The sequence below is a fragment of the Prosopis cineraria genome, unplaced genomic scaffold (assembly GCF_029017545.1).
Source record: "Prosopis cineraria cultivar Desert tree isolate PC_DT_omini unplaced genomic scaffold, ASM2901754v1 PC9, whole genome shotgun sequence".
Lineage (NCBI taxonomy): Eukaryota > Viridiplantae > Streptophyta > Magnoliopsida > Fabales > Fabaceae > Prosopis > Prosopis cineraria.
This window is the reverse complement of record NW_026555340.1, coordinates 25,594,847-25,717,588: the sequence shown is the minus strand read 5'-3', so window position 1 is coordinate 25,717,588 and position 122,742 is coordinate 25,594,847. Positions and strand designations below refer to the sequence as shown.

Sequence of the window (122,742 nt, the reverse complement as noted above, 5' to 3'; positions counted from 1 at the left end):
TATATTTAATAGGGATAAAGTTGAGAATTTATTAAATTTTAAAACAAATTTAATGAATTTTAATATTTTTCTTGATACTAGTAAAATATATTAAAAGTGATTTATAAATAAAATTAAATAATTTTTTAAAATATATTTTATAAATGAGTCCGGAAAGAGTGTACTCCATCTAATGTTATTTATGAGTTAAATTTGTAAATTTTAATAGTAAAATAAATTCAAAACGTGCGTGGCGAGCACCCAGGCCCAGCGAGCTATTCTTTCGCCTTTTACTTAAAAATAAAGAAAAGAAAAGAAAAGGAACTAGCAAGCCCAGCAGCAGCTAGCAGGTAACCGCAGGGTCGAAGGGGTAAATAAAAAGAAGTTTGGGGAGCGGGAGAGGGACACGAGAACTTACGGGAGACACGTGGCGGGAGGAGAATTCCTGGACCACAATCACAAACGTAGTACCTATCTTATCACAAGGGGGTGCTGGATCTGGGAGTGCGAACCTTAAGTGAGACTGAATCAGATTCGCACACCTGTCCACACTGATCATCCCTCCTCTCGCTTTTTATTTTTATTTTTGTTTTTCCCTTGTAAAAGGTTGTATTAATTACTCCTCTTGTTTATTTCTATCATAAAATATTTTTAATTATTTTATTAAAAATTTTAAAAATATTTAAATTATTAATTTTATTTAAAAATAAATACACAATTTTATTTTTTTTAATGAAAAAAGTTAAATTTGCATTACATTACATTATCTCTCACAATGAATAATTTTAAAGGGATAATATTAAAAATATAATCAATATCACATTAAATATTTTATATTAATAATTAAATAATTCTTTTAGAATATGTCTTCTAATAAAACATAAAAAAGTATTTAATGCTCCTTTCATCAAACAATATGCGAGGCTTTTTAGATGAATTGCACCTCCAACAAATTAATTAATTGTTTTAAAATTAACACATTCCATGCTTGTCTATCTCACTTGAATGTAAAATGTTGAGTGGCTTAAGAAAAAAAGTCATTAATTATATATAATAATAATATCTTATATTTTTTAATGAATGAATAATATTTATTTTTATTTCTATAATTTCAATAGGTTTTTTAATTGAGCTACCATGACATGACTTGCGAGACTATCCAAAACATAAAAAGTTTAAAATGAATGAAAAAAGGTGCGCTTGTAATATGAGAAAATATAACATTTGGTCATTGAATTGTTTCTGAGTTAGTGATTTAATTTCAAATTTTGATTTACACCAATTTAATTTATATGAATTTTTAAATTGAAACAATTTTATCCTTCTAATTTATTTACTCCATGCAACTCAATTTTTATAAATTATGAACAACTCAATATATTGTAAGGATTGGGTTGTATTAAATAAAATTGAAAGATTAAATCAATAATTGAAATAAAAATTAAGCATTAAAGAATATATTATCCTTACAACCAATACGAAGCAATCTAGTATTTTTTTTTTTCTTTTATTCCTTTTTGATGAATTAATATTTGTTTATCTACGTGAAAAATGTGCGAAACAATTTTAAAGGCAGGAAGAACTATAAATCCTATTTGAGCAAATAAAATTGCCCGGCACTTTTTCCTTGCTATTAAATCACGACTTAAATATAAACCCTTTAAAACTACATGACTTAAATATAATGCAATAAGTAAAGGGACATGATAATTAAGTGTAAATCCAAATAAAAATAAACCATGAAACTTAAATCCCATTGATTGCTAAAAATAAATAGAATGGATTAAAAAAATTAAGATACAAATGAGCTAAATCACCTTTTTTCTTCATGTTAAATATGATAAAACTTATTAATACATATTACAAATGTAAATATCATCACACTTTTTAAAAATTTTATAAATCATAACTTTCAACTCATGAATTAAATTACTCTTTTTTTCTAAATGTACTCACATATTTTCTTTGATCACTTTATTTGTACCTTCATTTTTTTAAATCACTCTATTCTATTTCTCCCTGATAGCTAAACAAGACCTTAATTTTCCATAGATGGATGCGTGCAATACATTGGACTGGATGGAGGAAAACAAATATAAAAATAAATGGACAAATGGATGGATGGATGGATGTATATTAAATGTTTGGCTACGTTTTTCCCCCCTCAAATTTTATTTATAAGTTATTTTTAATATTTTTATTAAAATCTTAAAAAATTTAAATCTTGTTAACTTTGTCTACAAATTTTACAAGATTTCTATTTTACCCTATCAAATATATATACTTTAAAAATTAAATAGTCAAACATTTAATAACCTTTCTAATATTTAATAAGGACAAAAGGATAAAAATGAATATAATAATTATTAAAGTATTATATAAATAGGATGAAAATAAATACTCTTTTTATTTTATAAATAGAATCAAAAGAATTTTACTAATTTTCTCGAGGTATAACTATAGAATTTGAATGTTAATACTCTTTTGTTTAGTATTATAAATAAAATATTTTTAATCAAAGAGTCACTTCATTTTCTTTAAAATGGAAGCCTTTTTCATGTTTATCTTATTTAATGGAATATTTTAATTAAAAATTTTATTAATTACATTCCTTTATTAAAAATATTTTTTAAAAAAATCTCATTAATTATATTTTAAAAGATTCAGAATACATTGTAATTTCAAAAATTTTACCGCACAAAAAGCACAATATGTTTACTGGCGCTGGCGGCAAAGGACTGAAGGCGGACTGACCATGCCCTCCTGGTCCCCACGCCAAGCCAGACTGACCACTCAGATTCTCGCCTCACCAGCGGAGTAAATTAATTATTTATAAAATTAAAAAATATATTAATGTTTTTAAAATATTCTCTTTAATAAAAAACAATTAAAAAACAAAATATAAATTTAAAAGATAAAGTAAATTGAGGTCTTGCACTTAATAATAAAACAGTAGCTTCAACTATCTCTTAAATTTAGGAATGAAAAGAGTAATAATACACTAATTAAAGATAAACTTATTAATTTGAAACAAATTTAAATTTTTAAATAAAAAATATATAGTTTTTTTTAAATAGAAACTAATTTATATATGACTAAAAATAAAAAATAAGTTTATATAACTATACGGTGGGCACGTGTTTCGGAAAGAGCTTTTGGTTTTATAATGTAAAATTATGCAAGGAATGTAGCTTCCTAATTTTATGTCTAATATAAAATCATACATAAAGGATGTAACTTATTCCTCCCTCTATTAAAATATATAAAATATTTGTTAAAGGATGTAATTAATAAATTTTTTAATTAAAATACTTTAGTAAATAAAGATAAGTATAGAGAGAGTGCATGGTTTTAAAACGGATCAAGTAACCCATTAAAAATATCTTATAATATTAGAAAAAATGATAATAAAATATTAAAATCTCTTCAAATTATATAAATGACAATCTGATTTCTTGAATTATCATATTTCACTAAAGTTCTTAGGAACTATTGTGCCAGTAAATTTTAAATTAAAAAAAATATTTTACCCTTATCAACAAGTTATAATTTCTTGCTTGATACTTGTAATCGTTTGAATAAAAATTGTTATCCATTAAATAAAAGTTGTGATTAAGATTTATTATTTAGAGACTTTATTTTTCAATAATAAAAATTATATTTGACAAGTTATAATTTTTTATTCAATTATTATGATTTATAGAACAACAGTTGTTTTTCTTTAAGTAAAAGTTGGGATTGAGTCTTATTATTTTAAAAAATTATTTTTTAATAAAAAATTATTTTTAATAAATTATAATTTTTTATTCAACTCTTGCAATTTCAGAATAAAAGTCTTTATTTCTTAAGCAAAAGTTATAATTAGGGCTTATTATTTTAATAAAGGTAAAATAATATTTTTATTTTAAAATTTATTGATATAAAAGTCCAAAAAACTAGAATAAAATTATGGCATATCAAGAGATAGATTATCATTTATATAATTTGTAAGAATTTTATTATTATTTTTTTAATATTAAATGGATAATACAGAGATGATGATGATGATGGTGATCTTTAGCAACCCATTTGTATGAAGTCATAGGGACCACCAGCCCAACTCATTGCCGTTTGGGTGAGGGGGACTGAACCTTCCTCATCCCAAGCTGGTCCCCTAAACTAACATGTCATGCCTTCACTTTCCCTATTTATTTCTCAAGGTTTGTGTAATATAAAAAATTATATATTTATAAAAAAAAAGGAAGAAGACTAGCATTATATTTGGCAATATTCTTAATTTTTTAAAATATTTTATTATTGGTCCCCAATATAATTCGATGAGATTTGATCCTCTACATCACAAGTACAAGTGCCATATTAATTTTGTTTTGCTTGTCGAAGCAGTTTGGGTTTTGGCCTGTGGTTTTTTTTTTAAATGTCGAAAGTCCAGCCATACAAATCATAACAAAAAAAATATGTTTTTGAAGTGATTTGATTTTTTTAAAAAAAAAATTTGGTTGGTTAGCTCTTAGTCGGATTCAAACATAATGCCACGCAATCTCAGACAAGTGGCACAAATGATATTTTTCAGGTCAATGGCTCAAAAGTCACCATCTATTTATTAAAATATCTCAAACAATTTTTGTGCAAATGCAATGATAAGTTATTCCAACCACAACGCCACCCCTATGTGAATGTGAAAATATTAAATTGATTATTTAAAAAAATTCCAGGTAAATAAATCAGAAAGAATGTTTGAATCAATATGAACAGTCCGCCTATATGACAATACAAAGGTGCAAAAACGGTGCGTTTTGATGGCAAGTTGGGCCTCCGTCGGTCAATTTCAATCAACAAATAAATCGGTGGATGAGTTTAATGGAAAAAAGACATATTGATATGACTGTCTTATTTTGTATAGTGCGATGCTATTTGCCTTTATCCAAAAGTGGTCCTCATACCTCGACTTCTTCAAAATATCAAACACGCCCCAAAAGTGAGTCATCTTGGATCCTGACATTGTAATTTTCTTCTTCTTTTTTTTTTAAAAAAGAAAATGAATAAATCTATTAGTAAACATAAACATGAAAATAACCCAAGTCATGCATTCAGATTTGAATTTTAACTTGCTATTAAGTTTATGACTCTTGTCTACCACAGAAGTTTTATACATTTCTTTTTTTTTTCTTGCATGGATTAAATTTTATTATTATATTGATATTAATTATAATATTGATTAAAAATGTACCATTTAAATGTTAGGTTGTGCGTTTTAGGATTATTTAAAATTTAAAATTACATAGGATGGAAATTATTAAATTGTAGACTCCATTCTTCAGAATTTAAGGGGAGTCAACAGCTGATAGTACTTTTTTTTATTATTATTATCGATTTCATATAGCTGATATTTAAAGAAAATGAGATATATACAAGTACAAGCATGAAAATTTGTTTATTTCGAAATGTAATTGTTTTATATCGTGATTCAACAATCTGATTAGTAATCCTTTTTGGAAATTTACGCAGGTAAAGAGATGCCAGTACACGAACAGTGTTGCCAAAATTGATTACGCTTTATACGAAAGATGATAATGAAATTTACGGGCTTTTATTTGATTAGCCGACACATTGACTTGGGCCGATATTTTCGAAGAGACCAAATGGCAAAGTGATCTGCAGAGGAAAGTAAAAAAAATAACTTTGTATTCACTAATGAGAGTTGGGCCTAGCGATATGAGTTAGTTCATCATAAAGTGATAAATCAAGTGTTGAATTCTTATTATGAGAGATACTTATATTTAATATTTGTTACTGTCTCAAACATAATTGCATCCGAAAAAACAGCAACTATGATGAGGCGCATGGAATGTATTATTAAAAAAATAGTTATTGATTTTTAGATAATTTTTTTATATCACTGTATTTAGTGTATCAAATGGATTGTAATAATAGAAGCAATCACAAGGAATCGTGAGAAACTAAATAAAAATATGTTGAGCATCAACTTGAAATTTAATACGTATCCAAGAGAATAAAATAGGAATATATCAAAACACCAGCTTCGCTTGCAGGATTTTATAACAACACACAAAATTAGACAGGGCAAATCAGTCAGTACTTACAATCTTCTCATTTTTCTGGTATTAAAAACAAGTTGAAATCACCTTAAAAATTAGCAGGTTGAACCTGCAACCTCTCACAGATACGAATCAATCTATCAATCTAATGTCACTAAGTCATAGGGCATAGGCAATCTTTTTGCTTTCTAGTTTTCTTCTTCCTGCTATTTTAATTTTGACATCTTGATTTAAGCATGTTTCTTTTCAAAGGATCAAATATAAAGACCCGGACACACGGATAAATCTACCCTTTCTCGTATAAAAAAGAGAGAAGGACGAAAAGCTCTTGACATTTCAGACACGTTTGGGGTAATTCCCCTCTCTTTTTTAACATATATAGGCTGCTCCAAAGGATGAGACCACCTAAATTGCCTTAGTTTCTAGAAGGGACTATGATAATTATAGTTTAATGATTTCTTAGTTACTTCAGCCAACGAGGTTGGAATGGAATTTCTGCTAGTCAATGACTTGTGAACCGGGACAACCAAAGCAGAAGAAAACACAAACTTGGCTTCTTAAAAATGTCCCCCTTTTTTTCGTCACTGATATGGGATATGTCTTGTGCGATATTTTCTCTGCGATGATAGAGTATAATGCAAGAATTGAACCTTGTTCCTAAACTAGAGGAGTCACCTGCAGGAATTGAACCTAGGACATCTGAATCAGTCAATCCTTAACCATGTTTGATTTCAGCCTATGCTCAAACTCAAACGGCTCCAGAATCCAATGTTCTGTCAATCCAATTCCCATGATTATGAATTATTCCAACAGTACCCCCATTATATTGGCATTCTCTGCGTTTGGAATCACATGAGAGCAAGGCCAAAATCACGTTTTGATAGAAGCAGCTCAAAGTCAAGGTTTGCTTATGTCAAAACCACGTTCTAGCCCTACCCAAAGTGATTCCAAACACGCACGTTTCATGCTTTTCAAAAGTGAATTTAGAAACAGTTATTCTTCATATGGTTTAGAACTTTAGGTCATGCCAGAGCCAGACCCTTGACAGAGTTGACACCATCCCTGCAAACCAAGGCTGATATTGTGATACATATGATGGTGATAATAACATATTGCAAAAAGAAATTGTGTTTCTATTCTCTCTTCATCAGGTCTCTATAACTCAGCAGAATATACAATGGCTTTTTTCTGTGCAATTTTCAGAAGACAGGGCAAGCAAAGTACAATCATATCCATATCATAACACAACCTGAAGGACTTTGTGGCTACAAAAACTTGTGCTCTTTCTATTGTTTTTATCATCACAAGGCTCACTGGTAAGTTTGCCATCAGTTTCTATGAATAGATAAAACAGATAATAAGAAAATCCTAGCTACACCTGTGACTGACTTCTCTTGAACACAGTGGTTTTAAGGAGAGAAGGGGACTTGGAAGCTGTTGCAGAAACGGAAGCATGAGATATGAATGAAGCTTTCTTGGGGAAAGAGACGAGTCTTTGCAGAGAGCAAGCACTGGGGCAGATGGCCTTCAAGTTGTGCAATGCACAGCCACAGTTTTTATGGTATGGCCTTCTCTCAACCTCCATGTCTTGCATGGAAATGCTTCCATTGAAGACACTCTGAAGCACCATTTGAGCTGCTCCAGTGGCCATTATTCTCCCCTCTTCAATCTTCTGCGCAATGTTACCCCCCCTCCTCAATATATATATATATATATATAGATATGACCTGTGAATGTAGAAAAGGAGAGAAGGGTTGGCTCAATATAATGCTTCCTCGGAGATTCCAAGAAAACTTTAGTATAGTGTTCAAGAAGACAAGGTGGTGTGTCTTGTTGTGTTTCTTGTTGTTTCGGGTGGATGAAAGTTTGAGGAATTCAATGTAACAAGTAATGGGACAGGCATGGAAATCTCAGGAAGACAACAAAAGTCTTGAATAAATCGTTAAAGTGAATGGGATTTTAAGGGAATTTTTTTTTAGTGGGTTACTTCTTCTGAGCACCAAGCCATCTAGGTGTAATGCATCTGTGATCTGTGTATACTCAAGTATGACTCTGTTTGTGGTCCAAGATGATTGTGCTTGTGGGTCAATGCCAGTTCTAATTAGTTGTGCAACTTGATTCTCTATTGTGTCACTCCAAATAGGATTTAATTGAAATACTATTCTGGTACTATTTATAACCTGTTTTACAAAAACAAAAAGTGATCCTAATTTTAAGGTGATAAATAAAAAGGTTAAAAAAAAATCTTCTAGCTTTGCCCTTTAATATAAAAGCATTTGAATAAATACTAAGGTCACTCGTCATCTTCATTTAATTAATAAAAATATAATTGAAAAGTTGAGATGTTTTTAACAAATAAAACAACATAATAATTTTTTTAAGCACGTGAAATTTATAAATAGAAAATATACTTTATAAGTGGAGATTCTTGTAATGAGATTTGAACTTCATTATGACATTTTCATGCATGGAGTAGCAGGAGAGCATTTACTTGTTTCACTGCCAATCCCTTTTTAAGAATTTGGAGTCAAAATATTATGTTATAGTTTACATTTAACTTTATCCATAATTGGGGGGAGATAAAAAAGCTGAATTGATTTATAAGAAGTGAATAAAATACCAAATCTATTGTATTTGACATGGCACAACAGAACATCCTAATGCTTAAAGTTTGCTGATAATCTCTCAATGCAACACTTTCCTTGATTGTTCTAAGCATTAATGGAGTAATGTCAATTGAGTTTAGCACTCTAAATCAATTATATATATACATATATATTAAAGGTGAGTTGGATTACTGAAAGGGTCAACAACTAAGAAAAGAAAAAACCTTGTTTTGCACTACTCCAAGGGATTGTCTATAGTAATTGCACTAACACTGGTAGCGGTGGTGGGGAAGAGAAGCAAAATCTATCTGTTTTTTTATTTTTTGGGCCAAAGCAATGTGACAAGGGAAAGATCTCATGCCAGCTGGACAACACATTAAACTGGACAACAAGTCAAGAAAATAATTACTTTTGTTTTTGCCATAGATATTTTTTAGCCATAGATATTTAATATTTACAGATGTTTCAACGCTTTTTTTTTTTTTTTGTTTTGCTTTCATGCCATGTGGGAAGGGGGAAGGATATAATGGAAAGAATTTTTGTAAATATTATCGTTCCATAAAATTTTATTTTATTTTATATGATTGTGTGAATGACAATTTATTTCGGAAGTACTATAATCGTAATATCTCATTTGGTTAATATTCTTAGCAATGAGTTGATCAATTATAATTAAACTGTTAGCTAATTTTTAACTCGCAAAGTATATACCTTACCTGTGATTCAAAGAAGAAGAAGAAGAAGAAGAAGGGAAACACATGACCATATGATAGAAACCAGAGAATGGCTAATTTTTCTCACTTAATTGGTTTTTGTTAATATAGTCTCTTCTTCAAATGCACACATTGATAAACTTTATTAGAAATTTTAGGTTAAAACTTAAAAATTGCAATTCATGGATACAGATCAGAGTTGGGCAAAGCATCCCTTGTCGCCCGCTCTTTGAATTCTAATTTCTCCACAATATATTGATGATTAGGTTCCGAGGTCGGTGCATTTAATAAATCTGTTGCTAGCCAGTAGCAACATTATCACATGAATGACTCATCTTCCATGATCGGATAACATTCTTTGATATAATCAAGAACCCAACAAAAAAAAAAAAAATCCAAGATCCCTTCTGAAATCAAGATTCAGATTGCACTTGCAATTTTAGGTTTCATTAGATTCAATCCCAACCTTGGAAAGCTTCCTAAATCCTAGCTTCAAAAGTTCTGTGCCAGTGTCCTCTCCCAACGGCTCAGAAACTTATTACCTTCATGCGTGCCCAAATTGTCTTTGAGGTTTCGACGTTAAGAGGCGTAGAAGATACCGTTTGATCATCAGAAAAATTTACAAGAAATCTTAGTCAACTTCTTAATTGGGTTGTTCAATGCATCTTTAATCGAGAAAAATGGCATGAAAAAGCCAATAAACAAATGAAAGAAATTCCATTAGCATCTCTACAAGAAATGGAATAGTCAGATATACAAACACCACCAAACTTTAGATTCCCACAAGAACCCTTCACAACCTTACATATTGATCCAACTTCACTTGCTATTACAAAGATTGAAACGAATTAAGACCTAAACTGAACAGAAAGAAAATGATACTAAGCAGAGAAGTTAATCTCGAACCTTAATTCACAAAACCTTTAAGATTCTCCTGCTTTTGTAGCAGATCTACGAAACCCAAGGGAGGCCTTCCCGAGGCCGGAGAAGAAGACGGTGAGTAATGAGCAGAGAAAGCGGCCATGACCAAGCTGCCTTCACTCCACGACCTCCGTATCGGATAGGAAACATTGCCACAGACCGGCGCCTTGTTGGCGGAGGATTTGCCGTCGTGAAGGGCGCAACCACAGTTACGGTGGTAAGGCCGCCGCTCGATGCCGTTGTCGAAGCCAGAGAGGCAACCTTCGAAGAGGCACCGGAAAACACCGTCGGCGGCGGCCATATCCCCTCGCCAACAAGAAGGTGGGTTTACGCTCTCTCTAGAACTCTCTTATCAGCTCTCGAGCTTCTGTTCTTCGAGGACAACGCTCGCGGTGGGGGCTTTGGGTGTATATATACACACATACACACACAATAATCAAAAAATGTCGATGGTAGATTTATACAGTGCAGGCCAGCGCGTGTGTGTGAGTCTGTGAGAGAGAGAGAATGAAAAAGAAAAAAAGAATAAATTTTTTGGAAGGCAACGGAAAAAGTATCGTCGTGGGCGGCGAGCGGCATGTGCGTATGACGAAGGGAAACCGTGTGTCGTGTTGTGCGTCTTTTTGAAGGACACACTTTGCGCTTCTCTTGTGGGGGCGTGTTAGGCCTCCTTACTCCAAACTAATTTTCACCTAAATAAAAATGCCTCTTATAACTTAATGAAAATATTATTTCCCGTAATTATTCATGGAAAAATCAATTTATAGATTCTTCTAATTTTGTTAATTTTAAATCAAGTTTATATAATTTATTTTATTTCAATCAATCCCTCCATTAAATATATTAGTCCTTTAAAGTTAAAGGACTTGTTTGTTTTAGTTTATTTTATAAAAATTATTTATTTTTTGAAAAAATATATTTTGTAAGCTTTCATTGTACTTGTTTAAACTTTTTAAAAATAATTAAAATATAAAAAAATATACTTTTGATTATTTTGAAAAATTACTTTGAGTAATTTCTAAAAAAAAAATCTAAAAATAGGAGTGAGTGTTTTAAAGAAGTAAAATATGCAAAAATATCATAAAATTTTAAAATCATAGAATAAATTTTTTTATAAAAACAGAAATAAAAAAGATATTATAAAATTTTAAAAAAACTAATTAATAATTACTATTTTTTATTATAATCAAACATAAAATAATATCTACTTTTTATAAAATTTCTATAAAATAATTTTTTTATAAAATTCTTAAAATATATAAAAATCCCTTATTTCTTAATGCTAAACAAACTGGCCCAAAATTATTAATAAATGATTAGTTTGTTCAAAACAAAATTAATTTTAAAATTTATAATAATTTGATTTAATATAATGTTTACATTTTTATTATTTTTTATGAAAATTATATATATAAGTTATTTAGAAAATATAATCTAATTATATAAATTTTGAGTTATAAAAATTATGTAACTAGTTTTAAATACATAGAATCTTTTAATAAAAACCTAAAAGTTTTTAATTCATTTTTTAAAAGGAAAAATTTAATAATTTTAACTCTTAAGTATCAAGGTATTTAATCAATAAAATTATAAAGGCTTGATTAAAAATAAATAAATTACAAGAACTTAATTGAAAATTAAAAAAAAATTATCAAGACTTCAAGATTAATTTTCTCGTTATTCAATTCACGTTGAATGCCTGTCCCATTCATTTACCATAGCATAGGTCTCAGATTTAGGGACTAACTCAGTGTTCATCACTGCAATGACTATCATTATGGTAAAATTTAAATGATCCAGAGTTAAAAAATTTTAATTATTAAATAATAAACTCATTTATTTTAAAGGGTGATTGTTAAATAATAAATACTATTCTTATCAGTGCTTTTTTTCATTATAAAAAGTCATGAAAAAAAGATCATGACTAGTGTCTTTCCCTTTATATACAGTTATGTAGAGACATAAAAATGATATTAAATTTATGATAAAAAAAAAAGACATTTCTGTATAGATTTGTGGGATCTGTTTTTCAGCATTTAAATTCAACATTTGTTTTTAATTAATTAACCTTACGAGGAAAAAAGGAGAAAAAAAAAAGAAGACTTTAAAGTTATCCACAAGTTAAATAAATTCAAAGCACATGTCATAATAAAAATAAAATAAGAAGAAATTTGAAATAGAGCCTAATTGGTTAACCACAAAATCCAAACGGGGATCGTATTTCTTGCTCAAAACAATGTATTCAACATTCTCTGAAGCTTCCAAAGCTGCTGGAGAGTTAGCCATTGTTTTGTTTTCTTCTAAAGCAAGTTGCGTCTCCGTTATAAACCCAAACAATACTTCCTGTGTACCTGCCAGCTATATGGCATCTGCTCAACTTATTCGCTGACTTTGCAGTCAAGTTTATTGCCCCGGATTTTATCTTTAGGTCTATGTTTGGTTTTTTGTTAGAGTCTTTGAAACGTAATTTACTAAATAATTCTTTGAAAAATGAGCATATTGGTCTCTATACTTTTAATTTATTTTGGTGTTAATATCTGTACTTTTTTTCGTTAATTATTTTTAGTTTCTTAAATTTTATCTGTGTACAATGCTAGTCCTATATTTTTTAAATATAATCATAAGGATTTAATAGTAGCTAATATGTATATAGACTTCGTTGCTTTTTATATTGATTACTTGTTAAAATTATTATGAGTTATATAAAAAATAAATAAACGGCAAACAAAACAAGCCGAACATTAAATTCTAATCCTTAAACGTGCAATAGATAAAGCATAGTAGAGCACACAGACAAAATGGTCGGCAATAATTTTGCTCATAAAATGTATAATTCATGAAATTATTGCCAATTTAACACCTTAACATAATTGTTTCCATCTAACCAGATTTAACTCCATTAGTGATAATAAAAACTATTGTAGACAAGCAAAACTCAAGGACTTGGAGGGAAAAAATTATTATAATAACTAATATTTAAAAATAGAGCAACCTGCAATTGTGTGTATGTGAAAAGTCATTTTTCATTAAGAATTTAAGATTGAACATTCATATTATGGATGTAGCACGAGCCTGTCAATACGAGTAATAACTTTTCTAAAGATATGATCGAAAGAGATTTCTTTTAAAAAAAATTGATTAATTTTTTTTCTTTTCACAAAACATGAACCAATTGATCCAACCAAATCAATACAGCTTTATTGCTGGAAGACATGGTGCTGACAATACCATTGTTTCACAAGAAGCCATTCATACAATGAAAACTCACAAGACCAAACATGGCTATGTAGCAATTAAAGTCAATATGGAGAAAGCATATGATAGACTTGATTGGGGATTCATTGAGGAAACTCTCTACAGCTTGGGACTTAATTAACAATTTGTCAATCTGATATCCAGATGCATATCTTCAGCTACTTTGAAGATACTCTGGAACGAGGAAGATACCCAACCTTTTTCTCCAACTTGGGGAATAAGGCAAGGTGACCCACTTAGCTCATATCTCTTTGTTCTTTGTATGGAAAGGCTTGGGCAGCTCATAAATCACGAGGTGTCAAGTGATAGGTGGAAACCCCTTCCACTAAGCTGTAGGGGTCCTAATATATCTCATCTTTTCTTTGTAAATGATCTATTTCTCTTCAGTGAAGCTTCTATTGAACAGATGAATATGATGAAATCGGTCATGAAATTTTTTTGTGATGTTTCAGGACATAAGATGAATCTCTCCAAATCTAAAGCCTTCTTCTCAAAAAAATATCCATTTCAATAGTATGATTAAGCTGAGCAATCTACTTGGCATTGGGGTTACTGCAGACTTAGGAAATGTCTTGGGGTACCATTGATTTATCAAAGAATGACAAAGGCTTTTTTCAACCCCATTATTCAAAAAAACTATAAGAAATTATCTAGATGGAAAGGGAGATTTCTCACTATGGCAGGAAAGACAATCCTTATCAAATCAATTTTATCAGCTATACCATCCTATCATAAGCAAAACATGATTATCCCCAAAGGCATTCTTAAAGAAATTGACAAACTTAGTAGAGGTTTCTTTTAGAATCAAGATCAAGAAGGAAAGAAGATGCATCTCATAGCTTGGGACACCATCAAAAGACACAAATAGGATGGACGGCTGGGCATTAAAGATTTATACCATCAAAACCTAACATTCATGATGAAACTTTGCTGGGGGCTCCTAACCCAACCTAATACTTTACGGGTCCAATGTCTTAGGGCAAAATATAACTGTGGATAAGGCCACTATCTGATAGTGATGAGGAAAAGAAATGACTCAACTATTTGGAAAGGTATCAATACTATTTAGGAAAGATTCAAAAATAGGGTTGGAAGGAAGATCAATGATGGAATGAACACCTTTTGCTGGTGGGACCTATGGACGCCTCTAAATTCACAACTTATTCATCTTGTGGAGAAGAACCACCATCTCATTGAACCACAAGCAATAGTGAGAGCATTTATTCTTCTAAATGGTTTATGGAACATTGACGCTTGCAGACTCTTTTTGCCTGAATAGGTAATAAGCTATATTAAACAGGTTCAACCACCCTCAGGGATGGAACAAATATATCTTTGTTTGGAGAAGTGCAAATGATGGTACTTTTAGTGTGAAAGCAGCCTACAACTATCTCTCAACTAAGGATATTCATAGGGGCATTGCTCCCTAGAGGAAATTATGGCAGGGACACATTCTTGAGAGCTAAGATAGGCTTGAGTGTAAACAATGAGTGCTCAAATGAGTATCGTAGTGAGGAATCTATTCTCCATATTTTGTGTGTCTGTGATTATGCCAAATCCATTTGGCTATCATTACTTAACCCAATTGTTGTATAAAATTTTTTTTATGTGTGACAACTTGCAGGTTTGGCTTAACTGGAATGTGAAACATTTAGCTGGAGGGAATGTAGTCAAACGCTGGCCCTGGTCACGTACTTTCAATATTATGTCTTGGATGCTTTGGAAAAGTAGGTGCAACAGAATCATGGAAGGTAAAACTATAGCACCAAGCGACCTTCTTCACTCATGCAGTTATGTGCTGATAGAGGATGTAGAAAGTGAGAGCTTCAAACACTAGATTTTTCATCTCCAAGAGGTTGAAGAGATAAAATAGACACCTCCGCCACATGGTTCTATATGAATTGATGTGGACGATTCCGTTAATGACCATAGGAACGCTGCATGCGGGGGTCTGATTAGAGATTCAAGAGGAAATTGAATTGTTGGCTTTCAACAACATCTTGGTTATCTACCTTCAACAATGGCTGAATTGTTAGCCATGAAAGTAGGTTTACATGTTTGTAAGCAATATGGACTGGAGAAGATTCAGCTACGCACGGATTCCTTAGAAGCAATCCATCTCGTCCTCGAAGAGTGCCCACCAAATCACCCTTAGTACCATGAAGTAATTGAAATTAGGAACTTGATTTATTCGAATTGGGAGATTTCTATCAGACATGTTATAAGAGATATACTTGTTTGTGCAGATACTCTTGCAAAGGCAGGCTATTACCGAGGGGATGGAATTCACCTATTGCTAACTCCCGCATCTGATGTTGTGGCATCCTATTTTGAAGACAAACATGATTTAGAAACTAGCTAATAATTTTTGTTTTTTTTTTTTTCGTTTTTTGTTTTTGAGTTAGCTTTGTTTCTGTTTTTTTTTTTTTTTTCCTTCAAGCTTTGTATTTGCCACTTTATATCCCAAAAAAAAAAAATATACCATTTGCTTGGAGCCTTAGGTTTCTAGACGCGAGTAGAAAGGTTGCTTTTTATATAAAGTTATTTTTTAAAAATCGATTTTCCAAACATGCATTTCAAAGTTTGTTTTTCAACTCTCCCATTCAACACATATAGGTAGATACTTTTTATTATTTTTGCCGAAGATTGAATAAATTTTAAAAAAAATAAAAAAAATAAAAGCAGGTGATATGAGATTTGCTTGGAAGTACGTAGTGAATTTTCACGATGCCCTTAGCATATTCCTCTTCAACTAGGACGTTCAAACCAAACTTTGTTTTTAACCACTAATAAATCAATGCTTCATTTGTTTCATCAACATTTTTTTCAGTCAAATTTAATAACATTTTAACTTTATTTTTATTAAATAAATATGTATGTGTATCTATTTTTCAATAATATATTTTTCTTGTCAACTTTTAATAAAATATAAAAAACTTATGATAAAAACTAAAAAATGAATTACATACATAAAAAAAATTCTCTTTATATTTACTTGATAAAAGGATTAATAATTTTTATCTTTCAACTTTAATCAAAAGTTTATTGAATATTATAAATTTAACTATTAGTCAATTATTTCTCTTAATGTTAAAGATCCTTTCTTTATTGATCTAATATTTTCTTACCATCTCTTTACCGTTAATAAGCTCTTCATTATATTTTTTAATATAAAATATTTGAGTTGAATATGTTTATTAACCTTTTAAATAAGAGTTGAGAGAAAAAAGTAACACTAAACCCAATAAAAAATATAAAAATGATGGGATTCACTAATAAATGAATGTTAGGTGTTTTTAACATTAGGATAATGAGAGAGAAATTTTTTAATATCGAAATATAATTAATCTATGATTGAGTTTATGGTTTCTAATATCTTTTTGTATAAAATTAAAAGATAAAAATAATTCTTAATTTTTGATAAAAAAGAGTGGAGGGAGTGACTCTAATAAACTATGTTTGACTTATTTATTTATTTATTTATATTAGTTTACGGTCTACACTTTTTAATTTTTATTCATTGTTTTTTTTTCTCATTCACGCGCGCGTTTTGCTTTGTTTTAATAACGTCCTCCAACTGCAGTACTGCTCAAATATATTTTGTTTGTTGGACTGGCTGCTGGAATAATTAATCACGTCGATGTTGGGTGTATTTTAAATGAGATAAAATCAAAGCATTGAAATATTCTAAACTTTATATAAATTTTTAAAATTGATCTCTTTTGCAATTTCTTCCTATCGAGAAACTCTACCTCCGTGTATCAATCAAACGTTTTTTGTAAAAAATATTTATGTATAATTAATAAGACCTAGATATACTTACAAGACCTAGATTTACAAGTATATTTTTTTAAAAAATAATACTTTATAATTTATTAGAAAACTAAGAAAGTTATAAATTACAAAGGTAAAGAACTCTTATTCTACTTTTGGATTTAATAGGATGCTTTGAAAATTTTGTAAATAAATTTATAAAATATGAAAAATCAATGGCTAAATTGTGTAATTTTTTTTGGTAAATATATGAGGTTGACTATAAATTGAAAGATTAACTTATACATATTAATGTTTTTATCTTTTTGGAGATTCACTCGTAAACTTAGAAAGTTTGACTTGTAAATCGAAAAAGTTTAACTTGTAAATATTAAAATATTAATATTATAAGATATTGATTTATAAATTTAAGAAATTTGACATATAAATATTGAATATTTACTTGTGAAAATGTAATATTTAACTTGTAAATATTAAAGTAACAATATTTTAATAAAAATTTTAAAAAATATTTTTGTCATATAAAAACATATTTTTTGAGACCTATCAAATGGTTGCTTGTCATAGGTCGATGCTGGTTAACATTAACCAAAGGAGTGACTGTACAAGGATATTTGTGTCATTCAACGAGAAAAACTAATTACAATCAATCTCAAAAATACTTGAACGTATTATTACAAATTTATTGAATTTATTTATAAATAAGTCCCTTAATTAGAACCTATTCATAATTTTCATGCAAAAAAATAAGCGAAATATAGTTGGATTCTCTTTTTACTAATCAATATTTCTTAATTAGAAAGTTATTGGTATTATATGCTCTATTATTTTAAATTTAAAAATATTTTAAAATTATATAATAATTCAAATCATATATATATATATATATATATTATATGTATATATGTATATATATTTATAATTGATTAATGCACGAGCTTGACTACAGTAAAAAAGAAGAAGAAGAAAAATAAAGTATGAATACACTTGATGAATTTGAAAAAGCAAATAAAATACTATAATTTATTATTTCAAGCAACGATTAATTAAAAAAATTATGAGATAGAATAATAATCTTTTATTTGAAATAAAAATAAATGAATAAATTGTTAAAAAAATCATGAAAGATTTAATTCAGGATTCAAATCTCAAATGGAAGATACACTCCATCTTATCTCTCAATTATAACTATAAATAAGAGGTTTGGCCATAACAAATTTATCCAAATCAAGCAAATAACCTCTAAGCATCCAAGTATGTTCTTTATTCTTCTTCCTCGTGATTTTATATTTTCAGGAATCCTAATATTGACTCACTATTTTAACTTCTGGGAACTTTAAGTTTGGCTTCCTCTTTTCATACCTGCGAAGAAGTCACCAACGATGACGACAACGATATCAACCTCTTTGAAAGCTGAGCACTTCCCAATGTATTTTTTCCAAATCGGAGAATATCAGGTAATAGTTTTAAATTTCATTTGTTATTATGGTACTACGTTTTACATTCTTAGATCCATTTACAGGTTAAAGCAACAAGTTTTTTTAAACTGTTTATAAGTTACATTAATCACTTTTTATTAAATTTTTTTTTACCTTTAATTCAATGTTGAAAAAAAAACATATTATTAAAGTATATATATTTAATAGAAGTAAAGTTGATAATTTATTAAATTTTTAGAGAGTTTTAAGGTTTTTTTTAATTCTACTGAAACAAGTCAGAAATAATTTATAAATAAAATTATAAAAATATAATATCAATTTTTTTTAACTGTTTTTGTTTTTTTAAAGCCTTTTCAATGTATATGCTTGTATCTTTTTATAAATAAAAATAGTATTTATCATTGATGGGCATTTGGTCCGACTAATCAATAAATATTCATAAGATAATAGGTGATATAATAAAAAAAATAGTATATTTATCAATATTTTCCTGTGCCAGAAACAAAAGAAATTACATCACCAAAACCATCGCAACTTATATCGAAGGAGGAAACAATGGACCCCAACATAAAAATAGATAAAAAAAAAAACTAACCAAATAAACCGTAGTTTGATTCGATTGAGACAATTTAAAACTTAGGGCTGGCTTGAACTCTATTTTTTTTTGTTTTTAAAAATAAAATAAATTAATTTTGTCATATGAATTTGCAGTTAAGTGCCATAAATGAAGCGAGCATCGTTGCAAAATGTTATTATGGCAAGAAAATATTGGCTTGGGAAATATCAGATGGACCATTGAAGAATAAAATTGAAATTTTATGGTCTAACATTATTGGAATGCGATTCACTCAACTCCAGGATCACATGGCAAGAGTCGAGATTGAGGTTATTCTTTTTTTATTCTTAATTATACACAAAAGTTAATTAATTAATTTGATGCTAATGAAATCTGAAATTATATGCAGCTAAACGAGGAACCTAACTTCTACTGCGAGGATATTCCTGTTCCCAAAAGACGGACTTCTTGGAAGAAATCGACTGACTTTACTCTTGGACAAGCAACAAAATATCGGTATAATTAGTTTATATGTTTAAATTTTGAAAATTAAGGTTTTGGAATTTAGAGTTGAGATATTATATCTTATTAATTTAAATAATATAATTATTGATTAACTCATTAATAACTTATTAACTCTTTAATTATATTTTCTATCTATTGAATTTTATGTAACTTTCCGTTATCCAGGCATGGGGGGAGTGATAACAACAATTACTCTCTATTTAATTGCATACTTCATTTAAAAATATTTTGTGATATTATAAAAATTAAATTTAGAACACCAACAGAAGTTCATATATACCTTGGAATATTCATTTTTGACTAAAATATACTTTTAATCATCTAACTTTATATAAGGTTTTGATTTGATCCTTTAATTTTATAAACTATTTTTTTAGTCATTTAATATTGGCATTGTTAGTTTTAAATAATTATTTTTTTATATCAATTATTATTATTTTTTAAAAAATTAAACTTAATATGTCAATATTTGAGAATATTTTTTTAATATTTAAAAGTTTAAGGTAAAAATTTGTTAGGACAAACCCAGTATTAGTGTTAAATACTTAAAAAGATACTTTATAAAGTTAAAGGATCAAAATAAAATGTTATGTAAATTTAAAAGACAAAATTTATACTTTAATCTTAATTCTTTTGGGTAAATAATAGCATGTAAGTCAAGTGTTTATTTTTTTGTCTATGTAAAAATGAATATTTATTGATAATCTTTTTTAAAAAAATTTGAGTTCTCTAATAAGCTTCAAACTTGTGATTAAATCATTAAATGCACATATCATTACCGTCAATGAATTCTTAGAAAAAAATTAAATCATAATTAATCAGTACAGTATTTAAACATCTCATGAAAAAATTAAAAATGAAGTCTGATGATTTTTTATTGTACGCTCAGGGTTCATTTGGTTCAATCCACAAGTGAAATCCTGTCAAGATTCTGCAACAAGCTAATACGATGTGATGGAAGATTTGGAGAGATGATTCAAAAAAATTTTCCAACATCAGAATATCCATTTTTAATTCTGGAGAATTATATTTATATACACAAAGTTTGCCAGAAGAAAATCATGAGTTATCCAGACAAACTTTGCTGCTGAAAATGGACCAAAATAATAATTATACTGATGGAATCTCCCCAGCTTCAGGTTCCTTACTATATATTTCTAATTTTTATCCTCTCTCATGCACATAATAATAACACTGACATTAAATTTTTAATTTTTTTCTTTTTTAAAAAATTCATGTACAGATGTTTACTCTGGTCAAAGTATGGAGAGCCATAATTTGAATCAAGCTAATACGATTGGAGGAATCACCATTTATCCAAATTTACCAGCATGTCATGGAGTCAATTGTGATCCAAATATATTATCAACTTCAGGTAATTTATCATCTTTTTTCTATTATGCATTTCATTGATTTCATGACGCAATCAAATCAAATTAAATATTATGGTTAAATTCTTTAACATTCTTATTTTTTTTTTAAATTATATACAGATATTTATTCTGGCCAAAGTGTGGAGAGCAATAATTTGAATCAAGTTAATATAATTGGAGGGATCAACAATTATCCAAATTCACCAATGTTTCATCAGAATGTTTTACCAACAAATCATGGAGTCCATCATGATCCAAATGCATTATCAAATTCAAGTAATTTATCATGCTCAATTTTTTATCATGCATTTCACATTTCATAATTCGATGAAATTAAATTAAATATTATGATCAAATTCTTTAATATTTTCTTAAAAATATATGCAGGTATTTATTCTGGCCAAAACATGGAGAGCAATAACTTGAATCAAGTTAATACAATTGGAAGAACCGGCAGCTATACACATTCACAAGTGTCTCATCAGAGTGCTTTACCAACATATCAAGAAATCAATCGTGATCTAAATGCATTATCAACTTCAAGTAATTTGTCATATTCATTTTTTTTACTATGCATTTCACTGTGTTCATAATGGGATTAAATTAAATTAAATATTATTGTTAAATTCTTTAATATTTTTATTTTTTAATTATGTACAGATATTTACTCTGGCCAAAATGTGGAGAGCAATAATTTGAATCCAGTTAATACAATTGGAGGAATCAGAAATTATCCAAATTCACCAATGTCTCATCAGAATGTTTTACCAATATATCATGGAGTCAATCGTGATCCAAATGCATTATCAACTTCAAGTAATTTATCATGCTCATTTTGTTTTTAATTATGCATTTCACTGACTTCATAATGCGATCAAATGAAATTAAATATTATGGTTAAATTCTTTAACATTTTTATTTTTTAAAATTATATACAGATATGTACTCTGTCCAAAACTTGGGGAGCAATAATTTGAATCAAGTTAATACAATTGGAGGAATCAACAATTATTCAAATTCACCAATGTTTCATCAGAATGTTTTACCAGCATATCATGGAGTCAATCGTGATCCAAATGCACCATCATATTCAAGTAATCTATCATGCTCATTTTTTTTTTTATTATGCATTTCACTGACTTCATAATTCGATCAAATTAAATTAAATATTATGATTAAATTTGACTTGTGTGTGCGTGTGTATATATTCACAGATAATGCCATTGACCATCCGAGACAAGATCAGCTTCTTTCATGTCAATTTCGAATCCCTGCACGTTTTGGAGTTGATGATTCCTGCTTGTCATCTCTAGGTAAATTAATCATCATCTTTTTTTATTGTGTATTTTATTTTTCTCTTGATGTTTGAGATTTTTTACATGAAATTAATAATTTAATCAGGGCCGGACAATAATCTCATTCTGCCTCCACAAAATTATCAAAGTGGTAATGCAAATGTCTGGATTTTTTTTTAATTTAACATCACATGAGGCATATTCTGCTTTAAGCAACATTATTTGTTTGTATTCACCAATAATAATTAGCAAAAATCGTTTAATAATTCTCACATTTATTCCCACGTGTTTCTATGCAGGTGTTCATTGTCATCATCAAGGCTGATTATTTTGTTTCTACTGAGAACTGAAGACCTTCCATGCTACCAATTCATCTTTCTTCATTGGTTCACTTCCCCTTCTCTTGAGTTGTAACTTCTTGTACCTTTTCAAGACTAGGGATTTGTAACATCCTGATTTTTATATAATAAAGAAATTGTGGAATTTAGGTTTTGAGGAAAAAAAATGATAATAATTGGAATTTATATTATTTGAGGTTATTTAGAAATAATATTATGATTAGGTATTTAATTATGAATTTAAAAATTTAAATTTAAAACCACATAAACAATATTTAGTTAAAATATAATACATAAATAAATTTTTTTATGTGTGTGTTAAAAAAAGAGAGAGAAGGTAGAAGGAATAAAAAAAAAGGGGGTGAAAGGTTGTTGTTTCTAAGTCCCACATTGGTTAGATGAGGGAAGAGAAGAGGTGCCTTCATGTATAAAAAGGAGGGGGTGTGTGCATTAGGAAGCATGAGAGGCTAAGATGCAATTTAGAGGAAATTGCAACTTTTGGCCCAAAGGTTTGAATAATTAAATTTAAACCTATAGTTTTTTTTAATATAATTTTGGGATCACAATCCCATTTTTATATTATTTTTCTCTCTTCCTCTCACGTTGCTCGGCGTTTTTCTCGCAAGGGGGGATTATTTTTTTTTCTTCAGGTATGTTCTAACTTTCCTGTTTAGATTAGCATTTAAAAATTTATTTAATTACAAAATTAATTTTATAGTTATTTTCTAAATAATATTAGCTTTCTAGTGATATGAATATTTTGTAGGATAGAGTAAATATTCTGATTAGGATTTTTCTATAGGATAGTTAATCTGATGATATGATGGATTAAAAATATAGGTTAAAACTCTTAGGGATATAATAAATATTATAGAATATTTTCTTGAGGTTGAAACTCATGTTTAAGAATTTTTGAGTTAAAATCTAGATCTATATGGTTGAATTTATGTGGAATCTGAGATGTAGGGATAAATCTATGATTATTAAATATTTATTTAAGTATGAATAGGTATTTTTGAGGTTATAGAAAGGTGATTTGAGGCTTCAGGATAATTTTAAATTTTTAATTTATTTTTGGATGAATTTTTAGAATATAGAAGGATGAAATTGTGATACTAGAAGTGATTTGAGGATAAAAAAAAATAGTTCATTAGGGTATGAGAATTTTAGAAAAGAATTTGGGAAGTTAAATGAGGCATAAATCTTAAATTAGTGTTAATATGGATTATAGATCCAAGACTTTCTAACTATTTAAATTAGAGTTATTTATTTTAATATAAAATTAATATATAGTATTGTGAAATAATTATGTAGATTATATTGACAAAGATAATGGTGAAAAAGGAGTTGTGAAGGGAACTTGTTATTCAAGACACAAGGTAACCATTATTAATGTGTTGTGATGGGTGTGTTTGTGAATGGTTATGTGTTGTTTTGTTGTTTGGAAAAATTATGAATTATTGAAAATAAATACTGTTATATACTTCTGTGAAATCATTGCCAAGTGGGTTAAAAATTTATTTTTTGTTTATCATGATGAGATATTATTGTTCGGATATATTTATATTTGGATATTTGAATGATGCATGACTTGTTAGGGTATTTTAATGTATGGTGTTAATGGAAATTTCTGTTCGGTTAATTATTACCACGTGGTAAGCCCTCATTGGACCCAATGAGTGGCGTGTCGCTTGGTCCAACTCACCTTTGGCTGGGTGATTTGGCATCCGAGCATGGTGAAAGGAGGATATAAGGTGCAGTCATACAATTAAATACTTGTTCGGTTTGTTTGAAAATATTGTTTGGTTAAATGTTTTGTGTGCCCACTTAGCAATCGCATGATTAGTTACATCCGCATGCATCATTACATATTAATTTTTGGTTACTGGGACTTTTAAGTCTCATTCCTCGTGGTTAATATTTTTACAGGAGCGAGTCCGGCCGAGAAAGCACCAGAGGTGTAATTATGGTGTATGAGACACCATCTTTTACGTTGCCTTTTAATTCAGATTATACAATGTATCTTGTGCCAACTTAAGACATATCTTCTTTATGAAGCATGTAAACTTTAATCCTTTTTATTAAAAGTATTTATTTGACCAAGAGGATTATGTTTGTTCCTCTTGATTCATGACCTGATTTAAATATCATGCCATGAAGATCCTATCTGTCCCTCATGGTTCTAATTGCTTTTTTGGATATTTTAAGACTTGTGTTATGTCTTGGACGTATCATGGTAAGAAAATTTTCTACCATGATAATGGTTTTAATAATTTGCTGTGTTATGTTGTCTTGGATGTACCATAGTAGAAATTTTTCTATCATGATAAGGGTTCAATGAAAAAAAAAGTAAAAAAAAAAATATTTGTTGAATTAATAATTTACAAAAAATCGATTTATAAATTTGAGGGTGTTACAGGATTCAGGATTCAATTGTTATTTTAATATTTTTGGGATTCTATAAATAGTTATAGAGTTTTTCTTTGTAATCAGACTGATTGGTTGAATAAAATATTCTGAATTTTTATCTACCTCTTCCTCTATCTCTCTCTATAATCTCTGTCACCCATTTATTCTTGTTGCACATCACACTGAGACACCATATTTTGGTATAATTATTATTGTTATAAAAATTTTATTTTAAGTACAAGAAATCTCAATCATAATGAAATAAAAAAATTAAAGTGCAGTTTTATAATTGTCATCACCCTCCTTCCACCATCAATGGCGTCTAATTAAGTTTTGGCTACAGCAAGTGGCAAATCCCAAATTGTTTAAGATGGTATTTGCTTCTATAAAGCCAGAATTCATGGCCAATAATTCAAGATTTAATCACTAATCAGTAATTAAGGTATAATCAATAATTCAAGGTAGTCCTTCACAATGTGACAAATCAATCTAAATATTTTATGAAAAAGGTGCTCATATTTAGTAATTAATCATGCCTTGAATATGATTGCTTCTAATAAGAGGATATTCATGTGCGATTAAAAAAAAAAAACCCAAAAAGCTAAAGAGTGACTTGCTCATTATGGCCTTATCAATTATCACCTTAGGATGCAGATAGGTTACACCAAAATATAATTTTATTCCACCAGACGATGTCGGCTATATATAGATTACACAATGTCATTGTGTCTTGTCACCAACTAAACAATTGAATATATTGTTAAGCAAAGTCTCTTTCAATAACAATATTCACAGCCATGTAAGATTTTTATCAAGGGTTTAACATAATGCCCTTCCTTTATCTGAACTTGGAACCAACTATGCCACGTTACACCGAAACATGCAGCAAACACAGAGTCCGAACAGTGACAGAAGGAAGAAGTAACTTTGAAGATGGCCTGACCTGGCTGAACCTCCAGAAACTTCCATCAAAAGCTTGTATTTTCTCTCACTTTTCTTTCTTTTTTTAAATATGCTAACGACTTGGCATTGAACAACAGTACATGGTTGTTATTCTTTCTAATTGGTGGAGGCTGTCTTGTTAGTTTTCTCATTATGCGACTTTCCAGCTTCATCTGCACTGTCTACTTAGTTTAGATTCTTCGGTCAGTTCTCCAAATATATTCCCTCAACACCATTGTATTTTTTTTAATTTAAAAAATAGGCCACAGATAAAACTGAAACCTCCTTCAAACTTATTGTTCATTTCATTCTCTATAGTAATTTGAGCTTTAATTTGGCCCCTGCTAAGCTTTTAGATTAAAGTTAAACTCTAACAAGACATTCCCTTTCTCCCCCTTTTTTCCTCAATAAATAAATAAAATAAATGACTCTTGTATATTTTATGAAATTTGAATGTTTTTACCTGTTTTATGAATTTTATATTTGGTTGGCCATATATTGAATTATTGATTCTGAAATTAAGCCATGTCTACAATCATGCGACCAAGCACAAACTTGTGATCGTACGTTCACTTTCATTCAAAGCTTGAGAAGACAGATGGCCTTCCAACAGTCTACGCCCAACTGCCCCAGCATGCTGGGAAAAAAATCTAACCTGTTTTCCTCTCTACAATTAATTATGTATTTTATTAACTCTTCCTATATTTATATTTTTGCAATCATTTTTTCAATAATAACATAACACAATTTTAATTTTCTACTATGTACATCAAGCTGAAGAGACCAACAACATACAATTTAAAATGAATTTTACCTATACTCACAACATTATTCATGGCCAACCAATACAATGAGCATGACAATCGAATAGAAGCATGGCGTCAGGATAAACAATATGTATAATCTCAAGAGGAAATGACACTAGCATACCAAATAATTAATTTAATGATGATTAAGTTTTAAAAAACTTTACTGAAATATAAGTTATAAATATCGATTTACACATTTATAAATACAATAATTTGGTATGCAAATAATTAGAAGTAACTTGGAAGACTTGATGCTTATTTACAACTGACATTTCTATATTTACAACTCATCTTTCAGCAACACTTATAGAAACTTAACTGATACTAACTTGATCTTTTAAAGTTGGAGTGCATGTGAATCAAAAGCTCAAACTACTGTACTTGCGCATGCCGCATGCTGCAGCGTATGCAAATGAACAGAGAGGAACATATAAATTACGTTTATAATATTCGTAAACTAACCTCACCTCTTTTATCAGCTCTGAGGAGAAAAATTCGATAAAGAATCATCCAACCATGGCCCTCTTTCGTCCTCTTTGTTGCACTACAAATTGTGAAACCACATGAATTAAGTGCCATATCTTGAAAACAATCTTAACTTCAAACAATCAAGAGGGAAGGCCTCACCTTGCGCCAGCTTGTTTAATGAGGATGGCCACTGCTTTGATGAATTTCAATATGCAGCAAGTATCTGGTCCATCTGTCTAGCGAGATTATAATTTTATAATGAGAGATTCATCATTTGTTCATAACATCTGCTCAAGAAGAGATCAAATCATAGCAGACTAATAGTGTCTGCTTCATCGGAAGAAATTTTTACTCCACCCGAATGACTTTTGTTGGACAAGTCTCGGCCTGTGTGGAAGTTGAGGGCATGGTCTGCCGGTTATTCTTTTTACCCAAATTTTCAAATTAAGTAAGGTAAGAAATTAAAATGAACTTTTGACGATTTGACTACATGAGAAATTCAAAAGTTTCAGGTCATGCAAGCCAATTTTATTTACATCCTCCTAACTTTTTAAGCACTATTCCTTCAGGATTGTTCATGTCCCTCTTCTAACACATTTTTTAAGCATTACCATAGCCATTCTTCAAACCATCAATTTCTTAATTTTGTTTTCTCCTCATAACGTCTTAATCCTTGCCGTCTGAAATCCTAGTATTCTCTGCTGCCTGAAAATTTTAGCTAAGGTCCCTCTATTTTATCCTCTGACTATCAATTTTATTAACCTCAAGAGCCAAGACCCTACCTTTTATTTGAAGTCTATGCACAAACTTTGGAGCCCTGAAAAGACAATGTTAGCACGATTATAATGTCTATCCTGGGTTAGTCTTTGCGAGAGACATGAAGCAACAAAGTCATTTATGACAGGAGGGGAAACCTAGATAACCAGAAGAAAATTATGCCGATAACATTTTGCCTTTCAGAATTCTGAGTCCTTGTTATTAAATAGTTAGCCTAGAAACATATGAATCGTCTTGTTCTAAACACAGTAGTAAATCCAAAGTCTCAGTTCATGCACCATAAAGTAAAGGAATAACAAGGAATAAAGATCCTGCGGAAAACATTCCAACTGGAGTCCTAATAAAGTTAAAAACTTAAAACACAGACTCTCCGAGTTTCGTCCATAAACTATATCACATAAGTTGTGACTAACATAAAAAGGAAACGATGCCATACCACATTCCCACATGAACAGTGCATCGAAAGAAGGGCGCTTTCCAAAACATATAAATCAACGGCTTTATCTTCTGGTAGAGTTGAAGTGAAGCTCAAACCAAAATCAATGAGAACTTAGACAAATTGCAAATAACTAGCTGTTAAACAGATTAATAAAATTTTACATATATTACACAATTTTAATGAAGACACTAGTCCTTAGAAGATATGAACAGAAAATGAACTCACCAATTGATTGAGACCATTCTTCAACAACATATTAGAGGTCGTCAAATCACCATGAATTAGGCCACCATCATGTATTTTTCCAACTGCACCACCAATTTCCAATGCAATATGATCCAACAGCTCTTCATTGAGACCATGTAACCCAAATCCAAGAGATATATTTTTCACTGAAGGTCCCATGACAAATTCAAATGTTAATGTGTGCAACACAGGATCCACAGCATAGAGCACTGGAGTACAAACCCCAAGCCTTCTTGCCTTAGTCATGCAACTGGCCTCCTGTTCCAACAATTGATTGGTGGAAGATAACATTTCATACAATGAATAAAATATTGCTAAACAAACTAACTTAACCAGCAAAATGAAACTTCATCATGAATCTCACCACAATCAAGCACTTGAGAGTAAGTTTAGAATCCAAATTGGATGCCTGTAATTCTTTGAGAAGCGCTCTTTGACAACAGACCTCCTTGCCACAAAATCAGACTCAAAAACCCTCTATAAAGGAACACGGAAATTAGCAAAAAGAATTTACAAGTTATGCGGGTCAAACATAACCTATGTGGCAAAATGAGAACACTAGGAAAGTTGACTGTGGCTTAATCGATAAAGTTATTGGACGAGAGCGTTAACATAGAAATTAAAAGAAAGTGCCAACGACAATTTGTGTACCAAAGAAAACAATGATTGATCATTGTGCATAAAGGGTAAAATAACATTTGAAATTTCCACTTGTTCAGGCTTTGAAAATGTTTAAAACAAAGCCATAGGAAAAAACAAGGTTGTCTCTTATCTAGCTTCTTAAAATTTCATGGAGTGATCACACTTAAACTTCAGCAGAGTGAGAGACTTAGTTCCTGTGTCTGCTTCAATCTCCACAAGGAAAGATCTCTAGGAAATGTATTCTAATTAAGCTTCTACAACGACTATAACGGTGACACAATAGAAAGGTAAAGACTCTGAACATAATCATCAAAATGAGTAATAATGTTCACAACAACATTTACGCCTTAATATGGTTGAAATCGAACCTATTGACATTTGGTAATAGATAAACTGAATTCTAAACAATAATTAATCTTGAGCTAACAAAAATTCATAAGAGTTGAGGGAAACGTAGAAATCACAGATGACGAGAGGGAAAAATATTGTAAAGCTTAGAAAGAAACTATATTTTTTACAATATAGGGATTATAGGTAAATAAAAGGTATTTGAAACATCGCCAGTCCAAGATGTAGGGACTCCCAGAATTTGAACTCATTAACTTACAGAATAATCACCATGTTGTCAGATTCCCAAGCTCGGATTATTACCATAGAGTACTCACAGGAGGGCCTCGGGTCATCTCACAGCATTACAATTGTAGGTGGAAACCGGGATTCAATCACTTGAGAAACACTTTGAACAAGTTGGCCATATGGATTAAAGTTCCGAACCAACTCATGAACTGCTATAACAAAGAATGATTGGAGAAAATGCAAGAAATTTAATTGGGAAGACTCTCAAAGTCGACTTCAACACTCTGGACAAGGTAACGGGCATTGATGGGAAAATCGAGAAAGCGGCGTAAGCTATGATTAGCATGGAAAATGATTTAACAGATAAATTAGTGCATGGCATTTTAGTACGGGGATTTGGTACTGTATACAGCGTACAAGCCTCGATCATATATGCTTCTTTTGTGAATGTTAAAGGCACAGTAAAGAGCAGTGCCCAACAATCCCTAACGGCCCAACGGGTTACTCATTTCCCAGAATCAAACACACAATCGTTCGAGAGTAGAAGTTCAGTCTCAGCACCAGCAAAATAAGCATGAGTCAAACAATGAAGTATCTCGGAACCGCCAGAACGCAAAGAACGAGTCAGAAATCGACTCACCAGAGGAAGACGAGTTCGGCAGGGAAGTGATCAGAGATGATATAAGGTAGGTGACTCACGGCCTTTAACTGCAACTTGGGAGTTGGGATTCTACCGGTACCATAGCTGAAGACGAGTTGAGGAGTTGATGCTTTTCTTTTTTTCTTTTTTTTTTTTGTTAATAAGGAGTTGATGTTTTTGATTAAAATATAAAATAAACTTTCGTGAGTTGGGTCAAAGAATTTAGTAAAAGAAAGATGGTCATACAAGGCCCAATTAAACGTGAGAATAAGGGCGAGCCTGACTTTTAAAGATTCAAGTTTGAATACTTAAAATTTAATATAATTTTAAATTTCAACCTTTATTTATACAATTTAGGGTCAGGTTCTTATTTACAGGAGTCATAAGCCTTCTTTTAAAAAAATAATATAACATTTTAATTTAAATTTAAATTTAATATAAAATAAATTAAAATCTCACATGAAATTTCATAAAGATTTAAAATTTAAAATTTAAGATGAAAATTAAAATCTTTCTTAATATAAATCTAAATCCTCTTCATCATCATCTAAAAATAAAATATTAAAATTTCAAATGGAGGTCCACTTGGTAGAAATGGAGGTAGAGATTTAATGTCAATTATCTTTGTAATTTTTCTTCATCGCCTATAATAAATATTAACCAAATTATGTCATATTAGTCAAATATATGTGCGTGTGTATGAGATAACCTGACTTATCAAGGTTTGAAGGGCCGCCCGAACTTGAGTCCTTTTTCACAAGGGTTATTAAGGTAGGCCCTTAAACCCAATTATTTTAAAAAAATTAATTTTTAAATTTAAATTCTTATTTAAATAAAACCTTTAGCTTGGTATTATTTCCAGCTTTAAGCCCAACAAGGTTCTCACATGGCAGAGTGATTTGTAGGTGGAAGAGTTGATTTTTTTTTTTTTTGGGACGAAGGGGAGTTGATTTCAAAGGACCAGAATATATTGCTTTGGAGGAAGAGTGACGATTCGATATAAAAAAAACAGGCCAAAAAAAAACCCAACGATATCAGAAATTCAATTTCATTAGCTTGAGTTGTTTAATGTGCAGTAAGGAATCGTGAGTTTTGGTTGTGAATAAAGGAAAAGTTAAAAAAGAGGCTAATTTTTCACGAGATTTTAAACCACGCACGATTAGAGTTGAGAATAAGGCCCAGACTTGATGGACCACTCGTTTAAACCCATTTTAATAAAGATTTGGACTTAAAAATTTGATATTTTTTATGATAATTGAGTTTCGAAACCCGACTCTTTTAAGCCCTAAAAAAAAGGCTCAGCCCATTAAACTTGTTTAACTTTTTTTTTTTCCTTCTATGTTAGACTTTGAAAAATGGCTGAATTGGGGTTAGACTTTTAACCTCCAAAGAAACCTTATGTAGCACACTCGCACTCAGTCTCTCACTCTCTCACTCTCAAACCTGTGACAGAGTTAGAAATAACATTTTATTTGCGGATAATGATGAGGGAGATCTTGATTAGCATTGATGATGACTTTTGTCTTTTATCTTATTTGAACTTCTAAATCTTGAATTTATTTTTTAAATTATGTGATACTTTGGTTTGATATATCTTAAATTTTAAAATACTCTAAATAAATTAAAATATTAAATTTTTTTTATTTTTTTCGTAAACGAGCTTATGGGCTCGACCCTGAGCCCTTTGAATAAGGACCGAGCCTCAACTTTTGGATGAAATTAGGATAACTGGGCTTTCAAGCTTAGGTCCATAAAGGCCAAGTCCATGTAGGCCAGACCCCCTTGTTTCCAACTCTATGCATGATGCATGTTAAAAATGTCACATTTAATGCTATGGATAGGTGGGACTAGAAAATACTTTCACTAATTTTACATAGGAAAGACAGCAATAAAACTTCATAAAATATATAAATCACAATATTTTTCAAAATATTATAATTTATTTTAAATTTTTAAATTATTTTATATTCAATTTTAAAATAAAATAACTAGCTTGATTTTATTTTTTGAAGTACAATTTTTATTCTGTAAATAATAAAAATAGAATAAGAAATTACATCTTTTTATGTAAAATTTATTTCATAATTGATAAATAAATTATTAAAATAATCATTCTCAATCATAATTTTTATTTAAATAATTACGATTTTGATTTTGTGAATCACAAAAATTAAATAAAAAATCATAACTTTTCATGTAAAATTTCTTTTATAATTAAATTTTGAGTTTTAAAAATAATCTATGACAATTTTTGTTCAAACAATTATGGCTTTTATTTTGTGAATCTCAAGTAATTGAATAAGAATTATAATTTTTTACACAAAATTTTTTTTATCATTAAAGTTCAAGTTTTAAAAATAACTAATTACAATTTTTATTTAAATAATTATAATTTTTATTATGTGAATTGTAAGAATTAAATAAAAAATCATAACTTCTCACATAAATCTTTTTTTTAATTTTAAAAAGGGGGCTTGGTCATTAATCTAAAATTATTAATGTCAGAAAAGTACTTAAAGACTTCTAATGAATTAAAGCATTTTGAAGGACCTAATTGTCATTTATATATTATGACAAAATTTTCTTATTATTTTTTCTTTTATATATAATTTTTTTAAATTACTTAACTATAATTAAGAGTAGATATTTGAATTATTGAATATTGATATTGTCTAAACTTTTTCTTAATTTGCTCTTGCTAATTAAATATATCATATTTAAAAAATTTTTATACCTTACATGTAACATTTAATTCTATTTATAAAATTTTTTGAAAGAATAAAATAAAAAAATAAGATTAATAATTGTTAAAAAAAATTAATTTGTAGGTGAGCAACCAGGTCGCTTTTTATATTTGATGATGACAAAAAAAAGCCTAAGGAATATTCTACTGCCCAATGAAAATCAGACCGGATTATCCTTTGGGTCGGTCTCTGGAGGCGAAATGGGTATTTGGGTCATCCATATCACGCCCAAGAGGTCAAGGCCCAAGGGCCCAAAACTTATTCCTCATCGTCGGGAGCCGTACACGTCAGCCACTGAAGCCTCGTTTCGTCTTGAACCACCGGCGAACCTTCATAAATCAACGGTCCAGGTTCGGCTTACGTCTAGCTTCAGCGTCACATGCCTTGACCACCACGGCCGAATCCTGAAATATACCTCAGTATTCTTCACCAGACGAAGCCAAAGTTCCAAGACACAAGCAAACATGGGGGGTGGAAGCAGAAGAGGAAGATCCAATAGCAGCGGCAAGGGCAATAACAAGTACAGAAACCACAGAAGAGGATCGGCCTCGTTCGGTAAAGCTGACCTCTTCGTCGATGGTGGGTTTTTATCTGATTGGCAGCTTCATTCAACTTCGTCGCCCTCCAACCGCAATCCAGGTCCTTTTTATCTTTCCATCTGGCTATTCTTGTTTTTTTTTTTTAGGATGAAAATTTGAGTTGGGGCGGTAATGTGCAATGCATTTGGGAAAAGGATTTTTCTTTATTGGACTGTACTTTAACGGGCGTAGCGGTGGCTTCCGTTTATTCATTTTCTACTGATCAAAACGGGGCAAATGGATTCTAGGCTTTTTCTTTCATTCTTTCATCTTTCTCTGGTATTTCTTTTTTTCTTTCTTCGATCTTTCTTTCGTTTTTCGTCCTTCCTTTCCGATTTCTTTTCTTTTATGCTTTGTTTTGGTTTTTCTGTTGCACTTGAATTGCAGGTAAAAATGCTAGCTCAAATAAAAAATCTGGCTCAAAATTTGGAAATGTTGATAGACCAGAGGCCACTGCGTCTAGAAGCAGATATGGGATACCTTCGGGATCTGCTGTTCGATACATTTATCCTTCGGTTGATTTACAGGTATGCTACGCCGGATAAAAGCTTTTATCTTCATGCACATTTCATTCATTATTCAAATAAAAAAGGAAAATTATAATTTTTGTTCGAGTTACGCTTGAAAGATTAACAAAATTTGGTGGGCCTCCATCTGATCAAAATCGTGACACAATCCATATCTTGTGACAAGAAAGATAGATGCTTGTTTTTTGCTCTAGTCGGCAAGCTTTGGTGATTGATGAAATGATTTACTCCGTTCAATGATCTCTAGGAAGTAAAGTTGAACTCTCGTGATGTGTGTACATGAATGTGATTATTTATTTATATATGCGCATAACTATCCTGGAGGAAGATGTTTGATGGATTCTAGACTGGATGAGTTACAAGTTATGTATGTTCTTGATCTTTTGAACATATGGATTTTATCTTATGCCTCTAGTTAAGTGTTAAAGGTGATTTTCTTATAGTTCAGATTGCCATGTCCTGGTAGCTTCACAATGACTTGCATGTATTTGATTATATATTGATAGGAGGTATCATGCACTGGGAACAACGGTGAAGATATTGACTTAAATCATTTACAGCCTTTGGATTTGACGGATTTTAAACGCAATAATGTCGTTGCTCATATAGACCAAACACCTCCTTCAAAAGCCAATGATGTGGAATATACTTATAGTTATGGTGCGGAATTCGTTTTAGGTGATTGCTCTCACGGGGGATTGGGGTTCTCTGAAGGAAAAGATGAAACCCCTAGTGATATTGGGGCACCTACTGAACAGACTGAGCCCCAATCAACTTCAGTTTTGGACTCATTGATCCCTGAGAAGGATATTCACTCTAATGAGGATATCGACTGTGAGCTAAGCAATCACATGACAGAAGGCTCACCATCTAAGATGCCCTTTGTGAGAAATTCTGGTTTCCTCTCCATTGGAGGTCTTAAATTATATACTGAGGACATCTCAGATGATGAAAGTGATGAAGATAGTAATGCTGAGTCTCAGGATGAAGAATGCCCGAAATATTATGATTCAGAAGAACTAGATAAGTCAACTAATAGCAGTAGTTCTGAGGACACATCTGATAGTGATTCAGACATTGATGACGAGGTTGCTGAAGATTATTTAGAAGGAGTTGGTGGTAGTGATCACATCATAGATGCAAAATGGTTGCTAGAACCGGGTTTGGATGTTTCAGATGATGGAAGTTCTTCTAGCAGTTGCTATGATGAAGCTTTGGAGAAGTTGGGTGGAATGGCCCTTCAGCAAGCTTCCGTGGAATATGGCATGAAGAAATCTCATCCATGGAAGAAATGTTCTGCTGATTATAGGTCTCAAGGGTCTAGCACTATTTCTTTTGGAAAGAAGCATGTTGCTAGGTTTCCTCATTCATGGCCTTCACAGGGTCAAAAGAGTAAATACTCCAAAAAAATTCATGGTAATATCAACGGCATCCATCTATTTCAAACATCCAATGCCTTTTTCGGTTAATCTAGCTTCTGGATTTGTAATTTAGGTGAATTGTCAAGTTCATGGAATTTGCATGATTACCTTTTAAATATCTGAAATATTATACTTTCCAATTAAAGTGATGGTTTAATCACCCATGTTAGTGCATAAAAATAAAAACCTGCGTGATGTTGAGTTTCTTATTTTGGGATGGCTGGAACATTTAGTGGGGATTGGGAATGACTAGTCAGGTAATGTGTGTTGTCATCATTTGTGAGCTTCCTGTCTAGGCTAAAAAGGTTTCAAGAATACTATGTCGGATTGCAAATCTTTTATTTTTGAAATTTGAATATAGCTTAGATGATGGAAGCATGAGAGAAGCTTTTGGTGGTTCTGGAACCATGAATTTTAGTGCTTGATTGAATGGTTTTCCAGTGGGAAGTTTTTAAAATATTGAAGTAGATGCAAGTAGTCATTTATACACATGAATCTCCAGTATGCTTATGGTATGGAAAAGCTTAAAAAGAAAGCAAGTCTTGTTTTAAACTTAGTCTGATGGCACAAAAAAAACAGTTTGATGGTATTGAGGATTTTTTTCTGCTATATATTGTTGAGACGTATTCCATGCAGGTGAAAAGAAAAGGCTTCGTAAAGAAAGAATTGCTGGCAAACGCAAAGCAAGAATGCTACGTCGTGGGGTTGATCTTGGCCAAATCAACTTGGTAAGGGAAAATAGGAATCTATTTCTTTTTAATTTTCCATCTGATTTCTTGGTTATGTTTGCCAGACCCAGAGGATATTCAGTATAATTTTCTGTTGGCTACAATCTCTCTTTGTTTTGTATTGATATAATTTATCTCTAATTTCCTGTATCAATATTGCCCCTTTTCTAAAACCACATTCACTTCTTCATAGTCTATGTTTCGCACTGCTAATGCGTCTTTTAGATCATGATTGAATTTTGGGTGTGTTTTCAACAACAAAATAGCTTATTTTATTTAGTTATGATTACCACAAGCTTGTATGCCCTCTATTTTATTTAGTTATGATTACCACAAGCTTGTATGCCCTTTATTTATTTATTTTTGGTTACTTTTAGATGTGAGACCTCTATTCTTCAAACGTTAGATGAGGTTGTTTCTGTTGGTAAAAAATAATGGGTTAGTTATTGTGTTACATTCAGACTATTTCTGGAATTTGATTGTTAATTTAACATTTCTATTCTCTGTAGAAACTAGAAGAAATAGTTGCGGAGGAAGTAGATATGTTTTCTTTTGAGCCTATGCATTCTCGGGATTGTTCACAGGTATTTTTTCTTTTTCTATGAGTGTTTACTTACGCTACATTCACTATTAGCTGTCTATTATGTTCTGCAACGGTCAGTTTAAGTTTACTATAATCTGAATTGCATGAATAATTTTCTGTGCAAGTTAATGGTATGGATCTGTAGTCCAAATTAAATCTCCTTACTTGATAATTTTTCCTTAACTCATAGAAGATTCTTCTTTGCAAACAACAGATCTTACCACAAAAAAAGACACTTTTTAGGATCTTTAAAGTACTAGAGATAGGGGCTATAGATGTGGATACATCCTACGTGCGTGAGTCCATATGTATGTGAGATGGATGGGTGCATGTTGATATGTGCCTGAGCAGGGTCTTTTTCACCCCTGCTAATCAATAAAGAGGTTGTTATACCTCTTACGATGTAATTTTTGTTCCCTATTTCGCTTGATGTATCTTGGTCTAAGAGTATTGGTCTCTGCTCTAAATGATTGACATTAGGTGCAACGCTTAGCTGTGATTTATAGCTTGCTTAGTAGCTGCCAAGGTTCTGGGAAAAAGAGGTGATAATCCTCCCATATTCTTATGTAAGGTAATTTAGTTTTTGTGAAATGTAACAAATCTAGTTTGGAATATGTGGTTTCAGATTTGTGACAGTAATGCGAACAGAGTCCACATCCATGCCATCTTCTAGTGGTAGACAACGGTTGGAAAAGGTTCTGTATCATTACTAATTGTGTCTCGATATTCAGTCAGTCATATGTTGCATTTGTGTTTCTTGTGTTTTCATCCATCTTTCATACATAGAACTAAACAAAATGGAAAGAAAATGACCCAGCTACTACTTTTTATTTCCTATCATTCTTCCAGCTCAATCAGATTATATTATACTCAGGAACCCCCAATTGAAGTTTTGGTGTTCATTAGACACCTTGAAGAACTTGAGCTTTTTGGACAACTATATATTTATATATGGAGATATTTATAGTTATAGCTAATGCTGATTTTCTTATTAACTTCAGTTGATAGGAGCTGATGAAGAGGATGCGGACTTCTCTGTGATTGACTTTATGAATGAAAAGTCAGTGAGTGGAAATAGAAAAGTGGGAAAGAGAAGTTCGAAGAGAAATGTCTCAAGCCCGCTGGAGTTGACTTCAAAGCATCCAGCCAGCCAAGCCAACAGCAAAATGAAAGACAATAAAAGGAGTGGACGAAAAGTTTCATACGCAAGTCAACCTGTGTCATTTGTATCAAGTGGTGTTATAAATTCAGAAACCGTGCAGATTACAGCTGCAGATTCTGAAGAGACTGACAACTCTAAAAAGGCCATTACTAACTCTGCTAATATAGGTTCATTTGAGGTGCACACCACTGGTTTTGGATCGAGAATGATGGCTAAAATGGGATACTTGGAAGGAGGAGGTTTGGGGAAACATGGTCAAGGTGTAGCAGAACCCATTAAGGTTATCCAACGACCCAAATCGCTAGGTCTAGGAGTGGAATTCTCCGGCAACCCTGCTGAGCCAGCAAGGAACAAGGCTTCAACCTCAAGCATTGGCGCTTTTGAAAAGCATACCAAGGGCTTTGGATCAAAGATGATGGCTAAGATGGGTTTTGTTGAAGGCATGGGATTAGGCAAAGAATCACAAGGTATCACTACCCCATTGGCTGCTGTCAGGCGTCCTAAGTCCCAAGGACTGGGGGCCAAAGGCAAGTAGATTTGCAATGCCAAATTAAATGATGGAGCCAACTCTTATTCTAGATCTATTTACAATTATGCACTAGATATAACTCGTTAGGTCTACCTTTAGCTTATTTTGTCATGATCATCACATTTGGAATCATTATATTCAATTTCTCTCATTTTTTTAATTTCTTGTTTAAGAAATGATAACATAGTTATCACGTCTTGTAATTGTGCTTCATTTCTACGTGCTCCTCTGAATAATGCAGTTTGTTATAGTTTTTATTTTGTATGTATGAAATTAAATACTGAATATTAAAATATTGATGATGCTATTTGCTGTTGATCCTGATTTATGAATGTTAAATTTCCTTTTCCCTCAAGCTGTCTGTGAAGATGATCAAATTAAATTAAATATTATGGTTAAATTCTTTAGTATTTTTATTTTCTAAAGGGGTCCTAGTTGAAGGAGAGGCAGCCACAAAATTTTAGATTGAAGCCTCCTCACATACGTTTTTCACTATTCATCTTCATCTATCTGCATCTCTTTCATTTTTCTCTCAACTCTTCATCTATTTTCATCCCTTCCATTTTTCTCTAAGCCTTCTTCCTCCATTCTCTATATTAGAGCTATAAATACGGGGTTAGGCCGTCGCAAATTTAATCCAATTCCATTCAAGCAAATGACCACTAAGCATCAAGTATGTTCTTTATACTTCTGCCCTTTATATTGTGTGTCAAGAATTCTTATATTAAGGTTAGTATTTTGGTATTAAATATTTTTAAAACTATTTTTAAAATGAAAATATTTTAGAGCTGTTTTTATTTTTATTTTTTAGTAAAGTACACAACATTTGACTTTTGTAAATTGTTTTCAATTATGATTAATCGCTATTGAAGGTTACCGCCATTAATCTTTAGCGATCACCATTGTTAGTTATTTTTTAACTCTAAAATGGTCTTAAAATTAATATAATCAAACAAATTTTCATTTTATTTTGTTTTGGCAACAATTTTAGAATATTACTTTACAAAATGATTTTAAAAAATAAAAAATAAAGCAAAATCAAACAAGCCTTTTTTTTTAATTTTCTCTTTTGATAAAAAATAGCCACCATATTATTCTTACAATAATGTCCTGTAATTACAATATTATACACAAAAATGAAAGAATGCGCTTTAATCTGACTACTTGGTTTTCAATGGAAATGATGTACTTTCTCTTTACCAACTACAGATAACCAGTGGGCTGAGCATTATTGTATGTCTCTTATGATTTTAACCAAAAAGAGAGAAAAAGAAACAAAGAAGAACCATGAATGGCATAATTGTATCTAGTGCATAACTGTAAATAGATATGGAATAAGAGTTGACTCCATTATTTAATTCCCAAAGGTAGCATCTTAACCAACAAAAACAAACAATGGCATTGCAAAACTGCTTGCCTTTGGCCTCTAGTCCTTGGGACTAAGGACGCCTGACAGCAGCCAAGGGGGTAGTGATACCTTGTGATTCTTTGCCTAATCCCATGCCTTCAACAAAACCCATCTTAGCCATCATCTTTGATCCAAAGCCCTTGGTATGCTTTTCAAAAGCGCCAATGCTTGAAGTTGAAGCCTTGTTCCTTGCTGGCTCAGTAGGGTTGCCGGAGAATTCCACTCCTAGACCTAGCGATTTGGGTCGTTGGTTAACCTTAATGGGTTCTGCTACACCTTGACCATGTTTCCCCAAACCTCCTCCTTCCAAGTATCCCATTTTAGCCATCATTCTCGATCCAAAACCAGTGGTGTGCACTTCAAATGAACCTATATTAGCAGAGTTAGTAATGACCTTCTTAGAGCTGTCAGTCTCTGCAAAATCTGCAGCTGTAATCTGCACGGTTTCTGAATTTATAACACCACTTGATACAAATGACACAGGTTGACTTGCATATGAAACTTTTTGTCCACTCCCTTTCTTGTCTTTTGTTTTGCTGTTGGCTTGGCTTGTTGATGCTTTAGAAGTTTTGTCTCTAGCGGGCTTGAGACATTTCTTTTTGAAATTTTCTTAAAAAGCAATGGAAGAAGGGAAAAGATGAGCCACCTCATCCACACAAAATGAAGAGACAAAACACAAGCCTTTGATGTCAAGCTTGTGGGAATTATGATTACAACCGAAGAGCTTGCAAGCAACCATCAAAACAACCTTCGTCAAGCAAGCAACCTCCACGACAAAGGCAGAAAAACAAGCCCCTACAGCACCTACAGCAAGCAGTCAACCTTAAAACCAAAGGAAACAAACAAACAGATTCCATCAAGCTACGAGCCTGAATTTTTTTATAATAAGTAGCTAGTTCTTTTGAAACTTTAGACTTTACATTTTTAAATATATAGCTAGCTCTATTGAAAATTTAGACTTTTTTAAATATGACTATGTATGTCAAGTAGGAGTTAATTTAGACTTTTTTGGTTCAATTATAATGCGAAGTTAGATCTTTTGTGATCTCTTTTTGATTGAATTAATGGTTTTAGTCTAATTTTTCAGAGCTTCATTTAGAATATATGTACTTCTGAAGTTAAATACGATCAAGTGTTGTAATTTTCTATACTTATGTGCTCTTGGATTGAATTAATGTCATTTTCTGTACTGTGTAGAATATATATAAGTTTTAGGGATATATATTCTACAGAAGTACAGAAGTTCTGTAGTTAAAACTAAACAAGTGTTATTATTATGCTTTAACGAACATTTTGGAGCATCCCTTGTATATATATATATATATATATCAGTTATAATTTTCTCAGCTATACATTTCATTTGAACGAATTATGTGGCCTTCAACAAGAAATTCTTCATAACTATATATAATGAATTCTTTATAACTATGATCTTTTTTCCAACGTGCGTGTGTCTCTATATATATATATATATATATATTTATTTATTTATTTATATGGTTTCGTGGTTGCATGGACGGAATGAAATTTAGTGGCTTTTGTTTATCGTCACAGAGTGAGTGACTGGGAGCCACCCGAAGGCCTCCTCCTTCGACCTTCCTTCTCTTTTGCTCTGCTCTGAGCCTCTCTCTCTCTCTCTCAGCGACAATGTCACCCACCTCGCTCTCTTCATTACATTCCTCTGCTGTCACCTCATCTCCCTCCTTGTCTTTACTCTCTCCCACCTCTTCTGCCTTGTCTTCTTCCCACCATCCATGTCTTTCTCTCCCACGGCTCTCCCTCAAGGCTCAACCTCTACGTTCGCCCAGCCTCTTCCGCGTTACCCATTTCAGAATAAATCCAAAATCCAAGGTTATTATTTTCCCCCTATTGAGTAATACTGGTTATACTCTATGATTCCTGTACTGACATGCAATCATAGATTCATTGTCACGTTTTTTGATCGTTGCTTCTGCTCCTCTTCTTCTTCTTCTTCTTTTTTTATTCCAAGAAGGGTCTAAAAGTGAATTGTTCGATAAACGAACCATTGAAGGTCATGATATTAGGTGCGCCTGCATCGGGCAAGGGAACTCAATGTGAATTGATTGTCCAGAAGGTACTCTCTGCACGTTATTTTTTTGTTTAAAAAAGATTTTGGGGAGTGATGTAACGATGTTCGTTTGTAAGCTATATGCATGACGGCGTGCAATAGCTATGAAAAACTTGTGCAATTGAATTGATTGTTTTAATCGGTTCTTTAGTTTGGATTGGTTCACATATCGACTGGGGATCTGTTAAGGGCTGAAGTAGCAGCTGGATCAGAAATTGGAAACAAAGCAAAGGAGTACATGAATGCTGGTCGCTTGGTTCCAGATGAAATCGTGACTGCTGTAATACTCGAATTGCTTGCTTAGAAGTTCCTTACTACTTGATTTTCACACACTGAAGTGCTTGCTTTGATTTTTGTAGATGGTGACAGCACGATTATCTCGTGAAGATGCAAAACAAAAAGGGTGGCTTCTTGATGGGTACCCTCGGAGTTTTGCCCAAGCAGAGGCTCTGGAACAAAAGAAGATTAGGCCAGATATATATATTGTATTAGATGTATGTGAACAATCTAGTCCTGCTTTCACTTTTGATGGATTGTTTTCTGATGTTAGATTCCCTAGCTCTTCATCCTTGCAAAAATTCTTCCGTAAAATGTGGGATTTTTCATATATTTTCTGCAATGTAGCGAACTCTTCTATTTCTACTTCAAAATTTTAGGCTTTTCTTGCTATTTGCTAATATTAACTTCCAATGCATCCTCGAGATCAATGTAGCTTTACAAAGCAAAATATTATATTGCTGCATTTTTCACATTACACGTAGAAGGTTGGTGGCATTGCAGCGTTGAGTCTGTTAACATATCGCTAGGGCTTTGATTTCCCAGAGTTACATTTTCATATAGATGTTAATTAATAGAAGTAGGTTTATCTTCCTTGCTGAGTCAATAAGTTTTCTAATACTCAGGTTCCTGATGAAATTCTGATCGACAGATGTGTTGGGAGAAGGCTAGATCCAGTGACAGGAAAGATTTATCATATAACAAATTTCCCACCAGAAACGGAAGAAATCAAATCAAGGCTAATCACTCGTCCTGATGACACACAAGAAAAAGTATGATACAGATATATCAATTCTTGTAACCCTCTTTGTAAGCAACTGAGCATATGATCAGGGGCTAGGGCTATCCTCTTCTATTGGTTTATATTTTGGATAGCTTTCTAGACATATTGTGAGGATTTGTGGAATCAGGAAGATAAGAATGTGTGCATGCTCTCTTTATATCTATCAACTCTGAAAGATCTCAGGTGATTCAAGATGCGATGGGGAAAATGCCCATAGCTATGTGATTTAGTTATAGAAGTGGGTGAATTATTTTTAGAGTAAATCACATGATTTCAAAAATAGACAGGAGACAGATAATTTGAGCAAAATTGAGGAGAAATTTATGTAATTTATGCTTATTTTTAACTTTATAACATTGAGGAGTTCTAAAGGATCAGTTCACGTAGGAGTACTCTTAATTACATTCACTTGTGTTCATTACCCTGCAATGTCATTCTTTAAACATATTAGTATGTATTAGATCACTTTGTCCTTGCCTTTATTTTTTTTTCACGTGTGCAATTTGTGCATGTCTGTTGTTACTATAGTACTTGATGCCAGATTCATGATGATCCAACAATTAAGTAATCTGTCTGAAGTGCTTGTATAAATATATTTGATTCTTTCCAGGTTAAGTCGCGACTAGAAATATATAAGCAAAATGCAGAGGCTGTTTCTTCCTCCTACTCAAGCATAACAAATAAGGTCCTTGTATTGATTTGTGTATCTTTTGTGAACCAGTAGGACATTTGTTTAGTAAACTAATTTTGGCTGACATGCAGGTAGATGGAAATCGCTCAAAAGAGGTAGTTTTTAAAGAAATTGACTCTCTGTTATCTCAAGTGCAAAATGACAAGGTGAAAACAACAAAACCAGGTATGGATATTTTTTGGTTGCATATCGCATACATGACATATGTTTTACAAGAAATTTTTATTTTTGTTTTGAAGCTATATTACTCATCAACCTATCTATGAGTGGGCAGCCTATAGATTGGCAGTCTTGACATGCTAATTAGTATATAGCAACCTCTACTTTCCTTAATTATTTACTTCTGTTTGGTTTAGTTAGAACACCCAAGTGCTTCACCATCAAACCAACTTCTTAAGGAAATGCTGAATGCCAATTGCATTTTGGGGCTTCAAATATTTGGTGTTGATGTGCTGTAGAAGAAATGCATTTAAGCTTTTTAAGATTTTTAATTAATTAATTTGTTAATTGATTTCTATGTATCAGAAAAGCCCATACTTGATATAAAGAAGGGGAAGGAATCGTTAAGCCAGGTAGATTTTATACATTGTAAATGGTTCTTCTCTTCTGTCCTTTTGTTGCATATTCTCCTCCAATATTTATATGATACTGTCTTTCCTCTATGTTTTCTTATTTCCTTTAGCTTTTTACAGGATAAATGGAGAGGAATTCCTACTAGACTGAATAACATTCCCCATTCCAGAGAGATCAGGAAATATTTCTATGATGATGTACTGCAAGCTACAGAGAAGGCTGTAAAAGATGGAAAATCTCGGTTGAAGGTTTGGTGTAATTATCAGCTTTATATGTGATCTATAGCCATGTTAAAGCTTCATCATATCATTTCCATAAGTCTAAATCCATGCGTTACCTTTGACCATTGCATTTATGGTCCCTGAATCATATGAATAATGTCAGACTCGTAAAAGTTAAAATTTAATTATGAAGATTCTTTTTCCACTCAACTTCTTTTTTCTCTGAGGGAGTATTAGCATAGCTGACTAGTAGGTTAAGTGTAGCATGGGTAGATAACAAGAAAAAGGGTCTCTTTGTATATTGTTTAACCCAACTGATATTATGTCTAAAGCTCTGAGCACAAAGCTAATATGTACCTGATTTGTCATGCCAAACCAACCAGGTGGACATCAACATTCCTGAGCTGAACCCAGAAATGGTATGGAATTATTTTTCCTCTTTCTTTTTCCCAAGCTTTTCTTCACTTGACAGCGTTTTCCATGTGCAGGATGTTTATCGAATTGGTACTTTGATGGAACTTGTTCGAACTCTTGCCCTTTCATTTGCTGATGATGGGAAACGTGTTAAGGTGCCAAAATACTTCTAATATGAACTATTTTTGTCATTTGGAGAATAACTGGATATCTATCATTAGAATAAAGAGTTCTTATTGCATAAACATAAAGCTATCTTTGATATTTTCTTGCAGGTTTGTGTACAAGGATCAATGGGAGAAGGTGCTCTTGCTGGAATGCCACTGCAGCTTGCTGGAACCCGCAAGATCTTAGAGTTTATGGACTGGGGCGATTATGGTGCAAAAGGGACCTTCATAAACATTGGTTCCATAGGTAAAAGGATGAGTAGAAATTTTTATTTATTGTGGTGATCTAGATTCCATCTTAACATCTGACAAAACTTTGCTTCCTTCCATTTGTTTGCATTGTTATTCACATGCCTATTTTTAACTCAGGAATTTTGACATATCACCATTATAATTATATTATTGTCTGTCTCTGGCACAATCACAAATGAACTGCAGACAGCTATCTTTATGTGTTTGTATTATAAATGGGGGGAAAAAATGAAGCATATACCTGCAACTAAGCACTACACAGCTAGAAGTGGTGTTGCAGGTCAATTTCATGCTGGAATCATAGATATGGATTTTGCCTTTTGTTACGCATGATCTAGTTTTCCCCAAAGTACTGTATAACAGTAACTTTTGAGCTTTCAATCTCAGGTGCTGCAGAGGTTGACGAGCAAGATGACATGTATATCTTGGTGGCTCCTCAAAATGCTGTGGGGAATTGTATTATTGAGGTAATGACCTATAGAATGGAATTCTTACAAACATGTTCTGGAGACTGCATTTACTGTGCATTTATTTAATTAAGAAAAAGCTTATTTCTTTCTGCTTCATTTCAACTTCTTTTTCAATTTTTTAATATTTTGGGGGTTGAATATACAGGATCTAAGAGCGATGACCAATGCTGCTAAACACAGGCCAGTTATCCTAATCAATGCTAGGCTTAAGGTTCAGTTCCTTACTGCAATTTCTTTCCTGGGATAGTTGTGTTGTGTAATTGCAAATTCCTAAGAAAGTCTTGATTTGTAACTGTTTTGGATAAAGTTAATGTGATATTTGTAAACCTGGTGCCAAGTCTTGAATTCATAAAGTGGATGGTTGTCCTAACCACATATAATATGGAAGCCTCATGCTGTGCAAGCGTGAAATATCTGTTTCGTAGACTCTCACCAGTAATTATCTGGGTTTTATGCTGCTACCTGCAACCCCATTTTAATTCTTTCTGAAAATTTGCAAAACTGAAACTTTTCTGGATTTCTTTGCAATCAGGATTTGCCGGGTTCCAGTGGCATTATGCAAGTAAGTGCTGAACCAGAAAGTTTAAAACAAGCATTTTTTTAGATAACTTTTTTAGACAAAATTCAAACTTTGCCTTCTCACACTCAGACAATGGGACGGGAGCAGAGACTTGAGTATGCAGCATCATTTGAAAGTTGCTACTTTTTCCGGCTTCTCTATTATGCAGGAACTCAGTATCCCATAATGGGAGCTATCAGGTTAGATGGAAATCTTTGAGATTTTTTCTTTTAAGGGATTGAGAAAAGAAGAAATAATTCGACCAACCACCACTTGACTTGCTTCATGTGATGGGATCCCGGAAACATAACTTCTTCGCTGTCTTTGTAAAATTAGAAAAATTTAGAAGAAATTATACAAAATACTTTTTAAGATTTTATATAAACAAACCAGAAATTATAGCTTCGTCTTATTATGGCAAAAATTAATGTATTCCATTTCTTCTCTGGAAGAGGAGACTTGCACTCCAGAATTTGAGTTATAATGATGAAAAGGTTTACCATGAGCTACTTTCATTCTATATCTATAAGTCATTTAGTTGTTTGACATGCACAAAAGGAAAGACTTTTGTGCCAAATCTCAAAGTCACCAATTGCAGCCTTGTAAGTGCGCTTCTTATTTTGATTTAGGATGTCTTATCCATTCCCTTACGAGCTTTACAAGAGGGTGGATGAATCATTTGGAAAAGAGAAATATGTTCTCTTGTCAACATTTCCAAAAAGGCCTACTATTGATGAAATTAATGACGCTTTCCAAGGAAAACCAAGGTAACATTGCTTATGTCTAATCCTCATTTGCTACAGGTTCTGATATCGTTATCTTGACTTTCTTCCTTGAAATTTAAGTTATTAAAAAGCAAAACAAAACAAAACAAAACCATTCCATTGAATAGTTTACTGAACCTCTTGCAGGAGTGAAACTAGGAAAGCCTCAGGGATCTGGTTAGTAACTTTTTATCCCGGTCTCTTTTAATATATGGTATTTTATGTAAAGCCATTCTTCTCCTCTATTGACATAGCCTATCTCTTTCTCAGGGGCTTCTTGAGTGGCATTCTTTGAGCGGACTGAAATCATATGGACAATTTGGATAAGTAGAAGACAAGACATCATAGCTCCTACCTTTCCATTTAATTCCACCAGATTTGTCAGGACAAATGATGATATTTTGCTGATTAGTTTTAGGGAAGAGTCTTATCAGAGCTTGCAGTAAACCTTGCCGGTGATGCCATCTGCAGATTATAACTGAGTGCAAGAAGACAGAAAGAGAACGCAATGATTAAAAAAGAGGGAAGAACAAGTTTCCCTTTTCAAATTATAAATGCTCACATTAGCAGGGTGGGAAAAATTTGTACCAACTTGTATAGAGGTCACTGTATTTAATCATATTCTAAGCTTGTAACTGTCATGTTGCATCCTCCTAAGGATTCTTTGTATTTAGAGTTGGGCTTACGTAAGAGGTGAGGTATATTTGTTATGGTCTTTGTATTGTCATTTGGAATGTAAACATCATGTGTTGCTCACAGTTAATGCAACTTTCTTGGGATTTTATTCACTGGCTGAAATTGCACCAACACTATCTCCTCACAAAGGGGAAGTTTCTTCATTTTCATAATCATACCTGACTTCTGATCTTTTCTTTTCTCTCTAAGTCTCATGTCTAACTTATCTTCTTTATTTGGTCCCACAAGAACCAAAGTTTCAAACTCTTTTAAATCATATCTTAATTAACATTGACAACTTATTGCTGCTTGCGACAGCCTCTTTATTTAGCACCTCCCCACCACGTGGATGTGAGACCTAGTGAATGATTCTTTGTTTTATAATTTTATTTTTTATTTGATATAATTTGAGATTATCATCAATATATTCAAAATATATATGTATATATACTCCCTCTGTCCCTATATATAAAAAGTCTTTTAGAATTTTTTTTTATCCTTAAATATAAGGAGTTATTAGCATTTTTTTAATGAATGAGCCATTATACCTTTATTAAATTGGAAAGAGAAAAAAAGTACTCTCAATGATATACTTTGAAAAAAGATATTCATTTTTTATTATAATAAATAGGGACAAAATTAAAATGTTGTTGTGCCTTTACTTAGATAATCAACTTTTATTAGTTTGTGTGATTCGATTAAAAACATTTTATGTGCAAGTATAGAGGGAGTGTAATTTATAATAAGATATAAATTCACAAGTTATGAGTGCTACGACTTATCTTTAAAGTTTAAAAGGTTTGCAGTTAATGATTAATTTTCAAATTATTAATTTTACTAAATTAAAATTTGAACAAAGTTATAAAATAAAATACTAACCTGATAATTGGTTTTTATTTGATAATGGATAAAATGTAATTTATTTTCTTAATGACTTAAGCCATGTTAAATACAACAAAACTAAATCAAATTAATCTTGTATCTAGAGGCAGATCATGTAAATTAAAGAAAAACTTACTAAATAAGTGAATAACATGATTTAATTTCGATAACACAACTTCGGTTATATCAATTATCATCCACGTATCGAACAACATAGAAAGACGACTGACTCCAAATTTTGCAGATAAGTAGATTCCAAATAAAAAGAATCAAATCCTGGTTAAAAAATAAAAAGAATCAACGTACATCAATATATTTGATATAACAAAATTTTAAAATACCATTTACTTCTCAAATACGAACACAATCCTTAGCTTTACTTTATATTCCTCACGGCAGATCAGATTCCTCGAGTCAAGTTGGGAAAAAAAAAAATTGAAGAAAATTAACATTATAAATATCTTAAAAATTGAAAATTTAATATGCATACCTCCGTATACCATTCAAATAAAAATTTATTTTTTTTAGAGAGGATTTGCCCTATGTCCCTATCCCAGTGTAATAACTAATTGGGAAATGCTAATATACTTAATTGTATATATTTAAGAGGTTTGTCTCCAATTAAATGAAGGGCATGTAAATTTTTGATACATTATCTATTTTATTACAAATTCTTATTATTAATAGGAGAATCACATTTAATGATCTAACAAGAAACTTATTCACAAATAAAAATAATATAAAATTGATTGTTATTAAAATAAGAACATAATTTTTTTTTCTTGAATGGAACTTATTATTAAATTTTATTTGTAAATAAATTTCTTGTCAAATCTTTAAATATGATTCTCCCTTATTAATATTTCTAACACTTTAAAATTCACTTATTCTAATTTGATTTGGACAAAACTATATTAAATATAGAAAATTATATAAGTCTTCGCCTGATCTAATAAATTAGTAATAATAATATCAATATGGTAACGCAAGTTGAACGCAAGTCATAGTTTGACTTTCTACTTGGCCTACAGCTTCCTGAAACTAACATTAAATAAGACAACTTAAGATGCTTGTCTCCTTCTCCTTTTCCAAACAGAAAAGCTTTCCCCTTGAGAGTTGGTCTGTCTCTGAGAACTGAGAAGAAGAGAATTTGTGCATATGGCCGGAGGGTCTTTTGCCAGAGTTGGTGGTATGGCCAATGAGAGAGCAAATCAATACAAAGGCAGAGTCACAGCTTATGTGGTCATTTCTTGTATTGTTGCCGCCACTGGTGGCTCTCTCTTCGGCTACGATATTGGAATCTCAGGTCCGATTCTCAAATTTCATTCACTTCAATGTATCTGATTCAGAGTTTGTGTTTCTTCTGTTAATATCTGATTGACTCAGGTGGGGTTACTTCCATGGATGATTTTCTTGAGGACTTCTTTCCCGCTGTGTACAGACACAAAAGTCATGCACAAGAGAGCAATTACTGCAAGTACAACAATCAAGGCCTTGCAGCATTCACCTCTTCTCTCTACCTTGCTGGTTTAGTTGCATCTCTCATGGCTTCTCCGGTCACCAGAAAGTACGGACGGAGAGCAAGTATAATCGTCGGTGGTATCAGCTTCCTCATTGGATCAGCTCTCAATGCCTCAGCTGTCAATCTCGCAATGCTCCTCTTGGGTCGAATCATGCTCGGTGTTGGCATTGGATTTGGGAATCAGGTTCACTCATCTTCGTCTTCCTCATGAGACCTCTCGCATCAAACCAAGTCCACTCACCCTTAACATTTTTCTTTTTTGAAGGCCATTCCTCTGTATTTGTCGGAGATGGCGCCGACCCACCTGCGAGGAGGCCTGAACATGATGTTTCAGGTGGCTACAACTTTTGGGATTTTTACAGCAAACATGGTAAATTATGGGACGCAGAAGATAACGCCATGGGGATGGAGGCTTTCTCTAGGGTTAGCTGCAGTGCCGGCTCTTTTGATGACAGTAGGAGGGATATTCCTTCCTGATACACCAAACAGCTTAATAGAACGAGGATCGACGGAAAAGGGAAGGAAGCTTCTGGAAAAAATCAGGGGGACTAAAGATGTTGAAGCAGAGTTTCAAGACATGATCGAAGCGAGCGAGTTTGCAGGGTCAGTGAAGCACCCTTATCGAAACATACTGCAAAGGAAGTACAGGCCAGAGCTGGTGATGGCGATCTTCATGCCGGCGTTTCAGATTCTGACGGGTATTAATACGATTCTGTTCTATGCCCCGGTGTTGTTTCAGAGTATGGGGTTCGGTGGAGATGCGTCTCTGTACTCGTCGGCGACCACCGGAGGAGTTCTTGCTCTCTCTACGTTCATTTCCATTGCAACGGTTGATAGATTGGGAAGGAGACCTTTGCTTGTCAGCGGTGGGGTCCAAATGATTACGTGTCAGGTACCGGTGAATTGATCATGCAATGTTTTTTTTATTAATGTTTACAATTAAATAAATTATCGTCCCATGCATCATTGTAACTGCTTTGTAAGTTCTATGCAATTCATGGGAAGAATAGCAAGATTTTTAAAAACCTAAAATGAGCCGGACTCATATAATAATTAATAATTTTTTATTTTAAATTTTTTAAATATTAATTTTATTTTTTACTTAAATATTTGTGTTTAAAATTTAAATTATTGACTGTTTTTCAAATGCATTTCATTAGTATAATGATAAAATCAATATTATCATTGAATTACATAATTTTGTATCAGTCAAGATTTAAAAATTTTGATGTCACCACCAAAACAAAAAAAAAAGTAGAAAATTGAGTCCAGTACGTTCAGCATGTTTCCTCTTAATGCTTCAAATAACATAATTTTTTTTTGTTTCCTTCTAAACATGTTTCTTTAGCATTTATTTCTTTTTCCAATATTTTTTAATAAGTCTGACTCAACATCCGAGTCTTAGAAACAAAACTCAGCTATTATCAAGGTACTGAAAACCGGATCGATCATTGAACCGGCCAAACTCAGGGGTCAGGAGTCATGGTTCAACCGGGGGTCAAATTGGAGTTAGACCAGTCATAATAAAATAATATAATTTAAATAAAAAATGTATTAATTCTCAATACGTTCATACATATCCAAGTCTTAATATCTCATATAACATATAATAATAATTCTAACAATAATAAAGTATAACAACATTTCTATATTTTTTTAAAATAAGGTTAACTAAATGATAAAAAAATTTCAATGAGTTAAAATAATAGAAATAAAAATTTATTTTAAAATAAAAGATAATAAATGAAAGTGATATATTTTAAAAATTATTTACTTAAATAATTCAAATTAAAAAATAATATAATATAATATATATTTATACTTTTTGATTTCTTTTTGCTTCTTTCATCCCCTCATCTGACATAAGTATTTTTTTTTTACCCTATGACTCTTATTGACCTATCATTAATCATTATCATATCAAAAATAAATATACATCTTGGTTAATCATTATCATTTTTTTTTTTTAAATTTCAACCCGCCCAACCCGCCTGAACCGAGGCGTTGGGCGGGTTAATCCGAGTTAATCCCGGGTTAACTTAAAACACAATAAAAAGAAAACCGGACCGGACACATGGTCGGGTCACCGGTTCACCGATCGGACCGGCCGGTCCGATTCGGTTTTAAAAACAATGGCTATTATTATTTTTCCCCCAATAAACGAATGACTAAATTGTTCTTTAAGTTTTTTTTGTTTGGGGGCCAGACTTTAATATTTTTACTTTATTCTGCAATTCGGCCTAGGTTTAACCTTTCTTGATTGGGCTAAGGCCCAAAACAAGCCAAATGTGACAGACTGGAGCGAGATAGTTTGTAGGCAAATCCGATACAGATTCATATCTAGTTCCAAATCGATAGGTTCTTCTTAATCTTAACATTCCTTGCTTTGTTTGGGGCCGGGGGGGGGGGGGGTGGGGAATCCAAATCCAAATCTGCAGAAGCCAAGACTCTAGGAACAGTTTGACAAGCTGCACAAGAAGAATCCCACAAATCTGCAATGCAATTGACTCTCATGTTTCCCATGAACAGATAATTGTGGCCACAATCCTGGGGATCAAGTTTGGAGATTACCAACATCTGTCCAAAAGCCATTCAATATTGGTTGTAGCAGTGATCTGTCTATTTGTGTTAGCTTTTGGATGGTCATGGGGCCCACTTGGCTGGACAGTCCCAAGTGAGATATTTCCATTAGAGATCCGATCAGCAGGCCAGAGCATCACAGTTGCTGTCAACCTTCTCTTCACATTCATAGTTGCTCAAGCCTTCCTTTCCCTCCTCTGTGCTTTCAAGTTTGGAATCTTCCTCTTCTTTGCTGGGTGGATTACAGTAATGACCATGTTTGTTTTCCTCTTCTTACCTGAAACCAAGGGAATCCCCATTGAAGAGATGACACTCATGTGGAGAAGACACTGGTTCTGGAAAAAGATTCTGCCCAGAGACCCAGAAGTTTATTCCCAGGATGGTAACATAAAAACTTCCATGGAGTCCTCTGATGCAGCTTGAGTATGCTACAAAGGAAAGGTTTAGTCACTGAGATTTGTAACATTCTATAGATTTCAAATACAAGTTCTCTCTATTTTCATGTGCAGGGAACAACACATTGAGTTTACTCAGAAAAACTATTACAACGTGCACCAACCACCAACGCACTGATCAGAAAGAAGAAAGAAATCATTATCATCATTTTTCCATTAGAGCTATGAATTTGCACCCACTGTTTCAGGGGAAAAAAATTACACCCACAAAATCAGATCAGTCCCAACTCCCAAGTAAAACACAACAAGTGATAAGGTACAAATAACATAAAATAAAAGCTAAGTAACCAATTCTTCTGTTGCATCAAGGATAATAGATAGACATGGTACCAGCACAATGCACACACCGAAGAGAATGAGATCCAACAAATGAACTCCAAAGATAATGAGATCCAACAAACGAACTCCTATAAGTAATCTAAAGACCGCTAATCAAACTTCTTTCCTATGAACCTAAAAGCCTATAAGCTTCCACCCACTCACACATTGTACCGTAAAACTAAAGAAATTTACAGAGAGATCAAGTCTCTCAATCTCCTGAAATTTAATATACAAGTTGATTACTTGTTGACACTCAACAGCCATCCTTATCCTCTGTTGAAAAAAATACAGGGAAAGGAAACTTGTTGAGACATGCGACAGGGAAGGAAGCTTGTTGAGACCATGCGAACAAACAAACATCAAGTCACCATCGTAGCTTCTTCCCCAGAAACCGTGGGATCGGAACCGATCCTGGAGACGGAGAACCATCAAAAGCAAATCCAGCAAAGACGCCAACCTTCGAATGGTTCTGCGCCATCTTCGGGTCCCGACCCAGCCGATCCGTCGATTCTATCACCAAATCGAGATCTTCCTCGCTCTTGGCCCCTGCGTTATGGTTCTCACCGGAAGCAGCTAACGCTGAGCAGCCACTATCAAAACTCAACTTCTCGCCTCGCTTGAGGATTTTGACCTGACCCATAACCAAGTTCGGGCCCGGAGATTGATCGCAGAGGCGACTATGATATCGATCATGTTGATTGGCCTGATTGGCGATGGGACTTCGCATTCGCCGGCCACAGTTTAGGTGAGAGCTTTTTGGTGATATGGTTGGTGCGGGGGATTCACGGCCAAAGCGATGTTGAGGACAACCGGCTTGTGACAGGAGAACTTTGGTGCCCATTGAACTATTGATCCGAAGTTCTCAGAGCAACTTTCTTTCTTTCTTTCTATTTCCGATCAACTCTCAGCGGACGTTTCCATAATCTACATATACATTAGGCGGCCAAGGGTTTGGTTAGGGGAAATAGCGTTTAAATTTAATACTTTCAGGATTGATATATATTTTTTATTTCAGATTTTATATGATAGATATTTTATTTTAATTTTTCTTAAATTATAGTATAACTAATTAGTATTATTATTATTAATTTTAACTAATTTAGTGTGAACAAGATCATCGATTTGAAAGAGATTTTTTTTTTTTTTGCCAAGATTTGAAAACGATATTCAAACTCATCAAGATTATATGTATAATCTGATTTCTTAATTTTATCAGCTAAACAGTAATAAGAGATATTATTGATATATAATATTTGAAGGCTTTGCGCTTAAGCTTAACCCAGTTTAGGGCTCAAGACAGGATTTTTGAAAATTTGGGGCTTTTGGGTGAATTTTGACTTTTGAGATAACCATTGTTTTGGGCTTCTAAATGGGTTTGAAAGGGCATAGAATGCCAGACCAAACATACCGAGGACTTGGATAAATCAATTCCACTTCTACCTGTATTCAAAAATCATTTAAACGATAAACATCCGCGTGATTGTTATCAAAAAAATAATAATAAACAACCAACAAATTTAATCTTCATGGTAAATCATTAAGGATTTAATTTAGAGATCCCGACCCAGACACCAAAAAATAATAAAAATAATCAACATCTACATGACACCCTGTGAGACATGTACTTATACTTGGTACTTTTGAATAAGATGATGCTTGTGAATAATTAAATAATAATAATTCTACCTCTATTCAAGAATAATTTATCAATTAGAGTTAAGGGTAGTTTGTTTTAGCTTATCTCACAAAAAAATCATTTATTTTTTTAAAATAAATCTATTTTGTAAGTTTTTATTGTGTTTGTTTAACCTTTTAAAAATAATCAAAATAAAAAAACATATTTTAAATTATTTTAATCTAATACGGTAGATAAAAAATGTTTTAAAAAATAAGAACACACAAACATATTATAAAATTTTAAAATAATATAATAATAAAATATCTTCATAAAAAATCAAAAAAGATGTCATAAAATTTAAAAATAACTAACTAATAATTACTTGCTTGTTATTGTATCTCAATATAAAATGATGTCTATTTTTTATAAAATCTCTACAAAATGAATCTCTAAATTATTTAAAAATTTTTTTTTATAAATTTAAACAAAAGGGTCCTTTATCTAGTAGAAGGGTTGATTTTTCAAATAAATTAATATTTAAATTCTTATAAAGAGTATACAGGCTTAATACTTGACTATGTCTTAAATAACATTGCTTTTAATTCAAGGACAAACGTATGCAATAAAAAAGTCATTTAAACCACAAACACCCACATGATACCTCGTAAAAACTTCCACTGCTCTCTTCAAATGTATCAACCAGGCTTTAGTGTATACAGGGTGAACAAGAGCCTTTCCCTCTCTCAACCATGCAAAAGAGAAGCAATTTGTGGAAGCTACCTGTTGTAAATTATGAGAGATGAAGCAGGAAATTTATTTTCATGCCTTTCTATAGAAGTTAATCTTGCATGGCATGGTCGTTAATGCATGTTTTTGAAGAATTTGTTGGTAAAACGATTATGGGTCAATACGTGCATGGATATCATGCGCACCATTTTTTAACTTTGATTTTTATTTTTATTTTTTGTCTATGACGATTTTGCTGTAGTGAAGTCAATAGAGATAAATTTGACCCAGAAAAGGTTAAAAAGGATAAGACTTTTATTTTATTTAACAGGAAACGAGATCGTTTTGCTATGTACAAGAGATTTAGACACAAAAATGAGATGAAAATGAAATCAGTGAAATTCTGAAAGAATGGGAAGGACGCCATTAATCGGAGAATGTAGGAAGAGTTATTAATTTATCTGGGTTCAACAATCAAACATTAATGTTTCCTTCTTATTAAAGCAAATCTAGATCTATCCTTATTAGTATATTTCATACCCTTGCTTAACAGCTGACAAGACTCTTTTTGGCTTTATTGAGCAACCCCACTCTTACCTTCCTTGCCTAAATTTTTTCCACTTGCTTATCCTCTCACCTAACTTTCTCTCAATTGTTTTGATTATTTTACCTATTACTTCACCAAATCCTTATATTCTGCTCAATTACCTTGTGATTTAAAGTCTTGTGTGTCTTACATATTTAACAAGACATGGTTAAGCAGGCTTGTAGTAAGATTGAATTACAAGTTTTAAACACAAAATTTAAGTTAAAGAATGAAAGTTAATGGGTGTATTAACCTTTAAATTGAATTAGATGAGAGACAAGGTGAGTGGACATCCAATCACAAAAAAAGAAAATAGTAAATTAAGGCAAAAAAGAGGCAATCAATCTAAGAGTCAACAGTGATGCAGTTAGCAACTCCACTGGGTGTCTACTGGAATGATTTGCTTTGGTGATGAGATGAACTGATGAAGAATGATAAAGCCAAAAAAAAAAAAAAAGTAGACTCTTTTTGACCCCAAAATGGGAAAAGAGACCAATCCAATTAGCCCAAATCTGCTTTTTCTTTTTAGTGGACCTTCAAAAGATGTGAAGTTGAAGAGCCCTAGGCCACACGTTCTCTATGACTCTTTTACTCGTCACTTTTCCCTATCTTATTTTTTCTAACGTTTGTTTTGGGAAATTTCCCCACTCTGCTTTGTGTTCTCATCATTTCATGGGCATCTTCTTTTGGTCTCCCTCTCTCTCTCTGTTTCTGTTTCTGTTTCTTTTCTTTTCTTTTTTCTGGGAGTTCAATTTTGGACTAAGTCACAAAAGATAAGGATACAACCTACTAGAAAAAGAAACTCGTCATTAAATTTTAATAATAAAATTATAGTCAAATTATAATGAACAAGTAATTTTATTATTCTTACAAATTATTCAATGATTTGCTAATTTAATTTATTGGATTGATTCAAATTTTAATATTATAAATTTTACCTGTGAATCTTACAAAAATAAAATATGTTATTTTCTTTCCGTTTTCTTTCTCTCTCTAGTTTGCTCCCTAATTACTTGTCGGGATCTAAATTTAGATATTCTTAATGTTTGTCTTTTACTTTTCAATACCTATTTTTAACACACTCAATAATTAATTTTTAAATTACTTCAACACTTATCTGTGACGTTTTCAATATTTATCTTTCATGTTTTCCGACATTTATTTTTAATCTTTTCAATATTGTAAATATTAAAGATGAATATTGAAAAATGTAAAAATTAAGTAGCAAAGATATTAAAATGATTGGTAATAAAAATGTTGAATCTAAGTATTGAAAAAATCAAGCATAAGTACAAGCACTAAAAAAAAGTAGTGAAAAAAATCAAGTGAATTTTTTTCAATTGCAGCCAAGGACCTTGCCTTTTTAAAATTTTTAAAATTTATAATTTTTACAAAATGTTAACCTACGTAGCAAGTCAAAGAAATTCCTTTTCCTAGACTCATGCTGCATCAAACTTTGAATTAACGAGAAAAGATCTCCGTAAGTTTATTTTTTACAAAATGTTCAAACTTAATTCTATTTTCAAAAGATATTCAACTTTACACACTTGACCCAGTCAAAAACTCTAAACCGGCGGGATTTGTTGGGAAGAAGAAGAAAGAAATTTGAAGGCATTTGCACGCATAGCTCATATCATGAAACTAAATAAAAAAAATAATCTATCATTTTTTAAATTTTAAAAATAATATTTTTAATATTTAGTTAATATATAATGTACAAAATTATTATTTTAAAATTATAACACTTTGCTTCTTGCAAATACCATAATATGTTCAAAACATAAGAAATTAGGCGAACAAGAAAAATAAATGTGAGCTATAGTCACAACAAAAGAAATAAGTAATTCAAACTCGAGGATGGAATAAAGTAAAGAAGTGTGAGCAAGCCATAGTTACCACAGCGAGAGCCATCGACGGAATGGATCATGTCGATGAGAAAACAAAGCTACAAAATTTTTTACAGATTGATCTATTTTGAATAAATAATTATGTGCTTTTTGTGTTATCGGTATGCATTATTACATTATTGATACACACTCATATATAATGGTGATAAATAAATTTATATCCGATTGTCTAGTTATATTGATATGTAAAATATATTATTGTAAATTAGAAACATGAAAACAACATAATATCAAACTAGATTTGTAAAAAAATCTAGGCACCTTAGTTTATAACAAGAAATTAAATACCTAAAATAAAAAATCACGACCAATTAGAGTATAATGTGTGTTTTTTATTAGTAATTCAAACAAATTTTATTATCAATGACAACAAACAATAGATTATGAACAAATTATGTATTGATCTAGTGAAGATATTATCTAGATAAATGAAGATGATAAAAATTTGATGATAGACAATATCTTTCAACTTTCAGAAAACAAAATATAGGACATTTTCAATTTAGATATTGAACTATGCAATGTAGAATGTGAAATCTGATAATGGAGTTTAGTCTTCGACATCAAATCTCAACTTCGTAATATACCCCAAAAAAATAGAGAAGGAGGGAGAAGAGAAGTATTGGCATATAAGACTTCCCTCATATGTGATGAAAAAACGATTGTAAACACACAATTCAATCAGTTACAGATTAGTTACACGAGATATATTGTATTTTAATAACAAATTTATTTTGAGAATAAAAAAATCACATCTAATTAATATTATGAATAAATCTCATACTTTAAAGTATTCAAAGATATCATTTATACTTTATGAAAACTGTAATTTTTTTAGGCCATTTAGTTAATTTGGAGGGCAATTTAATAGAGGATCTTTATTAGACAAAATAGAGGTAAATCCTATAGAATCTAAGGAGTGGATTTTTTTTTTGGACCAAAATCTAAGGAGTGGATTGAACGTGACAAACATGGGGATTAATTTCCTCTTGCGTATTTCCCTTTTCATTAAAAAAGTTATTTTTAAAAAATTGTTTTATACACGTTACAGTTCCTGGTACATATTAGATCAATTAAAAAAAAAAAAAGATCGATTCAAATTATAGATGACTTTTATAAAACGGTATAATCGCTCTAAAGTCCTATACAAGAAATTTAAATATAAAAATATTATAAAATGATGAAATTACTTTGAAGTCCCATGTTTTTTATGAATTTGTTATATTGAAATTGTTAATTACAGTTATATAGTTGTTAACGGGATTAATCAGTTGACAACTAAACATTAATGATTAACAAATGACATGGAATTTCAAAATAATTTTATAATTTCATAGAATTTTTCTGCATTTAAATTATCCGTAGGACTTTATAGTGATTTTTCCTTTTAAATTTCGGATGAAATCAAGAGGTTTCTTGCTAGTTTAAAGACAGATGAAGCAATTTCACCAAAAAAAAAAACAAAGAGGAGTGATGAAGCTGCAATGTACATCAGTCACGGGATCACTGTGAAAGTTGCAGAAAGCAACTGATTAAAACGGACATTTCAATTCAGTATTTAAAGTTCTCGTCGTTTTGGTGACACTTATCTTCTCATGGAAACATGACAATTCTTTATGTTCATTCTCTTTCTCACTTGTTTCATGTACCCTCCATAATCATGAGAGACTCGCTCACAAAGATTCAGACTCCGAGCATGCCTCTGCATTCTTACTTGCTATTGCACGTGCTATCATCATGCCTCTTTTAACTTTACAACCCGCATATATCAACTCATCTTGAACTTCTGAACTGAGTCCAAAACACTGTTAAACAAGACATCATTAAGTTAAACGTAAGATCGCGAGAGTTGCTAGTGTCTCATCTTGTATATAAGTGGGATGAGTAACCCTACTCTAAAAGAGTCTGTAGTTAGCCGTATTTGGAACTGCCAACAATTGAATCTGACTAATAGATGGGTATCTAAGTGGTTTGAAAAACTTAATTTCAAAAGTTAGCCATTGAATTGGAAGAACCAATTTATTTAAATATCCCATTGAGTATCCTATATTATTCAACGTGGAATTTGACATCCCATACTATTCTTAGGTATCATATGCACTCTTGAGAATTAGCTGCATGTTAAAACTGTCTGATTTTCTGTTAAAATTTTGTGACAGGATTGCTATTCAAATTTAGCCGAAAGTGTTGCTAAAGCCATCAAAACGTTAATATTTTTTCACATATATAAAGGAGACAAAGGCAGTTCCAATCACAATTTAAAGAGGGAAAAAAAGGAAACTCTTCTTTTTTATCACAGTTTCACAAAGCAATATTGTCTTTATATGTTCCCTTGCAACTACCTGCTCCGGTCATTTCAATTGCCAAAGCTTGGTCTCTGTATTTGTCTAAATGTACTTGGTTTTATTCTTCTGGGTCATCTTTTTCGTCAAGTCACCAAAAAACCTTTCTGTTATACCTGTTATTGTAAATCAATGTATATGGAACTTCTATTCATCTTACACACTTAAGCCACTGTCATGTGCTATAACATTCCCTCCATATGCTTTTTGTCCTCATTAATAGTACACCATAATTATTGAACTGCAAAACGAACTATAGCTTTGAAAATAGTAGTTTCCTCAAGCATGATTACAGGGAATAACTAACAATTGATGATTTATCAATTAAGGAATATTTTTTTTTTCTGGAACTGATATTTAAACTCAGAAGCAGATGGAATTTTAGAGTGAAATAAAATTGCAAGTCTATGATATCCCCATGTCTTTATCATCAAGATTTACCACCCATATCCCTCGAAGTTTGAGACATTTTGATTTGGTTGACGATGCTTTTTTGAGTCCAAGAAGAGACCAAGCTACAGACCTATAAATGATCTTTACATATACAAGGGCATGGATAAGGACGAATTTTGATGCATGTTCCACGGAAGGTTTCATTAAACATTATTTAAATGAGCCATGCAAGAATTCCCACTTATTGGATTCTTTCTTTCAAGCAAAAAAGTTAGGAAAAGGTGATTTTAGATTTGAAGGCTTTATTCTCTAATGGCAAACACCATCCAAATAAACAAACCCTCAAGGGTCCCTCCAATAACATTCTTGTATCAACTATTCAGTAATAGTCATTCTCTTCTTTTCACTCCAAAGTGCTCACTCATTCAATCTCTTTCTTCTCTATTCCCCATGCATTCCCTCATCCAGCAATAAAACAACCAAATATACAGATTATTATTATTAATTTTTTTTTTCCACACTGAGATACCATTTCCCTTTGCTAGAGTCCTTCCAGTGTCCCTCCCTTTCTCTTTCGCTGGGGTTCTTCAAGTCCCAATGGAGATTTTTAGATGTTTTTACTTCAATATCCTTCTTCTTGCCACTTTTTCCATTTTCTTCTTGGCAGTTTCAGCAACGGACCCTTATTCAGAGGCGCTTCTTAGTCTGAAATCTGAACTTGTGGATGAAGAAGACAGTTTACGTGACTGGGTGGTCGTGACTTCTGGAGGAAACTCAACTGGGAAATCCAATGCTTATTGTTCTTGGTCTGGAATCAAGTGTGGTAACAACTCAAAAACTGTAACCTTGATAGACTTATCCATGAAGAAACTGGGAGGTGCAATGTCAGGGAAGCAATTCAGTGTGTTCACAGAGCTTGAATATCTCAATCTCAGCCACAATTTCTTCTCTGGGCAACTTCCTGTGGAAATTTTCAACCTCACCATTCTAAGAAGCTTGGATATAAGCAGAAACAACTTTTCTGGTCACTTTCCAGGTGGGATTTCCAGACTTAAAAACTTGCTTGTACTTGACGCCTTTAGCAACAGCTTTTCCGGGCCATTGCCTGCTGAACTTTCTGAACTTGAAAATCTCAAGGTCCTTAATCTTGCTGGGAGTTACTTCAAAGGACCAATCCCATCTGAATATGGTTCCTTTAGAAGCCTTGAGTTTCTTCATCTTGCAGGAAATCTTCTCTCCGGGAATCTACCTCCAGAATTGGGTAATCTCAAAACAGTAACCCACATGGAAATCGGCTACAATTCCTACCAGGGTTTCATTCCATTTGAGTTAGGTAACATGAGTGAACTAAGGTATCTAGATATTGCTGGTGCAAATCTATCTGGCCCAATACCAAAGCAACTCTCCAACCTCACCAATTTGAAGTCACTTTATCTGTTCAGAAACCAGCTCGTGGGAACAATTCCAAGCGAGTTTAGCAAGATCAAGTCACTCACAGATTTAGATCTTTCTGACAATCTCATTTCTGGGCCCATTCCTGAAAGCTTCTCAAAGTTGGAGAGCCTGAGCCTGCTCAGCCTCATGTACAATGACATGAATGGAACTGTCCCTGAAGGCATTGCACAACTTCCAAACTTGGAAACTCTTCTTATTTGGAGCAATGACTTCTCTGGGTTACTTCCACAGAGCTTGGGCAAGAACTCAAATCTCATGTGGGTGGATGTTTCCACAAACAATTTTGTAGGCAGTATACCACCAGACATTTGTAACAGAGGAGTGCTACATAAGCTGATCCTGTTTTCAAACAGATTCTCCGGCAGCCTCTCACCATCTCTCTCGAATTGTTCTTCACTTGTTCGTCTTCGCCTGGAAGATAACTTGTTCACAGGGCATATCCCTTTGAAATTCAGACATCTTCCTGATATATCATATGTTGACATATCCAGGAATAAATTTCTTGGTGGAATCCCCTCAGATATTTCCCAAGCTATCAAGCTTACTTATTTCAATGTTTCCAATAATCCACTATTAGGAGGCACCATCCCTGCACAAACATGGTCTTTACCACTTCTGCAAAATTTTTCAGCCTCTTCCTGTCGTATTTCAGGAAATCTTCCCCAATTTGAGTCCTGCAAATCAGTCTCTAGCATTGAACTTGATAGGAACAACTTGTCTGGAGTGATCCCATTTACTGTCTCAAATTGCCAAAATCTTGAGAGTATAAAATTATCCAGTAATAATTTATCTGGTCCTATACCTGAGCAGCTTGCAAGCATTCCCGTTCTTGGTGTTGTAGACCTATCACACAATAACCTCAACGGCCCTATACCTGCAAAGTTCAGTGCTTCTTCAAGTTTACAACTTCTTAACGTGTCTTTCAACTACATCTCCGGTTCGATTCCCAAAGGAAACTTGTTCAGATTCATGGATAACAGTGCATTTGTTGGGAATCCAGAGCTATGTGGGGCACCTCTACAGCCATGTTCGGGTTCAGTTGGAATATTGGGAAGTAAAGGCACATGGAAGCTTACAAGTATAGTGCTACTGTGTGCTGGATTGCTTATATTCCTTGTTGCAGCATTATCTTTTGGAATAGTTTATTTCAGGCGAGGAGTTAAAAGCCAATGGAAGATGATCTCATTTATTGGGCTCCCTCAGTTCACAGCAAATGATGTTTTGACAAGCTTCAATACCACAGAATCAAGAGAAGGAGTGGCAAAAACACCATCACCGTCAGTTTCAAAAGCTGTTCTGCCAACTGGAATAACAGTTTTGGTGAAGAGGATTGAGTGGGAAAAGAGCAACATTAAGGTGGTATCAGAGTTTATAATGCAACTAGGAAATGCAAGGCACAAGAATTTGATCAGATTACTTGGGTTTTGTTACAACCAGAATCTAGCTTATATTCTATATGACTACTTACCCAATGGAAACTTGGCAGAGAAAATTGGGATGAAAAGGGATTGGGCAGCTAAATTCAGAATTGTGATTGGCATTGCCAAGGGACTTTGCTTTCTTCACCATGACTGTTACCCAGCCATGCCCCATGGAGACTTGAAATCTAGCAATGTAGTGTTTGATGAAAATATGGAACCCCACTTGGCAGAATTTGGCCTCAAACATGTGCTGAAGTTGAGCAAAGGTTCATCTCTTGCCACAACTTCTAGCTGGGAACCAGGTATGAAAAATAAGATATTTTTAATTTCTTTTAGTATTTTAGTGATCTGGTGTACTAATTTAAAGTTCACACAAAACTTAAGGGATTCATAAGAAAATTTATACAATCATGAAATACATGACACTTTGTCTTAAACACTATCAATTTCTTTCAGTTAGACAATTACTCAAACATTTGCCAATCATTCTTACAACATGCTATGGAGAGAAAGTAGGCGTAAATAGTGATCATGGTCTATTCTTTAACAGCAGAATACAATGAAGCCATGAAAGATGAATTCTACGCTGATGTCTACAAATTTGGAGAGATGATTCTGGAGATTTTAACTAATGGAAGGCTGACAAATGCAGCAGCTAGCATACACGGCAAACCAAAAGATGTTCTTTTGGGAGAAATTTACGATGAAAATGAAGTGGGTTCTGCCACTTCACCGCAAGAGATAAAACTGGTTCTTGAAGTGGCTTTACTTTGCACCAGAAGCAAGCCATCTGATCGCCCATCCATGGAAGAGGCCTTGACGCTTTTGTCAGGGTCAAAGCCTCCAGAAGATCGCAAATATTAATATACATATATTCTTAAGCAGATTTGGTAGATACAGAAGCCAATGAGAAATCGACATTCAATGGAATTCATCTCTCATATGCCTAAATGTCCCTTCATCATTGGTTGGATAGCCCAAGTCTACTTTTAAATTTCTCTTCTATATATATTCGTTTTGAAACATATCAAGTGCTTAGTAAGAAGTTTGAATGTGTGTAATCAAATGAGTTTGTAAGTTGTATAATAGATATCATAATTACCTTTGTGTATCGTATGTTCATTGTGTGTTTGAAGGAGATCTTCTTGCTGTTGCTAACTTGTCATTTATATTGATGTTTATCCACGAAAGAAAGAAAAGAAAGAAAGAAATCTTACTACACCAATTTTAAGAAATTTTAAGCATTAGTTTGGATCTGTCAAAAGATTTAACTTTTGTTTTCAAATATTTGTATTATATTAAGATTTGATTTGTGTGTGCGTGTGTGAGTGTATCCCATGTTTTGTGGTGTTCTTACTAACTTTACTACTACTTCTTTTCTTTTGTTTTTTTTTAAACAAGATCATAAATAAAATCCTCACAATAAAATTAAATTATATCAAAACTCCAAAAATTTAAGATTTGTATGAAAAAATATTTTTTGAGAAATGACAACCTTTTAAATGACTTAAATTTCTTGAAATATTAGTCTTATAGTTACTGACCACAAGATACCTTGGGTAATTAAAAAAAAATTATACTTCCAGGGGATAAATTTTGTAAAATCTTGTTATGAAAACTCTGACTATCAATATAATCCTGTTTCTTTGACTAAAAGAAAATCTGACAATCAATATGATAAGTGAGCCCATCTATATATCTATCATTATTTAATTAAAAATATAGTACTAAGAATAAAAGGCACGTAGAGAATTTTTTTTGTCATAAAAATTGTACATTTTTTCTTCTTATAATCTATTATTATTCAGCATTTTCATATCTTGGCCAAAATTTTTTTTTATATCCTTCTTTATTTTTGTCTCTGAACTTAAAATGTTCAGATATAAAATATAAAAACCATGCCTCCTTGAACATTCATCATTTTTCCGACTTTCTGCGTGTAAATGCACGAATCCGGTCTAGGCCGAAAACGTCGGCCGAGCCGGAAACCCCAAAAAAAAAAAAAAAAAAACACGACCATGTCACGTGATCTGCCATCGGCATCGCATCCGCAAGTTCCCGCCAGAAACTTCCCGCCAAAACGACCCCCATTCATACCTCACCCTCCAAATTCCCAATCTCAAGCATCTGAACCCTTGTTTCAGGGAGAGAGTGAGAGACGGAGAGAGCGCACGGAAGATAGAAAATGTCGGGCTGGGATGAGGGAGCTGTCTACTATAGCGACCAAGCTCACTCATGGGACGATCGCGGTGGAGACGCTCCCACGGCAGCCGCCGACAACCACACTATCCTCCAGAAATTAAAGGAGTTCATCCGAAACTTCGAGACCGACAAGAATGTGTTCCCTTACAGAGAAAGCCTTGTCCATAATCCCAAGTTTCTGGTCGTCGACTTGGAAGATCTTGACGCCTTCGATTCTGACCTGCCTGCCAAACTCCGCTCCAACCCGGCTGATTACCTTCCACTGGTAGTTTATATGAAACTCTTCTTAATTTTGGAAGAAACGGGATCACTAACTATCCAATGAATTTTCCTTAGTTTGATTTTTTTTTTTGGTCTCTTGGTGTAGTTTGAGATGGCGGCTGCTCAAGTTTTGGTGAGTTTGAAGACGAAAGTGGCCGGGGATACTGGGGTTATGGAAGACCCAGTGACTGGGGATGTGCAGATTTTGCTCACTTCCAAGGAGGATCCGGTGTCAATGAGATCCCTCGGGGTTAGTGGCTTTGATTTTTTTTGTTTTGGGTTAACTGGATTCCTTGTATTGGAAATGACATGTCATGTCTATGCTTTTGACGCTTTTGGTTGGAAATGTGTTATTTTTCTTTTGCCCTGAAACTTGTAGATGATGGCATGTGTGCTTAACGGTCATCGGGTTCTGTTGGGTTAATCTGACATTCAAGTGCGTAAATGATCGTTTTCCGTAGGCTCAATATATATCAAAGCTGGTTAAGATAGCGGGGATTACGATTGCTGCATCAAGGACTAAAGCGAAGGCAACTTATGTCACCTTAATATGTAAGAATTGCAAAAAGGGGAAGCACGTTCCATGTCGGCCAGGACTTGGCGGCGCTATTGTCCCTCGTTCATGTGATCATATTCCTCAGGTTTATTTCATAATTCATATACACTGTTGGAATTTCGTCGATTTCTTTCTTTTCCTCTTCCCATTTTATCCTTCACATTTTCTCTTGATATTTATTATAAGATACTTACTGTATGTAGCCAGGAGAAGAACCATGTCCACTTGATCCATGGCTTGTGGTTCCTGATAAGAGCAAGTATGTTGACCAGCAAACCTTAAAACTACAAGAAAATCCCGAGGTAAATTATATGAATTTGAGCATCAAAAGATTTGTTTCTTAACAAAATGATAACATATTGATGCATTTTATCATGGTTATTGAAGGATGTTCCGACTGGGGAGCTTCCCAGAAACATGCTTCTCTCTGTTGATCGTCATCTTGTTCAAACAGTGGTACCTGGCTCAAGATTGACAATCATGGGAATCTATAGTATCTATCAAGCTTCCAATTTTTCTGCAGCGTGAGGCTAATTTTCCACCTGTTTATGATCCTATAATTTCTTCCTTCTTCCATAATTAAAGCCTGAGAATTGTTGAGATGGTCTCCTTGCAGCCAAAAAGGAGCTGTCGCAGTTAGACAGCCTTACATTAGGGTTGTTGGAATGGAACAAGCAAATGAGGCCAACTCTCGAGGTCCAGCTGCATTCACACAAGAAGAGGTTGGCTTTGAAACAATAGCTGCATCTTCATTGATTTATACCTTGGTGATTGTCTTTGTGAATTTTGCTATTTTAAATGATGCTGATACTATTAACGAAGTTGTTTTGCAGATAGAAGAATTCAAAAAATTTGCTGCTGAACCTGATGCCTACAAAAATATATGTGCCAAGATTGCTCCCTCCATATTTGGTCATGATGATGTCAAAAAGGCTGTGGCTTGTCTTCTCTTTGGAGGGTCCAGAAAGGTATAACCATTGCTTGTTTTACCTTTAGTCATCTCGGTTCCATCCATGGTTCCCTGTTAGTTGATATTGTTTCTTTTCATGCAGAACTTGCCTGATGGAGTGAAGTTAAGAGGTGATATCAACGTATTGCTTCTTGGGGATCCATCAACCGCAAAGTCTCAGGTTAGTGTTTTATGCTATTTCATGATGACTGGCTTGAACCTGATGGTTAGGATTAGGAATTAAGATTGAAGTCAGATGGGGGAGACAGCACATTTCATTTAGTGGAAGTTTTAACAGAAAAACAGATGATATCCTACTGTCCCTTGATTGAATGTTTAATGGTCTTGAACGGGTCTTTCAACGTTCAATGGTAAAATGTTTAGTATTATCTTTGGTATGTTAACTGCTGTAGAAAAAAAAATACAGGTAAAAGGGTTAAAAAAGGAAATGAAAAGCCTAAAGAATCCAAACCACCCAATTTATAACTTTGTGAAAGTTGGGGTGTAGGGTAGGACGGTTTGGAAACCATCCTAATTCACCCCAATCCCATTAGCCTTTGAAACATCTAATGAATACTCATCATCTCATCCCACCCCACTCCATCTCAAGCCTTCCTCCCAATGAGGCCTTGAGTATGCCTCTGACGTTCTAGCTACTTTTGTATCAGACGTTTAAGAATTCATTGGTGCATGGTTTAGGGTTAAATTTAACTAGCTTAACTTGGAATGCTACTTTTTTTAACCTATTTTTGCAATAAGCTAGAATTCTTAATCTAGTGTTTACATTATAACACTACAAAAGAGGTCCTGATATAAGACAATTGCCTCATACAGTTTCTGAAGTTTGTTGAAAAGACTGCTCCTGTTGCTGTTTATACTTCAGGGAAAGGGTCATCAGCTGCAGGTCTCACAGCTTCTGTAATTCGAGATAGCAGCTCTGTACGTTCTTCATTCTTCATAGGATAGTGTTTTTTTAACATTTGCTTCAGGTTATTGTTAGACGTTTTTCTTGGCTAGTTTGTTGAAGATTTCTTGGATTGACTAGTCTCTGATTCTTGTTCTGTGCAATTCAGCGAGAGTTCTATCTTGAAGGAGGGGCCATGGTCTTGGCAGATGGAGGTGTTGTTTGCATTGATGAATTTGACAAGATGCGACCAGAGGATAGGTATGCCAGGTTTTTGCTGTCTTTTTCGCCACAATTGTATGCTAGGTTACGTTTTGACTCATGCTGCAATTGATCATGCTGGTAAATAGCATTTCTATATAATTTATGTAATGTAGGGTTGCCATTCATGAAGCTATGGAACAGCAAACTATATCCATAGCAAAAGCAGGAATAACGACTGTTCTTAACTCTAGAACTTCTGTGCTTGCTGCTGCCAACCCTCCATCAGGACGTTATGATGATCTTAAGGTCTATTGCCATATATCTTTGTCAGTTTTTAGAAGGCATAACTTTGAGTCTAGAGGCTAACAAATTTCTTAAATATTCTTCCAGACTGCACAGGATAACATTGATCTGCAAACAACCATTCTTTCTAGGTTTGATTTAATCTTCATTGTGAAAGACATCAGAATGTATAGTCAAGACAAGGTAACTTTGACTATTGTGGTTTGAATGTTTTGGTCGCTATCACTGTATGCATCTTTATCCCTGAAGGAATGTGATCAAGTTTGTTTGTGCTTTGTTTTTCATCCGTCCTTCAATATGACCAATCTATCTTTTGAGCAATGCTGGACTTTTCTGCATGTTATAACAGAGGACTAATTTTCATTACTATTCAAAAGCTTGGATTACTTGTTTCATGACTCGTCATTCATTTATCCTGTAGCCAGTGGTTGACTGATGTATCTGTTTTACAGGTCATAGCTAGTCATATCATTAAGGTTCACGCATCAGCTAATGCAACTACTGGTGAGAGTAGGGTTTCTAAAGAAGAGAACTGGCTCAAGAGGTTTGTTGTGTACTTGCGTTCGTAAACTTGTTCCAATATTCTTCATGACTTTCTGAGGGATGACTTCTTAGCTGTTAAAATTATAGGTATTTGCAATATTGCCGAGCTGAATGTCACCCTCGCCTGTCAGAATCTGCAGCGACATTACTGCAGAACAATTATGTCAAAATCAGACAGGTTAGCTACTTGTCTCCTTTTTCTTTTGGGCATAACTGTAAGAAGTTGGTTAAGCTACTGTGGCTCCTGTTATTGATCAGACGTGAGGGCTCTCCGCATTTTAAAATAGAATGAGAATTACTTTTATTTTTCTTAATAGGATATGAGGAGGCAGGCAAATGAAACTGGGGAAGCTGCTGCAATACCAATCACTGTAAGGCAGCTGGAAGCTATTGTTAGACTGAGTGAGGCTCTTGCAAAAATGAAGCTGTAAGTACTATTGTCATTCCAAGTTAGATTTGATGCGTGTGTCCAGAATTCTCAACTCGCTTTGATTTATTGTTGTTGAAAATGTTTTCTTAATCGTCCTTTGTTCTGTGCCCTTTTAAAGTGGTTTTTGTTTATCCTATTTTCGTCCATGCATCTTTTTAACAATTTGTAATTTGATCATGAACTTCAATATCAGGTCTCATATTGCCACTGAGGAGAATGTGCAAGAGGCAATAAGGCTTTTCACCGTTTCTACAATGGATGCAGCTAAGTCTGGAATAGCCCAACAAGTAAATCTTACGCCGGATATGGCAAATGAAATAAAGGTTTGTCTTGTGATGCAACAATCTTATTATTTATCTATTAGCTTCACTTATTAAATTGTTCTCATCGTGAGCAGCAAGCCGAAACCCAGATAAAGAGAAGAATTGGAATTGGAAACCATTTATCAGAAAGAAGGTTGATTGATGATCTCGTTAGAATGGGGTTGAATGACTCTATTGTAAGTTTGCTGGTGCCTCTTTCGTTAGCAATCTTCACTATAAGCACTCACCATTGAAGTATTTTACACAATACAGTTTCATTTTCCAAAGTGATGGTGCTTTTTAGGTGGCGGACCAAATTCAAATTACATCTGCAAACATCATCTCTGTTGGAGTCTTTGCATTTCTTGATTCAAGTGTTTATGATATTACATACTATAATGATTTTATTTGACTCCCTAATTTTTTGAGCAAGTTGCAACTTATTATCAATGTTGTTGGTCATTGACATGGTGAATTTGCATTTGACAGGTGAGGAGAGCTCTAATAATTATGCACCAGAGAGACGAAATAGAATACAAGAGAGAAAGGCGTGTTATATTCAGGAAAGCATAATTTGTGAATTTTCCTTTGGAATGTTTTTGACAAGTGACTTTATATTTATGTAATAGTTTGTGATTATAGATATATCATTAATTTTTTTTAAATGAGCGTGGACGCTAATTTCAATCAACCGTATTCAATCCTGTGCATTGTAACAACCACGTTCATGTTCTGATTATGTTTATACGCTTGATCCAAGTTAACAGGTAGGCAGATTTGCAACTTGTGGTGTATCTACTAATCCATGCTTTTAAGATGTCTTCTGGGCCAAAAATAAAAAGATGAGGTTATATGAGCATGATGCACGATTTTTTTTTAAATATACTTTTAATCTTTTAACTTTATCTAAGGTTTTGTTTTGATTTCCTAATTTTATAAAATATTTTTTTAGTCCATTAACTATATCACCATTAGATTTATTACAAAAAAAATTGTACATTAAACTTTTAAATATTAATAAAACATTATCAAATGTATTAAGTTCATTTTTTTTTAAATAACAATGGTTGATGTATAAAACAATCATTAAAAATAACATTATTAAGGTTAAAGAGTTAAAAATATATTTTATGAAATGAAACAATCAAAATGAAATTTTATATAAAGTTTCATTTTGTATAAAATCAAAGGATCAAAAAAAATATTTTAGCCTCTTTTTTTTTTCTTTTAAGGACTAGTTTTATTGGCTTTTAGCCAAAACATCCAATTTTTCTTTTAACAAATTGAAATTGTAATTTATCTCAAGATATTGTCACATTCTCATAAATTGTTTTTAATTCATCTTCTCATGAAGCAGCTGAAAATTTCTATTTTCTGTTCCAATTAATATATATATATATATATATAAGGAAAAATATCACTTGAGGACCATGAGGTATCTTATATCAAAGGAAAGATTTTAAGATTTTGATTTTTCACTACACCTTTTTGGTTCTTAGTTAAAAATAAATTTTTGTGAGAAATAATTTGATTATCTCTCTTAATGAAAGAAAAACAACTAAACAAGAATTCATTGTTAATGTTCGAATGTATTGTTGTCATCAAAATTTGAATTGCTTATATTTTATGCAAGATAAATGTTGGTTTCATTAAATCTGTCAGTTTTTCAATTTTGTTAAAGTTTAAATGTATTGTTAATCTTGTTGTCAAAATTTGAATAACTTATTGTTTATGTAAGGTGAATATTTATTTCATTAAAATTGTGCTGTCAATTTTTTAATTTTGTTAAAATTTGAATTTGTTGTTATTAATCACGAATTGATTGTTGTTAAAATTTGAAAAAACTTACTCTCTCCGTTCAAAAATATAAGATATTTTTAGTTGAGTCTATCCCTCAATAAAGTAGTTAACTACTTTCAAACTAACCCTATCTTTTTATATTTACTCCTATTAAACACCCTATAATAAATATAAAATTACTATCAATAAGGGCACTTTTAAAAAACATGTAATGATTACGCCTGAAAAGACTAAAAATGCTTTATATTTTTAAACATTTAACTCCTCAAAAAATATTTTATATTTTTTAATGAAGAGAATATTGTTTATGTAGGTGAACATTTGTTATTCTAAACTTTCAATTATTTCCCATAAAAACTTATTTTCGACTAATGATTAAGGGGATACAGTGAAAAATTATAATTTAAAAATCCTTCTTTGATATAAAATACCTCCATTAGTCCTTTGGTGATATTTTCCCAAAATATAAATCTGTTCATCATATTATCCATGCTATATCCTATAACACGTGTCATACCAAATTTATTTAATCTGATTCATTTATGTCACTTTAAATTATTTTAATTTATTATTTTTTTCTCTCCCCTTATATATGATGTTTATAGAGATAGAAAGCAATAAATTAAATGGACACTTTATTTTTTTAAAAAAGGTACAATTTTATTAAATAGAGTATACATGAAGTGTCTTGCTCCATGTAAAAATTTCTAATTATTGAGGGTTTTTCTACACATGCATTAAGAGTGTGAATTGTGATCGACTGTTATTGGCTAAAATAAAAGTTCCAGCAAAATTAATTTAGAGTAAAATACTTTGATCTCCTTTCTATTTTATTTTAATTATAGATACCTCTCTCTTATTTTTGAAACCCATTGGAATTTCTCCTAATATACATAGCTATAATATACAAACATCCCCTCCATTTTTAAAATTTTATTTATTTCCACTCACAATTAAATTACATATGTTAGACCAAAATATCTATTCTTTAAATATAAATGTTATCTAAAAATTATTTAAATTATCCAAAACAATTAATGCATAGATTTTCACTTTTTTATTTATATTTTAATTTTTTAGCTATATTAACTATTTATTTAGTAACATTTTCTAAAATTTCAATACATAAATTGACAAAAATAATATTTTAAAGACATAGGTACAAAAGCTTAATGAAATAATAGGATTTAATATAATAGATTACTCAATATAATTTATATTTTATTAATTTTATTAATTTAACACAAAAATAAAATTATTTATTAAAATATTGATGTAATTATTTAATTGTTAAAAATTGGGAGAGAGAGTATACAATTAAATTATAAACGTATATAATAATTTTAAAAATTTTAATATAATTACAAATAAAAAAATTAAGTATTTTAGATTTTTTAATGAAATATTTCTAACATTGTCAACAAGTGGATTGAAGTGTAAGTTTTGAAAATAGAAAGAAATATCTATGATTTAAACAAAACAAAACAAAATAAGGATAATTGTATTTGGAAAAAACTTACTCCCTCTGTCAAAAAATGTAAGACAGTTTTTGAGAAGTTAAATGTTAAAAAATAAAGGTATTTTTAATCTTTTAAAGTGTAATCATTGCCCTTTTTTTAAGTACTCCTGTTGATAAATAATTTTATATTTATTATAGGGTGTTTAATGGGAGTAAATATAGAAAGATAAAGTTAGTTTGAAAGTATATAACTACTTTGTGAAGATAAAATTTAATTAAAAATGCCTTATATTTTTTAACGGAGGGAGTATATACATACTCTTATTTGCTTAATGTGTTTGTATCCAATTAAATTAAGACATGTAGATTGTTCATGAATTATTTATTCAATAATAAATTTTTGTTATTAATTTTATTAGCATATTAAAATTTACTCGTCATAATTTGATTGAATATAAGTGTGTTAAGTATATTAGACTAGATATATAAGTCTTACCCATAGTTTCCATTAATTTTGTTGTAGTATGATACTAAAGCGTTTGAACATGATTTTCTAACATGCACAACTTTTTACTCCTTTAAGTTCTATTTATAAAACACATTTTAAAAGTAAATTTTAGTTCAAAATATAAAATACTTTATAATAATTAAATAAATTTTTTAATTTTATTTTTTCTTAATTAGCTTGAAAGGATTTAATATAGTTATATTATTATTTAAAGTTAAGGATAAAATGAAAGTGCTCTATAATATAAGGATTGAAAGAGTATCTTGCCATTAGCTATTAATGATTATTCCATAACGCTGATTAATGATACTTTTTCTGCCTAAAATATAAATTTTTTTATTTAATCTTGATTTAAAATACAAAGAATTTAGTATTTGTAAATTGCAATTTTTTTATTTTACTTTTTATATTCATTAATCTAAATTTTTATATTAATTAATTAATAACATTTTTATCAAAAATTTATGACAATTTTCTAAAACTGCTTATAGGTTTATATTTTAGATCGGAGAATAAATAACTAAATACGTAATTTTCATAGCACGATATCAGGATTAACTTTCAAGAGAACAATGTGTCACTCCAACTCACGAAGGGGTAAGCACCGTAGCAGAGGAGCGAGCCAGCCTCGACGTGAAATCCCGTAATCTGTGGACGAACCCTAATCCGGCGATGTCACTATCCCATTCAGTTGATCCGACAATAAGTATTCGCTATGGTTTTCCTTCTCGTAAAATAACTACTTCCCGCGTTCGCTCTCTCTGTTCTCAAACCCAACATTCTCTCAGGTCTCCTTCACCATTGGCGGAGCCTTTCCTGTTTTCCTTCATTCTTTTTCAATGGCTTCCCGTTCATCACAAGTAGTGTTCTCATTCATTCAGGTGTGCTGTGCTTGGAGCTGGATTTGCAGGACTCTCGGTAGTTTGGCATTTGTTGAAGGTACCCTTCCTGTTCTCTCTGAATTTAGTTTATCGGATTTTCCCCCTAGTTTCATATCTTCTAACCTTCAACTTGAAGTGCATTTCTACCCATAAAATTTGCTACGTTATCTTCGAGGCACACTATATTCACATCTATAACTGACTTGCAACCAACTGCGTGCATGCCTTTGCTTATAGTGAGTTTGTGGACACTATCACAACTAGTATACAAGGGTGCCAAAGGACAAAGGTGTTAGCGATTTGGGAACTATTTGGAAGGGGCTTGTCAAATGCTTTAATTTATTCAAGGAACAAGCTCAACATTTTAGCACAGCAAACTAAGCTTGAAAAATTAAGCCTGAGAATCTGAAAACTCCGCTCAACTAATTAGAATAATACCCTTTTAATTTCTAATTCATTCCTGATAAATTATGTTTCTTGGCAATTATTTAATATCATAAACATTTTAACTTTATTTCTTTCTTGTGAAATTATTTTTTGCAGAATAGTCCTAAGAGATTGGATCTGAAAATTGATTTGTACGATGAAGTGGGCATTGGGGGTGGTGCTTCTGGGATAGCTGGAGGTCTCCTTCACCCTTATTCGCCAAAAGGTTCCTGTTATATTCTTGAAGTATATCCTGATCTGGACATAATGGATTGTTTTCCTTTAATATGTCTTCCATGTTGCTTGCAATTTATTAATGGGTCGCTGCAGTCAAGCTTCTCTGGGAGGGTGCTCAGTGTTGGAATGAGAGTATTAATCTTCTGAGAATTGCTGAAGAAGTTGCTAGTTCCCAAAAATGCGAAGTTGGAGAATCTCCTGAAAATATGGAAAGTTTTGTTGCTCACAAAAGGTTTTCCCCCTTCCTTCCAAAAATTGAAGAACTGAATCAACTGAATCCTTCCATGCCACTTTTTTCTCCAAACTTGAACATCTCTCTATGTTATTTGCATGTTGAAGACTGGTTTTGTCTTTTTATTTCACTAACAATGATACTTTTGTTTTTGAACTTTATTGTTAACATTTAAATGATACTTTTGTTCTAGTTGGGTTATCAGTAAAACTTTTGAAGGTTCTGTGATCTATACTACCCGTTAAAAAAAGGAAAAAGAATGAAACCTTTTCTTTTCCTAGACACAATTATTTTTTTAATTTTCTCACTATATAGAGTGGTAGATAGTTTTCATGTCTTGAACTGTCAATTTGCAACATTTTCAAAAGTTTAATGAAGGATTCAATGTGTTTTGAATCTTTAATTCTTTATTGTTGATTGAAGTCTTAGATTTGCTTTCCTTTTTCTGATGAAATCAGCTGACTTCAGGGGCATCCTAAGACCAGCAATGGACGAGAAGCATTTGGCCAAAATGAATGATGTAATCTCTCTGGTCCAATAAATTCTGGAATCTTGATTATTGGACGTTGATTCCTAAGTGATAATCTGCTTCTTTATGTGGTTAGAATGTCCAGACTTGCCTTCCTGGTTGCAGGATAGAAACTCTCAACACAGAAGAAGTCCAAAATCTTGTACCTGGTATATGTCTACCACTGGGCACAGCTTTCTTTATGCCTGCAGCTTTTAATATATATTCCCAACATTATCTTCAGGTCTATATAAGTAATTCAACGAAAGTTTCAATTTGTTAATGTCCTTTTTTTCTTATTTTGAAGAAAAGTCTTTTTCTTTGTGACATTTATTTTAAATATTTGTATCAGGCACTCTTCGGGGCATGTGAAAATCTGGTGAAAGAATCTTCAACTTTTGGTTCTGGACATAGACAGCTCAGTTTTCACAAAAGATCTGTCTGCGGACTATGTGAGTTTGAAGGTAATGGCCCATCAATACTTTTTCAGGCTTCTGTAGTTTACTCTGGCGTGTTGCTTTGGTCAACTCTGTTCGGTCTTACAGTCTCTCAAAATCAAGTTTGTCATCCAGTACACTTTTCAGGCTTCTGTAGTTTAATCTGGCTTGTTTCCATTGTTCAAGGGTGCAACCTAATTCCATTTTATGTTTCAGGGGAGTATGATGCAGTCATCATCTGTCTAGGTGCCAAAGTTAACATGCTTCCTGAGATCTCCGGTAGGCTTCCTTTGAGAACATGCAGAGGCGTTATTTTGCACCTGGAGCTGCCTGAAGATATAGGGTAAAAGTCTGGCTTTCATTTGAACCCAATCGAAATGCATTTGATGTTGAGCTTTGTGCACCTTATAATTCTTGATTTTCAATTTGAGTCCCAATTTATGACAAACGGTTATGAAACACAGGGAGATACTTAAAATTGTCAGATAAAGATAGATATTTTGTGTCACGTCCGTGTCAATGTTCATACTCGATAGCTGCTTGTGGATGCTCATCACCCTCCTATATAAAATACAGAATTGAGTTAATTTCTGGCTTTGTCTAACAGACAAGGATATCCGGACCTTGGCCCATCGATATTGTCAGATGCATGGATTGCCGTTCAAGGGTGTCGGAGTCTACATGTGGGATCGACATGGGAATGGAAATCCCAGAATTCATCACCAAATGTTGCAGCTGATGAAGCTTCAAAAGCTATTGGAGAGCTTCTGCCCAAGGCATCGGCCATTTATCCTGGAATAAAGGATTGGGCCTACAGTGGAGCAAGAGCTGGTCTGCGGGCAATGCCTCCACTAACTTCCCTTGGATCACTCCCACTTTTGGGTTGCATTAATGATTTAATAGGTAAAAATCAAACTTGCAAGTACTGGTTATTTGGAGGCTTAGGCTCCAGGGGATTGTTATACCATGGTTGGCTAGGAAATTTAATGGCTCAGGCTGTGCTATCCTGTAATGAACAAGTAATTCCATCTGAATTGGTTTCCTGGAAAAACATGAAGCTTTAATCAATCATGCTTTTCTCTTGTCAAAAATTATGTAATATCTGGTAAATTTTCAGGCCTCTGGCTTCTCAGCTTTCAACTTTTAATACAGTAACGAGTATCCATAGCAAATGCGTTTTAGTGCCTGGGATCACTAGTGCTTTTGCCAAGAGTTCAAATATTCTTTGGCTAAGTGCTCTTTACGAAACATGAAAATAAGCTGGAAAAATCCTTGAAGTCAAAGCATAAAACTAGAAAATATAAGGCTCCTGTTGAATTTTACACCGGACCACTTACCTCGTTTGGAGTGTCGTGATTCCTGGACATTCATTCAAGTGTAAGGCCTTCAGAAGTATTCGTAAGCATATACATGGAATAATTGATTCATCGGACCCCATACAATATATTATTAGTGTCCAGTTAGTTAATATGCAAACATCAAATGATTGTCATTAACTGAGTATCCTCTTTATACAAGAAGTTCATTTCAAACCTAAACTCAGTTGATAGTAATATTTGTTAGAATGACAAGAGTGACAATAGCATAAATGACTATCATAATAACAACAATTACAAAAATAGTTATGCTTGTTTCTACATAAACATTAATGATGATGATGATGATGATAGTAATAGTAAAAATAGTGGTCAATCATTTTTGTAATTATCATCAAAATTACCATCGCCATCATTATGATAAATCTGTAAAGAAAAACATAATCATTGGTTTGGTCTCTATAGTTTTATAAAATTATATTTTTTAGTCTCCATAATCATTTTTCAATATTTTTTATCCTCGTAATTTAACATCGTTAAGAACTTGAAGAACAAACATAATCCAATTTTATTAAAATTAAATGGACTGAAAATATTGAGAAAACTGCAAGAATTGAAAGCAAAATTCGATAAAATTATAAAAATTAATGATTATATTTTCCTAATTTTTAATCATCACCGCTTTCGACATAACATATTAAGCATACAAGGAATAAAAATGCTTCACATAACACTATCTAGTGCCTAGACAATGAACTTAAGCCTCATACAAGCAACCAACCAGTCTAAAGACCGCAAACGAGCATTCCATTTAATTGTACACGAGATTAGTGCATAATTAGATGGTTCTCTTAGGATGATGTCCACACATAAACCTGTCCCCCACTAGTAGCTCCCGCGAGAGTCCCAATCTCAAAAGGGTGAGCATCAAACCTGCACGGAATGGCAGACATGTGTGGGCTCTGTAGAGTCCTGACGATTTTCTTGTGAACAGGAGAGATAACGTCAACTCCTCTTTTCATATTGCCAACGAAGATATAGGAATCATCCCAACCCCATATTCCTCTGTCTCCACAAATGAAAAGCTCATAAATATTAATTTCCATTTTCACGATATGTATCTATGAAGTTCTGGTATCAAGAAGTTCATGACGCATACAAAGAAGCGCTAATGCCGATAAAGCAAGTCCCTTTCAACATTTGGAGACTCAGCTCATTTTGATTGGAAGTTAGGCATATAATTAAACAAAAGCATGACAAATCAGCCTTTGAAACTTACACCCAAAACTCATACCTGAAGGTAGAAAGCCACCTGCCTGTCTGATTGAAGTGGAACATAGTCGATGCATTCTCGAAGTTAACTCCATCGTATATACCAATTGTGTTGTCCAGGCTGCATCGAGAGAAAAGAGTGTTAGAAGTTAAAACAAACCCAATGAAAATCACAATTAGGCAAATCAGAGTCAAATACAAGCATCCATTTACTGCTGCATTGCGTACATGCTTGAGAAATGTAGAGGGATAAAACGAGCCTGATATGCCAAATTGGCTGAAGGATATTCTCCGTATTGCATGCTATGCTTATTTTGAAAAGCTCGTTGGTAATAAAATATATTGATCGTTACAACAGTAGAATCAGATGAGCATAGAAAAATTAAGAAAGCGAACGATGTATATATTACAGAGCACTCGAGTAAGCACAGACTTAAGCTATGTCTCAAACTTTCAAAATTGAAAATACTAATGCTCAACGTGGAACAAGGTCCATACCTTGTAGTTGCCAGAGAACGCCCAGAAGGGGAGAAGTAAGCAGAATGCACAGCTCTTTGGTGAGTAAATGTCCTTAGGGCACTCGGCTTGGACTTCTTATTATATCTCAAATCCCAGGTGCAGGCAGTTCCATCAGAAGAACTAGTTGCCATCATGTGAAGGTTTTCCTGGTTGAAATCTATTGTATTAATCCTACTTCCATGCAAAACCCATTGGGATGTACATTTCCCTGTCCTGCTGTCCCAAATGGTCAAGCCTCCAGGACCTTCGCCAAAATATAGGCAGTTGGCATCATTGTTTGGCTGTGAGAGAGAGTATAAAGTTTCATCACTGTTAAACACCAGGTCAAAAATCTCCTTTTCAGCATCCATCAGGCGAACCAATCCATCATAGCAACTTGTGTAAATCTGCATTAACCGTAATATCAAACAAATTTAAATAGACAAAATAAGTGGTAACCATGAATAGTTACAATGTTTCCTGATTGGGGTTCCGATTGAATTCCAAGCATATAAACAAAATCGAACCAGAAAAACGCGTAGGAGAGGTAAATGTAGGAATCCGCTTCTTTAAAAGATGAGAAAACAGATGCTTCAGTGCAGTATTGGTAAATATACATTCATACTCGTGTCAGAAGATGCATAAAGTATTAAACTAACTATCCTTTTCAACTGGTTTGTATCCTTTTTCAGACATCTCTAGTAAATTCACCTGCTTAACAGTTAACACCTATCTTCTCAGAAAAGAAGACCAAAACACAAAAGCAATAAGAAGAAGAAGAATTCGTTTAACAGCTCGTGTCAGAAGATGAATGTAAGACCGGAAAAGAATAATTAAATCGGTTGTTCGGTACCCAGATAAGTGAACCGGAACTTCACAAATTCTGAGAACATGTTCCAATACCACATTACCACAGACCTTAGACAAGCAATATCTTTGAACCAAGATCCCAGAAATGGCAGCTGGATGGGGGTGGTATAAATGAACTTCATTTCCTTCATTATTGACAGAATCGCAATTCCAGAATCCAAGATTTCCCAATTTGTCACCTGTCACGATCATCTTCACACTGCTTGAAGGAAAAAATCGTGCAGTGGTTATCCTTGATGGAACCACCCTTGCTATGTTATCGGAATCCAAAGTTAGAGATTCCAACTTCAACGTACCCCTGACCTTGTATTCCTCCTTTCTCCTCTCTAAATCACAAGAAGCCCCGACGCTTCTTTCCTTAACGACATTCAAAGCATTCCCATCTGCGCAGCTACCAATTCCTTCTCCATTCAAAGCATGAGAATGAGCTTCCTTCTTAGCCAAACCCACAATTGCTTCAACTAAGGAGCGGTCAAATTCATCCCCTTCGTAAGCATCTCTCATGGAAAGAGGACCCAACACTTTGGCCGGTGATTTCTCAGTAACATTGACAGATTCCAAAGCGACATCCTTCAAACCCTCGGAATCGGGTGGCATGCCTCTGGATCGCAAGGACCTTCGGATCACCACTGGAGTTTCCGTTTTAGGCTTCTTTTCAGATTTCAGAGTGTAAGATTTGGATGCAACCCTATTTTCAAGAAATGATGAAACAAAACAAAACAAAAAAATACTGAATAGAAAGAAGTATAAATAAAAACGGTAAAGCGGAGGGGGAAGACCTTGAGCGCTTCGCTGCGGCGGATACTTCAGAGGCTTTGGAATGAATCTTAAGGGCAGCCAACATTTCATCGTTGCGGCGAATATTCTCAAGTCTCTTCCGTTCATACTCAGTCAGATTCTGAGACGCCATGCGAATCGGCGAAGTATGGAGAGAAGGGGCGCGACACAGAGACGAGACAATCGAGATTTTTCAAATATATTACATAAATAGCGTTAGGGCTTATATAAGTGTGAGATGAGCGGGAACGGAGATTGGCGGGAAAGGAAAATAACAAGGAGGCTACGTGGCTTCATCCTGACCAGTCAACCTCGTTTTTTTAACAGTGATAACCGCAGTTTTTTTTCCCCAAAACTAAATCATAAAATTGGACACTATAACGTTCAAGTAAATTTTAAATTTGACACCTTTTGATTTTACTTCTTGACTATAAATTTTCTTTCTTTCCTTTTTTCCTTTTTCCCCCTGGTTATAGTTATATATATATATATATATATAATAAGAAAAATTTTATATGCCTAAAGTAATTGTTTTCAATGAAACTAAGACATATGATTTTTTATGAATGATTTATTCTATAATAATCTCTTGTTATAAATGTTAGTACTTTAAGATTCACTTATTTTAATTTGACAGGAGAAAAGTATATTGAATATATAAAGTTAAATATCTAAACCTTTCCCTATATTTTACATCACAAAAGTTCAATGAAAGATATTTAAATATGTAATATATTATAATATAAATAAATTATATTTTTTTACCAACATAAATAAATTAGATTAATGAAATACACAAACACATTTTAAACAAATGCATTTTAATATCGTCACCCTCTTGATTCTCAGTTTCTCGCTGCTTTGCTCTATTTCTCTATTATTTTAATATATTTACCTTGACTAGTGACGTGTCACTGGTTAGTTTATTATAAATGACAAAAAAATGAATGTTAATATTAGAATTTATAATTAATGAGTTACAATTTACTAGCACAAAGATGGCGTCACCTCCTTGCTGATGATGTCAAATAATTAGAGCAAAGTTAACCCGAGAAGGAAAAGTGCATTGTCATAGCTTTGTGTTCCTTTAGCTTGATTTACAAATAATTCTTGAAATTGAGGTTTGGTTAAACTGTGTAGTGCTGCTGAATGGGGTCAATGTCAAGACCCTTCAACTTAACCACAGATTCAACATGGCCCTTGAGAGTGTGCAGCTCCCTTAACCTGCCAAATTTGTCCCAGAGTTAGATCCAATATAAGATTCTATCCATACTGTAACTTTTATTCATATAACAAAAAAAAAAATATTGTGATGTGTCTTCTTAGGGTATGTTTTAATTCAACTTTGGTATTTATGATATGTTGAATAATTAAAATAAAGAATAGTCAAACAATGTAAAGCTTGATACATGGAGCCAAATACAATATAAATAGTTCAGTTGTGGGGGAAAAAAAGATAGTGAATTTTTTAACTTCCTCATTTAACGCCCTAATTCCTACTTTCATATGTTAAAAGCAAGTATTTCTAATGTAAGGAAAATGCACTTTTTGCAACTTTTAAGAAGAACTTTTGAGAATGAGTTTTTGAAGATTATGTAAATCCAAATAATGTTGGGCATTTCACCAATCCATAAAAGAGCTTTCAAAAATTGAAAGATGAAATCAAAGGGGCTCTTAATTTACTTTTAACGTTTAAACAACTTTCAATTATCTCTATCTAAAACCTAGCCTATGTTATATTTCAAATAACTTTTAATTTATCATATTGATTTTTTAAAAAACATACCCAAATATAATTTCATTATAATAACTAACTTTTACCAAACTAACATTTGGTAAATTTGACTTTTAATAAACATTTAACAATCTCAAAACCTAACACATAATTATTCTTCTTTTATCACATACCTGGCAATTTCAGCACGTTTCTTGGCCTGCTCAGCAAGATCAGATAGCTCACAGTGGCTGCTCTTGGAAGAACTTGGAGGATCAAGACCATGAAGTGAACGTTGAGCCATTGCCCATTGAGCCTCCCTCTCTCCCTTACCATAATCCTTCTTGGTTGTGAAAGCAGTCTGCATTTATACACACGAGAATCATATGACAACATGTTAGTATAACACACCTCATGGGTATAACAACATTATGAAATGAATTTAGACCTTGTTTTGGATCATGTTGTCCCAAGCTTTGTTGGTCAATGCAAGATGGATTATGAACTTGAGAAGATCAAGAGGGATGTAAGTAATAACACTGTAGAGCCATATTACTCCAGCCCATCTCCAACCAATGCCTTGGATTTTGGCAAATTCCCAGTTAGCATACACAGCAATGACAGTGGCCACCTACAAGTCAAACCCAGAAAATATAAAGAGAGAGTAAAATATATTTCCATTAGTATTATGTGTACAAGTGAAAACTATACCAGTTGTGCTATGAAGAAGGCTCCAACAAGCATTACACCAGGTCGTTCTAAGATAGACCAGCCCCTTGATCTTGTGACAAAGATGAGTGCTTGACTGATTATGCTCACTTGGAGGTAAAGTGCTGAGTTAAGATGTTCTTCACCATCTGTGATATACTTGACACCAAAAGTGTCCTAAAAAAGGGGTGAAGCAGACAAAGAATTAGAATTTCATGTCAAAATTGTATGATGGATAGGTTGTTCTGCTGGGGGATTTACTCACATTAAAGAATGTGGTGTCATGAACGAGGTAGAAAAAGACGACCGTCATGATGGCCATGTAAGCTCCAAGAACAATACCAGTGGCAAAGATTTCTTGAAGCTTCCATGAGTCAGGTAGAGGAGATGGTTTTACCCTGTCCTTGGAGATAGTCATGATGGTTCCATCATTCAAGATGGCAATGATCAAGACCATGAAAGGAGAAAAATCAAACTTCCAAATCAAAGCAACAAGCATAAATCCAAGCACAATACGGATTGTGATGGAAACAGCATAGATTGTGTAGTTCTTCATCCTCTGAAAGATGGCCCTGCTTGTCAAAACAGCACTTACAATCACACTAAGTCCCGGCTCTGTCAAAACAATGTCTGAGGCACCCCTAGCAGCATCTGTAGCATCAGCCACTGCAATCCCAATGTCTGCCTTCTTAAGCGCCGGTGCATCATTGACTCCATCACCAGTCATTCCGCAAATGTGTTTTCTATCTTGCAACCTCTTGACAATCTCATACTTGTGCTCTGTAAATATTCCCCACCATAATCAAATTTTGTTTGACAATATATTTACTTCATTTGCTTTTTAGATATGCTAGTTCTAAAAGTTGAGTTAGTCTAAGCTGGCACAAAGGAAATTAAGCTTGAAACTTCCTTCACAAGATTGACAGATAGACTTCAACTATTGGGTATATTTGGCCTAAATATTAACCCAAGATCAAGTTAAGCTAATTGTACTAATGGATTGACTTATTATACACACTTTCATCTGTACCGATTTAACATCAGTAGCCAATTATCGTTTCATTACCTGGGAAAACTCCAGCAAATCCATCAGCCTTCTCAATGAGTTCATCTAATGGGATAGACGCAATAAATGGGTCTTTGCTCTCACCAAGGAGTGAAGAAGATGGATACATGTTAGTGCCCATTCCAAGCCTACGCCCAGTTTCTTTTCCAATTGCAAGTTGGTCACCAGTGATCATTTTAACATTAACACCAAGCTCAAGAGCACGACGAATGGTCTCTGCACTATCATGCCTTGGAGGATCAAAGAGAGGCAATAGGCCCAAGAACTCCCATGGATCTCCTGCACTTTCTTTGGTCTTTTCTGGAACAACCTGCCAACAAGGTAAAAACCAAGAAAACACTGCACTTGTTAGAGAAATTTCTTGATATACATTGTACAAATAGAATTTATGACATGTGGCATGACACCGTTTATTCACCTGGCGAGCAACAGCCAAGGAACGCAGACCACGATCAGCATATTGGTCAATCACAGTGTGGGCCTTTTTCCTAGCCTCTCCCTTGAGGTTGCAGAGTTCAATAATCTGGTACATACGAAAAATTATTAAGATTCAGTAAGTGATAGCATATATTGTAACTATAATGCTGCATTAACACATGTTAGAAGATCCCATACTTGCTCCGGAGCACCCTTGCTGCTTCTATGCCAATTACCATTGCCATCAATGTAAGTAATGGCTGTGCGCTTGTCCACAGGATTGAAAGGTAAGAAATGCACCTCACTGATTCTTGTTCTTGCCTGGGATGTCACAACATAACCTTATTAACGAGTTAAATCATTATGCATGCATACAAGAGTAATTAGTTTACAGTATAATGTCTTAGCTTGAATTATTATATGTACCTCCTTAGGATCGCCCAACATTCCTACAATTGATGCATCAATGGCATCTTGATTTTCAACCCTAGAAGCTCTAGCAGCATGCAAGACAAGAGTATCCTTATCCATCCCAACAGGGAACACCTGTATTTCAAAACAAGAGAACTTAAAGAAAGACTCATTGATAATGGACTGATTCATTATTATACATTTTGGGTTAAATTTTATTGGTATTGGTAAAGTATATCATAGTCCTTAAGTTAGCTTGTTTAAGTTTCAGGATGACCATAGTTAACTATGCTGGATCTTTTACATTTAGCACTAATCCACTAACCTCAATCAAGGCTTTGTCGACTGTAAGTTTGTTGAGGGTGAGAGTTCCAGTCTTGTCACTACAGAGAACATCCATGCCAGCCATTTCTTCAATTGCTGTCATTCTCTTAGTGATGGCACCTTGCTGGGAAAGGCGATGGGACCCGATAGCCATGGTCACAGATAAGACTGTAGGCATGGCAATTGGGATACCTCCAATAAGAAGCACTAATAGATTGTCAATACCATCTCTATATGACCTTTCTTGGATGGGGTACATCACAACTATCTCAATCAACATTCCCAAACCAATTGAGCAGATGCAAAAGTTACCAATGGCTGTCAATACCTAATAATTAAAAGCCAGTCAAATACTACAAAAGTCAGTCTAAAACCGTCATTCTACAAGCTTAATCAAGTTGTAAGATAAAATGAAAGGAGAAACAAAGACCAAGTTATACCTTCTGGAAGTGGCCAACGTTGTTGGTACTGTCTACAAGGTGTGCAGCCTTACCAAAGAAGGTATGTACACCAGTGGCAATGACAATAGCCTCAATTTCACCCTGCTTACAAGTAGAACCAGAATATACCTCATTCCCAGAGTGTTTGGTCACAGGCAAGGACTCACCAGTGAGAGCAGACTGGTCAATCTTTAGTGGATCGCCTTCTAAGAGACGAACATCAGCTGGTATGATATCTCCTAATTTGATGCTAATCAAATCTCCTGGTACCAAAATTGCTGCTTCTTGCTCACCCCATTTTCCATCCCTCAACACCTATGAAGAAAAAAAAAAAAACCAATTCCTTCTCTTTAGCTAGTGAACATGAAAATGAGTGTTTTGCCCAAAAATGTTGATAACCTTGGTTTTGGGTGCAAGGCCAGCCATTAAAGCTGCTGCTGCATTGCCTGCATTGTTCTCTTCAATGAAACTTATGGTTGAGTTTATTATAAGCAGCGCTACAATGCCAGTGAAGTCTTGCCAATCTGGGGGCTTGCCCTGCATTGTTTAAAAGATTTGCTTAAAATAACACAAATAAAATGAACATAAAGCGTGACGTGGATATGTAGTATACAAATACATTACCCCTCCATTGGCCAACACAATAGCCATGACAGCAGCACACTCCATAACCCATGAAAGTGGGTTCCACATAAATCCCAAGAATTTAAGGACCTTGCATTCTTTCTTCTCTTCTAGTTTGTTAGGGCCAAATATTTGGATCCTTTTCCCTCCTTCCTCTGAAGACAAACCTTCCCTTGAACATTTTAGCTGTTGAAATACTTCCTCAATTGGTATCTTTTCCTGCACAATTCAACACAACATTTTTAGCACAAGTTTATTTCATATGTATGTATGTATGTAGGTATGGGTTTTTTCTTCCTTCTGCTTACAAGATCCACATTCTCCTTCTTGAGGTCTTCAAAAGAAAAGTCATCAGCCATGATGATTTGTCCCAAAACAAATGATCAATCTCTCCTTCTTTCTGAGAACTCCTGGAGGGCTTATGGCATAAGCCCTGGTAGAGCCAGAAAGAAAGAGAGAAGGAAATGATTGGGAGACTGATGGAGGTAACAGCAAAATTATCTGAGAGTCTCTTCGGATTTATATGAAATACAGGGTAGAGACATTACAGGCAAATGACTGATTCTCCGTAGATTGCTGTACCTTTTTATTCGGCTTTTATTCTTGCACAGCTATGTTAATTCAGCTTGGTCTCTGCCATTCAGTTTTTCTCTGGCTGGTTTTAAATGTCATGCCGATGAAAGGAAGCAGATTTTTAAGCCAGTGATTTTTACCAGCTTAATGCCTACATGCTTATGTGTAACATAACAACTCCTTTAAAGAGAGAAGAGAGAGAGAGAGAGAGTCAAAATATTGGTTACAAATTCTGACAATAATGTAGAGGATGGATAATTAAAAACAAAAGTATAATAAGTACGTAATTCTTTTTTTTTTTTTTGGTGGTGGTAATGTTACAGCTTCGCCTTTTTTTTGGGGGGGGGGGGTATTCGGTAATGTTATAGCTTTATTACTGATTAGATTAATTAAACAAATGTTTGAATTTTCTGCCAAGGTTGACTGTAGATATTTTTTATTTTATTCATATGAATAATATTTTAAAATATGGTATTAAAGGTTTTGTATACATACGAATGATAAGAAGAAAGTCAAATTACAGTTGTAAATCAAACAAAATTGCCGAGGATCAGAAATCTTTTTTATTTAACAGAAAAACTAAATTTCTTAAATCCTTCAATAATATTTTTAGGACCAACAAATAATTTCAGGATCTCTTTTTTAAATGATTTTTATAAAAATTATGATGAAAAATTATAAGATCAAATACAGAAGATAATATTGGTTTCCATAAATGGAATTGTTCTTTTCCTCTTGAAGGTCATGATCTACCTGAAGTTTGATCTACATTCTCATTTTTTAAGTGACTCATATTTGTTGACTTCAGAAAACTATTCTTCATAAACTTGTTGGGCATGATTTATAGTCATAACATGAAAATTCAAATCAATCTGCATGATTGAATCAATAAATACCTCAATCAATTTAATAAAATATTTTATTTATAATTAATTTAACCACAGCTTGATTATAATTTTAATCATTAACTCTTTAACCAATAATTGACCCATTCAATAATTGGTATAGTTTTTCAATAACTTGAATATAATTTCTATTCCATTATTGATTTTTACTAATATGACTTGGCTCATATTGGAAAAATGCTACGTGTTAATGCCTCTTTCGTTTTTCTAGTACATTATACAAACAATGCCTCCAACCTTTTAACTATATCCTCTTTGTTATTCTCCTGCGTAAAGGAATAAATAATAGAAAAAATTACATTGAAATTTCATAAAAAAATTAACTATTACAAAATATATTGACAATTGAATTAAGAAGATTGACAACACAACTTAATTCAATTATCACTAAACCTTATAATAATTAATTTTGATTTTTTTCATGTGAGACGTCATCGTAATTCTCCTTAAATAATAATTGACCATGACAACAAAGATTATGGTAATATTACAATTACAATTCTTAACGAATCTAGTTTTTAGTAGGAGGCAACAAAATAATAATAATAATAATAATAATAATAACCATGCATCATGCAACCCCATTTACATTAACATGTACTGAAACAGCACACAAGGATAGGAATTTTCGCATTTTCGTTTGGCTGCTCCTCATTATGCAGAAAAATGAACAATCCACCATTCATAGCATGCAAGGTTAACACGTATTGAGAAGTTCTTAACCCCTCCTCACATCGTCTCCAAGTTCTCTCTATGACGGATCAGGGGATGCAAGAGATGACCAAAACCCTCCAGGCATCAAAGAATCAGTCTATCAGAGAAGATACAGCAGAAGTAGCAAATTCTTAAAATTATGGCCTATAATTATTCATAAAGTTATGTGTGTAAGCCGGTAAGGAAATGAAATATCAGGCCTACAAACAAATTAAGACAATAAAATCATGAAGACATGAACTATCCTATATAACATGGAGTGATGGACCATTTGTCCTTAGCACTCTAACTCTAAGGTCTTGTAAGGAGTTTGCTTCCTTCGACAAACAAAGGCACAATCTCCAACGGATAAGGAATTTATACGCCAGCTTTGTAACAAGAACAGAATCATGCTTCTAACCCTCAAAAGTGTCAAAACCTAATTTAGCCATTTTATGAAACATTCAACCATTATCAATATATTCTTTCCAGACACCTACCTAACGTACATTCTAAATTACCCAGTGTATGTGATTCTATGACTATACATTTGCGTCTAGTACCTTCAACTTGAACCTCTCTTGACTGCCTAGAATGTACTGAGTTCTAGTTCCTGTCTATATCATAATGAAATATCGACTAATCCTAAGATCATTAATATATCAATATATGACATAAAATCCATTTAAAGTCACACTATTTATAAGTTATAAATAGTGACTCATGTCAATCTCCATACAAGGCAATCTAAATAATCAGCTTCAACGCCAGGAATTATCCAGGAACATAGATTATCCGGGGAATGACAATCATGTATCTGCTTAGTTGTACAATTGTACAAGCGAAACCTCACAAGTCACAATAACAACTATTGCAAGTATACATGTAGTGCGGTAGAACTAAATTCTATTGCATCAGCCGAATCAAACACAACTTAAAGCACTCGCCATTCAAGCGACAGGGTTTTAAAGACATTGACTTTCCTCTCTTGTACACGCGCAAAGGTCGGCCGAAGTTACTTTCAATAACCCTTCAACTAAAAGATGCGCTAATCCATTGAAAAAACCAACATTCCTATATGCGTACAACGCTACTAGCCACTGATCCAGCCAACTCATTCACAAAATATAATAGAACTTCCATGAATCATAAAAAGTGCAGATCAAACCCGAAATTTCACGTTAATAGACGCAAAGTTATTCCAAAGTGAAAAATAAATTACGGAAAAACACACCCGTCAAAATCTCTACTCAACTCATTATCCCGCTAGTGTCGACACATGGTTAAAGCTACAATCTTTCAACACCATATATAAATAATAAAAACGGCTTTAACCAGTAATCACATTTCTATCCATCTTAAAACCCGAGCTTCGTGCGGCGCCAGTGCCTGCGCTTAGCATTATACCTGAACAAACACCAATTACACCATGAGAAGTTTTCAAGAAAATCCCAAGTCCACAACAATAATCAAAGATTCACGAGGGAAACCAAAGGTCTCCAAACCTGATGGTGTTGTCAGTCCTCATTCGAATCCAGTAAGGAATGGGCCTATTCTGCCTCATCTTCTTCGCGAGCTTCTTCTTGATCCTGAAGGTCTTGTGTGAAGGCTACGCATCAAAGAGCTCAAGTCAAGGACTCCTGAATAGAGCAGACAGAACAAACGAAAAGTAACAATGACACGGAAGGAGCAATAGATTACCATTTTCGGCTGGAGAAGATCGATGACGATAAACCAGCAGCTGCGGAAGCTGAACACCGAAAGCTGTAGCCCTAGTTTTAACATTAAGAAGGCGCCTGCGGGGGACCATTTTTGTTTGGTCAGACATTGTCTGATGGGTTGGGCCAAATGGGCTTAGGCTTTTTGGATATTTAAGTCTGGCATAGAAAAGAGGCAAATTATAAAATTTTATAACAATCTATATTCCCTCCCTTTTGGGCCGAAAACTATGTACCCAAAAACAAAAGAATCAATTAGAACTAATAATTCAAGCAGGGTGGGTCTATTCAAACTCAGTCCGAATAAGCTCGTACTCAAGCTTGCCTGATTTTCAAAAAAGTCCAAATAATTAAGCTCGACCTGAATTTCTTTGAGTTTCAGGCGGCCCGAATATCCAAATTTTATTTTAAAAATTATTTTTAATTAAATTTTTAACTTTAAAATTAATTATTTTATTTTATAAAAAATATAAAATATATATTTTTGATATTTAAATAATATATAGGACTCAAATATATGATATTTTAACATAAAATGATTTAAAACTTAAAAAATTAATTAATATTTATTATATTTTATATATTTTTTAAAAATAAATTTTTTTAATCGAGTATTCGAGCCAAGCCCAAACTCGATCAAGCTTGGCCCAAACATAAAAAAAATCATAATTTTTCAAAGCCTGGCCATAAATTTCTTCAAGCAAGTTCGAACTAACCTGTCAGGATCTACCCGAATAATCGGCTCTATAACCAAATTAAACTTAAATGGTATTTATTAAATTAAACTTAAATGGTATTTAATTTAATTTGTGACAGATAAATTATTTTTAAAAGTTAACCAAATTATCCCCGTCTAATTAAATTAAAATCAAAATAAAAATTCGCAAGTTTAAATGATTAAGAATCTGAATGTAATGGTTATTTAAATGAAATGATATCATCAAATTTTAATTTACATTTCATGCTCTAAATAAAACTAAATGAATACTGACCGATTGTTTGAGATTAAAAAAAATAAATAATTTTTAAATAGTTTGGCGATTATAAAAATATAAATTTATTTTGTATAGGTTTTATAAAAAAATATTTATGATATATTTACAATAACAAAAAAATATTATTTCGTTGTCTTTGGATTTTATGATATATTTATGAATTTCTAGTATACAAATATTTTATTATTTATTTATTTTAAAATTTTATAGTATTTTCATTTATCTCCGTATTTTTATGACATTTTTTATATTTATCTCATTAGATTATTTTTTTAAATAACTTCAAAAATAATTAGAAAGTTATATTTTCTTAAATGTTGACTATTTTTAAAAGTTAAATAAGCAAACTAAATTTCATAAAATTAATTTTTAAAAATAAATGATTTTTTCATTAAAAAAACTGAAACAAGCTGCCCCAAATCACCAACAGTAAGAGTAATTACACCCTTTTCTTTTCTTCCCTTTTTTTCTCTTTCCGCCCTTTTTGTCTTTGGTTCTCTCTTAAAACAAAGCATGAGTAAGATATTTATGGTATCGGCCAAAAAAAAAAAGTTATTTATGGTAAAGAATCTGACTACTGTACAAGACACTACTTGATGTCCCCGCAGGCCATACATGGTTTCTTTAAAAAATATATATATATATATATATATATAGGCCATACACGTTAAGCCACTTATGATTGTGTTCTGTTTTCGCATTAGAAAAGCTTGGGCGTTTGCGTGCAAGCTCCAGATCTACAGCCCTTAATTCTCCGTTTACATGTATTGGCGCGTGTGTCAGTTGAATCAGATTGTGAATGAGACTAAAATAAAGCATGATAACGCATAGTGGTGATTGATTAGAAGCAAGAATCATTAGAATGAATAATTTGAAAAGAAAAGTGTGGATTTGATTACGTGGGGCAAGAAATGGATCAAGTTTCTCTAAACCAATCAACTAGATCCTAATTGAGATCAAATCTTGAACACATCAATGGCAGATTCTCGAGCCAACTGGATGGATCGCTTCAAAATTGCTGTGAAAAAGCAGTATTGTCTTTCATTAAAAAATAAATAATTATCTTGAATTAAAGTTTGTAACTTGTAAATTTTGTTGTAAATCTATATCATGTGGAGAGTAAAACATAATCTTAGTTCGTAATTAATTGCTTAGACTAGATGCAGAGGTTTTTGTTGCCCTTGGATGTCAAGTCGTCCTCATCAAGGACAAGTCCAGGGAAAGCAAGGAAGGAAAGGATGCTTTCCCTAACCTCAATTCAATGGCCCTTTGAAGAAAATTACAGCTTTCAGTCACAAAAAAATACTAAAATGGATTTTGACCTCTCTACTTCATATTTTATTTTAAATCTGGCCTTCCACTTCACCCCCAACCCTCACATCATCATCTCTCTCCCATCAATGGAGGGAGAAGAGTTAGAAGACCACCCTGCCATCAGCGAGAAAGAATGAAAGCATGGATATTCGTCCACGGGTGTCACCATTCACGAGTAATAAGTAACACGATATATTATAGGAAGAAGACACTCAACTGCTAGAAAAGATAGAGCAGATTAGTTTGAAGAAATAGAAATAAAATTTCTATTTTAGCATGATAAGTTAATTGCACACTTCCATTGATATTTTTTTCTTATGGGTAAACGTAAAAATCATCATACTTTTTATGAATATCACTAATCATGTCTAATGATTTCATAAATTAAATTACATCTCCCTTCCACCTACATGATTGATTTATTCCCTCCATATTTTGATGATTTCTTTTTATTTTTATTTCATTAATCTATTATATTTTTATCATTTTTAAATAACCAAACAGCTTCAAATAGTGGAAGCAATCTATTATATTTTTATCGTTTTTATTCACTGTGATTTCTGCCTCTGCCCACCGCCACAAACACGGGTGGAAGAGTGTTTATATTACTATTCACGTGTCCTCTCTCATTATCTATGAAATAATCTGAGAACCATTGTAAATCATAATTTACACGCATATTTTGAGTATGATATAAAAATAATTTAAGAGTAACAAAAGCTAGCCTAGTTAATGAAAATTTTGGTTTAAAAGTCGTGGTTTGAATCTTATTATCAATATCAATGTGATAACTTCATTAGAGGATGACCTATAAGTATCTTTTCAAACATTTTTAAGCTTAAAAACATGTTTAGGCTTTGATAAACTCTCAGGACTAAATTTATTTTAAAATAAAAAAATCAAATACAAACATGATTTAATATAATTTTAACATGACCAATGATCCTTTTGATTGCTGATGGAGTTATTTTTTAAAAAAAATACACGCAGTTGTTTGAAATTAATTGGTAGCATTAAATCCATACATCCCGGTCAATAACGGCTGCATAATGAAAGAAAAATCCATTTTTCAGTATATAATTTGTTTGCTTTTACAAAAGCATATAACTTGATTTTTGCTGGGAGGACCAAGGCAGAAGGAAAATGGGGGAAAGATGAAATGGCGCCGCTTTTATCCTAGCAGGTGCATTGTCATTTCCAAAGCTATAAAACCTCACTTAAACCTTCCATCTTCCGATCCTCCCTCGTCGTCTTCTCTCTCCGAATAGGGTTTTTATCTGTACAATTTGGAAGGATTCTGATTCAGTCACCGATTTGAGAGGTTAAACGCACCGTCTTTTCCCAGTCCTATACCACATTACGAAGATGCCTCGGCCATCAAAAAGAAAAGCCGCCCCATCAGCTGATGTCGATCTTTCTGTTTCTCCCGGTACTTCAATTCTTTTGTTCTCTCCCTCCTCGTTCTTTTCTGGTCTACGTTTTTTTCCCTCGAAGATCCTCCAAGTTTTCAAATTTTGGGTATTCGCTCCCCTTCCATGTCCTGATCGAGATATCGATTTTTTTTTTTGGTTTTCTATATCGACTAGGATTTTATTTTCTTCGTTGTCCTGCGACCTTAACGTTCTTCCGTGATTCTTGATGGTAATGGTCGCGTTTGCCGGAACAGGATTGTTGCTTTCCGATTAAATCGTCGGAGGATGATACTAATGTGTTTTTATGGTAGGGCAATGCTCGAAAGATAGCTCATGCGTTTGGATGGCTGAAGTCCATAGAAATTTCTGGGTCCCTTACTCCAGATGTGACACTCGAGTCATTCTTTCCAATTAATATCATAAAAATACCTGACGAGAATAAAAGCTTGAGTTATTGTTTGTGTAATTGTGTTAATGCGAAGCTCAAAGGATGAAAAGATATGAGTTTTACTGTGGAAGGAGTGTTTCTTTACGACAAAGACCTGGATACTTTATCTTGAGAATTATTGGGAGATACGTTCTAGCAGCCGTACAGTGAACATTCTGAACTTTTATTTATGGTGCAGTTGTCCGACGTCCGAATCTTTTAAAATGATGGTAAAGAAAGGCCGGGGTTCTTAGTGTTATAATATAAGTTGAAATTGGTTTGTACAGTGTCCTATTAAGTCGCTTACATAGCAAGTTTGGCTTCCATTATCTGGCTACGGGGAAAAGGGTGTGCCCATCTTTAATTGTCATTTGACCTGGTCCTTTGTCATTGTTCCCCCTTTGGGTCAAATAGTGGGAGCTACCGATACCGACGTTCTTAAATAATATCTTCATTTAACATCTACCTTCTAAATTCGTTTGCAAAACAATATCCATTATGTGTTACATTATATTACATTTGCTGCATGCACACTGCTTCTTCTCAGTTCTTTCTCTTAACAGTTTATGCAAGTTAAAAATCCCCAATCTTTTTTTTTTAACTTTGAACTTTCCATATACATCCTCGATGTTTTAGTTCTCTGATTTTGTTTGTACTAGAGAATTTTTTTGAACCATTTTTGTCGTGGGAACTAATAAGGCTTCTTCCCCAAAATTGATAGTCGTTTCCTATGTCATGATCATTTACTTGTGATGGTCATCCAAAGTAATCTACATTGGCTCATCACTGGAAATGATCCAATGGAAATGATGTTATTTAAATGTCAAGCAATCATCAAAATTATTTACACTGAATTTTAATATCTAAAAGAACTTGTGGACTCATGTTTTTAGCGTGTGCATGCCAATTTTGTATCCCAGATATTTACAAACACTTACCGTGGTGTTCTTGAATTGTCTCCCATAGTCCCATACAAAATCTGAGTAGTTTAAGATAAAAAATGCCATTCATATATATAGATATATTTGTTGAACAGGCCGGTCAGTTACTGAGTACATGGAAAAGGTATTGTTGGGAGTTACTCAATACATGTAGTTACTTGGTGATCTGAGAGGAATTATTACCTTGGTGATTCTACTAGAGGTTTTTCTGGAAGGGATTAAGGGCTTACATTGCTTACATTTTCTTAACATTTTCTGGCAGTGATTTTGTTTGATTGATGTATTTTCACACTCATTCTACCTGCATGTATAGTCAAGATTTTTTTTATAAATTCTATCAATAAGTATGTTCATATTTTATCATGCTGAATCATAAGTCTTGATTAAGCAAAGGCTATGAATATGAGTGAATTGAAGCCATTAATTCTTGCATGACTGTTCGAGCTGTTTGACATTATCGTAGAAATGTTACTCTACTCTGTATCTTTCCTTCTTTCTGTAATCATTGCTCCCAAGTTGCTGACTTCTCTAAACTAATGGTTTTATTTCATGATGTTATTCAGCATCCAAGAAATCAAGAACCAAGCAAATCAACAAAGTAGATCACCTATTTGATAGATACTCAAACAAGTCAATGGATTTGATTGAGTAAGTATGATACTAATTGGGTCATTTTCAGGTTATTACATTTTTTTTCATTATCTAGAATTGAGAAGTTTGCATACTGCCTTAATCTATAGTCTGTTGATTACTTGAAAGTTGGAGCCTTGCATATTTAATATGACTGTCGTTGGTTCTGACTGAAAAAGGTAGGTGGTTGGTGTGGGTGATCACTTAGAGCAAATGCCTAGTGCATGCTTGGTCAAGCAATTCTATCAGTCATTTATGTCTGGTAGCTCACAGAAATATTTCTGTTTCTGAATACTTTGATATTTCCGACTGAGTGATGTAATGATGTGAGATGTCTCGCTTATATTTAGCACCCTTTTGATTTTGTTTTACTTTTTGCGCATGACATGATGAGGAAAGGAAGGAAGCTTCTGTAAACTTATTTATTTATCCAATGTTATCCATTTCCCTTTCTGGCAAGATTGTAAATTTGAAGTCTTTAAACTGGTGATGTGGTTATTTTTTTTTTAACTAACTGGTTGAAGAGATAATAATAACTGTCATTTTAATTTCCAAATTGGTGGACAGTAGCCTCTTATTGCTTGCAAGAAATGCTGCTAAAATGACGCAACACCTCGCCCCCCAAGTCTTAAGCCCATTCCATCATAGATCCACAGTTTGTAGAGCAATAACAGGATTCGGAATGCTACTCTTGCCTAATTTATTACAAAGGATAATTCTTTAGTAGTGGTATCTTGTTATGGGCATCTGCTTGTCTGTTCATTATGGGACTTGGTGAATATCTGCATTTTCTTTTGGCGAGAAACTGCCAGACTGGGGAAAAACTATGGCAGTTAAAATTATTTAGGATTTAAGCACTTCAACTTTGCTGTCTCTACTCTATAAAGCAAATTTATCTCTGACCTTTTTCTAGTGAAAAAAATTCAGAACATTAAACATTCATTTTCATCCACAAATTTTTATTCTAAAAATTATATATATATTTGTAGCTTGTATATTGTTTCCTTTGTTCCAGCCAAATATAACAAAACTGGAAGAGTGTGTACATTTAATTTGGAAATGAAGTCTGTCTTTTGATGGATGATGTTTTGGGTACTGAATAGTATAGGCCATCTGTGAATTGTTATACATATAATTGCTTGTTTGGATGTGATATGCTTCTATGTGACTCCAATTGATGTAACTTTTCACATTTTGGTTTGTAGTCCAGCAGGAATCGAGTCCCTTTGTACAGATTTAGGTGTGCTCCATACAGACATTAAAATTCTGATGCTTGCTTGGTATGTCACCTAGTGTTTTTTTTTTTTTTTGTGGTTTTTCTATAACAAACTGGTGTTTTGACATTTGTTAGTAAATAAACTTACCAGGAAAATGAAATCTGAAAAGCAGGGTTATTTTTCTAAGGTAAGCATTGTTTCTCAGTCATTTAGTTGTACTTGGTATTCACTCTACTGAATGTTGTGATAAGCAAGCAGATTTGTAATTCTTCATTATGTGTGGATGTTTGAGTGTATGTGCACCTTTGTTCTCTGTCAAATATTTATATATATATTTTTTTTACATGAGAGCCCAAATCATAAACTTGTCTCATATTACGGAACTATAATAGTAGTGAAAGAGAGTCAATGGGAAATCTATTTTAGAATTTAGATGAGCCTTTCCAACAATGTTGGCAAATGTGGTTATTGTTAGCATCATTTGAAGAGAAATTAGGTTGATCTATTGAGGGGTGCTGTATAGTGTATGGGACATCGTTTGTATTTATTTGATGATAAGTTTTCATTGCAAAAAGTACAATAATAAATAATAAAATGAGTCCCTAAACATTGCAGTGTTGATATTTGTGGGGGAAATCTTTTTGGGGCTATTAAATTTGATTGGAAGGAACTTTTATGTTGATGTTTCTTTTACCTTTTAGGATGTCTAGTTTGTCTTCTCTATTGTATCCATTGCATTCTACTTGGTAAACAATAATTTCTTTTATACTAGTATTGATATTTTAGATGCCACTTGCCTAGTAGTCATTAGTTAATAGGGTAAAAGAGTAAATTGGCCTTTAAACTATAGGTCTAGGAATGTTTGAAACTCTAAAACTTATTTTTGGTGTAATGTTCCCTTTTAACTTTTGAAAAGGGTACAATCTAGCCCTTACTGTTAACAAAAGTTTATTTTGACCATTAGTTTGACTGGAAAATGACCCAAAAGCTTATAAAAAGGACCAATAAAATTTTCTTGGTCCTTTTATGTAATTTTTTTGTCCTGGTCTTAAATTTTTGGGTCTTCTATTGTAATTTTTTGGTCATTTTCTACAATTTTTGATATCCTGCTTTGGTCAACTAATAGTCAAAGTTATTTTCTATTAACAGTAAGAGTTAAATTGCACTATTTTCAAAAGTTGAAGGGGAAACATTATACTAAAAATGAGTTTAGAGTCTCAAACACTCTTAGATCGATAGTTTAGGGGCCAATTTGCCATTTAATCCTCAGTTAAATTGCTTGAATTTCTACATCATAATAGTATTAAAATAGTATCTATATGGGTCATGTTTACCTTTTTCATTTAATAGGATGAGTGGCGAAGAGGCCTCAAATGCTTAGGGGTTGACACCCTGCCTAAATTAAAAAAATCAGTCCTTGGGTTGGATCAAGAGGTATTTTTTCACTTATACTTTAAAATTAATTTTTGTCCACTCACATTCTGATTTAGGCCAGCCATTAAAGGTTTTTTTTATTTATTTCTTTTACATGTCCTGATTAGGTGATGAAATCAGGCTACTTTGAGGAGTTTTATATCTATGCATTTCAATACTGCCTAACAGGTACTCAAAGTTCAGACTCATTTAAACATAAAATATGAAATGTTTGGGGAGTCACATTGTTTGCGAAATCTTGAACGGTGAGGCATTGTGGCTCATATCGGACCCTTTGCATATGCACGGGGCTCACTCTTGTTGTTCTTAACTTCTCATGTCTCTAATTTTTTTGTAACTCTTATGTCTCTAAATTGATAAAACATGAAATAACTGTTTCAGAGGACATGCAAAGGAGCGTAGATATTGAGACCATCTGTGAATTGTTGAATATTGTTCTCGGACCCCAATTTCCTACTCAGGTCAATTTATTAATTGAGTATCTGAAGGTAGGTAACATCTTTTTTCATGCTCCTTTTTTTTTTTTCTCGGAAGATATTGATCTGTTTATTCTTAATTGTAATCTTCATGGTTAGTATTTAGTCTTTTATCTTGAGCGGTTATTTTGTCTGTGTGCTTCATGATTTAAAATTATATGCATGCTCTGAGGATTTTTTTTTCTGAAGATTTGTAATATGGCAAGTTAGGGACAGAAGAGTTTTCTCCTTATTAAACCTCGTATAGTGCACATTATATTAGTACTCTGTCAGGAGATGTTGATCAAGAGCTATTTAGTGCCAAGATATATTTTTTAGGAATTATTTTCTTACAGCTGAGCTAATTTTGTGGCAGATACAAAATGATTACAGGGCTATAAACCAGGATCAATGGAGTAGTTTTTACCGTTTCTTTAAGGAGGTAATGCTGTTGTAATGACATTTCCCCACATTTTAATAACGGGCGGTTTTTACTCACCAGTGAGTTTATTATCTGGGGTTAGCAAGGGTTCCCTGTAAGCTATAAGATATTGGCCAAGTGTGAAAAATGGTAGTTTATTTTTTCATGGAAAACCCAGGATTACTTTTCCGCGATGATTTTCTTTTCAATATTTTACTTGGCCTTTTTCCTCCATTCATATTTCAGCCAGTCAATTACAAACAAGGACTTAAATGTTAGTTATCTGCAGATGCGGTCTCTGCTAAAACTTACTCCCTCTGGTACTATAGTATTTATAGGGCAGAGAGAGAAGATTAATTTTGATCTTATTTTTAAGGCATTTCACTATTTTCCATGCTCATTTTACCTTTCTTCCCTTATTAAATGTTAAAAAAATTATTAAAAGTTTTTTTTTTAATCTTTGTTAGAGGGTGGATGTGAAATTTTATTAAATTTCAAGACAAAATTAATAATGTTAAAGGTTTTTTTTGATTTTTGAGAAAATATGTTAGAAGTGATTTATAAATAGAATGAGAAAAATTAAGTGTCTGTTAAAATATCATTGTCTATGCATAAATGGATGCTTGTAGAATTGATTGATTACGGTAGGCAAAGCCTTAACACGTGGGAAAATGTTACGACTTTTTGTTGCTGCCAGGTAAGCTTTTCAGAACTTGAAAGTTATGACTCCACGCTAGCCTGGCCAGTGATCCTTGACACTTTTGTTGAATGGTTAAAAGAGAGAGTAAATAAAAGTTAATTTCTTGCACTTGGAATTTCCGGCCAACTTGCACTGCTGACGAGCCAGAATCTTGTTGGAGTAAGATTTCCAATTGTATATGACTGTTCTGATTGATATTTTTGCGGGTTTTTCTGCAAGAAATTGCTATACAGATCCTATGTAACATCAACGTCATATAGTGCCAAAAGCTTGCCTGAAATTTTCCAGCTGACATTGAGATACTATTGTTAAACAATTTTGCTATTCTCTGTAACATTTCTCCATAAGCTTCTTGCGTGTCTGTTCATTGACATTCTTATATAAAATTGGAATTAGAAGCTGAGCGTGGAAGAGTATTCAGCAAGGTTTTCTTCCATGAGTTTCTGGTTATATGTTACTGAAGAATGTTTGAAAGTACGTCAATAAGGGCTTGCTTGTTTGATTTCTGATTGCAAAAATTGTTTTATGTTTTTGGGGAAAAAAAATCAGTTTAAGTAAGTATTTTAGATTTAATTGTTTTCAAAACTGTTATTGTTTTTTATTTTTAAAAACAAAAATGTAGAAATGTCTTAAAATTTTCTTTTCATTTTTCTTATTTTCAAAAACACACTACATTTAATTATTAAAAATTACAGGTGAGTTGATCAATTATTATTATAAGTTGATACTATTCGTTGATTTTATTTAATTCTAATTTTTTTTAAGTTAACATAATTAAACAAATTTTTATTTTGTTTTTAATTGCATATAGCATTATCTTATTAGAATTAATCTTATTTGAGACATGGCGGGGCAGTAAATTCAAGCACACCTTTCAACGGAAGTTTAAATTTTAATTTGTCTTTGTTACACCTAATATTTGTTAGTTCATTTTGTCTATTTTAAAAAACAATTTCAAAAATTATATTATAAAATAGTTTTAAAAAACAAAAGATGAAAACGCAATCAAACAAGTCCTTAACATCAAGAATTCAATGGCAGTGAAACTGTAACCTAAAAAAAATCCCCCGAGTGGGTCTTTGGTTCTCCTTTTCCTTTCGAATGGAAATGGGGTGTCAGCATCAATTTTCAAAAGGTGGAAAATGGGGTGGGGGGCTCTGATTGACCTTTTTTTTTTTTTTTTTAAGAGCAAAGGGAGCTATGATTGTCTGATTGACTTGAAACTCAACTTTTGTTGTTCAAAAGTCAGAAAGACTGAAACAAGAGTTATTCTGATGCTAAAGCCCCATATCTGAAGCTTCAGCTTATTCAGCACAATAGGAGAGCTGTGGAATCCTAAATAATTAGATTCATTCCATATACCACCTAGCGAATGGACTGTTTTCATTCTCAATTTTTTTTTTGGAGGGGGGTTTGTTGGGGCAGAGAAGTCTGATTTTATAATTTTTAGTGAGAGAAAAGCCTTGCAGATTTAGGATTTGTCTCATTTTCTATCTCTCATCCTTCAGTTTTTGAAGAGTCTCAATTATATATTGAATTTTCTATATTTCTATTTCAAAAAAAGTTAAATCTTAAATGTTTGAATTTGAACCTATTTGTTTTTGACTTCAATGTGTTAGTTAAAATATAAACCAAGTTAGTTTGATCTTGTCTAGAATTTTTTTTTTTCTAAATCACAAAGTAATATTGCTAAGTGATCTTTGTGTCACATTGACACTAAGCGCATCCTTTAAGCATGTCTTAACGGATCTTCTTCCACGGTTATCGGAGTAACGTCGAGATAAAACTAGGACGAGAGTTTAGTCGGCTTTTGTTGCATTTCAAAATATTCAAATCCCTACTGGCCAATTTTTCTTCAAGCATTTCAAAAATTTCTCCATCGTAGAAATTTGATCTTGTAGGTCTCAGATATTTCAAGGCAATTATTTATGGGAGTATAATTTCTTCTTAGCTACTGATAGTGATAATAACTAGCTTTGCACCCTTATATAATAAATAAAATTGAATACGAGAAATAGTTTTATCCTACTAGATGAGGTCAGTTACATAAATTATCCGATACCATTATATTATATCATCGATTAAGGGTGTATTTGGATTTCAATTGATAAAAATTAATTATAGAAAAAAATTGATGAAGAAAACATGATGATGTTTGTATAATATTTTATGAAATTGATCTTGATAATTGACAATATTTGAATAATTTTTCAAAATCAATTGCAAAGATGGGGGAAATGAAAAATGCTTAAATGATGAGAATTGATTCTCAAATGGAGGGAAAAAAAGTTTATACCAACTAGGTTTCAGAAAGCGAACTAAGTTTAGAAAAATTGAGTGTTTAGATAAGATGTTTTAAAATCATAATTTTGGACCTCAAATCGATTCTTAATGTATATCCAAACACGTCTCAAGTTTGTGGAAATTTTGTTAATCAGGAGTACTCATTCAATAAATTTTAGGACGGTTAATATTTATGTAAATTTACAATTATAATATTAGAACCATCTTTCCTTATATTTTGTTTTAATACCGCAAATGGTGCTATGAAAACCACTCCGAAATAAATTATTAATGCCCATGTTCAAGCCCATCCACATACTGGGCCAGGATGGCCCACCTTCTTGGCTGAGTCGTTTCTCTCTGCTACGGAGTGCAGCGGATGAAATCTTGTCGCCGGCGAAGTAGAGATAAAACGGCGGAATAGTCGATGCTCGGTAAATTGAGTTCCGTTTGATTTCAATTTTTTCTTGAACATTGTGTTGCCTAACCTCCCTATTAATCCCTTTTTGGGAGGAAAAAATGACGTTATGTCATAGCCTCCGGTAACCTGCATTGTTTCTGTTTATGATGAAAATAATATCATTTTAGGGTCCTTACAAGTCCGAACACATTGGAACGAAGTTAATTTAACCACATGATAAGATTTTCCCAGAGCGTCAGACTATTTAACTCATCATCTGAGTTCTTCCGCTTTATATATATGTTTTTTTTTTTTATTTTCCTTGATCAATTTGTTTGTTATTGTACTGTCAATCTGTCATTAAACTACTGTGGTCTTAATTTTATCATTATTTTTTTTAAATGTTCATTGCGTGCAGGCTTTATATGGATCCATAGAGTATTTGATCTGTCTACCTGCTCGTGGAGGGGTTAACAGTTCTTGCTAAGGAATTGACATCTAAGGAGCGAGAGCAAGTTACTTCACTCATTTAAACTCCACTACGTACTAAGAATTGACTTTGTTGTGCACCTTACAATGCCAGTACCATATGTGAGTTTTCTAGTTGCGATCTCATTCTCTTCCGAGTTCAGCACATTATTGAAGAAATTCCCAGTTTGTTGTTTTTGGCAGTCTTGAATGCTGAGGCTCAATTTTTTTCTTTTTTTCTTTGAACAAGGCCAGATAATTTCTTCTTTCAATATTTATGTGCACGAATCAATTTGTAGTCATAGCATTGGATACTGAATTACTGTCTCTGTTGGTCATGTACAATTTTGAAGCAATTGCAGCTTAGGACACCGTATGAAGGACAAAGCAGATGTAGGAGATGCGATACTGTTTAACTCTTGCTATTTCCTTTTCTTTATTAGAAATCTAGGACAAGCAATATCCTTGTTACGGGAAACTAGTTCCTTTGTTTATGGTCTGTCACCTTCACATGGAGCTGGCAAGCTAAGGTTAGTGGAAAATAATAGTAGCTGATTCTCACAGAACTTCTAGGGTGTGTTTGGATTAGAAGCTGCAAGACTGAAGTTATAATAAACTGAGATTTATAAACTAAAGTTAGAGTAAAAGTCAACTATGGTGCTATTTATGTCTGGATAGGTTTTTTAATTTTACTTACGACTGAAGCTGAAAGCTCATATTTTCATCTTTTATGTAGACGAGCTTCAAGACCAAAAGTGCTTTTGACTATTTTTTAACCAAACGTACGTTCAAGCTTTATAATGAGTTTTTAACATCCAAATTGGGGTTTGGACCAGCTTAGATGTTATCCAAACATAGTCCTAATATGTTTCAAGCAAAAACAATACATATTCCCTTTGCTTGTCCTTTGCTCGTTGCACATTGTGTTCATATGAATCTATTGAATAGTCCGGGATATATCATTTGCCAACATGATACATACATGCACTGTCTCATTATCATTACCATGCCATCTAATGACCTGAACTCTGTTTTTTTCCCCTTTCTTTTTCCTTTTTCTTTTTTCAATTATACAGTGCATAACTTTTGCAGTGCAAGGTCCTCTGCCATATCATTTTCACATTTTACTTTCTTTTCTTCTTCTTCTTCTTTTTTTTGCCTGGACTGTAACTGCTGCAGTGGCAGTGCTTTGCCAAGTATCTGGGTCCAGTTTTGTCATGAAATGCATCTCATGACTTAATATCCAGCGCAGAAGGACTAAAGGCAAGCTATACTGAAGCTCCACCTTCCTTTTAATGATTTGATGCTCCTTGTTTCGTCTTTTTCTTTCATTGTTTTATGTAAAGGTTTTACTCACATGAAAGAAATGACCAATTCCTAGGCTTCCTCGACTAAGCATACAGTTATTAAATATTAGATAGATTACCTTCTTTTTTCTTTCCATTTTTGAGGGATTCACTGACCTGAAAAAGGATGGTTAATTGATTTATATTTCACAGTATCTTAGATATTGTGGTATAAAATACTACAATATATTAAATAACAGCAAAAAGTAAGTAACAACATGAAAAAGAATACAATGTGAAATGTTACGATTTCTATGTAACACGAGATATTTTATCCAGGATTTTCGTGACATGATTGACTATTTAGTTATTATTTACCATTATGCATATCGATATCCTTTAAGACAAGTATCTTCAGTATTAACTGAGGTCCAGGATACTAGAATCAAGACAACTGAGCATAGCACATAGATTTAATGCACTGAATCTTAACTAAAAATTTATCAGAACAATAAATATTATGTGGATTCTTTTATAGTCACTAGTCATGGCATCTCTGTATATTCTATTTTAAAGCTTCTCTTTCTGTGAAAGTGTCTCTAGTAGCAGTAATATTATTATTTCTCTCTCTCCTTGGCGCTCGCTTTCTTCAGGTTTGGTGCACCGAATTCCAAGCAGTCCAAACTCTTTTTTGACTCAGTATGCCCCTTTACAGCCATTGGATAACAGAAAAGAAAGTTCAGCAGAAAACTTTCAAGTAGCCCCAAGTTCTTTTCTGGGTAAGCTTTTTGACATTGATTTTGACCACGACCCAACAGAATGGCTTGATTGTAATTTCGTTTTTTTTTTGGATGAATGATTGTAAAATTTTAGAGTGCCATTTATGAATCATAAACGTGATCATGACACCGCTCCCTCTCGGCCTCATTCAACATGTTTTGGTACAGCATCCTATAATGCATTGCTCAATGTCCCCCCCACCCCCAATTTTTTCCCCAAGCCATCCGATGTGTTACTGTAGGCTGACTAATATGAGTTAAATGAGATATGATCAGAAGGATGACAAATCTATCTCTCACAGTTTTTTTTTTTAATACAGTTACATACCAGTCTTAAACTGGATACTACTTCCTTCGTTCCTAATTGTAGAGCGAACTTTGAAAACTCTTCCTGACCTTTAGTATTGGACAGAGTTGGGATTGTTATTCCCCCCCCCCCCCAAAATTTAACCCCTTATTTATTTGTTTGTTGAGTATAATTATATTTATGAGAATTGGTTTTTTTTTAATTGACAATTGCAATAAATTGTTCATGAGTACTTTGAATTCTTATCCATTAATTAATTATGCCATTGATTGCAAAGAAATGTATAGTTAAAAAGTTGCATATTTTTTTAACAAATTTAAAAGCATAACTATATTTTTTTTAATAATCACAAAATTAGTTAAGTTTGTCTTTATAATTAGGATGAGTAGGAGCGGTAGTTAATCTAGCTCAGTCTCAAAGGGAGTGCTAATTAGTGTAAATCGTTGTCGTTGTCATTGTCAAAATCAAATGGAGAGAAACATGAGCTTTATTCCTTCATTTATCAGGATTCCTAATTTTCAGATCTATAGGCCCCTCCTCGTCCTAAGGACTGGTCCATTCTTTTAATCACTCTGACACGTTCCCATCACGCTCTTCTATCATAAACCCGACATTTCCGTCTTAAGCTAATTTTCCATGAAACCCTAATTATTAATTAATCTAACTAGAATGGGAGGATACTGAAGGCATATCTTATACCGACCAAAATGCTTTCGTGATTGATTATGCATTTATTCTACATGGGTCAGGTACAATTGTTTTTAATTCATCCCAACTGTCATTTGTCAAAAACTTGTGATTATAGAATTTGACTGCTCTTTTAACCAAAAATACAATCAAAACGTTACTTATGAAAAACAAGACTCCACTATTGCTTTTCTCAAACAACAGACAAATTTACGACCTCTAAGGCTCTAATATTAAATCACAGTGGAAGAAATTTAATACAAAGTTCTATCTTAATTTTATATGATTGTAGAAAATTTTTGTGGATAATTTTTTTTAATTGTGAAAAAAATAGATGAGTTGGTTGTGAGAGCTCACCAAAGTTAGAGCATGTCTGTAAGTCCAAAAAGCACTTACAAACATATTTATAAATTATCTACTATACTCGTTTTGTTTAAAAATATAAGTTATTTTTAATTAAATTTTATACCATAATAAAGTAGTTATTTATTTTTAAATTAATTTTATCTTTTTATATTTACTCCTATTAAATACATTATAATAAATATAAAGTTATTTATCAATAGAAATATTTTAAAAAAATAATAATTATATATTAAAAAATTAAAAATATTTTATATTTTTAAATAAAGAGAATATAAGTTATGAGTCATCTTTTTTAATTGGATCAATATTTACTAGTTGTTTTTGAAAAAGTCATCTTCGTTTGAGATCTAATTCAACCGAAATTCTGATCAGTGGAAATATGCTTCAAAAGGTTATTTGTAACAAGACAAAAAATTATGACTTTCGAAAAGAAAAAAAGTGGAGTCATGATTTGGTGAATAATAAACCCTAGATGAGGCAAATGAGGCTTGGTAAAACGTGGTGAGTGCAGACAAAAGAAAAGATTTAAGAAAAAAAAAAAGAATGAAGAATGTCCGACTCTCTGGCATCTTTGAACCCCTTGGAATGGAACATGAAGATCCTGCAGCCTTTGACCGAATCTCAGCCGTCCATTTTCTCCACCTTTTTCTTCGTCTTATCCACTTTACCCTTTGATTATATTGCCAAGTCTCATGTCTTTATCCATCTATCCCCCACTCATTTTTAAGGATTAGGCTTGGCACTATTTAATCAAGCCACTTTGTACTTCCTTTTTATCGATTCTCGAAATTACCCCCCATTCCGCTTCTTCTTCTTCTTCCTACGTTTTTGTAAGATACACACACACACACACACATTTATTATTATAAGGCACGTTTCGGGGGAAAAAATTCCTTAATATAAGGAGAGAGCAATTTTTTTTTAAATTTTACCCCTTATTTATTTATTATACTCTGAATCTCCATATAATAATTTACCATGATTATTAATACAAAAAAAGATAGAATTTAAAAGTTACATTTTTTAAAATAATTTTAATGATATAGTTATTTTTTTATAAACGTGAAATTGGTTGAGTTTGTATTATATTAAGGATGAAAAGAAATTAATACAAAATAACATTTTTTTATTACACAATAACATTCTTTTATAACATGTTAAAAAATATGTTTAATTTATTTGTAATTTTAGCTATGCACGGTACTGAATGAGCTGACTTAAATCGCAGCTTATTTTATTGGCAAAAAAAAAAATCGCAGCTTATTTTTAAATGATTAAGAGTTAAGATATTCAATGATGGACATCTCTGACATTTTGCACAAACCCAGACGATGGGCAATCCAACCTTCTTTTAAACTTGTCTCCACTTCATAGGTTTACTGGATTCTTTTTTTTTTTTTTTCCCTTGTTAAGACGTTATTTCTAATTTATTATAAAAAAATTAATTAATTTATTAAAAGTGGACTTTAATTAAAAATATTTTATAATACTAAATGGAAAAAATAATTCATAGAGTTCAAAAAGGTTGGCAAGGTACTTTGTCAAAAAATTAACATGAAGGGAATTTGTGGAATTTTTTTTTTCAAAATCACCTTAACTGTTTATTGATTAAAATTTAATACGTAGAGATCGAAATATCCTAATAATTAGAGGTATTATAGGAAATAAAAATTTTACAAAAGAGGCAAAAGGAAATGTGACCTTATATTTATAATCAAACTAAAGCTCTTGAATAGATCTTATATTTGAAATTAAGGGGAGTATACCTTTTTTTTTTTTTGGTATTCAACTATCCTGTATTCAATGGCCACATTAAATTTCACAAATTCGAGTCAAACCAAACAAGAAGTATAACAAGAAGTCAAGAATGGCGAAACTTATCTAACAAGCATTTAACACATTTGCATACTTAGAATCAATAGTTAAATTAGCATAACATTTTGTATTGTAATTGAATTTTAATATTCCCTATTGTAAATCTGCTAAAGGTTTTTCACAATAGTGCAAATGAAAAAAACTAACTAGTCCGTGCTAATCCTTTTTTTTATGGCTAAATTCTACACACAAATGTTAACTTCGATTTTAAAACATAAATTAATTATTTAATTAATCTAGTTCAGGCAAAGTATAGAGCTTGGCTAGCCTCTCAGTTTTAGAGACAGATTCAACATAGACTCCCTTAGTTCTGTCTTACTATCTCAATACAAAGTGGTGTTCTATTTCGATTCAAACTCTAACCAAAATCAGGTTTTAAAAAAAGAAAAATATTGAACCCAACAAACATTATCGTTGACAAAGTATTTGTTATCAACGTTTCAATATGGTATACCATATTCTTTTTTTGAGCAAAAATATGGTATACCATATTCTGAACTTACCTAAATCTTCTCGTAAAATAAGTACTCACACAATCATTGGACCACAATTAATTAAAACTGAGGCAGTTGGAAAAAAATCAATAAATTTTTTATTTTTCTCAGAGGAAGGTGACTGGTCGACGAAGCAGGAGGTCCAGCTCACCCGCTTAGGTCGGATCTATTTTCTTCCACACATCACTTTCCATCTTCGTTTTCATCGCGCGCCACTTGGATTACCATTTTCCTTCCATCGTCCCCACTCAGCATCTCGCAAAATCCGAAAACAGCATCATCATTTTTCTCTCTTTCGAAATCAAAAAGATCACAGTTTATTTTACAACCCTTCCAAAAAAAAAAAAAAAAGCTGGAGAAAATAAGAATAAAAACGAGATTTTTCATTTCAGTATGGAATAGAGTACCCAGAATCATTTCATGCCGAAATCACTTCACGAGCTGTGTATTATTTCAATTTCTGAACTGTGTTTGCGTTGATGGGCAATGTTACTGGAAGCGTGGCTGCAAAATTCGCTTTCTTTCCACCGGACCCACCAACGTACGACGTTTACAGAGAGCAAGATGGAAGGCTCGTCTTCTCCGGGGTCACCGCCGATAAGAACGTGGACGTTCATCAGCTCGATACGAAGGCCGGGAATAAGATCGTCGCCACCTTTTGGAGATACCCTTTTGCGAGGTTCACGATTTTGTACTCTCATGGTAATGCTGCTGACTTGGGTCAGATGCTAGAGCTCTTCATTGAGCTCAGAGCTCACCTTCGTGTTAATGTTATGAGGTACTCTTACTGTTTCGTTTTTTCTGTTCTTTGCGGGTCTCAAATTCTCATGTTTATTGAGAAATAGGCGAATGGGTGTTGTTCTCAGCCTTCCTTCTTCTTCGGCTTTACTGGGTGGCTCTTGGGGCATGAATACAGCATGAATGCTGTTTTCCCTATAAATTCATCCTTTGAAACGATTCCGTTTCTGCATTATAAACCACTGTGCATGTCGTCGTGCAATTTATTTTCTACGAAAATGAAACCGATTGTTCTGATGAATTTTGTTTGCTTGTTGCTTTTTTGGAATGGTCCACCAACAAGCTTCGCTTCTGCTTCTCCTCTAACCCTACGAAAAAAAAAAAAAAAAAGTGGAGGTCCTAAGTTAGTGTTCAAATCTGATAAAAACAGTAGTGGTCTCAGATAATGAAGCTAGCATGCCTGCTCTTCAGGAAAATTTGAGACCTTATTGGTCTAGTTCTACTAGTATTTTGCTGCTTTGCTTCCATCTAATTTTCTTCTATCCGTAATCTGATTTTACTCGACCTAATATCTTATAGGATGCTAATTTACTTATCTATTTGATGTAAAAAGAGAGCCTTTCTGAATATTTTCCTGGGACCTTTTGTTATATTGCAGCTATGACTACTCAGGATATGGAGCATCTACTGGTAAGGTAAGTAAACCGTATGATTCTCTCTCTCACTCTCTCGTTCTCTCTTTTTGCCTCCTATTATTTTCTAGAGTTGATTTCAAAGATATCTCTCATTGAGCCACAAATAAACATTGGCATAAGTCTAAGGTGATGTAAAAGAAAGCAAAATTAGAAATTCCTTCCACTGATCTAACTTGTATCTTATGTTCGATTTATAATCTCTCCATGATAGCCATCTGAGTTCAACACTTATTACGACATAGAGGCTGTCTATAACTGTTTGAAGAGAGAATATGGAGTTGAGCAAGAAGAATTAATCTTGTACGGTCAATCAGTTGGAAGTGGACCCACACTACACTTGGCTTCTAAATTACAGAAGCTGAGAGGTGTTGTTCTTCACAGCGCGATCCTTTCAGGGATTAGGGTCTTGTACCCTGTCAAGATGACATTTTGGTTTGACATATTCAAAGTAAGTTTTGCGTGTGTTCATCTGAATTTCAAATCTGCTGTGATCTTTTACCTTTAGTTTTTCTAATTAACAAAGGTGTTTTCAATCATTTCAGAACATAGACAAAATACGGAATGTCAACTGTCCAGTCTTAGTTATACATGTACGTATATCTTTCCTGCCATGATTCATGATCAGCTTCTGTAGTCATGTCTCTTTCATTGCTGTGAATTGCTCGAGTTTCTTTCTTGAGTCTGTTGTCTTCAAGAGATTGGTTTGATTCCATATTTTGCTAGTTTTGAGAATGAGCCATTGATTTGGAAGCTTGGCTGAGCCTTGAAGAAGGTAGAATAGAATAGAAAATTAAGTCTGGAGGGTCAGTTATATTGATTTATCATTTATTTAAAATTATAGTATTCATTATTTAAAAAATTGCAAATGTCATCTCATGTCTACATTTGAATGCAAATCCCACCTAATGCAAACAGCATTATAGCATGGTTTTCAGATCCTGTTTCAACAGTGAAAAATTTTGAGAGTTCATCAATTGCTTGAATTAAGAAACAATATAGTGCTTAAATTCCCCCACAAAGTGGTAACATAGTTGATGGTTGTCACATCATGATGTGTATAGCATGCTTCTAAATCATGAATTGTAGAATGCATCAAATAGTAAGATTCAATAACAAGTAGAAATGACCTGAAATATATTTGATATATACATACAATTTGCAAATATATATATATATATAACGTCATAAACCCAACACGAGAGATAGAGAAGTACATAAACATAATTCATAGATAAACTTTATTAGTCATATAATTTGTAAGTATTTAAATTTTGAAATGCTTGATTTCCTTCTTAGCTTGCTTATAAGGGCCAATTAGGCATAAACAACACTTAGCAACAACATAATATTGTTATGTCAACTCATTGCTTTCACATGACTTTGAATTTCTAAGTTGTGCTATTCTGCCATATTGGCTTGAATCACATGATTCAACCGTTGATTCATGTTTTTAGGTTTGTGACTTCGTACTATGAATCATATAATTCTGGACTTTTTGCCATTGTTTGTAAGATTCACATTGTGAATAGCATTTCTTTTTTTTTGGCACAATGAATAGCACGGATGCCTACTGCTGACTTTAGGTTCTGTAGTAATTAACGATATGGCAAACTTTAGAGTCAGCAGTGAATGAAATCTATATCTGGTACATGGCAAGCCTCAAAGAAAAACCAAACAAAAAACACCATTCAATTTTTCACCCCATTATTTGTCTATCCTTCTTCTACTTACCTAAAGAGGTTGGATGGGTTCCTGGCAAATTAATTAGCTGACCTAAGTTCCTAACGATTTCCTAGATTTCCCCTAATTCCCCTATGACATTACTCCCCCTTGAAGATGATCCTGATAAAGTAAGTTCTATGTGCTAGACATGACTCATTTTCCTCGTGTTGCAGCGAACTTATATGAGCAGTCTATGTCACTTGGAAACATAAAGCACATGAAGAGTGGTACTGCTCAATAGGCATTAAATGTGTTTTGTACATATGCTTCTCCCAATATGGTTTTTAGTCGCTTCTTTCTTTTGGCATCCTTTGTTTTGGCTGTGTACTACAAATATTGAGTCTGGGAACAGCTTTCACCTTTTCTTTTGAGTAGGAAGAATATTCCATGAGATCAAAAGATGTGAGGAAGTCTAATGGTCAGACTGTAGTAGAAGAGTTTGATATCCCTTGTTTGTCTTGTACGACCAAACAACATAATCAGTGCCTAGATTTCATAAGATTAATAGATTGGGCTTTGCCTTTCTTTTTGAATGATGGAATGTGTGGTTAGGCATTGATGAATTGCAATTAAACCAAAAGCTACTCTTTGATTTCAACTCAAGTAGTGCCTAGTATTGTTGGTAATCTGTGTAATTGACGCCATCAAGTTGAAAAGTTAGGTGCAAACTTCATTACCTATGATATGAACTCGTTAGTTTTCTTCCACTTTTATTTGACAATGCTATTATCATCACTCATAAATTCAAGTGATGTTTGGTAGATTGGTATCTAGGATGTCTAATGTCATCTGAGAGAGAGAGGCTTGCACCATTTAGGTCGGTATCTTGGGTCACCTAGAAACCAAAGGAATCTCACATTCTTGATTTTTTTTTTTTTATTTGGCTTTGTTAACTCTTAGAAAGTATCAATTTTATCCTTTTCCACAGCTGTCAATTTTGATTTGAAATATGAGCATCTTGAATACCATTGAGTCTGAAATTTTAAGGAATGTGAGATGACAATGTTGTAGCAAACAAGAACAACTCTTTTGTGTTTGTAGTGAAAAATTTATTCGATGAAGTCAACAAAATTCCCTCTGCTAACAGTAGTTTTGTTTGTCTACTAACGCGTTCTAAACAGGGAACAAACGATGATATCGTTGATTGGTCTCATGGAAAGCGATTGTGGGAACTTTCCAAGGAGAAATATGACCCTTTGTGGGTTAAAGGTGGGGGACATTGCAACCTGGAGACATTTCCAGAGTACATCAAGCACTTGCGCAAGTTCATGAATGCCATGGAGAAGCTCGCGCTCTCTAGTCAGACAAAGCAACAGCACAATGCAGATCCTACTATCACTGAATTCAAACACAACAGATGCTTAATATTTGGTAAAAGATAGCTGCATCAGTTCTTGGAAGCGTAGGGAAGACAGAAAACCGCGTTTCACATTGAAAGTTGAGCTCAAAACTGCAGGTTTGCCCCCATTTCTGCTACTTTGATTCTTTTGTTGAGAATGTGAGGGGAATTGTGAGTTGGAAAAATTGGAAGATGCTATTTTTTAGATAGAAAAATTGTGCTGAGTGGTCATTGCCTTGCCTAGGTTAATTATTAGTGTTGGAAAGTTTAACAGAATGTACTTGATTACACTATCTAGCTGTGTTGATGGCAAAGTTGAGTCTCTGTATAGTCCCATCATTATTCTTAGAAAAAGATTGTTCTTTTCCTAATACTCAAGCTAGTTAATCTTCGTAGTGCAAATTTCTTTTCTCAGAGATTATTGACCTTCTCTTCGTGGCCTAAGTTTTCTTTTTTCCTTTCTTTCTTTTTTTTTATAAAAATAATAAGCATGAGCTTTTAAGTTAAACCAATTATTGACATGATATGATGCTTCTATGATGAGTGGTTGCTGGCTGAGTTTGGCCCATCTCCCATGTTGTTTAGGCCCTCTCTTTTTTTATTTTTTTGAATTGATTTTGATGCAAAGAGATAGGAGGGCTCTCAATGTTTTTTTTTATTATTATTATTATCAACTTAAAGTTTAAGGGGAAATGGTGTTAATCCTTTTAAAAAATCATATAATTTCTGGCACAGATCAATATATCAAACACATGTGTAACAAAAGTATGTACAATACATGAAAAAAAATGTCTAGTGAAATAAGAAAGAAGGTATACAAATAAGTTGTACCCAAGAGAATCAAGTGTCATAGCATGCTAAGCAATACTATAAAGCATGGAAAAATAAAAATATTACTTGGGAGAGGATAATATCTTAAATGAAGTTCAGATTTTTTGGAGGATTAATTTCATGACTGTCAGTTGTGGGAATACTTCAGATAATAAAAAAAAAATATACTATAAAGCATGTCTTTTTTGATGAATAAAAAAAATAAAAGTATTATGAATCTTCACTAAAATGGTCGTTCGAAAAGGGAGGAAAATCCTAAGTGTTATTAAACTGATTTTTGACACTTGATTTCAGCGCTCTTGGGAAAACGAAGTTGAAACAGAGAATCGTTGTAAAGATATTAAAAATTAAAAAAAGGATGACAAATAACTTGTAAGAAGATTAATGCTAAATTAATTTTTTTTAAGATTTTAATATTAAAACATGAGAAAAGAAGTATTGAATTTAAAAACTTTAATTGTGAAAAAATTTAATTTAATATTAATATTTTTTATAAAATCTTTATTTGTCATTCTCCCTAAGAAAAAATGAAGGTCTTTTAGTATGGTTATTTATGGATTCCAATTCAAGATTTCGTATTTAAATAATCATTTTTCCTTCCACTAAAATCCACACTTGATAAAACGAAGTCGCTATATTGACATTGACAACATCTGCTAAAAAATCATTAAATATATGGATTGACAACGTGCTTGTTGAGAGCTAATGGCCGTGGATTCTAAAGTTGGCTTGCACTGGAGAGTTTGAGTGTCAGCTCTGAATCATTGAATTGGTTTTATAATTCATGATTAATACTCCATTTATTTTAAATTATAACATACTTTTAGATAAAATCTCACATATCAATAAACCTCATTAAGTACACTTAACAACTTTATTTTTTTAAAAAAAAATATAAACTTCTAAAAATATTATTATTTAATATATTAAAAAGAAAAGGGACATAAATTAATTAAAAAGAGAGAAAAAGTAATATTAAAAATAATGTATTTAATGAAACATTAATCTACCTAAAATGTCTTATATTTTGAGATAAAAAAATTTCTTTAAAAGTGTCTTATAATTTAAAATAAAAAAGTGATATTTAATCACCATACGTAAACTTAATTGAATTATTGTTATATGAGCCTTCTTTTGTCGTACTCCCATCAAATGGGGCTGAAGCATAAAAATTACCTACTTTAAATAAGCGCCCAAAATAAGTTCTCTTTCAATTATTATAATTAATTAAAAGGTATCTTTTATATATTGCATATAATTTTAGATAAGTGAAACTCATAAAAAATACTTCTTGTTATGGAACTCCTATGAGATTCGATCCCTTGGACAGTCTAATAATATGCAATTGGGGCTTGTGTACAATTTTGTTATCATTAAATTGCGATGGAAATTGATGGTTGGTTGGTTGGTTGGGATGAGAATGAGAAACAAATATGAATATCGGAATATGGATGTCTTGTTTAGTCAGACAGAGTATACGCTCTCGACGCTTAATATAATGTAAATTTTTGTAAAAAAAATTAATTCTTAATATAAAGATAAAGTTAGAGTAATTAGTTTTTTTTAAATTTACCTGTATTTTATTTATTATTGTTTGAATTTCTAAACAACAATTTAGTATGATTAGTAAGAATGACAAAATTGAAAAGTTATATATTTTTTAAAACAATTTTTAGAATGTAACTACAATTTTCTTCTGCCAAGTGAATTTTTTTTTTTATAACAAAACATCAATCCAACATGGATAGTTACAAGAAAGAAAATGCAATGTAGTTGAAACTAAATAAAGAGGAGATTCAAAAACTTATACGAGTTGGATATAAAGAAAATGATTAATTTCTCACAACATGTTAAATTAATATTTAAAAATTTATTAAAAAATATATTCATATTTAATGCCCAGTCTTGAATAGATATACATTAGCGTTTAAAAAGGAGAGAGAAAATCCAAAAGTAATATCCTAAATGCAACATTATAACACTATCCTAATCTAGGAAATGAACTAGAGGAGATGAGAGCTTACAATTTATAAGCCTAATTTAAAAAACAAGGGCCTTTTTAAAACTATTTTTATTTTATTATTTTAATAATTGATATTTTGTGAAACATGTTTCAAGAATAAAAAAATAATAAAAATGAATATTTTTCTTATGCCTCCTTATTTTTCAGAACAATAATTTTAAAACATTTAAAAGATGTTTTCTTTTTTTTTAGAATAATATTTTTTTTACTCTTTAAAATACTTTTTAAAAGTATGTTACTGAATATATATATATTTTTAGTTTGAATAACAGAAAATTATTTTCAGAATAAATTGTTAAATAAGTTCCAGATCTTTATAACGGTAGCTCGAAACTATTATTTATTTAAATAAATGTAAAGCTAAAGCTAATTACATTTACTTTATATCAAGAAAAGAAAGGAGCACGTGACCACGAGAGTGAAGCGGCAAAGGTATCAACTTTCACAAGTAAGAATACAGTGAAGCGGTGGCGGAAGGCTGATGGCCTATGGGAACGACGTCGTAACGTGGGGACTCAGAGTTGAGAGATTTGATTAGGATGAGGAGGGGCCATGAAGAACGACGTCGTAGGAGAGCCAGGACGCAGGAGATTGGAGACAGGGAGGGTGGCCCACAGGGGACGAGGTGGGAGCAAAAGGGTGGGGCGAGAAGGGAGGTTTTCTGTTGAGATTTCGTGCCCGAGAATGGTGGGTCCCAGGGAGTGGCGAATGAGGAAGAGAAGCGTGGAGAGTCGGGCAGAGAGTACGAAGAGGAGACTAAATGGAGTGGGTGCCTCCGAGTTTGGAAAGCAGCTTTGGCTTGCCTTATTTTGGCAACCACGTTTTCCGGAGTCCAGACTGTCACTAACCTTACCCCATTCTTTCTCCATCAATGAATCCAAACAAACCTCCACACTCAACCCTTTAAAAAAAAAAAAAAATTCTTCTTTTTTTCTCTCGTTTACATAAAAGTACTCCCCCATTTTCAAATACAATAAAAACTATCCTGTATTTTATTGTTTTTTATTACAAGTTATAAGTTTTAAAAAATATTAATTATATATTTTTTTTAAATTGTCCCTGATGAATAATTTATTGTATTTGAACTAGAGAAAAAATAAACATTAATTATAAAAGTATTTTAGTCTAATTATTTTAATTTTAAATATAATTATTATAATTAATTTATTTACTTAAACTATGTGAGTTTGTTAAAAAAAATTATATTTAAAAATAAAAGGGGTATAGAAGAGTTTAGGTTCTGGAAGTTGAGAGAGGATTAGATTGTAAGCGCTCTCTCTCTCTTTCTTTTCGTTGAAGTCTGACAATAAACGATTGTGTGGAAATAAATCAGGTCTAACGTAACTCCTCTCTTTTCCTCCTTGTTGTTGGCATCTAAATGATGACAACTCAAATATTTAAAATTGTATGAAGTATTACATAACTTTACAATCTATGCTTGTTGTAATTTTGTTTAATATACTAATTCATATCGCATGCATGTTATCATTTTATATTATAAGAAATAAAAATTCTAATAAGCTTATTAACTAGCTGATAAAACCACATGCTATGAGCCAAGCCTTCTAATAAATAAATAAAAAAACAGCCTTTTAAGTATCATTGTCAAACTTGCAATAAATTGGTTCTTTGAGTTTATCATTTTTATATTTTTAATTTATTATTCAAATAGTTTGAATATATAATTATCATAGGAGTTACTTATTTTTAATAAAATAATGTTATAGTTACTTTTAAAGAATTGATGTCACTTGATTTTTCTTTAATTTTATATTTGATAAAATAAATTATAAAAATTACTATGAATAAACTTTATTGACCATTGCAACAAAAATTTTAAAATATATTAAATGTGGTATGCTTGATATCTACTATAAAATTACTCAAACAATAGTTAAGATGTTATGGTTAAGATATGTCCTTCTAGAAAAAAGTTAATTTTTTCTACAATAATCCAAGTTATTGAAATTTTTTAAATGAATGGTTTTTACTATGATATACTCATATCAATTTGATATAAAGAATTTAAACAATTGAGTGTCATTACCATGTTCATGTATTTATTTACTACAATTATCAATTGAAATAATTAAGTAGCAAACTCAGTAAGAAAGTAACAAAGTTTTTAGATTGAAAAAAACTTTAAATTTTAATTATGCATTTAAATTATTCAATGCTTATAAGTAAGATGCAATCTTTGCCAATTTAATGGTAGTTTTTATCAAGAAAAAAAATTGTTAAAAATTTTATCATAGACATGATAAATTGATAATTAATCATTCTTGTATCATAAAAAATTGATGAGTAAAATTTAACAAATGAAAGTATATATTTATTTTTGTTATATAGATGTAAATTTAATGTAAATATATACATCAAAATATTTATCTTATGTTAGTGATATACATAAATTTTATTTTTTTTAATTATCATGTATACCTTGTCATCTTAGCTCCCCAAGTAAATATTTTTGGCTTTGCCCTTGTCTCTAAATTTACTATTTTTTATATTTTTAACTTATAAAATCGTGTTAACTTACTTATAAGCTTGAATTATATGTAAACTCAGTTAAACTCACAAGTGGTTTGGTTAAACTTACTAAGCTCATTGATTTTTTACCAAGTTAAGTGAGTCAAGTATATGTTATAAAAAAACTCAATTCAAAGAAGTAGTAGGGCTCCATTCAAAGAAAAGTAAAACTTAAAAAGCAAAAACTAATATCAAGAAAAAAAAAATAAAAATACCAAAAATAAGTTGTCCAGTTTTGAAATTCTATATTAAGCATAATAATTTATTAATATAGATAGATTTAAGGGAGAATTTTAGTTAAGGAACATTGTAAAGAATTAATTTCATGTGAGTTTAAAATTTTTTGAAAATTTTAGTTCAATCAAAAGAGAGAAAAGTTAAAATAATTTCGACAGTGAGAAGATCAAAATACTCTTCACTTGTTATGTAGAATCACTAATTGTTAATTTTCGCATCTACTTGTTAATTTATGAATATGAGTAGCAAATTACATGAGTTGATATATCAATAATTATATAAGATTTGACATTAATTTTTTTAATCATAAGCAGTATCATCAATTATTAAATTATTAACTTTTTATTAATTTACTAACATTAATTATAAATTATCAAAAAGTCTTATAATCTATTAACATCAATTATAAATTACTAACAAATTTTGTAATTTATAACTAATGTTAGTAAGTTAATAAGTAACGTTGGTAAATTAACAAGTAATGTCATTGATTGTCTGAACGAAAAAATGTAATTTATAAGTGTCGTTGATAAATTAATAAGTATAGTAAAAAAATTAATAGTTAATAATTCTACATAATAAGTAAAGAGATTTCAGTGTTTTCACCATCATATTTCTTTTGACTTTTCTCTTCTAAATTAAACTAAAATTTTAAAATTTTTTGAACCCACCTAAAATTAATTATTTATAGCGATTCTTAACTAAAATTCTCCCTGTATTTAATTTCAATTATTTAGACTTAAAATATATTTAAATTAAATTATAATTATATTTTATATTTTAATTATTCAATCATGTATTTTTAATAAATATTTATTATTAGAGGTAAAATTTATTAGTTTATGATCCAAATTAACAATTGAACTTACATCTTCATCATCATGAATTTATATAAATTCACAAATTTATCAACCTTGTTGCTTTTAAGTCCAAACCTATATGACAAAACTTGCGACATACTTGTATGGATTCTCAACTTTACTCATCACTCATTAGAATTAAGACATGCTTAGTAATTTGGAGATATTATAAAATTACTCATAAGAGTCCCTTAAATAAGAATTAATAACTTTGAATTCATTATACTAGTTAATTATACTAATATTATCAACTTTCGTTTCCACTATCCACAGTCCTTTTTTTTTTCATATGTAAGAAAATAGTGTTTGGCAGGTCGAACTAGAAGTTCAACTAATAAAAATGTTTATAGAGATATATATCATACATGATTTGTTGACAAAACTATATTTCATATCCAAATCAAGAATGCAGAGACATCTCTTCGGTTAGTAAAATGTAATAAAATGTTAAAAGTGGATGAATGTACTTTCGTTAATCATAACATGATCACATTTATTTAAGAATAATAAGTGTGGAAGAGAAGCAGCGGGATTGAGTTTGACACTTTGAGTTGAACGGCAATCATGGAGATGGCAGAGACACCCACTACCACTACCACATACCGCTGGTGCCAAATCTAATCGCCGTCTGAGAGTACGACGCCGTCTCATCAGATCAGAGACGACAGAGGTTGGACCCCACTCCGAGGGGCGATAAACCATTTCGTTGCGATTTCGTGTCCCAGCAGACTCATACGATGGGCCCTACATACCCTCTTCCGCCAATCAGAACTGGAAACGTGGCGGAATCTGAGCGCGCCTAAGCCGG

General features: G+C 32.6%; 13 protein-coding genes, 1 long non-coding RNA gene and 1 pseudogene across 21 annotated transcripts; 9 read left to right on the top strand and 6 right to left on the bottom strand.

Moving 5' to 3' along the window:
• Positions 1 to 10,052: 10,052 nt before the first annotated feature.
• Positions 10,053 to 10,764, bottom strand: LOC129320744 (uncharacterized). Its single transcript, XM_054966324.1, has one exon. It carries the CDS (start codon positions 10,574 to 10,576, stop codon positions 10,262 to 10,264), a length of 315 nt encoding a protein of 104 aa, XP_054822299.1. The 5' UTR covers positions 10,577 to 10,764; the 3' UTR covers positions 10,053 to 10,261.
• Positions 10,765 to 25,869: 15,105 nt separating this feature from the next.
• On the bottom strand, positions 25,870 to 30,902 carry LOC129320948 (uncharacterized; annotated as a pseudogene).
• A 2,967-nt stretch (positions 30,903 to 33,869) lies between these two features.
• Positions 33,870 to 39,263, top strand: LOC129320449 (uncharacterized). Its single transcript, XM_054965910.1, has 8 exons — positions 33,870 to 34,161; positions 34,488 to 34,627; positions 35,134 to 36,043; positions 36,685 to 36,776; positions 37,286 to 37,360; positions 37,840 to 37,901; positions 37,985 to 38,054; positions 38,361 to 39,263. The coding sequence occupies exons 1-8, from the start codon at positions 33,987 to 33,989 to the stop codon at positions 39,054 to 39,056; spliced, it is 2,220 nt and encodes a 739-aa protein (XP_054821885.1). The 5' UTR covers positions 33,870 to 33,986; the 3' UTR covers positions 39,057 to 39,263.
• Positions 39,264 to 41,980: 2,717 nt separating this feature from the next.
• Positions 41,981 to 48,506, top strand: LOC129320793 (adenylate kinase 5, chloroplastic). Of its 4 annotated transcripts, none has more exons than XM_054966405.1 (19): positions 41,984 to 42,309; positions 42,491 to 42,553; positions 42,699 to 42,827; positions 42,907 to 43,041; positions 43,450 to 43,596; positions 44,218 to 44,292; positions 44,370 to 44,463; positions 44,824 to 44,870; positions 44,991 to 45,119; positions 45,476 to 45,511; positions 45,581 to 45,661; positions 45,782 to 45,920; positions 46,313 to 46,392; positions 46,541 to 46,606; positions 46,928 to 46,957; positions 47,045 to 47,154; positions 47,584 to 47,721; positions 47,866 to 47,895; positions 47,989 to 48,506. In XM_054966405.1, the coding sequence occupies exons 1-19, from the start codon at positions 42,106 to 42,108 to the stop codon at positions 48,011 to 48,013; spliced, it is 1,758 nt and encodes a 585-aa protein (XP_054822380.1). In that variant the 5' UTR covers positions 41,984 to 42,105; the 3' UTR covers positions 48,014 to 48,506. The 4 variants fall into 4 exon arrangements, with proteins under 4 accessions (XP_054822381.1, XP_054822380.1, XP_054822377.1 ...); XM_054966402.1 differs by having other exon boundaries at positions 42,449 to 42,553; XM_054966404.1 differs by having other exon boundaries at positions 41,986 to 42,309; positions 42,452 to 42,553.
• A 1,813-nt stretch (positions 48,507 to 50,319) lies between these two features.
• LOC129320797 (sugar transport protein 7-like) lies at positions 50,320 to 53,879 on the top strand. Its single transcript, XM_054966414.1, has 4 exons — positions 50,320 to 50,581; positions 50,662 to 50,981; positions 51,063 to 51,689; positions 53,327 to 53,879. The coding sequence occupies exons 1-4, from the start codon at positions 50,434 to 50,436 to the stop codon at positions 53,798 to 53,800; spliced, it is 1,569 nt and encodes a 522-aa protein (XP_054822389.1). The 5' UTR covers positions 50,320 to 50,433; the 3' UTR covers positions 53,801 to 53,879.
• Positions 53,880 to 53,947: 68 nt separating this feature from the next.
• LOC129320798 (uncharacterized) lies at positions 53,948 to 55,102 on the bottom strand. Its single transcript, XM_054966415.1, has one exon. It carries the CDS (start codon positions 54,992 to 54,994, stop codon positions 54,518 to 54,520), a length of 477 nt encoding a protein of 158 aa, XP_054822390.1. The 5' UTR covers positions 54,995 to 55,102; the 3' UTR covers positions 53,948 to 54,517.
• A 7,002-nt stretch (positions 55,103 to 62,104) lies between these two features.
• On the top strand, positions 62,105 to 65,736 carry LOC129321059 (leucine-rich repeat receptor-like protein kinase TDR). Of its 3 annotated transcripts, none has more exons than XM_054966788.1 (2): positions 62,105 to 64,903; positions 65,058 to 65,298. In XM_054966788.1, exons 1-2 carry the CDS (start codon positions 62,323 to 62,325, stop codon positions 65,162 to 65,164), a joined length of 2,688 nt encoding a protein of 895 aa, XP_054822763.1. In that variant the 5' UTR covers positions 62,105 to 62,322; the 3' UTR covers positions 65,165 to 65,298. The 3 variants fall into 3 exon arrangements, with proteins under 3 accessions (XP_054822763.1, XP_054822762.1, XP_054822761.1); XM_054966787.1 differs by having other exon boundaries at positions 62,118 to 64,903; positions 65,155 to 65,736; XM_054966786.1 differs by having other exon boundaries at positions 62,119 to 64,903; positions 65,152 to 65,736.
• Positions 65,737 to 66,729: 993 nt separating this feature from the next.
• On the top strand, positions 66,730 to 72,038 carry LOC129320625 (DNA replication licensing factor MCM5). Its single transcript, XM_054966156.1, has 18 exons — positions 66,730 to 67,068; positions 67,171 to 67,314; positions 67,526 to 67,705; positions 67,824 to 67,922; positions 68,008 to 68,144; positions 68,237 to 68,342; positions 68,454 to 68,588; positions 68,673 to 68,750; positions 69,404 to 69,508; positions 69,643 to 69,734; positions 69,851 to 69,983; positions 70,068 to 70,163; positions 70,433 to 70,524; positions 70,611 to 70,701; positions 70,841 to 70,950; positions 71,147 to 71,276; positions 71,351 to 71,452; positions 71,745 to 72,038. Exons 1-18 carry the CDS (start codon positions 66,787 to 66,789, stop codon positions 71,826 to 71,828), a joined length of 2,196 nt encoding a protein of 731 aa, XP_054822131.1. The 5' UTR covers positions 66,730 to 66,786; the 3' UTR covers positions 71,829 to 72,038.
• A 3,545-nt stretch (positions 72,039 to 75,583) lies between these two features.
• LOC129319504 (uncharacterized) lies at positions 75,584 to 78,834 on the top strand. The gene is made up of 9 exons (XM_054964605.1): positions 75,584 to 75,810; positions 75,904 to 75,961; positions 76,447 to 76,555; positions 76,660 to 76,798; positions 77,267 to 77,318; positions 77,404 to 77,550; positions 77,659 to 77,770; positions 77,960 to 78,086; positions 78,351 to 78,834. The coding sequence occupies exons 1-9, from the start codon at positions 75,695 to 75,697 to the stop codon at positions 78,805 to 78,807; spliced, it is 1,317 nt and encodes a 438-aa protein (XP_054820580.1). The 5' UTR covers positions 75,584 to 75,694; the 3' UTR covers positions 78,808 to 78,834.
• Positions 78,835 to 79,672: 838 nt separating this feature from the next.
• On the bottom strand, positions 79,673 to 82,672 carry LOC129320534 (uncharacterized). The gene is made up of 5 exons (XM_054966039.1): positions 82,479 to 82,672; positions 81,748 to 82,387; positions 80,830 to 81,236; positions 80,354 to 80,452; positions 79,673 to 80,124 (listed from the first exon to the last, which is right to left on the bottom strand). The coding sequence occupies exons 1-5, from the start codon at positions 82,607 to 82,609 to the stop codon at positions 79,911 to 79,913; spliced, it is 1,491 nt and encodes a 496-aa protein (XP_054822014.1). The 5' UTR covers positions 82,610 to 82,672; the 3' UTR covers positions 79,673 to 79,910.
• A 748-nt stretch (positions 82,673 to 83,420) lies between these two features.
• Positions 83,421 to 88,681, bottom strand: LOC129320421 (ATPase 8, plasma membrane-type). The gene is made up of 14 exons (XM_054965871.1): positions 88,489 to 88,681; positions 88,181 to 88,399; positions 87,956 to 88,093; positions 87,557 to 87,871; positions 87,118 to 87,444; positions 86,808 to 86,927; positions 86,580 to 86,702; positions 86,383 to 86,487; positions 85,965 to 86,274; positions 85,164 to 85,678; positions 84,902 to 85,075; positions 84,639 to 84,821; positions 84,385 to 84,551; positions 83,421 to 83,700 (listed from the first exon to the last, which is right to left on the bottom strand). The coding sequence occupies exons 1-14, from the start codon at positions 88,537 to 88,539 to the stop codon at positions 83,604 to 83,606; spliced, it is 2,844 nt and encodes a 947-aa protein (XP_054821846.1). The 5' UTR covers positions 88,540 to 88,681; the 3' UTR covers positions 83,421 to 83,603.
• A 2,826-nt stretch (positions 88,682 to 91,507) lies between these two features.
• LOC129320752 (60S ribosomal protein L39-like) lies at positions 91,508 to 92,178 on the bottom strand. Its single transcript, XM_054966329.1, has 3 exons — positions 92,053 to 92,178; positions 91,857 to 91,960; positions 91,508 to 91,758 (listed from the first exon to the last, which is right to left on the bottom strand). The coding sequence occupies exons 1-3, from the start codon at positions 92,134 to 92,136 to the stop codon at positions 91,710 to 91,712; spliced, it is 237 nt and encodes a 78-aa protein (XP_054822304.1). The 5' UTR covers positions 92,137 to 92,178; the 3' UTR covers positions 91,508 to 91,709.
• Positions 92,179 to 95,492: 3,314 nt separating this feature from the next.
• LOC129320861 (uncharacterized) lies at positions 95,493 to 102,465 on the top strand. 2 transcript variants are annotated; one of them, XM_054966516.1, is made up of 9 exons: positions 95,493 to 95,807; positions 97,722 to 97,806; positions 98,994 to 99,068; positions 99,156 to 99,192; positions 100,356 to 100,439; positions 100,547 to 100,607; positions 100,821 to 100,927; positions 101,271 to 101,336; positions 102,013 to 102,465. In XM_054966516.1, the coding sequence occupies exons 1-9, from the start codon at positions 95,744 to 95,746 to the stop codon at positions 102,112 to 102,114; spliced, it is 681 nt and encodes a 226-aa protein (XP_054822491.1). In that variant the 5' UTR covers positions 95,493 to 95,743; the 3' UTR covers positions 102,115 to 102,465. The 2 variants fall into 2 exon arrangements, with proteins under 2 accessions (XP_054822491.1, XP_054822492.1); XM_054966517.1 differs by having other exon boundaries at positions 95,503 to 95,561.
• Positions 102,466 to 104,600: 2,135 nt separating this feature from the next.
• LOC129320849 (uncharacterized) lies at positions 104,601 to 106,434 on the top strand. 2 transcript variants are annotated; one of them, XR_008595840.1, is made up of 3 exons: positions 104,601 to 104,732; positions 105,117 to 105,289; positions 106,346 to 106,434. It is a non-coding gene; the product is annotated as an uncharacterized LOC129320849 (long non-coding RNA). The 2 variants fall into 2 exon arrangements; XR_008595839.1 differs by having other exon boundaries at positions 106,243 to 106,429.
• Positions 106,435 to 111,153: 4,719 nt separating this feature from the next.
• LOC129319327 (uncharacterized) lies at positions 111,154 to 115,875 on the top strand. Its single transcript, XM_054964360.1, has 5 exons — positions 111,154 to 111,738; positions 112,357 to 112,393; positions 112,605 to 112,841; positions 112,936 to 112,983; positions 115,237 to 115,875. Exons 1-5 carry the CDS (start codon positions 111,440 to 111,442, stop codon positions 115,495 to 115,497), a joined length of 882 nt encoding a protein of 293 aa, XP_054820335.1. The 5' UTR covers positions 111,154 to 111,439; the 3' UTR covers positions 115,498 to 115,875.
• Positions 115,876 to 122,742: the final 6,867 nt, after the last annotated feature.

Excerpts from the sequence above, each read along its gene's own strand:
- LOC129320797 (XM_054966414.1), top strand. The coding sequence starts at position 50,434 with ATGGCCGGAGGGTCTTTTGCCAGAGTTGGTGGTATGGCCAATGAGAGA. Across the intron at positions 50,982-51,062 it reads GCATTGGATTTGGGAATCAG|GCCATTCCTCTGTATTTGTC; the intron begins GTTCACTCATCT and ends TCTTTTTTGAAG. Across the intron at positions 51,690-53,326 it reads TCCAAATGATTACGTGTCAG|ATAATTGTGGCCACAATCCT; the intron begins GTACCGGTGAAT and ends TCCCATGAACAG.
- LOC129320625 (XM_054966156.1), top strand. The coding sequence starts at position 66,787 with ATGTCGGGCTGGGATGAGGGAGCTGTCTACTATAGCGACCAAGCTCAC. Across the intron at positions 68,343-68,453 it reads CTGCATTCACACAAGAAGAG|ATAGAAGAATTCAAAAAATT; the intron begins GTTGGCTTTGAA and ends GTTGTTTTGCAG. Across the intron at positions 69,735-69,850 it reads AAGATGCGACCAGAGGATAG|GGTTGCCATTCATGAAGCTA; the intron begins GTATGCCAGGTT and ends TATGTAATGTAG.
- LOC129320744 (XM_054966324.1), bottom strand. The coding sequence starts at position 10,576 with ATGGCCGCCGCCGACGGTGTTTTCCGGTGCCTCTTCGAAGGTTGCCTC.
- LOC129320421 (XM_054965871.1), bottom strand. The coding sequence starts at position 88,539 with ATGGCTGATGACTTTTCTTTTGAAGACCTCAAGAAGGAGAATGTGGAT. Across the intron at positions 87,872-87,955 it reads GCCTTGCACCCAAAACCAAG|GTGTTGAGGGATGGAAAATG; the intron begins GTTATCAACATT and ends TTTTCTTCATAG. Across the intron at positions 86,928-87,117 it reads TCGACAAAGCCTTGATTGAG|GTGTTCCCTGTTGGGATGGA; the intron begins GTTAGTGGATTA and ends TTTGAAATACAG.
- LOC129320449 (XM_054965910.1), top strand. The coding sequence starts at position 33,987 with ATGGGGGGTGGAAGCAGAAGAGGAAGATCCAATAGCAGCGGCAAGGGC. Across the intron at positions 37,361-37,839 it reads ATTCTCGGGATTGTTCACAG|GTGCAACGCTTAGCTGTGAT; the intron begins GTATTTTTTCTT and ends GATTGACATTAG. Across the intron at positions 38,055-38,360 it reads GTAGACAACGGTTGGAAAAG|TTGATAGGAGCTGATGAAGA; the intron begins GTTCTGTATCAT and ends TATTAACTTCAG.
- LOC129320798 (XM_054966415.1), bottom strand. The coding sequence starts at position 54,994 with ATGGGCACCAAAGTTCTCCTGTCACAAGCCGGTTGTCCTCAACATCGC.
- LOC129320861 (XM_054966516.1), top strand. The coding sequence starts at position 95,744 with ATGCCTCGGCCATCAAAAAGAAAAGCCGCCCCATCAGCTGATGTCGAT. Across the intron at positions 95,808-97,721 it reads CGATCTTTCTGTTTCTCCCG|CATCCAAGAAATCAAGAACC; the intron begins GTACTTCAATTC and ends GATGTTATTCAG. Across the intron at positions 101,337-102,012 it reads TTTACCGTTTCTTTAAGGAG|GTAAGCTTTTCAGAACTTGA; the intron begins GTAATGCTGTTG and ends TGTTGCTGCCAG.
- LOC129320534 (XM_054966039.1), bottom strand. The coding sequence starts at position 82,609 with ATGGCGTCTCAGAATCTGACTGAGTATGAACGGAAGAGACTTGAGAAT. Across the intron at positions 80,453-80,829 it reads CGTTCTCTGGCAACTACAAG|CCTGGACAACACAATTGGTA; the intron begins GTATGGACCTTG and ends CTCTCGATGCAG. Across the intron at positions 80,125-80,353 it reads AGGTGGCTTTCTACCTTCAG|AGGAATATGGGGTTGGGATG; the intron begins GTATGAGTTTTG and ends TTGTGGAGACAG.
- LOC129321059 (XM_054966786.1), top strand. The coding sequence starts at position 62,323 with ATGGAGATTTTTAGATGTTTTTACTTCAATATCCTTCTTCTTGCCACT. Across the intron at positions 64,904-65,151 it reads AACTTCTAGCTGGGAACCAG|CAGAATACAATGAAGCCATG; the intron begins GTATGAAAAATA and ends ATTCTTTAACAG.
- LOC129319504 (XM_054964605.1), top strand. The coding sequence starts at position 75,695 with ATGTCACTATCCCATTCAGTTGATCCGACAATAAGTATTCGCTATGGT. Across the intron at positions 75,962-76,446 it reads TAGTTTGGCATTTGTTGAAG|AATAGTCCTAAGAGATTGGA; the intron begins GTACCCTTCCTG and ends TATTTTTTGCAG. Across the intron at positions 77,551-77,658 it reads ATTCCCAACATTATCTTCAG|GCACTCTTCGGGGCATGTGA; the intron begins GTCTATATAAGT and ends TATTTGTATCAG.
- LOC129319327 (XM_054964360.1), top strand. The coding sequence starts at position 111,440 with ATGGGCAATGTTACTGGAAGCGTGGCTGCAAAATTCGCTTTCTTTCCA. Across the intron at positions 111,739-112,356 it reads CTTCGTGTTAATGTTATGAG|CTATGACTACTCAGGATATG; the intron begins GTACTCTTACTG and ends GTTATATTGCAG. Across the intron at positions 112,984-115,236 it reads GTCCAGTCTTAGTTATACAT|GGAACAAACGATGATATCGT; the intron begins GTACGTATATCT and ends CGTTCTAAACAG.
- LOC129320793 (XM_054966402.1), top strand. The coding sequence starts at position 42,106 with ATGTCACCCACCTCGCTCTCTTCATTACATTCCTCTGCTGTCACCTCA. Across the intron at positions 44,464-44,823 it reads GGTGAAAACAACAAAACCAG|AAAAGCCCATACTTGATATA; the intron begins GTATGGATATTT and ends TCTATGTATCAG. Across the intron at positions 45,921-46,312 it reads CATAAACATTGGTTCCATAG|GTGCTGCAGAGGTTGACGAG; the intron begins GTAAAAGGATGA and ends TTTCAATCTCAG.
- LOC129320752 (XM_054966329.1), bottom strand. The coding sequence starts at position 92,136 with ATGTTAAAACTAGGGCTACAGCTTTCGGTGTTCAGCTTCCGCAGCTGC. Across the intron at positions 91,961-92,052 it reads ATCTTCTCCAGCCGAAAATG|CCTTCACACAAGACCTTCAG; the intron begins GTAATCTATTGC and ends TTTGATGCGTAG. Across the intron at positions 91,759-91,856 it reads AGGACTGACAACACCATCAG|GTATAATGCTAAGCGCAGGC; the intron begins GTTTGGAGACCT and ends GTGTTTGTTCAG.